The following is a 126,796-nucleotide window of genomic DNA, read 5'->3' as shown; positions in this document are numbered from 1 at the left end:
AGTAGCAGCCAGGTGCTGCTAATCAAGTGCACTTGATTAATTGATCATCAGCAAGTGTGAACACCTCTAAAAATGCAAAGGTTTTGGCATCTTGCTTGTCTGAAGCACTCAAGTCTGTAAATGAAATTGCAAAAAAAGAAGCATCATAGGTTCTACAGGCCTCAGTTAGCATGCTAAATGTTTAAGATCATAATGAAATGACACCATTTTAAAAAGACTCAATAACTACGGTTTGTTTGGAGAGATTTGCTGAAGAAAACCTCAATATTTAAAAAAGAACATGACAGCACAGCTCAGGCCTGCAAAGGTGCATCTTAACAAACCGCAATCTAGACCACCTGGGACCTTAAGAGAACTGCAAACCTCAAGATACTGAAGCAACACTTTGAAGAAGTGGGAGCCAGAAACGGATAAAGTCATAAAGAAACTGATTACTTCAGTTTATTGCTGCTAAAGGTGGTTCTACAAGACACTGAATCATGGGGTGCACTTAGTTTTCCACAGGAGTCCCGGTGAAACCTTTCAAAATAAAATGTTATATACTGTTTGTGTAGTATATGAATTTGAACAGACTTTTCTCAAATTGAATACAGTGAGTCCTGCACTTAGTCAGACAACCATAGACTGTATGTAAAAGATGGACGTAGCCACTGTGAGGTCTAGTTTGTGAATGTAGCTGCAATTTATATAAGGTGGCATTAATATGAAAGATACTTCTTATGTGATGTGGCCAGGGATACGTTCTTAGAGGATGAAGAAAGGGGGGAAAAAGTACAATCATGCTTCTAGTGTTATTTACACTAGAAGCATGAGGAGATGGCTAACCTCAGAAGAGCTTAAAGCAACATCGGCATTTTTAAAGTTCATTAATTAATCCATTATCCATCCACCGATCTAGTAGGGGAGCTGAAGCATGTTGCAGCTGCCATAGGGTGAGAAGGGACTGGACACTCCGCCAGTTTGTTGCAGGGCTAACACGGAGAGACAAACAACCACTGACACTCACATTCACACTTCTGGGCAATTTAGAATCACCAGTTAATCTATTCCCTCTAACTGAGGAAGCGAGAGTACCCAGAGAGAACCCACGCAGACAAAGAAAGGCCTCGGCCAGATGGTGGATTTGAACCCAGGACCTTCTTGCTGTGAGGCAACAGTGCTAACCATTGTGCTACCCTAATTAATCCATTAATTAACAGTAATTCATTAATTATAACCTACATACGCTCTCAAGTTTCAAAAACTATGTCAAGCTTTACTAGCTTTTCCCATTTTTGGGAAACAGCTGCTGATTGTAGCCTGATGTGTAATGAACCTATATTAAAGCGATCAGTTTCACATCTATCAAACTAATCAATAAAACCATCAGGAAACGGATCAACATCACTTCCAGAAGGATGAACTAAATCGGTGTTAGACTAAAGCTTATTTGTTTGTTTTCTTTCATTTTATCTTTTGTTAGGTTTGTGTGAATAATTTCCCTTCCTTTCTCCGATACTCCCTGTACTTCTTAAACAGAACGTTCTCTATAGCATCGTTCAACTTCCATTTCTTTATTTGTTCCTTCATTAGTTCATCCAGCCATCTGTTTTCTTGGCCAGACTTGATCAGATTTTGCCAAAACCTGTGAAAATTATGCATCTCACTTTCACGTTCCAGCATTTCTGTAATTACACTGATGAGGTCCAAGGGGTTTTGTCTGTTCCTTTGTTCACTTGTATCTCATAAACCATTTATCAGGCTTTCACTAAACTTGAGAAAGTGAAGCATCTTTTTCCTCAGATTTCTAATGATTACGGGTCACAGTGAAGATTCAAAGGTGTATGCAGTTTCCTGCCAGCACTTGGCAAATCTTCACCTATAAATGTATCTTAGAAAGTCTAATTTCCATTAACTTTAACACCATCAGACATCCATAGACTATCCATACAAAGGTTACCAGAATCTCAGCTTTCAGTGAAACCTGAAGCCCCTTAAAAACACCATCATGGTGTGAAATGCGCTTCATAATTGCCTTGTTTCAGCCCACTGTGGAATCAGCAAACAACTGAAAATAATGCCTGGGCACAGCGCTCAGTTACTTAGCCGGGTGTTCAATAACACACAGAGAGGGACATGCAAATATTAGTGGGGTGATTATTGGCAGTTGTGTTTGGCCTAAAGTAGCAGGTAACTCTATCCTCTCCATTATGCATGCTGTGAAGTGTGGTGCGAGGTGCACTGGTAAAGCGTTGCTTTTAACTGACCAGAAGAGGTTCACTTTACACTCAGATGTCCTTCACGGTGGAAATGCACTCGTAATGCAATGAGAGAAATGAAGCACCTCATGCACGCAGGACCTGAAGCCACCTTTAGGCAAAGTGGAAATTGGAAAAGTAACAAATAATACTTGAAGAATTTACAGCTCCATCAAAGAGCAAATTGTTTTGTGTTTTTTTTTATTTAAAAGTGAATTTTTCACACATTTCAATTTGAGTCATAACTGATGTCCGTAACAAGAAGCAATCCAAGACGCTAAACATATGCCGAGGCTGAAAATTCTTCCATATCACCTTTGCATGAATTGAGTTACTGAAGGATTTGTATATCTGGATTTGTAAAAGTTTGTTATATTCTAACACAGTGCTTCCTAATGTTTTTTTCCCTTCACTTCTATTTGATATGTATTTGTGTAGCTGTGATGCAAAATGCTCAATTTTAATCAACCTCACAATGGTAAAGAATCCTTCCAAAAATTCCTGGCTCCAGATCCAAATCGATTCCAAAAGTTAATTGTTTCTAAGCTGGGCCAAGTCCCAACTTCTGTAAGATTTTCATGCAAATCTGTCCATAACTTTTTGAGTAATCCTGCTAACAAACAAACAGACAATCTGAACCGATTAGATGACCTCCTTGGCAAATCATGGCAGAAGACACCAAAGTGTTTTGAGACCATATGAAAAATAAATATTGCTTTTTCTTATGAGCAATAAACGTGACTTTTTTTCACTTATTAAACTTGATCTCAGATTTTTTTGTAAGCTTTCCCTTAAATTACACTATTAGCTGCTTATAAACGGATTACATTTCTTTGTCTTCAAACTGCAGCGTCTCTTTTAATAAATAAATAAATAAACACACAAATGGAATGGGAGCCACTCGTTCTCTGCTGACATAAATGTTTATTTCACAGGAGAATATTACAAACATGACATCTGGCTCATATTTAAAAAAGAGGATAAATACAAAAGGAATGAGACAGTCAACAGTCGTGTCATGTTTACTTTCTCGTGCACGCACGCACACACACACTCGCACACCATCTCCTCCCCTTTTACTGGTTTGACTCTTGAAAAGCATTCCTTGTTCCATTTTCCCCCATTCTCCTCAAGAATGTAGTAACAATAATAATGCATTAAGTGGGCTGAGTACTCTAAACACTCAGAGCTTCCTCTCACAGTAAGTGCAGAACCAGTTTGCCTGCTGTTGAAAGCATCTTACACACAGTCCTACAGAGAGTGGAGAGTTTGCCTCGGCACCCCCACCCCCACCCTTCTCTTTCTGCCTCGCACACGCACACACTCACAGACAGACGCAGAATATGCTCCTATCTGCAAGTCTAGGTGAAGAAACTAAAAACACCGTCGGGCTCTCGTGCTGTCTGGTGAATCTGAGGACTTCTGCGTCTGGTATCGTTGCTTTTGTGCAGGCATCCTGCAGAAAGAGTCCCACCTGAGTTTTAGCGTTCATCGTGCTTCTGTCTGCTGGAGCCACCAGCATGGTGCAGCTCTGAGCAGGGGGTTAAATCCCCCATAAGAACAGCAAAAGGTCACCAAATGCTGTTGTTTATCAGCCATCCTGAAATGAAGCACCGAGCGAGTATCCTGTGGATTGATTTTAGCCCCTCTACAGTGAGCGGCATCGCAAACACACCATAATCATTATGTCCACGCAAATACTGCAAAAAATATAAAAGTAGTAAGGCTGTAGGCTTAATGACTGGGCAAGCTTACAACCAATATGTTTTTGTTTGTTTTTGTAAATATGATGTAAAGAAAGTGAATTTCTGTAATAATTCAATATGTGGATAAACATTTTTATTTTTGACATTAATGCCTTTATTACAGGGGAGCACAGGGGTACACAGAAAAGCAAAGTTATGGCACCCCAGCTTTAACGCCATCTGTTCTATATTACTGTGGCCTATAATTGCCACAAAATCCCCTAAATCACAATATGAGAAGGAAAGACATATAATTTAATTAAAATGACAAAAAAGAAGAAAAATTCACTTTAAAAAAGTCTGATAAGCCAAAAAAGTTTTAAAGCAAATTATGTCACAAATTTTTCAGGTTCCAGCAGACAAGATACTAAAGAAAGCTTAAAATGATGATATCGGTTCAAATAAAGACATTTCAGATTTCTGACTTTAATCTAGTCGCCCAGATAGAACTTCCTGGTATGGAGTAGTGAGCTTAATTTGGGAACTCTTCTGTCTTGTCCAGCTATGGTTCAGTTTAAAAAACAAAAAAAAACCCCAAGAAGATGATGGACAAAATTCAAGACTTAAAAACAGTACTCGACAAATCAGTGGGTGACGTCTTGACAGCTAGTTCTATAGATAAGGTGTTTAAAAAAATAAAACTCAAATTTTTTGGTCATTTTGTCATTTGAGGAAACATATTGGTTTCCTCAAATGACCAAACACAGCAGTGTTATAATCCTAAAAACCAGCCAACGTGTTAGCTTCCTGAAACGCAACCAGGAGCGCGAACAATATGCCGGCTTTTTCCTCTTCTTTATTTCTAACCACAATCTGTGAATTTTCTAGCTAGCAGTGGCCAGAAATGATAACTTTAGCAATATTGTAAAGGACACAGTCGCACATAACTCAGCCCACTTTCTCACTAATGTTGTAAAATGACCACTGTCACATATTAGCACGACAAAGGCTCAAAAAATAAAGACAGACAAGTATTTTTACGATAAATAGGCTACACATTGAATTAAGTGTATGTGCTGGGTATTAGCACGTCTTTAAGATTTTAAAAAATTATGATGTAATGATGATCTAATCTTATGACCTAATATTTGGTATCTGTCCCAGGTGCCAAAACAGTAGTCGACAAACCAGTGGGTTTCTACATGATGGCGTATTTTTGCACTATTTTGTACTGTTGTAACATGCGGGAGAACAGTGACACACTTCAATTATATGAAGCCGAAATAATTTGGACCATTTTTAACTGTTGATGTTGCCTCAGTGTTCCTTTGCTTCCTTTGCGAAATTCACCCAGACTGTGACCACTGCTAGCAGAGGCATTACACTTCAAACTATACTAATAACAATGCTGTCTTTTAAGCATCTCTACAAGCAGCTCAAAGGTAGCCTACAAGCAGAGCGAAGGAATTTCTCAGTGTCTTAAAAGTTGGAGCCATTAAAGAGCACTAAATCAAGTTTCCAGTTGTCCCAGCAAAGAACTGTGTGATTTGGCATTATCTTTGCAATTACAAGGAAGGGAGCTGGATCTGCCTAAGATCTCTCTGTCTATGCCCTTTACACACACACACACACACACACACACACACACACACACACACACAGAGCGAGCGAGCGAGAGAGTAAGAAGACAAGCACTCCAGGGAGAGGAAAATACACCTGAGGATATCCTCTTTGATTTCATAGCTCTGCCTGAGTCCTAAATTAACTTATATACCATAGTAATATAAAAAGTGGGTGGAAGCAGTGAGTTGTGGTTGAGGATGGGGACAGTCTGTGTGCAGCTAAACTGAGTTATGTCTGTTAATGACTGCATCGCCATCTTTTTGCTGCAGTTGTCATATCCTATTAAAGGAAGTGCGTCATTAAGGGAACAGATTTCACAAAGACCCGAAGACAAAAATGCAAAGCACAAGTCCTGCAAGTGAAATTTCTTTTCGTCCCCCAGTCAATGACCTATACATGTAATTACAGGACCAGTTCAAGCAGCTTCAAATATACCCTGAAGAATGTCCTGCACTATCACTTCATCGCCTCACAACTGATGTTTTTTTTTTTACCCCCTATTCTTTTTTTGAAGGCATTACAGCTCGCTGTTTTTTCATATGTCACAAAGATTCAGAATCTGTGACCTGAAACAGCCTGAGGAGAGCGACTTCACAGGCGGTTTCCTCGGGGACTAATGTGTTTTCAGAGCGGCGACCATCTTTTTCCCTGTTTAATGAGCTCAGTCATAAATAAATGCATGGCCTTAATTAGTCTGCGTGTGGTGGGGGCACTGGAATTAGTGTGGAGCTGTGGAGATGGAGGCTCCATGCCCGAGTTCTTCTGGAGATGGTGATCCGGGCGTGGGGAGGTGGCCTTTAAGCAGATGCTCTCCTCGCTCTCTGCTGGTTGAAGCTTCCATGACTCCCTCCTTTCATCTAAAGCTATTAAGCTGCTTCTCACCGAGCTCCTTGGCTGGTGGAGGAGCTTATACTGGACAGTTGGTCACACCAGTGTACACACACACACACACATACATACATATATATATATATATATATATATATATATATATATATATATATATATATATATGCATGCATATATATATATTAATAATAATGGATTGCATTTATATAGCGCTTTTCGGGGCCCTCAAAGCACTGTACAATTCCACTATTCATTCACTCTCGCATTCACACACTGTTGGAGGCGAGCTACAGTTGTAGCCACAGCTGCCCTGGGGCAGACTGACAGAAGCGAGGCTGCCATATCGCGCAATCGGCCCCTCTGGACATCACCAGTAGGCGGTAGGTGAAGTGTCTTGTCCAAGGACACAACGACCGAGACCTTCCGGTTACAAGACGAACTGCCAACTCTTTGAGCTGCGATCGCCCCGATATATTAAGATTATAAGGTAAAAATAATTAACGTTTTTTCATTGAGCATTAAACTGAATTGTGCCCTTAAAAATTCCCCAAGCAAATGACAACAGTTAAAAAGCATTGAATCCTATAATGCCATCAATGAAAATGATAGTTATGTTGTAATGTTAAGTTGTGAATAAGACTGAAAAAGTGAGCAAATATAAAAATAAACAACTGGCTAATGTAGGCTGCAATAGTTAATCTAGCTGAGGCTCTGGGGCTCATGTAAATGTAATAAAACCTTGGGGAGATAATTTACTATTTCTTATTGTAAAGCTGTGTGTATTCACATGATGTATACTAAGGCAATTAAAAAGTATTTCTTTCCTTTAAACACCAGCTTAAATTTAACCACAGTTGGCTATACTCAGCTTTACTTTTCTCCCTTTTATTTTTATTTTTTTTTACTATACTGTAGTCAAGGTGATGTGTAATTTATGCCCTTTAGCAGCAATGGACTCTTGATATCAGTAATTTAATTTATAAAAACTGGACACTATGTTTAGCTACAAGCAGGATGGTTAGCTTGCCAGGTTATAGTGGCCAGAACTACCGATGATCACCTCTTAAATGAACAAATAATTACCACCTAAAACAAACACATATGCCCATATTTATAACATACTTGCCATTTTTAGTTACTTCAGGCACATTTTTGGATGGTTTCTATCTTGAAATGGGTAAGTATCTTCTTGAATGAGCATCACAAATTCTCTATTTGTCACGGTTCTGGGTCCGTTGGACCCAGTATTTTGAGTTTATTGTGTTTTGATTTAAGTTTGCATCAGGGATTGTGTTCTTGTTCTCTTGTCGTGTTATGGTGATGAATATGATGTCTATTATGAGAGTTCCATGTTTCTGTTTGTCTGGGTTTAAGATGTGGGCTTAGTTTCATATGTCATTTCCTGTCTGTCTCTCTATGTCGAGCCTGCGTGTGATGTTTTATTGTGAAGGTCTGCGTCTTATGTGAGTGTTCAGTTTTACCTCTGTCTCGTCTTACGGATTATTCCCAGCTGTGTCCACCACCTGTGTGTAATTCCCGTGTTTCTCTGTGTGTATTTAAGTCGTGTCCTCCGTCATTGTAGTTGCTGGTCCGTCTGTGTAACCACCGTGTCTCGCTCGTGTGTTCACCCTGCTGTTAACCATCGTCTGCTTCTGCTCGCCCTGCTTCATGTTCATGTTCTGGTTTCTGTGCTATAGTTTAGCTGTTTCCCTGTATAGTTTAGTTCGAGCTCCATTTGCTGTTTGTCCTCATTTTGTGTTCAATAAACCACCTTCACCTCTCCACTACTGCCTGCGTTTGGATCCCCCTTCATTTCCTCCACACGGCTCCTCTCACTCGCCGTGACACTATTACTTTAGCTACATGCTAACATGCCACTTTTCCAGTTAGCTGTGCCCTGAAAAATAATACTTAAAACACAACAGTCAGCCCATTCCTGTGTTAATATCTTCTAGCAAGTATTTATTCATCTAAAAAATGTATTATAATCCTAGCCACAAATGCTAACACTGATAATAGGCCAGCCTTCTTAGCCTGTAAATGAGAAATCTAGTAAATCCAGTCCATACAAAACTGTAATTATCCTAGCCACAAGCTAGCATCCCAGCTAGTACAAGAAACAAATGTTACCAGTGGAGAGTGCTCCAATTTTGTAGTGCTTTTGCACCCGAGAATTTATACGGTATTCATGTGTATTCATGATATTCATCTCTTTCGGCTAGGGTCACCACAGTGGATCACTTGCCTTCCTCTTACCCTGTCCCTAACGTTCTCCTCTGTCACACTGACCCTCTGCATGTCCTTTACGCTTGGTCGTTTTCCTCTTTTTCTTCTGCCTGGCAGCTCCATATTTAACATCTTTTCCAATTTATTGACCATCTCTCCTCATCTTTGCTCTTCACATTATATCCACAACACCTCAGCCTTGCCTCTCTGAGCTTTCCCTCTGATACAGTCCATCTTGATCACTCTTAGCATCTTCAGCTCTGCCATATTCAGGTCAGCCTCTTGTTTATTTTCCAGTCCTATCATTTCCAAACCAAACCAACTCATCCACCTTCACTGCCTCTGCTTGCATGTCCACCTTTCCACCTGTCACCTTCTCACTCACACACATGCATTCTTGTCTTGCTTCTGCTGCAATTCCTCGTCTCTCCAGAGCGTACCTCCACCTCTCTAGGCTCTATTCCACATCCTCTGAACTCTTACTGCAGATCACAATGTCGTCTGCAAACATCGTAGTCCACGGAGACTGTCTGACCTCATATGTCAGCTGTCCATCACCACTGCAAATAAGAAGGGGCTCAGATCCCTGATGTAATCCCACCTCCACCTTGAAGCCATCTGTCACTCCTACTGCACACCTCACCACAGTCTTGCGATTCTCCTGCACTTCCCTGAGATACTCCTGACATTATCATGCAGTTGTATCGTACATTCATTCAAATCTGCTCAGACTTGCCATGTTTTTGATGTCCTACTCTATGCTACATAATTATTCAGCTGATGTAACTTGTAATTGCTGTCCATGTAATATGACCAGTACATAGTATATTCTAAAAACAGCAGACTCTAAGACATCTGAGAGTTAAAAGCGCATGATAAAGTCTCTCATTATCGGTGGGGCAGACTGATGCAGTCGGGACAGTGACCCCGTCGACTGGGAGAGTTGCTCAGGTGGGCCTGAGCTTGAAGCTTGCACCCCGCAGGGGGACATAGATACTTCTCATGACTGATAGATGTGTTTTTAAAAGTGAGACAGTGTGCAAAGAGTTGTATTTTACTGTTTAGAGGATACTTGTGATTAAAATTTCTTTCAGATTTCTTTGCACCACTCTTGTCCATCCTGAACTGATTCATAAATGTCAAACGGACTAATAAATATTCTAGTTTGTAAAATGTTTAAGAGCAACAGATAATTTCTAAGAGTAATGAAAGGAATGAGTAACTGAGGGCCTGTCTACTTATTTTCATCTGGAAGCCATAACTGTGCAAGCAGATCAGGTGGAGCGTTTACAGTATGCAGGTGGTGACAAAAACCATTAGTGAAGGATGTGCATGCCTGTTGGGGACGTGGTGACTAATTCAGCTCTCGTGTTGCTTTCTAAGTTACAGTGCGACTACGAGAAGGCCAGGGGCTCCGCCCCTCCAGCGTTGACCAGAACCCGAACGCACGCTGTTGACTAACCAGCCTCGCTCTGATGAAAGCAGAGAGGGGCCTATTGTCTCTCTTCACCGGTGTGTTCGTGGTCCACTACATCACCGCTCTCAACCATGTAAACAGCTCTCACAGCAGCACCCTCTGCCATCTCCACGCACGTCAACATTTGGATAAAAAACAATTTGTGGATAGTGGTCCAGCATGAGGATTGTAAAAATACATTAGGAAGGGACATTAGTAATATTACAGGGCCATATGTGTGGCAGACCACTGAGGTCACCTGACACTGAAGGTCACCTCTTGCAGTTGAAATTATTAAGTGCTTCCCCTCTAATCAGATGAGACGTCCCACATACTGCCCGTGCACATAGCAACCAGTTTATTTATAAGCCTCAAACTGAAATGACCAGTTGGTTTAATTTAATAGTGAGCAATAGGATTATACATGGAAACAAATTACCTAAGTGGGGGTACTCACTACAAAAAAAAAACAAAAAAACAACTCTTTTAACAATGATGGAAACCACGGACATGATGTCTCCCAGTATTATTTCATTATTGGGTTTAGCCCCTGCATCTGTCAGCTAGGCCTGGCTTCTGGATGGGCCCAGCTTGTGTCCAGACTGACGCACAGCTGCTAGCAGCTCGCACAGACCCACGCCCCGGCCATCCCACACTCCAGGGTCACAAATGGGAAGGGCAGCATACTATCCCACCACCAACCACACACCCTATTACCCAATTACAATTCAATTTCCCAGCCTGCTGCGGTCAAAAGAAACAACACGTACTCTATCTGCAGATCATGATATCTGTTATTTCGTCTCCCACATGCTCCCGGTGGGGAGCATCTATTGTGGAGTCGAGCCTCTTTAAACGTGAGGAAGAGCAGACATTATTTAATGTGATGGAGTACAAGGGGCCGATATCAGCATACGAGCAGAAAGCTCGAATATGTTGTAGCAAACCATTTCTCCTTTAAAAAGAGTTGTGCTGGTGACAAGATTTCTTTTTTTTATTATCAAGGAATGCAATTAGACTTCAGCCTTAATATCTCAGAGGCTGTCACATTCTCAAACTACTCTGCTATGCTTGCCAACTGCAATCAGAAATAACTCTGTCCCTTCAACTTAATGAAAAACAAGTACTTGGCTATAAACTTGTAGTCATCCTCTATCCAATCACATTGTCTTGAGTAATTAAAATGATTAGCTTAATTAGCTTAATTAACTAAATTTGACTACAGGACATGGCCATATGGTGAAGAAAAACAAAGATGGGAGCTAATTAAAGTTAAAATAATGCAGGTTTTAATTAACTCAACCCTTAGGCATCAACATTTTCAAATTTATCCAAGCTGATAATTAAAAAGTCCTCTTGCCCAAGCAACATTTCTTCTCTGAGCTAATTAAATCTGGAAATAAATTAGCAACATGACGCTCCAAATATTAATTCCTGCTAGAAGATGACTTCACTTTCTAATGAAATTAATTAGCTGCACTGGACCCTCAATCAGATGCCAGGCGCTGTCCGTGAGCATAGACCTCATGTAATCTAGCGCCGGGCGAAGGGCCCGAGGGCAGAAATTTACAATTGTAATGAACACTCTTTAACTGTGTGTCTCTCTTAATATACCAAATGAACATGTAGATCTATTTATGCCAAGGGCTTCCTCATTTATAAAGGAGTGGTAGGACCAGCTAGTTAAAACTTTTTTTTTTTCCAGAAAGAATGTGTAGTGTGAGAGAGCGCATAACCACATAGCTGCCAAAAGCGATGCCAAGACCAGCTTCAGCAGCCTGTAAGGTTCCACAGGCTGTGCCTGTGTGTGTGCCAGCCTATTACAGAAGACCCTCATGAATTCACCCCCCTACACTCTCTTGGCAGCTTAAGGGGATGACACTGTGGATGGGGTGGGGGGGGGAAATGCAGTAAAATGTATCCGTCTGCATTTTCAAGTCTTTACTGTCCCAGTTGCCTATGCATATAATTTACTGTATATGTATCAGGGCAGTGCTGCAAAACAAACTTCATTATGTGCCATTATGACTCTGTTGAAACAGATGTCTAGGGTGTGCGACACCTAAAAAAAAAGATATATTTTCATTTTTAGAGCGTAAAAATAGATGCAGTTTACTGCATCAGTGGAAAAGCAGGTTACAACGATTCAAACAGATTTAAAGATTATGATTCAGAAGATAAGATCAAGATGAAATTTTAATGATCCCCACAGGGAACAAGCATAAAAATTAAATAATGACAGCTAAATCCAAAAGTTCCAGCTCGCGGTGCCAAGACAACAAGGCAGGTACAGGATACAGTTTCTGATAATATATCTCAGTAATGTGCAGTAAAATCACAGTTTAGGCCAGAGGAAGCGAACGAAGCAGGTTGAAGGAAGTGGACTACCTGGGATGATTATGCACACCAATCCGCCGCGCTTCTTGTTAGCACACTTGTTTTATTTTCAATAATTAAGTGCGTACAAGCCTGATGCTCAATGACGCCGATCGATACGACGCACTTTCTGTTCAGCAGCCTGACACACAAACAAAGATGCAGAGAGCAGACGAGGAGGCTCTCCAGAGGCTGCACCCTCTCGCACATGCTTGTTACAGCCTATTGGCGGAAGTGCGGCGTGAAGGGTAAACCTTCATTCTACTGCACCGACTGAAGATGCTCCGGCCTTTGTGCTTGAGCGTGTTCTCTCAAATGTCTTTAAAATTGAGATAATTGTGTTTACTGGGCACAGAGTGGCTTTCAGTCAGCGCAGGCCACAAACTACGAGGGGGTGGGGGGAAGCAGCTCTTTTGATTCTGTCACTTTTTCAATAATTAATGCTCTCCTCTGGCAATTTTGATCCGATATGTAAATAGTTTCTCATCCCATTATGCAGAACATTGATGAATGTGACAAAAATTCCAAAAGATGACAGTCCAGCTCACACAGTTGCGGGCAAACATTACAATAAACTAATGACCCGACCCTTTAATGTCATCCCATCAGAGACATTAGAGAATCTGAAATTAAAGGTACAGTTGGCGCACACGACAAAGTGGCCATCTCATCTAAGTGGAATACCCACATCAGTCAGGATGCAGCCGTGATGCGCCCGAGCTGAGCTTAAAGCTAGTTATAGCTCACATCAAAGGAACGTCATCGTGCCCAACAGCTACCCTTGCCATTTGGATCCCACTGAATCCGATCCTTTAGTTACATTTTTCAAGCTCTCTCTCCTCCAGCTTCCACGCTTAAACACCATTAAAATGGAAAATACAGTGTTTTCTGCATCAGCCCCGGCCTTCGTTATTTCACAGACTTGTCCTTGTTATCTTGATCGCAGTAAACAAGCCGCATATACTCCTCTGAATTCTCAGCTCTAGTGCGGAGTTGTCTGACAAAGTGGTCAAGAATGTAGACACAATTAGCGCTACAAAGAGATGTCTGGATATCAACGAGGTGGTGCAATGACCTTTAAAACAAAGGATTCTAAACACCGGCATCACAGAAGTGCGCTGGCTGCCGCCATAAGGCTCCAACTCATTTATTTCAGGTGGTTTTCATGTGTTCTGCTTTGAAGAATAATAAATCTAGATGCTCTAATCACGCTGCTCCAGGCTGTGACTCTTCCCTTAGATATTAATAACGCAGAAAAGTATACACAAGCATCAGATTCAGCTGAATCCATACGCAGCTTTTAGACAAAGATGAAGCATCTGATGCTGATTGTTTATTTGATGTTCGGAGAGCTACTTTCCTAATTATCCTGCCGCGGATTACATTATGAAGGAGTTTTTTCCCCCTCCTTTCTCCTCTCTTTTTTGATGCTGATTCTCTTTAAACTAGTTCAACAGAGCATGACCGTGATTAACTTTAAAAGGTCATTTAAAATAGCTTTCAGGGAGCACGTGATGAAACCTGGTTGAACGTTTGGAAATGATGTACTCTGAGATGAAGACCAGTCTCGCCCAGCGACCCCCAAAAGAATACACTTTATGCTTTAATAACCCCCTGACAGCATACAGAAGTCATCTCGAGACCTCCTGGCACATGTACCTGCAGAAAAAACAAGCCGTGTCCGCGCAATAATACATCAAGAATCCTTTAAATGAGTCTTAACATGTCTCGGGCTGCACCTCTCGTGACCTACCTCAGACACGAAAGGTTAATCCATGACAGGGTTAAAAACTTATCTGGCCTTTCTGGTCACATAACATCCCAATTACTTTAACAATCTCACAGTGAATGGAGGAAGAGGTGGTGGTGGGGGAGGCGGTTGAGGAGGGGGGGGGGGGCCTGGCCAAAGAGATGGGAGGGAAGAAAAATACAATAGATAAAAGTCTGTCTCAGAGTAAAAGATAAGTTCTTATCTTAATCTAATGACTCCACAGCCTTAATTTGTCAGACCTGGCTTGCCTGGAAGGGGAAAAAAAAGGCAAGTTTCTCGTGCGGCGCTGTGTTAATAAGAGACATCTCTCAAGTCTCGGTGAAAGAGGAGAAAGGATCAGCGGCAGAACATTCAGTGGCAACAGCAAGATGTGCTTTTGCGTTTTTTTTCTTACTTGTGCTAACAGTTGCTAATTAGCACCTTATCACCCTCCAAGTAGCTCCATACTGCGGAGACGCCAAGCACACGAGTATTTATAACCCAGTGACTGAGGAGATAAACAGCTCTGCGTGGCCGATGGCCAGATCAAACATTCTGCTGGTGTTAAAGAATTATTTAGCTGCATTGTTCTAGACAAAGGAGACGTCGCCTTTCAGATCACTTTCACCTGAACTGTCTGCTCCAGAGGCCGCTCTGTTTGGCAAGTTTAGGCGTCATCATAATACATCTCTGAGATGACTTGGGGGGTTGTGGGAGGGGGTGCGTGTATATATATATATATATATATATATATATATATATATATATATATATATATATATTTTTTTTTTTTTTTTTCCAGCCAAACTGCTCCTGTGTTAGCGCCTTGCTAATGCCACGAGTGTGTTCATTTACTGCATGGATGCATCCTTTGGAATCAAACCCTTAAACCTGGCAGCGTCGCTGACATGCTTTGCTAACAGAGCTACACACAACCAGACTGACGCAAGTGAAAGGAAAAAAAAAAAACATGTCTCTCGAGCTGCAGTTTCTTTGATGAGACAAAGAAAATAGAATGTGAGCTTTGTGTGAGAGCAAATCTCAATAGATTAATTTGAAGTGTTCACTGAATTGTGATTCCTTTTAATTAATGATAGAATTAACTGCTTTGTTAATGCGTTCCTGGAGGAAATGAGCTGCTGGCAAATTCTGCGGCGAACAAAAGGGGGGCACATCTCTCTTGACATTTATACAACTTTGCCAGTGTCAGGGTGCAACAGCTCATGCTGGGAAAAATTTGTCTTGAAGGAATGTTTTCCTGCACTGTTTGGAGACTGATTCAAAACTACGACTGGCTCCGACATCAGTAAAAGGCGCCTAACTGAACTCCTGGTTTCCTGGTAGATAAAAGGAGACGTGCTGAGGTTTTACACTCAAGTGTTTTATTTTGAATTCTGCTAATCAGCTAACCCCGACACGACCTCTCTCATTTTTTCTCCAGTGTCGGGTGGGTCAGGTGCCCTCAATGCCACTTCAGTGAGCGGCGACGGCGTTGGGCTTATTCCTTCCAGGGCAGATGTGTTCTCTGCGACCTCTGGGAGGTTGAATCAGTTCACATGAGCCGGTTCTCTACCTGCTGTCCCTCCAGCGCAAACTGCTGGAGGGCAAAACAAGAACTACCATCACCACATGTAATCCAAGATGGTGGAATCAGAGGCTCACTGGAGAGGCAGCTTAATGATATTGAGGACAACAACAGCAACCTGCCAGCCCTGCAGGTGGAAACACCTGAGGGTCTGTTACTTCAATTAATAAAAGCACAACACATGACTATGATGACCTGGAACTTTCTTAAAACAGGATAACAAACAACAAACTGTGAGCTGTGAATGACTCTGTCCAAACTATTTGTTCTCCCAGGCGAGGCGTGTCAGTGGAGTCAGTCATGTTGTAAATATGCACATCATTAAAGCCTGATATCTTCTTACTAAGGAATTCAAAATGACTGACCACTCAAATTTTCGCATAAAAAACTGATTTGAGAGAATTTTTGACCCTTTCTGAGTAGAAGCCCGTGGGTAGAGTTTATTACATGCTAGCACAGTGGGCCCCTTTAGAGGAAGTAAGCTTTAGAGAAGCTTACTTCTGCAATTCCAAGCAGTGTCTCTTGTTGCTTGGCTTTGACGTGACCTTTACCTCAAAACTATTTACATTGCTGATTTTCAAGAAAGTAAAACTAAAACTGACAGATTTTGCAATGCCAGTAAAAGTTCAACGGTGTCTTTTACAACTAGGCTTTGTGGGTTGTGCTTGAGTTAATGAATTGCATAAAAGTTCATATATGTTATAACTTGATTTTGTGAATTTAACAACAGCCAAAGTCACGCCCCAGATTCCAGATCCTTTACTGTAATCTCGTCCCTATTTTCATCTAACAGACAAACCCTGTTTAAAATAACTTTAACGCTTCTGCCCATCCATCTACTCATCCAAGTTCACAAACCCGTGTGTACTGTACTGTAGCAGTGTAAGAAGGGCTGATCTCCCACTCAAAGTCTGTTGAGTTCCTCTGCTTGAAGCCCGGCCTTTGCTGCTCTCCTGTCTGGCGATCTGCTTCTGACATCTGACAATATCCACTTAATTACTTCCAATAAGAAAGAAAAACTCGAAACAACACTACCTTCCACTGGATAGACCATTATGGACTACATAAGACAATTATGAATGGCTGCTACACCCAGCAGTGCGCGTATGGGAGCCAGTGACCCGGCGAGACTAGTGAAAGAAACAATCTGCTGTATTAAAGCACCTGACAACATCCACGATGCTTATTACAGCATTTTCTTTCACCCCCTTCACTAAAGTTTTTCACAGCGTAGCAGCATCAATGCACCGTGTGCTTTCTGACAACAACACCAATGCGTTTGTGGAGAAGATTTCATGTTTCAGAATATTTTCTGTTTGACGGTGTGCTTTGTGATGATTCTGTGTTCGGGCAGAGACAGAAAATCATTGAGATTTCAGGAACAGGGATATTGGAAGTGGATTTGAGTGAGTGTTACGGCTACATCTCGGCAGCAGCTCCTAACACATACTAAATTACAGCGCGTCCACGCCCATACTCGATATAAATCCATCAAAGGGGATTGTGGTGGTGGTGTGGCAGTTACATGGTTTCATTCAGCCACTGAGGGCATTTAATGAACAATTTGGGCCGTGTCTCTCCAGTGATTTCACACATGAATCCTTTAGGAAAAGCAGATTTTAAATGGGTGTTTACTCAGTAAAAGCGGCGTGTTCTTCACTCCTGTACCGCCGGCTGTCAAATGACAGCACACTGTGCTCTTGAAAAGGGCAGGCGACCCGTGCAGCTCAAAATTTAATGACTTTTAACTCGTCCTGATGGATTGATAGGTACATACAAGTGTTGACATAAGATTTTAAAGAGGAGCTTCACCTATTGAGCAGAGTTGCACTCAAGGAGCATACATTCATGCAAATGTCACCTTGTGTGAGTAGTACTTCCCCCACCGACCCCCAACAACAGCTGCATATTCTATTCAAGAGCAGGGCAACGGGGCATCCATATGAGCATAATATCACCGAGCAGGCGATTCCCTGCATGGACCTGTCGAGCATGATGTACGTAGCAGACCGGTATCTTCCCCAGCAGAGCTCAGATTGTTTTGATATTTTTATTAACATGTCCTCAATCATAAATCACTCTGAGGGGAAGTGAGGCCGATCCCTCCTCTCCACGCGGCATCAGATTACAGGTAGAAGACAAAGCTATCGGACACCTCGCCACGTGTCCTGCGTTTAACACTTCTTCCAGCCGCTGAACACTTAAATTCAGTTTACTTTCAAACATTAGGACGCAGCGGAATACAATATACATAATATTATGTAAATCGACTCTCCAATATAGCGGCCGGGACTCAAAAGCAGCGTTCTATCCTTCATCAGTTTTTATCAAAGCTGGAGACAAAACCAGCCGGACGGGCAGTAAGCACTTCTCGCAGTGTCAGGATGTGATGTCATATCGCTTTAAATAACCTCGCAGGATATCATTTTGTGTTACTGTGCGTCTTCTGATGTTATCTTCACAAATAGGGGACAGATTAATGCATTGTTTAAGCACAATACGGTGTCCATTTGCATCACAATAAGATTCCATTTTTTTTGACTTCTCAGCGAGCGCTCCGTGCCCCTGACTCAGGCCACGTGGCAGCCGTGCTGTTCTGCAGCCACACACATTTTCATGTCATACTAACTTGCCAGTGTGCGCAAAACTGTCACACTCCCTTAGAGGCTCTGGATGCTATGCGTAATTCCTTTAACACAAGGCCGTGCAGATATCCTTATCATTGTTGTAATGGCGTGCTCATGCCACCCTGCATCCTGCGAACTTGCACGAGGCAGCTGGTAATTCATTTAATTTATTCAAGTCGACCCGCGGTGGATCAGACCGCGCTGGGCTCCTGTTGTGTTGATGGCTGGAGTACACGGACGGACACTCAGCAGCCTTCGTCCTTCAGAGGTGATCTCAGGGCCACAGAAACATCATTCAGGACTTTCTATCTGCAGCCACTTGCTCAAATGTGAAACTCTGGAGGCTCGTGGAAAGGTATAGAAGCAGTGCGTCACAACAACAAATCAAAATGTTCTACTTTAAAATGATGAAAGCACTCTCCTGTCATCATCAGAGCAGAGCCTGCCTTTGTTTGCTTAATATGTAAACACCATCTGTATTTTGTTTAATCCTCCTCAACAGGTAGCCAGCTCTAAAGCGGATCCCCTGTCACTTGCAACCTAGGACATTTGGCGCTCTGACACGCTCATTCGAATCCGTGTGTTGGCGCTTCAAAGCAAATATCTTGTTCACATGTGGTCTGAAGCGCTGCGGGTGTGTTTGACTGGATCTCAGTCAGCGAAGAGCGGGAGCTTTATCTCTCCTGATGGATCTGGCCACTCATAATGAGGTGGACTCTTCTAATGAGCTCTGATTTCACAAAGCCCTGGGCTTGAGTTCAATCTAATGAGTGAGGGGCATTAATAAGTTTGGGTTGAGTTTTGCGAATGTGCTCCGTGGAAAATTTTTATTAGGAAACAGAACGATTCGGGTTCCCCGATACGTGACAATATACACATCTTGGATATATTATGGTCTAATTAGACATTTGTAGGTAGCGCTTTTTAACTGCAACACATATTGTATCAGTGTCATAAGGTGATTATAGAGGTGATGCACTTGTTAACAAATCAAATGCCAGTATCAAAGGCAAATCCTCCTTATATTAGTACAAATTTATTGGAGTGAAGAGTCTGTCCTTCCCACGCTGTAATTAGATTGCCTACCTATGCACAAAGGAGTCACAAGAAATGAAATGGCAGGTAATCGAGTCACTTTCTTTCCTCGCTACTGCAGTCAGTGCAAACGCAATATATAGAGTATGCAACATATGTCACACAGAGTAACTATAACAATATATTTAAAAAAATATATCACATGTAAAAAATCATGTAAAAAAAACCCTCCAAAATACTGCAATACAACTTCTTCAGATTAGTCAGTCTAAACCCTAAAGACGTTTGATTTGCAATACTGAAAAGCAGCAGCACCAACTGTGCGTAATGTGAAAGACATCCCTAGAAATCATGAACCCACAAATACACTGCACTGCTATTCCTCTCTGTGTTGTGGAGCATTTTAGTGTCATTTGGTTTACAAGCTCAGATAAATCCAATTACACAGCAGCAAATGACACAAAGAAAATAGCAAGTGCACATAGTTGAGCATCCACAAACTAGACCTAGACACATTTTCATGCAATGGTGGAGACCAAAAGTGAGCTCAGTGTAAAATGAATATTGGACACATTAGCTGTTAGCATGCTTTACAATATCAACTTTATAAAGTTGCATTATCCCTTTGCTACTATGGTAATTCAGCAGATTTATGCAATAAATAATAGTTAAATTTGTTGACTAAAATTTGGAATTGTGCAATTTACTATATTCCATAAAATCTCTTGCTGTGTGTGTGTGTGTGTGTGTGTGTGTGTGTGTGTGCGCTCTACACGAAATATATTAAGTCATTAAGTTACTTACCATTTTAGCCTTTATGCATTGTGTCATGCTTATTTCACCACAATAACTTGTAATAATTTGTATCCACGAAGCTTCAGTTACTCATGATACATTATAACGCCAATTAGGTTACCTGGCAACCACCTAACAACAGGCTAGAATGACCTATTTTTAAAAGATCGACGTCTACCACCTCATCTTTTTTTTTTTTTTTTTTAAACTTTTCTCAGGGTGATTAAGAAAATGAACTCACCAACAGCTCAATCACACAATAATCATTAATTAGATTTAAATTTTTATTAATCTACCAAATTACTGAGTTGTTATTTCAGCAGTGGATTTTCCTAATGCTACACAGCATATTGCTCCCTTACTGTTATCACATGATCTTACTATTTCCACCACTGATAAATACTGAACAATGTGATAATGTGCTGATGGTGGTGGTATGCTCCTACAGTACTATGGGCAGCTGTAGCTCAGGTGGTAGAGTAGGCAGGCCATTAATCATACGAGTGGCAGTCCATTCCCTCTCTCTTTTTGTCCATATGACAAAGTGTCCTTGAGCAAGACACTTTAACCCAAATTATTCCCACTATGTGGATGTGGTGAAATATGTTTTGGACAAAAGCGTCAAACAGAAACAAACTAAGAAAAAAAAAACACAACCTGAAGTCACCTGGAAGCAGCAGAATGCTGATGACACACAGGAAGTTAAGGACAGAAGAGGACACCGGCCAGGATTCGGAAAGGCATTTGTCTTGCAGGATGGTCTCGTAACCTTTCAGTCTGCCATTTGCGGAGATGTCTTGTCGGTGTGTATAGATGTAAGAGAGCCCACTGGAGGTGTGCCCTCCCCATGTGCCCACTTGCCTCTCTTACTGCAGTCTGCTGTGCCATGTGGAGCCCCAGATGTAGCCTACAGAATAATCCACACTTGTACACTCATGAAGGTGTCCATCTGGTCCCACGCACTCAAATTAAGTCCCAGAACCCATACAGGCGTCGGGACACTGTTGTTGTGGCATTTAACAGATTCGAGAGCATGAGATACTGCTGTACTTCTTCTATTCTGTCTGTAGGAATGCCCGAGCTGAGGCGCTGCACAGCTGAGAGTCACTTGGCTGTGACTGGGAGGTGAAACGGAAAGGGACTGAGCAGGATAAGCCTGCAGAGCTCACTGCTAGCAGAGCAGAGCGAGGAGGATCTTTTTACATTAGCTGAGCCTCGGGCACATGCAGATAACAGCAAAGCTCCTGCCTGGCAGGAGAGGCACCAACACTGCAGCCCTGCATCACAGCTGGCAATGTTTATCCAATCAAAATAAAAGAGCGCTTTTTATACTTCAAGGTTTTGTCTTCACATCTGAATAATATCTCATGTCTTTGCTTTTGACTAAATATAGACTGACCTGAAAACAACTGAATACAAACATCAGATAGAGGCCCGCCTCAGTTTATAATAACTCTCATTTACTTTAATCCCCCCCCCCCACACACACACACACAGTGATTTAACAAAGGACAACACTCACTTATTTGACTGTTTAATATACAAGACAGTTTCCTATGAAACACATTTATACAGGAACACCAATTTACAGCACATTTGAGCGAATACTGAAGGAGAGCTCCACTCAAAACCTGGATGATGTCATCAACGTGTCATCACTCGGGTGACAGCTTGGAGGTTAAGAGTCCTTCTGAGTGCAGGTCTAATTCCCTCCTGGGAACTTCAGTTTCTCCCCCCGTTAAAAACATGTAAACGAATCCCGGACAATCTCCCAAAATTGCAGTATATTTACTTCCAGCAATAACCTTTATATAACCTTTAATTAACCCCCTCCCCCCAAAACCAAATAGTTTCCTATTGCAGGAACTTGCCATAACACTGATGTTGATATTTTTTGTTATCAGTTTGCTGATTATAAGTTATTTGATGCTATAATAAGATTATTTGTCCTCATTACAGATCGCTGTGACTGACAGCTGCTTTGAATAAAGAAGGAGCAACTGCTGATGTCTGAGTGGGTTGTTCTGATGTAAACTATTCAAAGTGAACTATTCAAAGGTTTTGTGGGAAGCTGCTATGGGAAACTTTATTTGAAAGTAATGCAAACGTACACCAAGCAAGGTAATTGTGCAATCAACATGTTAGGTCTCTCCTCCAGAAAAGCAGTTTATTCACCAGGACCCACTGGCTGCAACCATGGCAGATGGGAATCGGTACTATTTAATATTTTACATGATTCATTTAGCAGCTGCAAAGCTGATTGGTAACAGTCATCAGGAGCTGTAGGCTAAAAAGATGCACTTGATAGATTAATGTCTGTCTTACACCATTTTCAACTGCCCACAACGTCAGTTTTGGAAGAGACCAAAGACACAACATATCGGGGGTTGGTGGCGAGCTTCAGAGCTCACCTGGTATGCAGATTTCATCAAAGCCAGGCTCTATGTTCCCAGACTTTGTGCTAAGCTAACCTAACCAGCAATAATTTTATATTTAATAAACAGATGTGTGTTTGATTATCATTCCTCTCATCCATCTCTTTTGCTGCAAATGGCCCAAAATGTTAATTCCAAGCAGGTATAGGTGAAAATAATGTGCAGACAGTGTGATGGTAATATAACATGAGAGCGACTTGTTAGCACGTTTTCTGTCTGTATAATAATGGTTTATGTTTTAAGAACTAGTGTCTCTCTGGGAAGCTTTAGTCTCATTTCTGAAGCAGCAGCGGGACAGACGTTGCTCTCGCCCCCGTCCTCGTCACCACTTCACAGGCTATTCAATTAGCAGAAGAAGCATGGGAGATGGAGCCATAATGGAGCTGATGAGATGCACAAGGACAGGTGACACTAATCAGAGCGGCGCCCCATTGTCTCTGTGTGGGCATCATTAAGGAAAGGGAGTAATTTCAGGCTTTTTTCCCCCTCTCTGAGCCTGAATACACTCATGCTGCCTGCGTGCATTCCCTTCCTTGTTATCAATTTGCAACATGTGTGAATATATCCACTGAAACGAGTGAGAGTGTAAGGAAAACAAGAATATTTGACACCTCAAAAATAGGTTTTAAAGTGTAAGTTCTTATAAATGCCACACTGATATACTGATGTGTTAGCTTCAATGGCTCTCAGACACATCTAATTCCCCAAGGATTTACTCTCACCCTGTAATCTGTAAACTCCTTCTGTTGTTGGTTCAGAAAAGGCTGAGGCATCCACTCTTCAACACATCCACTTTCCTCTCCTCCATGTGAGTGGATGAGGCTGCTGATGAAGCGTGATCTGCCGAGGCGGCCTCAGGCCGATCCCAGAGGCCGGGGTTGCTTCTGTCTTCTGTCGAGTCTCTGGGCTGGACTACGAGGGAGTTCTGCGCCGCCTGCCGGTACCGAGAGCTGAAGTAACTCCACAGACACCTGAGAAAATCCAGCCAAAGCACAAAGATTAGGAAAAGACTCAAGGTTTGACTGCTTCATCCCACATAATTTTGCCGAAAAAGTCCAATTAGCTACATTCGCACTTTGGCAAATCCCAAATAACTTTGTTAGTGTAATAACATAATCCTAATCTCATTACTAAGTCCCTCTCCTCCCATTAACTTAGTCGTTAGAGAGCGTGGAAGCCTGCAGCTGAATTCAGAGGGCCTCCCATACAGCCCAGTCTTAAAATATTCACGAGCTTCACCGTCTCATGCTGACATTAAAATTCTTTTGATGCATCAGTAAACACCGATAAGCCAAACTTTTACGACCACTAACCCAAATATGCTGTGGTCCTCTGCTTGCCGCTAAGCATCTAAATCCAAGCTGAGGCACGATCCCTACATGACTCATCGTTAGCAACAGATTCCTTAAGAGCTTGAGGGGCCGCAGGTCATACTTTTTTCATTATATTATATATTATATAAACAGCTTGTGGCTGTTTGTCCCTCCTCACCCTGCGGTTGACCCACAAATTTTCCCACTTTGGAAACAATCAATCTTAGTCATCAGTCGTTATGTCTGGATTACAGGGATTAACACCTGGTCGTGTCTCCCAAATCCAACATACTGATTACACAAACCAACTGTTCACGTACCCTTTGAACATGCCATGAGCCAATCATCATTACTCACTTCCTCTGCGAGTTCTTGTAATCATTTGGCTAATTTGTGTAAATCAGAACCTGCTACACTGGAGTGAAATTACACATTTTTCTATCCAGCACCATCTCCTGCAAAAACATCTATACAAGACGTCTTTGCTTGGTCAAAAACATGTTGGAAGAAACTGCTCGGATCGTCTAAGCCAGGATGTTTAATACTCCTGCACTGCAGAGAAAAGGTATGAAAGAGGTCAGTGTGGGCAGTTAAGATTCCAAAGAACAGGACTCCACAGAGAGGTCAACAAAGCTGCAAGAGTGTAAATGAATAAATACCGTTTCTGTGAAAGTCCACAAGGAGTGTCCGGATGCTGCTCAACATTTACTGTTGTGAACTTCTTGTAAACAGGCACATGAAGATGGAAATAAGTATTAACAGAACCAGGTCTGTGTGTTTTAGAGTACATCAGGGCCATTAACTCCTTAACATTCACCCTCTTTATTAAACAGGGATAAAAACTTGGAAGCACTTTGTTTGTTGGACTCTTGCATGCAAACAGCACATGTGACCTAATATGACCAAAACCTTTTTGCCCTTGTGTTACAAAAAACTGTTGCTGCTGAACTGAGACCAACTGAACTGTGAGGATGTTTTTTTAAAAAACAAACAAACGATGTACTTCTTTGTGCACAGTAGCTCAAAATGTATCTGAAAAGATCTCACCAACCACTGCGCTCACCTTTTAGTTGCTATGCACAAACAGTTGTTACGAGAGCATTGTTGTATTGTTGTGCGAGCATCTGGTGCCTGTGTTGTCCTGCGGGCGGATTTTGCTTACATGGTTTGAGTCCGCTTATGAACAAAATGAGATACAAGTTGAATTTTGTTTAAATAAAGGTCAGCACAATAAATACTACACTCTTTCCTGAAGGGAGAGATCGCTTCCAGGTTGACAATCTCCTCCGCCCACAGCACAAAACTAGGGTATAAAAGATGGACAGAGCTCGCGGGTCTTAAAGGTGAATCCAGTGAGGAAGTGCTTAAACTTTCATTCTTTTTAATGACCAGTGGGGTCCTTCACTAAAAAAGACTTCCGGTTGCATAAAAGTCTCTGGGATTTCAGCCCTCGGCGCCCCCGTTTTCTGACTTCAGTAAATATAAATTATCCTCATTATTAAAGCTAAAAAGGAGGATTATTTATGGCATGCTAACTAAGTAATAACTCAATGACAACTCTTTAGTCAATACTCCTGCACTGCAGATTGTTGAAGAATTCCTTTGAACAACAATTAAATCCAACCCACCAAGATACTAATGAAAAATAGACTCATAAGAGGTCTTCACTAATATCTCAGTGGCTATGTTCATCTTCTATAATGTCTGTGGACACAACGGGTCACCGAGTGGCTTGATGAGTATAAAAAAAATGATAAAGCTTTTAGATTAACCAACTCTCAACCCAGAGATAACGGGCCAGTGCATTGGACTGTGTTCACCATCAAAACACCAAATTAAGAAATATGCTTTGGTAGAGTGGCATTTATAACTCGAATTGAATTCCAGAAACTCAACAGAGAATCAATGCCAAAGAAGCCATCAGTGGTCTTTTCTTTAATTTTTAATTAATCTGAATATAAAATGTTAATGGGTAAACCTTTGAGGAGTTGGTGATGGGAGCCAGACTAGCTCTTTCCACCTTACCTCCCACCTACACATTAAGCATCAGCGACTCAGAGAATGTTTGACAAGTGAAAAACAAAGTGTCCCATGTCTGTTTTGGAGTGGATGTGGTGGACAACAAATACATACATTCATACATACAACATACATAAAAAGAGAGAAAGAGAAAAAATGCTGAAAATGTAAAATTCTACTGTGACACTGGAAAAAAAGCATGTTTCAGTCTTGGGAGACCTTCCATGAGTGTGTTCTTGTAGGCACAGTGCATACCAACTATCTCAGTAATCAGTTACTGATCATTGGGTTCATGTGACTGATGTAGAAGCTAATCATGATAGCTTGACTCTGACGTGGCCAGGCAGCAACACACTGTATCATTTCCTACAATCAGCAGCCACTTAATATGAAGACATTCACCTTTCAGCGCTGCCTTCAACCTGATCGAAAACTAAGCGAAGACTGCTTATTTCCACCTGGATTTTTTCACCATTAAAAAAAAAAAAACTGTTTTAATTTAGCATTTTACAAAATAATAATAGGTGAACAAAAAAAATCCTTTTCCCAGTACACTGAATGCATAACCTCGGTCCACCACAGTAATTGGCTGCTGAGGCAAATCAATGCTTCAGATCAGAATTGAAGCCTTCGGCTTGTTTACAACATCTATCATTTGTTCTTATCAAGAGTGATCAGAGCAATTTTCCCTCCCTTAATATAGGTTTGATGGGACAAAGAAAAGCTCAATTCTCAGAGAATTGGAAAACACATTTCTTGTGCTTTGTGGTAACTAAACTGTCAACAGATAAGAGAGTCCATGGTATCAACTCGTGGGTAATTCATCTTACAATTGTGCTGTTGTGTTTTCCTTTGGAACGGCTTGCAAATTTGGTTTGAGGCCTTTTGCTCATATGTCAGCGCGAATGCTTCGTCCAAACGTTCACAAAAAACGAGAATGTAAAGCAGAATGTACGCTCAGAGCACTCGTCTCCAAATCTGCTCAACTTACGTGCAGTGGCCACTTAAAAGCAGCACATTTGTAGCCTTGTGTGCACTTCTAAATCTGTAAAAGGGCGATGAGCTATTCGTCCTCAGGCAGCTCTGCAAACTGCTGTAGACAGTAGCGTGAGGTGAGAGAGCAGTGTAGGCCACTTTGTATCATGTCAGTGCTAGCGGTTAGACGCCATCTCCACAGTGTCCCTTGTCACCAATCACATCCTTTTAAACCACCCAGGGAGCTCGACACCCCCCCTCACACACACACATACACACTCCCTTATCTGTCAATGCTGCTTAAATAATGTAATTAATGACTTAATTAACATTTCCATAATCTATTTTAATAAATCTAACACGGCATAATGAGAGTTTCTAACCTCCAGGCAATGGCATATAAAAATTCACAGCGCAGAGCTGCATGGTCAGGGCACTGTCGCAGCGCCGCAAACTCTCACCATGACAGTAAAGGAAGGAGAGAGCGCATACTGTGTGACAGCCCTCTGAAAGGCAGTTCAAGTCTGACAAATATCATGTGACTTCGTGAATGTGTCCAATAACAGACCTGCAGCACGAGGAGGAGGCAAGAAGATTATTTTGGAGGGTCAAAATGCCGGAAGGAGGCCAGAGCATCGCTGAAAGAAGGATTGTTCGAGTTTTTATGAGATGAACAAAAATGTATTCTTGAACTCAACTGTGAAATAAAATTATTATTGTCAAGTTGAGCTAACATGTGGAGCTGGACCTGCTGCGTGGTTTCGTCTAAATAAATCTTACATAACAAAAGATGCTGTAGCTGACACACAACAACTACACAGATCTGGGTGATTAATCAGATTTTAATCTCAGTTCCATTTTGCTTCCCAGTGATTATCCTGTTTTCCTTCTCTCACCCCAACCGGTCGCAGCAGATGGCCCCGCCCCTCCCTGAGCCTGGTTCTGCTGGAGGTTTCTTCCTGCTAAAAGGGAGTTTTTCCTTCCCACTGTCGCCAAAGTGCTTGCTCATAGGGGGTCATATGATTGTTGGGTTTTTCATTCTATGGGCAGTAAAACTTTTTGTCGTTCAACATCTGGCGAGTCCGTCCGCAGCTGCCTTTGTCTCTGGATCGTCCGGGGTCTGTCACTTTTGGTAGCAGGCAACAAATAGCTTCTGCCTTTTGTTGTTCACCCTGTAGCTACTGAGTAGGACCCTCAAGATGTGCAAGTCCACTCACCCTTGAGTCTCTCATTGGTGTCATAATCTACCAGGGACTGACTGGTGGATTTTCTTGCAAGACGAGGTTTTATGGTCAAATACACCCCCTAATTAGCACTTAACCCCATAGAAGATGAACCTGTGTCCTGCACTTATTTTCTCCCATTGGTTTTTTGTTGTGAACTCAAATTAAGCAAATGAGTTCACAACAAGGATCCAACATGATGCAGACAATAAAAGGTCATTCTGAGCGGTTTGCTTGTTTATCTTCATCTTATCCCTGTCTGTCAGACTAACGGGCAGAGTCGTGGGTGGGGGTGAGTTGGGGTCGTTCCTTACTAGAGCTCCCACCCTTGGGGCTGAAGTGTGACTGAGATGCACACTGACAAGGGGCAGCAGGACACTGGCACATCCCAGGCAGCACAAGCACAATGAGACACAAGGTCTGTGTAGACCACCAATCCTAATGAGGGCTCCCATTAACCTTCTTACTGTACCAGTAATAATGTACAGTTAGGTCATTAACTATTTAGACAATAACAACTTTTGCAGTTTTACCTCTGTACACCACCACGTGGATTTTAACATTCACTTTTAATTAATTCAAAGGGTTTTTAAAAAGTATTTTATTAGCTTTCTTTTTTATACACAGTGCCCCATTTCCAGAGGCTCAACTGAAAACTCGATGACTGAAAAGTTGATCCATTGGGTTGAGATCTTATGACTGACTTGTCCATTGAAGAATTTTTAAATTCTTTGCTTTGAGAAGCTCTTGGGTTGTTTTTGAGGTTTGCTTTGGATTATTATCTATTTGCACTATGAGTGCCGTCCCACCAGTTTTCCAGCACTGGGGTGAACGTGAGCAGAGAGTGCTGCCCTGTACCCCTCACAATTCATCCTGCTCCTTTTATCAGCAGTGACATCATCAATAAAAACATTACTGACCCAGTTCCACTAGCAGCCATACATGCCCATGCCATAACATTACATCATGTTTTACAGATGATGTAGTATGCTTCAGGTCCCAAACTGTTCCTTTTCTTCTCCATGTTTTTCTCTTCCCATCATTCTGGTACATCTTTCAGTGCCAGTTTCATCTTGGCTTCTGTCCAAAGGCTGTTTTACAGAACTGTGCAGGCACTTTTAGATGTTTGTCTAATCTTACCTTCTTTTTCCTGGGTGTAACAAGTTGTTTGCACTTTCTTGGTTGTAGGCTTTCAATCAAAGCAGAAAAATATAACTAGTAGTTCAACTTTAATCGAACTGAGTTTTTTCACACCTGTTGGTGTTACTGAGCCGGTCAGCACAGGCCTCTTTTTAAGAAGGACCCAGATTGTTGATTTGGACACTCATGACGTTTTTACTAAATCTATGATAGTTCAAATGCCTTCCTCACTAGCACTGATATTTCTTTAGGCCTCAATTTCAACACTTGAAATCAACTACAGATTGTTTATCTACATACTTTGTCATGAAAATACAAGGCAAGCAGGCTCACTTGGATATCAAACTGCTTGTCCATCAACAGTTTAATTTTTTTTTTTAAACCTTGGAAAGTGGTTTGGCTGTGTGTAAAAGTGACTATGATTGTTAAACCACTTGAGTTAAAGTTGAAAGTCTGAACTTCAGTCTTATTTTTGATTGATTTTTAATTTAACATCCACTGACTGTAGCTCTGTACAGGGGCGAGAATTACAAAAAAAGACAATGCATCATTGTCCAAATACTTATGGACATTATGGACCTAAACAGATCATCTGTTTAACTTGTTATGTAGACACATGGGAACATGAATAGCACAAAGGAGATGCTCCAATGTGCTACTCACTGAAAACCACATGTCAGCATGAATGGTTCCTGTAAGAGTGTGAGCATTTGAACTAAAACATATTTGAACCTCTTTTGACTTAATTATCGAGCAAATACCTGCAGCTGAGATCTGCTGAGAACGCAGCCCATCTGACGCTGCCAAACATGCTGTAAACAAACCAACTTCCTGTCATAAAATTACAGCTCATTACTAGTGTGGATAAGGGCTTCAACAACATAATGATGCAGAAGCACATTACCACCACTATATTTATTAATTACCAGTTGAGTAGCCACATTCCTTGCAAGGGCGGTTAATGGAGAGAGAGGAAGGGGAAAAAAACGTTAGAAGCCTTGTTGAGTTAATTACAAACAGCCTGCCTTTTTTTTTCCTCCAAGTTAAAACAAATACTAGAGGAAGGACACATGTAGAACACAAAGTTTTAATTTTGCTACTGGCACAGAAAGCTGTTTAGGGTGATTGGAGGGTCACTTCCACTGCCACCATCATATTTTAGAAAGTATGTTATTAAGCAGGGGAGCTTGTCTGAATCCCAGCATCCAGTTTAATTAAGCAAAGTCGGCAAAGCCACATTAAAAACATAGCTTGATTTTCAAAAATATTATTAGGAAATATAATTTGAAGTAACCCATTATATATTTATCACTAATTTAGGCAATTACAGGTTACATAACCTGTATCTGTAATCTGATTACAGGACCTGCCATATGCTGCTTTCTAATCAGAGAGTAGTTATTGTTTATGCCAGAAATCTAATGCATTATTTACAAGTAAGATGTTAATAAAAACAGACTGTTCATTTACTAATGGTTTACAGTACCGCAGGCATCGTTCCAATTAGCAATATAGAGATGGAAAAGGAGACTAAGTGAAAACAAGAGAGGTGGGAGGGTGCTGTGGGTCAGACAACAACATGTTTTCAGAGATGATTATTTGGATGACACAGGCACTCGCTGCTTCTTGTTTTTAAACTCACATAAAAATGAAATGTTACTTGATAATATTGTTTTATGCATTTAGCAGAACAGAATGTGGAAAGAGTGCGGAAAGAATGTTATCACCATTTTAATCATTAATCATTCTGACCGTGTTAGACTGAGTTCAGCCCAAGGGCACTCCATGGTGGGAAAAAAACAGTACACATATGAGTTAGTTAATAAATGCACAGTAAAACAGAACACACTCACTTGATGAGCAGGGTCTCTGTCAGTATACCGAAGAAAATTGCTGCCACTTTAAAGGTGCTGGGAGGAGGAGGGCTGGTGAAGGCCGTCATCATGCAGTAAACAGCGTAGGGCACCAGACTCATCAAAACGGTCGCTGTGATCAGCACGAGCCACGTCTGCCACTGGAAGCTCACCGACCGCCACGGGGAACTCCTCTGCAGCTGGTACTGGATGACACAAAAGAGGAAGCCTCGTGACAACGTTCATTCTACATGTAGAAACGCAGAAATGTTTTTGATTCTGACCTCCGTGATCACGTTTGGATGAACCCACTTTAAATGCTCAAAGCAGTAAAAAAAAGCTCAAGTTGCGTAAACTTCATATTTAATACTACAATAACGTTCCTGCGACACTTTCATTTTTTAATTTAGCACCCTGATTATTTCGGAACAACTTCAACTACAGTGTGGATGAAAAGCACCACTTAAAAGTACAATTACCCTGTGCTCATTTCGACTGAATGTGAGCTTGTGTGTGCGTGACATCAACATATTCATGCTATTGGTGAGGGATAAAACGAAAGCATTAAAATGAGTCCTGTCAAGCTGAGAGTATTATGCAAGAAAGACAGGAGAACATGAAGTAAAAGCAAAGACCAACCGTCAACCTGTCTGTCAGCGTCACTCTGTTTATTAATAATGTCCAGACTGCCCGCCTGGAAAGTGAAGGGTGTGCATATTATGCATGCGTTATGTCCTTCTAAGTGGTTTGGTAAATTATATTTTGTAGTCAGTAGCTCAGGTTGTTTTGTTTACCTGAATATGAGCTCAGCAAATCTATGACACGAAGAGTTAAGTGAGCTGAGCCGATGACTATCGCCACGTTAGCGCAGACAGGTAAGTGCAGAGCGCTCTGGCTCAGTGTGAAATCCTCCAAAGTCAAATTCAAGCTGTTTCTCTGAAGTTTGCAAGATTACATAAATAGAGACTCACAATTTTGAAACACAATAACATGATCTGCATTCTTATCTTATTGTTTGTAATTTAAATTTTTGTCATTTAATAATGTATACTTTATTGATCCCTGTGGGGAAATTACTTTCTCTGAGTTTACATGAAATGTTTGACTTGAGTCCATAAATTCTGGAGAGCACCTAAACAACACTGTACTTTCTTTATTCTCCAAAAGAGGAAATAAAATACCCACATTTAGCATACTTTAGACATCAAACATCATTCAAGCTAATTTCATCTATTGGTTAATTTCAACCAATAAAGGCAAAACGAACGTTGAAACATGTCTTAATAAGGTGTTATAACAGCAGGAGCGCTGTGAAAGGACATGATATTAAAAAGAATATTATTAGCATAAAAAATGGCATAAAAAACAGGTTCAGGCACTCCACAGATTTGGATTAGTTTGTTTTTAATTTCTCTAGCTGACTAAAATAATGGCCTGTTACTGCTTGTCCAAACCTAACTTAAGTGCCTGGAGTGTGCTGACTGATTCACTGGAGAACATACTTCATGTTAAAACTACCAGCTGTGGTTAACGCATTAATATTAAAACACGAACAGGAACAGTGAAATCCCAACAAAACTAAGAGACGGACCTTTAATTGTCTGAAGATAGATATCCTTTCATTATTTCTTCTGTTTAACATGGAAACACTGGCAGATTTTTGTCATTTCAATCTCCTCCCATTCTGTTAACTTCATGGATTAAAACAACCCAACCTTTCCTGTGCAAATTCACATCAAAAGCTCTCAGAGAAAACACTTGTATTGTGAAAAGTTTGCAGTAACTTGTGTAAAAACAGATTTAAGAAAAACTGCGCATAACATTGTTGACATCTAGCGACTGATTTATGTGTCATTTGACCACAACAGAGAATAAGTGAGAGAGCAATACCATCCCGAAGGGAAAGAATGAAGGATAAATCATCATTAGACGATAGGGAACGGTCTCAAGATAGCACTGCGCGCCACTTCTGCAGCCCACATGGAAATACCTAAATGCAGCCAATGCTTACTCAGCTGTGATTGGTCAATACAACTTGGACTACAAATGGAAGTACAAAAATGTTGACCCGATCGCCACAGATCTGGTATATCCATACAAAGATCTCAGTTTATAGAGATTAATAGCTGTCCACCTCGTAGAAATTAGAGGCACTCTAGCTTGTAAATGTGTCCCCAGCTTAAAGCAGTCAGCATACACTGAGCAGCAGAACACAGTTTCTTCATATCCAAATCCTAGTACAGTAACTGCACTTTGACCCTGTAATAGAGATTAAACAAAACCTCCTAATATTGGAAGAAACTCAAACTAATGCTTTAACCTCACACCTGCTCTACACATTCAGTGCTTCATTACTTCAGGCTTGGCATGGTTGTACATAACACCTGAAAGCAAGATAAAGCACACACACACACACACACACACACACACACACACACACACACACACACACACACACACACACACACACACACACACACACACACACACACACACACACACACACACACACACAACAGACACATATAAGCACTAAAAAATGCATGCAGTCATTAAGTGTGCATGCCTTAAGTCCTGTCCAAATATTGCCTCGCTCTGGAGACAAACCAAACCACTTAAACAGTGTTTGATTAGCGTCTGGAATTCATCTGCAAATGCACACTTGCCTTGTCCTCTTTCATGGCTGTTATTCATTAATTAGATTCTTTGTGCAACTGAGCTATCCTCAATGTTTAAGGTTACATCAGGCCCCAGTAAGTGGCTGGCTGATAACAGAATGCATCCATCTTCATTACTCAGCCCTTTCTGTCGAGGCTTGCTCCTCCACAAGTGAGCAATGTCAGTAGGTTCTAAGAAGCTGATACATTTCATTGCATTCAAATCCTGAACTTTTGCCTCCTTTGATTTCGGTTGATCTGATTAAATTACTGGGTTATGGTTTCCACTCGTGTTCTCTCGTGGTTCTTTTGTGGTGTTTTTTTTTCCTTGTCAAGGTCGAGCAGTGTCGCAGCCAAATGAAAACCAATCACCTTTTGGGGTTTATATGTATATGTATATATATATATATATATATATATATATATATATATATATATATATATAGTCAGTGAATTTAGTTATTCAGAAATGACTTCTTCTGAAATTGAATTTTCTTAAATATCTGTTGGTGAAAATGTTTTTATTAATACAAATAAAAAAAGAATATACTGCGAGCCATCGTTCTTGCCAAAGAAACTCCAGACGTTGAGATAAATGTCTGCATAAACCGAGACATGACTGTACTCCCAAGGCTATCTTCTTTTATTTTGGGAACCTTATAAGGAAAGCTATTAAAAAAAAAACCCCAGTTGTGGTGGTCAGTCCTTAATGTTTGCGAGACTGAAAGCATTTGAACACAATCCTAAAAAGGCAGACTGAAATGAAGCTGTTAGCGTCATATCCATCAACCGGGCTGCAGCTTTTAGTCACATCAAGGCCAAACCAGTCTTAGTGTGTTTTATTGTAAGCTCTCCGTCAAATTAATTATCTGTGAAGACGCTGAGTAAGGCGACAATAAGGAGACAGCCAGTCACATCTGTCTCACCTCCACGTAACTCTGCATAGAATGAAAGCAGGTTTTGAGTATTTTGGGGAGGAGAGAGAAAGGAGACGCAGCGGTGCATCGTCTTCGTGAAGGGAACTGATTACAAACACAGTACATAAAGGATATCTACCCCCAGGTCTGCCCCTTTATGGAGAGGAACGCCGTCTTGCCAGAAATTACATTTGCTCTGCAGCCAATCCCAAATTCAAATAACACGTGGTAATCCAAACACTACACTGAGAAGCAATAATTTAAAAACCCAACAAGCAATACATTAAAAAAAAATCAGTCTGTTATTTACTCCTGATGTTTTATGACTATGACCTTTAAACACTATACTAATCAATCAATACAGGAGGGAAGAAGCCTATTGGGAATATTTAGATTCTACAGATTGTGAAAGTAGGGCACTATTTATCCAAACACAATCATTATTAATAGCCCGACTGTCAACCCAAATACATTTTCTACATATTTTCCACATTAGCCCCTCTCCCTCCAGAAGTACTTATACACAATGTCCAGCAAAGGAGATAATTAATGAACCACAGCTGTCACGTCAGTGTTATACAAAAATATGTTAGAATCCTCATAAAGTCATGGTCAGAATGTTTGGCCCATCATTTAAAGGACTGTCATGGCGATATTACATCACATAACTCCAATAATAACATCAAAGTTTTAATATAACGTGTTGGAGAGGAACAAACCGCTACAGGTGATGTAATATGGCAGAAGATAATCTGATCCAGGTCTGTATGTTTTTCTGTTTCATCGAGGTTTTTACGCAGCGTTTACATTCAGAAAGAGGACAAGAAGCGAAATGAAGTCTTTGATTTCACTTACAAGTAGAAAAACAAACAAACTTACAGCCTTAGAGCTGCTCTAGCAATATTGCAATTTTTCATGTTTTCAGTAAAATCACATAAAGATTAAAAAAATGTAAAGTGCACTTCTAGTTGTTAAATACTGCAGAAAATGTCATGATGTGTTGGTTAGCTGAATGCTGAAAGTACAGGAATGAGTATCCATAAAATGCTAAATACATTATAAAGTGTTTTGTTTTTTTTATACTGTTGAAACTTTTTGTGAGGAATCAAATTTTTTCAAGTTCTAATGTGTTTCTAAGGAATCAGAGATTTTTTGGGCAAAAATCTTAATATTAGGAAACTGACTGTCAAACACACATAAAAAAAGGCTTATGCAGCTAGTTTTTTACTGGTGTCTGGAACGATACAACGAGCTACTACTGCCAGAACTACAAGATGTTTGCTGACAGCCATTAGACAACAAAAATCAAACGACATGCTTTCACCTACCAGACACTGGGCTGTTAAATACGTTACACAGAGAGATGGGATGGTATTATACAGTCAGGAGTAATATGTTACAGTTATTTTGCTTGGAAAGGCCAGTGTCTAATTAACATTAAGATCCATTACTCTTGCTACAGTAGATATCTAGATTGGGTTCCCCAAGCTGCGTCAGTATTTAGTAACCTTTAACTGGCCTTTATAGGTGTATCGACAAACTCTAGTTAGATCTCCTAATTTCAGGTGTGACACAAATTAACTCTGTAACATGGAAATGCCAAGCAGCTCCTGAGACCGTCTCCCGTGTAAGTGCTGCTTGTTTGCAAGCAACAAGGATGAAGTTCTACTTAGCATGACCAAACTCGAAAGTCTATTAACTTATTGAGATTAAAAGCCTGATGCCTTCCCTCCCCACTCACCCACCCCTCCGTGGCCCCATCCCCCGGCCGACATCACACATCCAAAGGAGAAAGGTGATTGATGAGAGCCATCAGGCTGCTTGGAATCTCTTCTCTCATTAGACTCCTTATGCATCTGAGCCTTTTCAACACACACTGGGAGAGCAGGGGAGGGGGATGGGAGCAAAGGGGGTGTAGATCCTCTGACTTTTTAGAAGATAACTACTTATACTAAAATATTTACCTTGTACATTAATCTCTGGGAAATTAATTTGCCATTATACTTTCTCTCTGGGAAAAAAAGAGACTTTTTTAATTGAGAAGTTTGAATCCCGACTCCCTAATCTTCATGCTTAGTGAGCGCTGTCTCTTTTGACTCACTCATTGGACTGGCTGGAAATTAATGTCCCAGAGGGAGCAGTGTTTGGACAGTCAGGGTGGATCCTATCATCGACCACTGAGGTTCTCCTGAGGAGGGTTAGCTAAAGAGCCGAAAAGGGAAGCAAAGACTGTTATGTATGCATATCCCCAACAGACACGATCAATCACATTAATGCAAGTGCAGCACATTATTATGTACTTAATTTCCAATGGATAGTAACATTACTATAATGTGCTGGTGATTGCACTGCAGTAAACCAACTGGGGTCCATTCTGTCCAGACAAATAATCTCATTACATCAAAGACAACAACCAAGATAAACAGTGAGAATCAGAGCCTTCAATTTAAACTGCAGCTGACTCTTTTCAACTTTTATGTTGCAGATATTTTAGGTTTATAAAGCAGCACTTGTAATGAATTAAAAAGGAGTGTAATTCTTTAAATAACAGGAAAAAGTATGAATTTTACTCATTAATCTTTATTCATTTTATTTTCTGATTTTTAATCAAGTTTAATTTTTGGTTGCTTTTTTCAATAGTTTCAGTTCTATATTAATAACAATATGTGTATTTGTCATGTGCAAAACAAGTTCAGACCAGGTGCTACAGTACAAACAGTTTGTGAACACAGTTTACTCACAGTCATCCCAGTACCAACAAATATATACACCAAAGCCTTCTTAGGCAGGCAGATAGATTTTTCTTAAATTTCCTAACAAAGTGTTTTTTTTATTTCTACGCTACAGGGTTTTAACTGGCTCAAGATTAGCCTTTAGGAGGTGCACGGAAGCAGGACTGATGCACGCATAGTTTAGCCACTGATTCTGTGCAGACATACTTCTTTCTAGTAATTAGATAAACAAAATGCATTTTATTCCCAAGTAAATTAAACCCTACAATGTTAAAGATAATTATTATCACAGTCCTGGTGATTTTCCTTCAGCGTGAGGTCACCACCTCGTCAGTGTTAAATTAAAAGTACGGCAGTTGACAATAATGATAGAATCACTACACTTGTAGGATATTCACTCGGCTCTTTTATTTTGTAGGAAACAATTAGATCAAAGAAAACTATTTTTATTTTATTGATGAACATCCTGGCTTAATCTAACATTCCTGAATCAATTTAAATTAAATTATTGTAATTCAGAAATCTTTTCTAGATCACATGAAGGGAAAAAAATACTGAATCACTCAGTGTTGAGGAAAAAAATGACAGCGTTACATTGAAATGTGTTTTTCTAATCTAAATACCTGAATGTATAGATGATAATCTCAGAGACCTTAACATGATTTTGCACCAGACTGAAACAATGGAAAGGGTTACACAACTCCTTCAAGAAGGAAACTTAAAGCGACATGCCTATAAAAAACAAGCACATTTACCCGCTCGTTTATGATATGGGTTGGATGTCAAGTGAAAAACCAGGAGAGATGGCAATCATTCGCTCACACTGTTGCTATGCCAGCGATAGAAGTTGGTCTCAAGCAAAGAGTGTTAAAGCTGATAGTGATGTCTTTCTTGATGATTCCATAATTTTTCCTCTACTTAATCTGTAAAACCAATCATACCATTAATTGAAATATTATAACTGAATTTGTTTGAAGTCCCAAATAGCTTTGTGTCATTTCCTATGAAGCAAAAAAAGTTGAATGAACATCCTTCAAATTTTTTGCCAGGGGTTGTAGTACGATCACTGTGTGAGAGCCAGAACTGCAATGCAACCTGGTCTTTTTACCTCCTCCTGTACTTGTTACCTGAGATTCGAACCCGACTGTCTGGTTCTTTAAGCCTTTTCTCTTGTATTGTGTAAACCCGACACGTACTGTGTGAGAATGTGAGCAACAATGCATAAATCTAACCATGCGGTTTGTACAGATCAGCCAAACGGCATCACGTTACAATGATCTGACATTTCTTTCCCACATTATAATAGCAGGGTTAATTAGGCCCAGCTTTCAACAAACCCACTAATGTATTTCCCTTTCTTTTACCTCAGCAGCGCAGTATCATGCATATTTAACACCCTTTCACAGACTTGGTGTGTTAAAATGAGTAGAGAGAGACATTGTTTTCAAACAACTCATCGAACGAGCTTTAGCTTAATTATGGTATTGGCTCAGGTTGATGAAGCCTGTCTGTGATATTGGTCATATAAGTCTCCAAAAAAAAAAATGATGTTGCCTGCCTCTGTCTGTTTCTCATATTCATTTCAAAATGCCCTTGCTAGTCTCAAACTACTGATGAGTAACTTGGAGACTGGTTGATTGTGGCTGAATGTGCGTCCTTGTGGGGAAGTGTAAGGCACCGCATGTGAGTGGGAAAACAGAGGATGCATTGTGTGGAACAGATTGTGTGTCAGAGAGACAGAAAGAGGGAGAGTTTGTCTATGAAGGGTGGGGTTTTGGTCATCTGCCATCGGATAAGATATCCTGACAAGGCAATCAGAGAGAAACAAATTCTGCAGCCACACGGGTTCAACTCTCTCGTTCTTCACCCTGATGAGCTTTTGAAAAATGGAGCTCAGTTGAAATTGGTTTTGTATGAGAGGCTTCAGATCTGTCGCTTGTCAGGATTATTGCCACCTGTCTTCATTGGCTGCAAAGGTCTGTTAATTAATCTGCCTCTCCTTCTTAGTGGCCAGAGAGGACGGGGTGAGCACTGTGCTGTCTTCCCTTCTCAGCACTGATGTGTCAGATGTGGTATTGCAAACAAGCCTGATTTAGCATAAGACTGCTGCGATGTTAAGCAGCAATCCTAATCAGTATCATTAAAGTACTGCATCATGTCCCCTTCCTCCCAATTTTATCGGGGAGGCTCGTTAATTGCATATTTAATTTAATTTGGTTAATGAAAGTCATGAGAAAATTTATTTGATCGATAGTAATATCTCTTGTGATCAATGAAGCTGCAAACAGAGCTCTTCATACATTCTCTCCTGACTGATCATGTTAAACCAAAATGAAGTGCAAAAACATCTATTTGGTGCCAAAGAAATTAACGCAATGTGCTCTGTTCTATTAAAAGTAACATCCTGATATCAGTAAATGTAAGTGGAAGCCTGCAGCTAAGAGCATCAACATGTAATCCAGCATTGATTAATTGGACATGGACAGATTAATATGCCAGTGGATACTCATGCCAAGCTTATCAGAGTAAAAGTGTTATTACACAACCATCAGCTGTGTGGCTGTAAATGAGCAGAAGAGTGGAGATGGATTCAACCAGCCAGGTTATTGCACAAATACAGGGAAGGGTTGGGGGGGCATCAGTGGACTTGTTTCCTTTGTTACGTGGGCCCCAATCACACTCCCACAGGAACTTGCCACTGGCCCTGGCCCTGCAAAGTGTCAAACTGATCAAGTGTTGGCTGTGATTGTCTGCTGCTGAGTGTCTGCACCTGTGCATTCCTCTAAGTGTTGAGATCCCAGTGATTTCTTTGAGTGAAGTTTGAACTTGGCCTGCATTTTGCAGTCCGGGCGTACCCAGACTTGCCTGGCTGCGAGCGGTTTGTATTGTACACACACTTCTGTCACTCTCTGCCGTTCCTTTGGAATGCAAACCGCCAGTGTCACAGCAGAGCCATATATTGGGGCTGCGTGTTTTTGTTGTGGTGCAGGTGCAGTTTGGGATGCAGGGCCGAAAGGCTTTGCCAAGTCACGGCGTGCAACTGATTGGAAAGAGCAACAGTTGGAGTTAACCGCATACACAATGAAGTTTCTGTTTCAATAACAAGTCTGAACAAAGAAAAAAAATCATTAAGTAATGTTCATTATACATTTCCCCTCTGAATACATGCCACTGTATCCATAATCAACAGTACTTTTACATATGTTTGATTAAACTAAAAATGAGCTGCTGTTTCTCCAAGGACATATTTTCATGTGAAGAATACTTTTTCATTTAGCAGATGCTTATATGCAGAACAGCGTTGTTGCCGCCCACAGGTATAATCAACCAGAAAATTAATAATCCTACTGCAGGACTACAATAAATCATTATGCTTTGGACAATTAATAACGGAGGCGAAGCTTGGGGTGTCTGATTACAATAGTTACGATGCATATCATCAAGATTTAAATTTAACATTTCACAATGGAATTTCAGACACCAGTGCACATTACTGATGTTTAAATTTGGCATTAGGGCGGGTCATGGGGGCTGAGGGATGGTGTGTGTCTTCATCCATTACTAACCAAAGTGCTGCAAAATTACAGTGCAGCACTTTTTATAGCTATAAATTTACACTTAGTGCACAGTGATTAAAGGGAAAAGTAGGAAAAAAGTGCTCTGCTCCATAATTGGGAATAAACAAGTTGAACACCAAATCTTTAATTTAATTCAAAGATTTAAATTTAATTTAATTCATTCATATTCCAGCAGAGTTTCAATTAATGTAATCAGTAGTTAACGGGTCAGACCTCGCTTTCTTTATTGAACTTGAGAAACTAATTATATGATGGAACACGACCTTTAATTTTTTTGCTTTTCTGAGTGAAGTATGCTACAGTATGGTGTTCCACAGGGAAGTTGTCTGGGGCCACAGTTTTTCTCATTTTTCTTTTAGGATGAAATCCCTCTTAATGCGACATCACCTTGAAAAACCAAAAGGATGAAAACAAAATGAGGTTACTGAGTTTTAATTCTGTAAACTTTTTTGTTTCAAGTGTTTGGACATTGAAAACACTGGAGGGTCGTTTTTTTCTATGACCCTCCAGAGCTTCTCATGGCTCCAAATGGGCCTTTGATAGGTTACTATGCACATACGAATATTAAGATTGGTCCATATATGGTTAAGGGGAATGAGTCTTTGCTACCTCACATAAGAGAAGTTTGTGCATTTTACCGTTAATCCTGTTTTGTTGAACAAGAATAGATTTTATGCTCAAACAAAATGCTTTAGGCTTTATTTCAATTTAAATTCCCTTAGGGTAAAAGCTATTGTTTACAGGAAAAAGATATCTTTCTATTTTATAAAATCAAAACCTACTTTAAAAAGTACTTATTTCAAAAGAACTAGGTTTTTTTAAAAACTCTGATTAAATAATTCATCAAAAAGAGGACAATTTCATATTTTCTAACCCTAACTGGCATCTGTAAATGATCCTCATCTACCAGTCCACTATTTTTTTCCCCAGTGACCTCATAATCCAGGTGTGTAGACATCTGACACTCTGGAGGCAAAGGAACACGGGCTCCTCTCAGTTTTGACATCGAGCTTTCAAGAGTCGAAGAAGAAACAGAGAGGGGGAAAAAAACACCAGGGTCCAATACCTGAGCAGGGTAGTCAGCTCATTGAGTGGACATAAACTTCCTCCACCTGACATGTGGTGGGAAGAGGATTAGTTACACACGCTCAGCCTTGGCTGACTCACAGTTTGTGGAATCACAAAGTAATCTTGAGGCACATTCACTTAAGAGGCAGCTTGATGATCCCAGGCCAGTGATTTATACATCTTAGGAACGTTGCGAGGCTGTAAGAATTTGTCAAGTTAGAATCCTAATTAAAACTGTTAATCACAGATTCCTGTTTGTTCAGCACTCGGGCGAGATGAAAAATGTGATCAAATTATTCATTGCTCCCTTTTAGACAGGTAAAGCTAGCATAGCCTTGAGCTCCAGAAGTTTTTTTTTCCTTCTTTTTTTTTTGCTTCTCCTGAGTTTTTTCAATTAATTTGATTTACATCAAAATTAAAGGTTTACATTAGCAACTTTCCCATCTGGTCAATTCGGACTTACCCGTTCATGAATATTGGCATACATTGAGAAATTCCGAAAATTCACTCAGGGCAGGTTTTCAGTTGACTGGATCAGAGGGAATACTTAAAACTCACAGCAGTATATTGCTCCTCTTAAGAGTGAAGCTTGGTGCTACACTGCACTAAGTCAATGTGTTTGAGTGAATTATATTTTCTTAGCCCTAAGATTTCATACTAATCACTACGCATTTTCATTCTATTGCAATTAAATTACAATTCGAATTTAACAATTACCTGTTGACCCACAAAATGCTTTTAAGGGCCACTTCACCGATTTTCCTCTTGTTTCATATCAAGAAGGGACAGCTATGCATGCAAATGATAAATATACTATATTTACCTGCACTGTAAACTGGGAATTATCTATACTGGCTGCAAATAAAAAAAGCTTTTTATTATTAACAAAAACAAGTATTGTATGTGTTGTGATCAAGTAATTAAAAAATAATCTACAAAAAGTTCAAAATAAAGCCCATTTCTGACTGGCCACAGCTATAACATCTCATCCAGAAATTGTTTTGCACTTCCTGTCACTGTTATGTACTGAGAGCTGAAAACGTGGAATGGTTTATCATCAGAAATTACCAAGAAATACAAACACATACCAACGCATGCTGCAGACTCTTCTATTTTTGTCTCTTCAAGGCTCAAAACCAACCACAGGTACTTGTGTTATAGTTTTGTTACATTGTTTCCATTCATCCATCCATTCTCTTCCGTTTATCCAATTCAGGGTCACGGGTTGGCTGAAGCCAATCCCAGCTACATAAGGGTAAGAGGTAGGTACAGATATGGGTGCACCCTGGACAGGTTGCCAATCTGACCCAGTGCTAACATAGAGACAGAGGTAACCATTCCCACACACATTCACACCTATGGGTAAGAATCAAAAACTAACCCACCCCACTGATTGCATCTCTTTGAACAGTGGGACAAAGTCAAAGTGCGTGGGGATAGCACGCAAACCCCACACAGAAAGGCCACAGCTAAATGGTGGCGTTGAACTCAAGACCTTCTTGCTATGATGCAGCAGTGCTAACCACCGTGTCATCATGCTGCCCATTTCAATGCTTCCTTATTGTATATTTCTGCTTTGGACTTTATCAAAACCCCCATAACTATTTACTATTAACTATACAGTTTGTTTTGCTTTGATGTAACAGACATGAACAAGACTCCTGATCAAATGGACTAACGCAGCCCTCTAGTAGGAAAACCTCTGTATTCTTTCAGTTTTAGTTACAGACACAGAACACAGAATATGAGGGAGTCGAGGAGAAGGGCCGAGAAACACAAACGGTAGTATTGCTGCCCGCTGCGAAGAGCCTATTAAAAACAATGTGGACACCAGCAGGCAGTCAATCTAAAGACCAGTAGTGGCCCCCTTTGATGTACTCTAGCCGCTTGATAACAGCATCAGAAATGTATGAAATATTACATCAAATAGTTTGACCACAAGATACTCCTTGGTATGTGGACAGAGTGAAGATGATCTGAGACCACAGTGCTGTTTTACTGTATTCCAATTTTAAAACTGCGAGTTTCAGTTTGAAAACATATTTAATTCTCAAAGAAATGCTATACCAAGAACTGTCAGTCATTATGATTTATTGTCCTGTAACAGCACAAATGGGAGCCACAGGGCAGTGAGGGCTGTACAGGGGCAGCTCTGCTTTGACTCTAAGTGAAACCTTAGAAAATGATGAAGAAATAAATCTTATCACTGTTATGAGAAGTTACAACCCGTTAACCTGGATTCCCATTCCCATTTTCTTCACATATAAAGAAATGATATGTTATGTTAACCTTAAAAGTATACTAGGAAAGACGTGACACCCTGGGTGAGTTGGGTAGTTGGTATGATGACCATATATTTATACACAGAAATACGTTGCTCTTATAAAAAAAGGCCGACGCATCTTTTCAATTTCTAATCTAAAAGAGCTAAAGGAGGTGTATCAGAGTGAGGCTTTCTACTTAACCATGTCCATTTATTCCAATCAATGAAATGGACTTAAAAGCCTGCCTCTCATACAAACCTGGTTCAAATAAAGGTCAGCTGCTTTCTGAAGTTGAGGTGAATAAAGGCCAAACTTCATGAAAAATTATCCACATAGGTCAACATTTCATAAAACATAGTACACATACATTTAAAGCTTGCTGCATGTGTAAAGCACAGCCTAGGTGATGTTAAAGCATAATGTGTTCATAATGGGACGTATTCAGTGTAAATTACAGGTGAGACAAAAAGTGATGTCCGATGGCAAGTTCCACGTCCAAGCATCTAAAATTCATACACGATGGATGTCTAATATTTAGATGTTTATTTTATGTGTTTAAATTTGGCTGGTATCATATAAACGTAAACATATATTTTTCAAACAGTGCACAGATATCGGTTTCGAGTACCAGTGAGAAAGCAAACAAATGTTTACGCTGAGTATAATTTCAAATAGATCAAATGTACAGCCCTGGGCAAATGTAATTACTGAGATTATATCCCGAATTAGCAGCATTTTTGTTTGTGGCTGGGCTTACAATGTTTATTATGATGTAAAATAAGACCAATCTGTTACATGAATATATATATATATATATATATATATATATATATATATATATATATATATATATTCGAACCCTGAAACTGTTTGGTTGAGGGTTTGGACAGGAGACAGCACTAGAACTCATACATGCCTCAAACCAGCGCATCAGGATCCTCCCCCCAAGCAAACAGCCACTACAAACTCTCCAGGGATTCCACTTTGAGAAACTCCTGGTTAGTGGGTAACAGTGAAAAATGTGGTGGTGGGTTCTGGAGATTAATTGGCCTACTTCCTCTAGTGTGACACCCCACTTCTCATACTTCCACCAATGAAACAAGGAAACTGTAAAACTGTACATGATAAGGCTTGTTGGAGGTAACACTGCCTCATCACCACAATCTGTAATGAAGCCAAACACACACAGTACAGGACACAAGGGGCCTCATGCTGTACACTAAGTGCCTATGATAAGACAGAAAACATGACATCATGCCGTGGTATATCTCTGTGCACTATCACTATGCAGGTTAATGCCTCTAAGCTAACAGCTGTTTTTGATCTCTCCCTGGATGAGCTAAAAGCCATTCCAGTGAAACGCTAAACTACAGAAAAGGATAGATTGACATAACTAGGTAAACCTATCTAGGCCATAGCATCCAGACCTATAGAGCATGGAAATATGAAACTAAATACAATGACATCAGGCCTATTGATGCTACTTGTGTCTAAAAAGCTTCTTAGATCTACTGCAGAAACAATAAAGTGCTAAAGTTATCCTGTGAATACCACTGTATATAGCAAAAAGGCATTGTTTGTTGAATTCATATGAAATACAGAAAATGCATTGCTTCTAAGAACTAATGATAATGACTTGTAGTCATGACAAAGAGTGTTCAAAATGTGGATAACGCTGCACATTATCGATGGGAACGATCTGGGACACTGCTTCAGTTCACTTGCATACTAATTCTGATTCATTCACCAACGTGTTCAGTGTGTATACCACACAAGTAGAGGATAAGGTTTTTCTTTTCCCTGTCTACACGTTCTGACTTGTCTCCATTCCCAGTCTTATTCCCATATCCCTATGTTTATTCCGAGGCATAGATAGTTTAAAAGATGGGCATAGCTTCTGGGTCTGAAGTGAAACCAAATCAGAAATGCTTAAATTTGAAATTATTTAATGGTCAGTAGGGGGAGACTCTTGTGGTTGCAAAAAGACTTAGAGAGAACTTAAGGGAAAACAGCCCAAAGGGTTTCTTCCTCCATAAGCATTTTACTGATCACTTTATGGTCTCAATTATGGGCTATGCTCATTAGCCAATGGGCATGCTTTTAAAAACTCATCAGTTCCCCCCCTGCACGTCATGTCTGGTTTCAAAACACCATGATGGTGACAGCAAAAATGCTCAAGGGGTAGCAGGGAGAAGCAAAAAAGGCCAAAATCCAAATCTTTAATCATAAAATAGGCCAAGGCTATCAGGCAGTAGGGCAAACAAATCCAGTAAAGTACAGGCAGAAGGCAAAATCCACAAGAAGTCCGAAAAGTCAAACACAGAGAGATAAATAATATCACAAAGGAAAAGCCAAAGTATGCGAAAAAGACGATCTTGGAGAGCAAAGCTGATTATGACTGAAACAGCACAAAAGAACAAAGTATGGAATTTCAGCTAACTGAAGTATACGAGAAATGGAGATTTCTAAATAAAAAACGAAGGGACTAAGACGAGGATAGAGAACTAGAAAAAAGTAACTAACTAAAATAACTAAAACTCCACATTGTGGCATATATATTACCTTTAAGAGTCTTGTACATGAACACTGCCACACATTTCAGGCAGCTTTCTGAGGCGATGATAATAATGTAGCACACAAGTGCCACAAATAGTAGAGCAACAAATGTAAAACGTAAGAAGTGGGGGGAAAAGGGAAGTTCAGTTCATTGCTAACTACAGTTCATGCCAATGCCAATTCCCATTCCCCAAAACTACAGATACTTTTTGATACAAACAAACTAGCATGGCTTACAATGTCTCCTTTTTTATTTTTGTGGTGGTTCTACAAACACTTACAAGGTCCTGCTGCTCACCTACAAGGCTTTAAATAGTTTGGCACCTCTCTGATCTTTTGCACCCTTATGTTCCATCCCGTGCTCTCCGATCCCAGGATTCTGGCCTTTTAAAGATTCCTAGAGCCAGAAAAAAAATATATCGGGGAACGTGCTTCTTCTTTTCGTGCCCCGTTTTTGTGGAACAACCTCCCTCAAGATATTAGGCAGGCATGCTCTGTGGAGGTTTTTAAAGCTAAGTTGAACATCCACTTGTTCACCCTATCGTACATGTCTTAATTCTTTGCCTTTTAGTTTTTTTTTTAATCCTTTTTATCGTTTTTGTATTGCTATGCATCACTTTTATTTATTTATCTCTTTATTTTCAAATAGCTGTACAGCACTTTGTCTGAAAGCGCTTTATAAATAAATGTATTATTATTATTATTATTATTAATATTACAAAGTATTTGGCCCTGCATCAATGTGAATTACATATACATACAGTCTCTCTTTGTGAAAACTTAGCCACAAAGAAAGAATGCAGTGAAATACAGTACAGGAGTATCTGGAGGAAATGAGTTATTGCTGGAAGTTTGGTTATTTTTCTAAACGCAGAGAAACACCAGACATTTTTAACTGCATGTACTATAGAGAGGATCAAAACCACAGTCGAAAATCGCTGCTGATTACTGCAAAAGACTGCCAGTCTTCCTTTTCATGCATGTGACTTTATGAGTCAAAACACTATGCCATCTTGGAATGATGTGGTGTTGGTCCATTATGTTCTGCTAAAACGGCTGCCAGCAGCTGAGGCATGGGCTCTACGAGACCTTTGACCTTGTGGTATCTGGCAACAAAACATTAACAGCACATCTGTTAAATTCTAATTTGTGAGTTTGAGTTTAAGCTATTGTAGAACAAACCTGCTCCAGCACATGTTCAACCATACTGCCACAGGTTCATGGTTTGTCAGACTGCTGCTCACAAAATCAAGCCCACAAGCCTTGATATTTAGCAAATTCCCAAACCTGGAGATACACATTTTGGCATTGCCATAGTTGCTCAAGTTTAACCCCCCCTTCCCCCCCACATCTGATATTCTGATGGAGAGAACTGACTGTTCATTTAATGTCCAATAATGTAGATATTCCAGGTCTCGAGATGAACCACTGTTAGGAGACAATCTTAATACTTTGGGTCTGGACATCTGGAAAAAGGTTTCCTTGGAGATCAAGTATAAATAAATATCACATCTTGCTACAGGAAAGGGACATCAGATTTAAGGATGAACTCTTGTATTGTTGTTCCTTTAAATTCTGCTTATCATATTTTGATGCGACACACTTTTGCAGTGTCATTGCCGAAAAAAATAACAGTGACCCTGTTGCTTACCATTTTCACTCTTTCCTGGGCCCCCTTATCAGATGATTGGATAACATACATTCTGTTCATCAATAGCAAAAAGCAATCAACAAACAAATCTGTGATTACCAGAAATGATCAGGTAAATTGCTTCTATTGCCTCCTTAGCTTTATTTATTGCATTGGTTCTGTGTTAATGTGATGTTAGTGATGCATTTCAACCTAATGAGCTGAGACAACGGTAAATTAGCAGCTAGTAAATTGATACATTGCTGTTGTTTTCAGTGAATTTCCCTATGGGAAGCTGCTGCTAGGCCCTGGTGGGCATTTGTGTCACTTCAGTACAAAACAAATGGAGGCAGTTATTTTCTGTGGAAACTTATATGCTCTTAAAAATAACTTAACAGTTTAATTAGTGTTTAGGACATTTTTTCTTATTATTTCAAGTATGTAAGTGGTTCTTGTAGTTCGTAACAGGGGTTTCAAACATATGCCCAGGGGGCCATAATGTCCCTGCCAAAGGTTCCAATCAGGCTGTTTTCCAAAGCACATGCTATTACATCATGATAGTATAAAACCTGTCTGTTTCATAATCATCTGCTTCATCATCACACTTACATGCTTCTTACTATCAAAGACGGTGCTCATGGCCTCACATGCCACACAAAAATAAGGACCAGTAGCATTTCTTCGTAATCCGAGAATGTGCGTAGCAGACCTCAAACACACTGTTCAAATTTCTCTTGTTCTTAAGACATCTCACTGTGTTCATCTGCCTCTAAATGGATGCTTCATTAAATATGAACATTTTTAGAATGTGCTGTTTAGCACGATCGCCTCACAGCAAAAAGGTCCTGGGTTTGAATCCACCAGCCTGTTTAGGCCTTTCTGGGAAGAGTTTGCAAGTTCTCACCATGCCTGTGTGGGTTCTCTCCAGATACTCTGGCTTCCTCCCTCACCCCAAAGACAAGGATGTTAGCTTAATTAGTGAACCTAACTACAACTTGGCCAGAAGTGTGAACATGAGCGTGAACCACTGTGACCCTGAACTGAATAAGTGAAAGACAATGGATTGCCTACATGTGACTCATGAACTAATATGAGTTTGACACCCCTGGTTTACGACATTCTAAGATAAACATTGTATAATATGTGTTAATTACTGATTCTCAGTTATAGCCAGTTATAATAAAAACACATTTTTTGTTAACTAGACTATTATTTCCTGGAAAAAAAATCTATCCTACTTCCTGTAATCAACTGTCTCGCCCTGTGACTGAATAAGATGATCCATCAAACTTTATGCTGCACTTACATTTACACTAAATACTGACCAGTGGAAACTGTTTGAATGACGTATATATATTTCTTGTCTCTGAAATTAGGAATTTAAAGGCAAGTAAATGAAACTGAAAGGTTTGTAAAATTATGTATAACTACAATATTTTTTAGATGCCAGTGAGGGTGAAAAAAACATAATTCACCAGTTGCAAAAACGCTCATGAGACAAACATCTCTCTGAACTTCACCATCCTATTAACCATACTGGGACCCCAAATATTAATCTTGGACCCCCGGAAGGGATCCCAACCTGCATGTTGGACAGCGCAGTGTAATAACTATGTCCTCTTATATGTTTAATGAGGCTGAAAAATCAGTGACATTTTAAAATAAGTATGGTAATGTTAGTCAGGTATTGTAATAAAGTTCAAGCCATATTGAAATTCTGAACAAAGTGTTTAATGGTTGGAATAATTTTTAAATGGAAGGTGTGGTTCAACATGGGGTGCGCTTATGAATTAGGCACAGCAGCTGTCACTCAAGTCCTCATCTGTTGCAAATACCCTCGTCCTCCAAGCCATCTCAAGGTGTTCATTCTACCATGTGACAGCCCCCTTTGTGAGTGGGCCCCACTCTAAAAGCCCATCCAGACATAGATGCGCAGCACTGGTGACCTTTAATTTCATTCAGACTGTGTACAAATGACTGCAGCATAGCCCACTTAGGAAAAAAAGCCTGTGAAAGAAAGTCTTTGCGAGATTGTAGCTACTCTGGGTTTCGGCTCACTGGCATTATCTACTCCCTTGCTTTAATGACTTCCCGCCGAGAGGAGCCACGGTGAGAGCCTTGGCAGTCAGACTAAGAATAGCATTAGACACAAGGTTATCTGGGCATTACACTCACTGTAACATGCAATTAACTCTACTCGTCCATTTTCATTATACAATTATTCATTAATGTCAATTTAATTTTATGCATTGTTCTACATGACCAAGGCCTGATTACGAGGCCCTTGCACTCCAATATCCCAAGTTAACTGGTGCCAGCCTCACTTGCAGGCCGACTAATTGCAATTTAGCCCTAGACAGCACCTCCCTCTTTAGGCCCTCCATAATGGAGCAACTGATTCACAGACAGGTAACGATTGGAAAGACAAAGTGCTTCTCTCGCTGAATGGGAAAACAAATGCACTGCTGCTAAGCTGTTTTCTTTGTGATAGCACTGAGGTCTGCCCTTTGTATTCAGAGAGGGACAAGAGGTAATATGTTTCCTTAAATCCTATTTGTCTTCCAATTCTATCTCCATATAGAAATAAGACCCTATTAAATCACACAGGAATGTCTATACTGCGACTGCAACAGAATTAAATTTCTAGACAGATAATTTGCAATCCCCATGTCAAGACTAAGAGGCCCATATGTAGGTTTTTCATTCTAAACCAGTCAAAATAGTGATGCGGAAAAGAAAGTATTTCTGAAACATTTATTGGTTCTTTGGGCTGTTTGCAACATACTGCATGCCAGAAGAACAGCCAGAGAAAACTACTGTCACCGTGTCAAAGCCCGAATCAAAGAAGCAGAAACGTACAGTAGATAGACCAAAGCAGGTAAATCTGAGGGTGAGTTTATTTCCTGTTGCTTAAAACTTGTGGCACAAAGTTAGATAAAACAGGATCAAATGCTCTGAAGAACACAGAGAGCAATGAGGGCTAATACTTTGTTGTTTGTTGTGCTACAGAACTAGAGTGCCTTCACTGCAAGAGTTTCTGTCATTATTCCAACTGTAGCTAAGTTCAGCCCAATTGTTCTTTGACAAACTAAAATTGCAGCAATTTTATTTTGGAATTTCGAATTGTTTCTTACTGCGTTGAAGGAGTTGGTGTGTCAGATATTTTTGGTACAGCGTTGTTGATAACTGATTAGGGAGACTGATTGGGGAGGTTAACCAGACCAGCGCATGCTGATTTGTTTACTTGTGTGAGCTGCAGATTTGGATTTTATACCCTGGTTACCCTGCGACTCAATTCTTATGGAGGTCGGGAAATAGTGTAAGTAGTGGGCCTGAGTTGCCAACAGTTTGGATGACTTCCTGGAAAAACTTTCTGCACTTAGCTCATTAGGTAGCTTAATAGCGTTGCTGATTCGGGATGTGCACAACAAGCTGAAAATATCTCAGAAAAGCAAGACCCCTGCGGGAGCCTGGGGTTGCCTTCCTAGGAAAAGTTGTTGAGGTCTTGTTTTGGCCAATCGCTTTACTCAATATATTACCGACAATGATTTATGTGTTGCATGGCAGTGAAACCCCAGACCCAAACACAAGTGGCTCCAATGCACATTTAGTGAGCTGTACGTGAAGCTGGACATCAAGGGAGAAGATAACACAGGTATGTCCAGATGACATGGAGAGTTATGGAGATGTCCAGTTGAAAAGGCAGTGAACTTTTTACCTGGACTGTTTAACATAGTCTTAGAGAGTGAGAGGATGCCTGAAGAATGGAGAAAAATGTGTACCGGTACAGAGCTATAATGTAGTAAGTGGGATAAAGCTGTAGAGACATAGCATGAAGATATGGGAGAGAGTTGTTAAACTTGGTTAGGTAAAGAGGTGACAATCAGTGAGCAGCAATATGGCTTCATGCTGATAAAAAGCATGAAGCCATATTGCTTTGAGAGTGTTAACAGAGATGTATAGAGAAGGTCAAAAGGAGTTGAACGATGCCTTTGTTGATCCAAAGAAAGCATGTGATAAGTGATAGGTGCCTAGAGTGGATTTGTGGTATTGCACGAAGCAGTCAGAAGTGGTAGAGAAGTACGTGAGAGTGGTGCAGGACATGTATGCTTCTTAGTTTTAAACTAGTCAGTTAGTCTAATTTTTTTCATGGTTAGTCAGCTAAGAAAAATCGCCAGGAACATCCCTAGTTATGATTTTGATTCCTTATGGTGAACCCTAAAGGGAGTAGCTGAAAGAAAAGTGTCAATCCATGATGCTGAAGGACAGGTAGCCAATGGATGCAACAGCAAAAATAATAGTCCAAAGCATGATTGTAGAGCAGGAATGGGAACGTCACACAGCTGGGGCTTTTTCTTAGCCTTCCACATCTCCTCCCCTGTCCCCTGGCATCGGGAGAAACCAAGGACTGGAAGCCTGGCCCCCACAGCAAACTAAAATCATATAGATTCTCAGAGGACAACCATGCAAAATTGCCTTCTGGATCATTTATATACTGTTAAATTTTCAAGGACACTATAAAAAAATGGCCCTTTTGAGGCCAGAAAAGGTTTGTCAAACTTTAGCTTCAGCCGCACTCTGATTATTTTAGCTGTGCTTTCTTTGGAAGTGCGTCAATGTTGCTGCCGTTGCTAATTTTGAGCATAAATGGCCACATCTGAGTTTTGAATGTGTGTAGCATTTACCTCCTTTCTTTGCCTGGAAGATATCACCTTGCTGCTATATGTGTGTTTTTCTTCAGGTTGAGCGTTTTATTAAAAATGATCAGCACATCACTAAACAACAGTATTATCAAACTCAAAATACAAATGAGATGATGCACACTCCAACCTGCTGGAAGCTTAAGAAGAAACATCAGGAAGAAAAGAAATTAGAATTTATTCTCTGTGGACTGTGAATGCCTAAACAAATATCACAGAAATCTTTCCACATTGTTGAGAGACTTTAATGTGGACTAAAAAACTGGACTGAGAGACGGACAGACCAACATCGAAGTCCCTAGAGCTGCCTCGGTTGTGTAGCTAAAAAAGGCTATGACTGACCTTTCAGTTCCATCCATCTGATGGTAATTAGGTGCAGCGATCCCAGTGTTTATGAAGGTATTAACACAACAACTGTTTGGGCTTTTCCTCCCATCTTGTCTCTGTCCTCTTTAATGTCTTTCACAGCACGCAGAGCTTTGTGCAATAGCTAAAACCATATTTAAGGCCAGCAAATGCTTTCGCACTCGTCTGACAGGAAATTTGCCTCATGCAATAATGGTAAAAAGGAAAAATCATAAACCACGAGGGGCTTTTTTTCTTTTTTTCATACACCTGACATAGAACACATGATTAAAGAGTGCAAATTTGAGGGTGACCCCAGGCCAATTGGACCTGTCTTTCATGCACTGATTCACATCAAAGACTCTCAGGCAAGACTCCTCAAGGCATACAGTATGTGATCAAAGCGCTCTCCTCTTTGTAAATTCTATTTTATGCTTGTTGTTCATATTACGTTTCAGAGTGACCATACAAATCTCACGTGTAATTGAGAGGGTAAAAGACATTTTAATTCTTACAGAGCCATGTTTCAGGCACAAAACAAGAAACTGTAATGCAAGATAATGATTAATGTACTTCTTTGCTGATTGACCATTGAAAAGACTACTCTTTTATTCTTCTGTTCGGCAGACTTTGTAAGCAGTAGGGCAGCAATTATTGTTCATTTTCAGACGGGGAATAATCAAGGCCTTCAAAAGAAAATTAGATAATAAGCATATAAAATATGAAAGGAAAGAAACAGCCAACTCGAGTCTTCAGTTGGAATAAAAGAAGATGTGATTAGCGTCGCCAAAGGTTTACAACATTTTGTTTGAATATAGCTGATATAATTACTTTCATGTTGAACTGAATTCACTTCATAACAATATATCAGAATGAGGTGAAATATGTCTGGATTAAAAGAGGGATAGTTTTTTTCCCCTTCTGTCTGGATGAGGATAATGTTGCAGTCTATTCTTTTAATTTATACAGCTATAGTCATTACAATTAGAAATTAGAAAAGACAATTTTGTGCACTTTAATTAAGTCAGTTCAATTCCATTCAATTCAGGCAATTCGGGTTTATTAATAAATATATACACATTATGTGGGCTCTGCAAAATGATTCAATATCTGTGATGCATGTAAAGACTTTCACTGACTTAACAAAAGCTTCAGAGCTACTTAACAGTAGTGCTCAGCTTTTCAGCACTTTTTTGTGGCTGCAGCAAGGCAGGGAGTGTAAGCACAAGCATGTATACACACAAAAGGACCAGATCCCATGTAAAGACAGCACAGAGGCACTAATCATGGCTGCACAGGAACAAGCTCTGAGCACAAGATCCATAAAGGCGGGGGGGTCTACCACACCAGGCAAGACCCCAGGTGCAGGCTGTGTAAAGATGCCCCTGAGACAATCCAGGATGGTTGAGAATGATCGAGCTAAGATCCTGTGAAACTTCCAGATACGGACAAAGTGGTGATGGCTAACCAACCGGACATAGTAGTGGTGGACACGCAGAAAAAGATGACCATAACGATAGATGTAGGTCAACATCAGGAAAAAGGAACACGAGAAGCTTGAGAAGTACCAAGAGCTCAGAGAGGAAGTTGAAAAGATGTGGAGGGTGAAGATAACAGTGGGCGCGAGGCTCCAGCAGATCCCAGGAACAACATTCAAGGTCTTTGTCGAGAAGAGAGGAGTCCTAGGAACAGCAAAGGCACTGCGCAGGACCCTCAAGATCCCAGGCCTCTGGTAGAGATCCCGCAGGGCGAGACTGGATTTCTTAATATTCACTCAAGCATAAAGCACTATGTGACTGACACACAATTTGATAAAATCACTTTTTAAAGTAAGAACAAATTTTACACTTTAAAATATATTCATTCAGAGCCCTCTCTTTCCATAAGAATGGAATTCAGCAGCATTTCATTGGCTCTAAATCTAGTTTCAAATCTGTTTATTGAATCAGAATCGTTTGGAATCCCTCCTCCCATCTATGAGCAAAGTAGCAAAGAAGAAGAAGAAGGTTCTATATGGGATGCAGGAATGAATAAATCTGTGAATTTTACAAACTTGGAACTGAATCCAGAATGAAACCAGTAATCAGAATCCATTCCACAGTACAAGCTTAAGGTAAAACAAGAATCCCAGTGGGAATTACTGCTCCACTGTCCATAATTAAGTCGATGCCAGTGATTTCCAGATGCTGGTCTTCATCACAAAATATATACAAACTCTATTTTTGAGGGATGTTGCTTCAAGCTGCAAAGAGGAGTTGAAGAAGTCAAAATAAGAGTCCATGGAGACACAATACCGTTCTTCTGAAATGATTATGGTAAAAACAACTACAGCACCAACATGGTATTCCTGCATTTATTGAATGCATCTTTTAATTAATTGTGTAAAATTTTCAAACAGATGATTGTAGATCAAATATTTAACAGTTTCCTATGTTTAAAAGGCCGTTTGAATTTCAAATGAAAAGTGACAGCCCTAGTGTCCATATTAATGTCAATAAAGAAACATGTCACTCAGTGCAATGGTGTGGTTCACTGGTGTGTTTGTAATAGTTTTGGGACCACAATAGAGCTCTGCAGCACAGAGGAACAATCTCAAATACAGCAGGCTTTAGTTTTTAGAAGCAATTCAACTGTAGTTCAAGTCCTTCACACAATTTCTTCTAAAAACAACTACAGACTATAACTGGTGCTCTCTCTTCAACTTGATGCAACTTTTAACATTTTACAAGAGCCATGTCTGTGACAGGAACATCTGTAATATAATGAGCGCAGTGTATTTAGAGAAAAGGCCTAATTTAGGAAAATAAAAGCTTTAATAACAGAATGCATGCAAGTAAAAAGAAAAAACAGTTATCAATCATGATCGTGGCTGATTGGTGGGGACTGATTAACAGCTTTTTGCACCCCCTGCTTCTGTTTCTTTTTTTGTCTTTTAATTAATCCTTGTTCACTTCACCTCTGGGTGTACTGTGCATCAGTATAACAAAATCGAATGAAGTGCATCCCTAGGGGGGTAAGAGCAATCCTCATAAGATTATAATTGTCAAGATGAAACTGTCCAAAATAAGCTGGAGAAAAACAAATGTTCAAACATGAATTAGATAGTGAGTTCCCTTGTACAGTGAATACATGCATAATATTTTTGTTATTGTTGCATTATTAATCCATGCTTTTAAATCATAAATGCCACAGTAAGTGTCTTTGGAGAATGAGACATTTTTCAGTTTTTTTTCTCTCCTTCTTTCATAATTTACAGTATTTGGCAGAAAGGAGGTCCGCCACAAAAAAAAAATCTTGCGCTAAAAATCATCTCAGATTGGTTGCTTTTTAAAAATGTGACATTTTTGAGATGGAAAGCTCTCGTATAACCGAGCTGAGTGATTTTCTGGGTAATCATGACAATAGGATAATTACAGCTTGAAGAAAACATGCTGCATTTAACGTGCGGCATATCAGCCTGTCTCAGCGTGCAATTAAAGGACATATGGGAATACATTAGGGTGGTAACGAGAGACCGAACCCTCTCTGTCCTCGGCTCTCTGGTCGGGAGTGTTGAGATGGGCCCTCCGATTGTCCACTGAGAGTTGTTTACATTTCCTCAAAGGCTCCATTTAGTTTCCCCTGACAAGGTGGAATAAGTGACTTGGCCATGATGGATGGAGGCACCTGTCCTAATGGTGGCTCAAACTGTGCCCACTAGTGCACGATACATTGATAAATTGACAACAGTTGGGACATGCTCTGCTAGCAGGGAGAATGAGGCTACTAGGACATCCGACTGCTCACCATGCTTCCACGTCAGTGCAAGCGACCCTCACAATGTGGAGGTCCCCAAACAACTGCAACACAGGAATGAGTATTCAGAGTAGGGGGCTGACGACTAATGCTTGATCTTTGCCAAAAAACAAAAAAGCAATAAAAATAGTCTTGGTTACATTTTTAACTATTGCTGAATTGTTTTGTTTGAAGAACAAAAGTATTTTTGATTAAAAGTTAGAGTAGATCAGTCTTGCTTAGAGCCAATTTCACTTTTTTTATTTGTCTTTAAAGTGCTACGAGTATTCCTTTAACTTGAGCTTGAGCATGGATTTCTTCACAAATAAAACTGGAGAAAAAAATATTAACAGTTGTATCACAGACATATAATTAAGTACAGTAACCCTAATAACTCCTGATATTTACTTACAGTTTCTGTCCTATCAATCTTTCCAAACTACAATAATTTCTCCTTCGTCTCTTCCATCATAAACATATCAGCGTGTCTTTAAGATCCCACTGCTGCAAGACTGTTTAAGGAACTCTCACCATTAATAAAGACAACAATTCCAAATACGATCAGTTACATCTACCAAAAGGATATGTACCACAGGCTTTTGAGGTGGCTGTCTTTGTCTTAGCTAATTATAGACCAATCTCCAACCTTCCTCTTATTTTAAAAACACTTGAAAATAGTTGTCAAACAGCTAACTGATCATTTGAATAGAAATGGTTTATATGAAGAGTTTCAGTCAGGATATAGCGTTCATCAGAGCACTGAAGTATCACGAGTGCAGGTTACTAATGATCTTCTTTTCACCTCTGACACTGGTCTCATCTCTGTGCTTGTCCTGTTAGACTTCAGTGCAGCATTTGAAACACTGATCATAACATTTTAATAGAGACACTAGAACGCACTGGTGGTATTGAAGGACTTGCACTGCAGTTACACTGGTTTTAATCAGATCCATCTGATGAACTCCAATTTGTGCATGCAAATGGGGAGTCTTCTTCACACAAAAAAAGTTAGTCTCACTGTTCCACAAGGTTCTGTGATAGGATCAATAATTTTTGCATTATACATGCTTTCCTTAGGTAATAGTATTAAAAAAAACTGCATGCATTCTCACTGATATGCCGTGGATATCCTGCTTTATTTATAATGGAGCCAGATGATGCAAACCAATTAGTTCAACTACAGACATGCCTTAAAAACATGTATTAACTCTAATTTTCTATTTCTTGCAGCAAACTAAAATGATAATACACAGCACTAAAAATCTGAGAAAATCTCAGAAACATGGTGTCTTTGTGTGGCATTACCTTGGCCGACAGCAGCACTTTTGATCAGCACATTTTTGATGCACTTTTGATGTATCCTTCAACGTGCACAAATGACTGCTTTCTTTTATCCATGCAATATCTCTAAAATTAGAAATCTCCTGTCTCAATGTGATGCTGAAAGACTAGTTCTTGCTTTTATTACTTGTAGTTTCGGACCATTGCAATTATTTTTTATCAAGTTGTTCTAAAAGTCCCCTAAAAAACACAGTTAATCCACATCACTGCAGCCAGACTAATAACAGGGATGAGAAAGAGAGATCATACTTGCTCCCATTCTGGCTTCTCTTCACTTCTACTTGTTAAATCCAGGATTCAATTAAAAATTTTCTCCTCATGCACGCAGTCTTGAATAATCAGGTTTCATCATATTTTAAATACCTCATAGTATAAAATATTATCCCAACAGAGCACTTCTCTCTTTGCAGGCTTTCCTATAGTTTTAAAGAGTAGAATGGGAGGCAGCCCCTTTAGCTATCAGACCCCTCTCCCACGGAACCAGCTCCCACCTAGATTCAGGAGACAGACACAGTCTCTACTTTTAAAGTTACACTCAAAACTTTCCTTTCTGATAAAGCTCATTCTTTGAGCTGGATCAGGAGACCCTGAATCCTCCCTTTATTTATGCTGCTATATGCTCAGGCTGCTCCCGATGTTCCTCTGTTGCAATGAACACTTTTCCTCCTTCTTTCTTCTACCTATGTGTTTATACACCACTGCAGCATTTCAGATTTGTATCTTCTCCACCATAGTCTTTGCTTTGTCTTATCTCCCTATGCACTGTTTTCTTTCTTTTCCATAACCCCCTCTGGTCATGGCAGAAGGCTGTCCTTCCCTAAACCTTGTTATGAAGAAGATTTCTTCCTGTCAAAAGGGAGTTTTTCCTTCACACTGTCACAAAGTGCTTGCTGTAAAGGATTGATTGTCAGGTTTCTTTCTAGAACAATGTAGGGTCTCTCCCTTACAGTATGAAGCAGCTTGAGGTGACTTGTGTTGTGATTTGACGCCACATAAATAAACCTGAATTGAATTAAACTGAATTACCAAAGCCAACTTTGCAGTTCATCTCAGCTTTGTACCAATTCTATAGACTCTTAAGTCAGCTAAATACATCTCTGTTGAGTTATGTTTGCTTCACTTCTGCTTTTTATGCAATACATTACATTTTGTCTTTGAGTTCTTTTTACTGCTCTGCAGTTTTCTACATTTAATTAAAACACTGAATTGCTTTAGATCATTTCTGTGAAGCACTTTGTGACCCCTTCCTGTGAAAAGCTCTATACAAATAAATACTGCTTGTTATATGAAAGACTTTTTTTCCCTCTTTTAAACAGTCTCTAACTTTGTATGAGACCAATTTGCATGGTTACACAATAACATGGAAACATATTCAGTCAAAACAACCTCCGCTTACATGACCACAAGTTCCAATATTATCTGGAAAATAAGCTTATAAAGCTTTAAGGTCTGCTAGGGGAATTAGTTCCCTGAAGTATTTAAGACAAATCAGGTAGTATTAGTAATAAGTTGGTAACATAGCAGAGCACTGTCAACCATTTGTGGAATACACACTTTTGTGTAAAAATGACCAGTGTTTTTATTTTTACTGACTGTTTTCCAGGGCTGATTGAATGGGACTTTAGCAATCTATTTCACAGCAGCTCCTAGCAACCTCCAGCAAACCAGTCGGGGAACAACAAGTGCTTACCAGATGTTCACCAAGGTCACCAGGTCTCTAGGCCTGTGTCACTGGGGCCTTACTTTAGTTCCACCATTTTTACAATTTTCACTGATTTTATGCACTATTATTGTTCTCATCAACCTTTTTTACATATCAAAAGCAGCATGGAGGGAAAATTCTGTGTGGCTGGCAAAGTTACCAACCGTCTGCTGAAAATAATAGTGCATTTAGCAGTTAGCTAGAGATGGGGGAGCAGGTCACATTGAGCATTTTAGATCTATCCTGCAATTATTCATATGTAAATACTGTTAAATATCTTTATGGGAAGATTGTCAAGTTTTATGCCACATTTTAAACTATATACTCAGAGTACTGTAAAGAATTTTAATCTTGGGACATTCTGTCTGATCTTAAGTAGGTAGTAAGTCGCTGCTAGCATACATGGCTTAAATTACTTTGCATATGACGACTCTCTCCTGACTCACAGGAACCTCTCTGTGTTCCAGTGGCAGGAGACCTTTACTCTCCTGCTCAACAGAAAATGCATTTTGGCAGTGTGGAACGACACTGCATGTCTTTGCATTTTGCAAGAGATTTTTTGAGGCTCATATACACAGAAAATGCAGGAAATGGCTGAAGATTGCGGCTCAGATTTATTTGATTATTTTTAAGTTGTATTGCAAAAACTCAAAATGTAAAGGTTTCCCACATAGCAAAATAGGTATGGCCCGGATCTGGCCCACACAATGTCGTTACACATTGCCCACATCCCGCAAAGAATGACGGCCCTTTGGTGGCCCACACATGGGCCAGCAGCAGACACACTGGTGGTCCTGTGTCGGCCCAGAACAGTTTCAGTTCTGGCCCCAGATGTCAGCCTATTGTGTACCTTAATCAATCCATGTAATAACAACATATGCCGGAACATAATAGTGCAAAAGTAACTTGAGGAAACTCTGTTCAGACAGTGAATGGATTGATTCTTGTATAGCACTTTTCTACTCTCCCAGAGTACTCAAAGTACAACATTTACTCATTCACACACTTTCTCTAAACCGAGTGCTTCCTAACTAAATTCATATATATTCACACTCTTGACATGCAGACTGGAGGAGCCAGGGATCGAACCACTAACCTTCCGATTACTAGGTGACCTGCTCTACCTCCTGAACTACAGCCACCCAGTGGTAAACATGAGTAAACCCTCAATAGGTTTTGCATAAAGTGTACACTCACAAACCTGTAAACCTACATGGCATTTGGGTCTTCTAACTAAAGTAGGAAAATAGGAACATAAATAGTGCCATCATTGCCAGACCTGGCCCACATCTGGTTGACATACACCCTGCCATAACACTAGTCAGTCAGAAGTGCCAGCTTGATGCCAGATCCGGGCCAGACCTGTTTTCTATGAGGCTGGATCACATAAACCAAACCACAATCGAGGCAGATGTGGCATGCCGTCACATAAACAGTGCCATCTATGCCAGGCCTGGCCCATATCTGGATGACATACCAGTTACCATGCCAGAAGTCAGCCACCTGTTTGCTATGTGGGTTAGTGTTATGTCTATGAAAGAAACAACTTTTTAAACCCACTACTGTTTAAAAGCAGTATCTATTATCTAATATATTACATATATTAGATAAAACATGCTTTCTTGACTTCCAACTTCTGAATGGTAGTGTGCAATTGTAATGAGCAGATGAGTTTGGGGGAGTTTAATTAATACAAGGAAAGAAAGAAGAGCAAAGTGTTTTCAACTGGGTTTCTTAACCTTCCGCTTCTGGGTTTAATTCAGAGAACAAGGAGCTGTGCCCATTGCTATTTAGTTGGCAACAAGCAGAAACGTCAGCCCAAATGATTGTTCCTACGGGATGTGTAAACAGCCAAGTGTACCTTCATGAGGTGGTATTATTTCACATTTGTGTTTACAGCTTGTTCCACTGTGCCAAAAAAGAAATGCACTGCTGCTTTAACCAGGTCAACAAACAAACCATGCTGATTTTTCCTGGTAAAGTCTTTTGATTCTGCATTCAGGGCTGCTCGCGGTTTGAGACATCACTGCACACAAGTGTTTCCTTAGAGATATTCAATTCCACTAATACCAACTTACAAAGTGAAAATGGTTGTTTTAAAAGCTCCAGATAGTTATGTAATCTGTATGGCTCACAGAACTCATACAGTTTATAATGAGCGTCAGTTCAGCTTACCTCAAATGAGACTCATAAAGCTTCCCTTGGCATCCTCCCTGCTGTCTGTTTCGCCTTAGTGTGATATGGGGTCCATAACAATCAGCACCACCCTAATTATTTTTGGCACTCCAAACTTGTTCTGAAGGAGAAAAGACCAATTTGAGGCCTTTAAAATGCCTTAACCTTATTTTAAAGAGCCAATTAGCCAGCATATCTACCCATGAAGCCTGCCATTACACCATTTCTGTCACTTTGTTGGAGAGAAACCCATTTTACACAATTAATGAGGATTCCTTGCAGCTTGCACTTCAAAGTCCAGGCTCTATTGTTTGTGTTGTCTGAGCAAGTTTGTCTTTCAAAATCCTCTGCATGTGTGTCAGCACACATTCTCCAGCTAACAACAAAGACCCAGTTTTAAAGTGTGTTAAATTAAATTAGAACATCAACACAGAACTTTGAACATACCCTTGTGCTCTGTAACAGCACATATCCCTGCACCCCCGGCAGGTCAAGTTGCACTGAGGGGAAGGAGGGGAACGAGATGGGTCAACTGCCTATCACCACTCGTGCTGACAGAATGACTTATGAAAATCTAAATGCAGTTATTTCGAGAGCCTGCATCTGCAATTATCTCACATCTGCAATAGTTTACTCGGGTTACTCAGGTGATTAGTCAGAGTCCTCGGGCCTTATATAGATTAAGTCCAGATGTCTGTTTGTTTGCAGCTATGTGAATTTAAACAACCCATCTATATCTTGAACTCTGCAAAAAATAAAACAGGGAAAACATTATCTACTCATATTGATTTCTAAATATGCTGCCTAACAGCCTAGCAGCCATGGTTTTTATAGAGTAGCACACTAACATCACATTTCGAGGCTAAAGCTGGTGTCCAACACATGTGACTCATGAATGTTAGTCATTCGTCTCGCAGACATAAATGTCTTCAGTGGTCCAAATAAAGCTGCTGTCTATTGATTATGTGCAGGAACTGAATTTCACTGAACTCAACTGCGTCACACACACGTCACTTCAGCCTGCTAAATCTTTGAAAACTTTTCAAACTTCCTACACGATAAAATAAGAGCAATCCGAAGGTGCATATCTCCGCCAAGGCTGATAGTTTCCCCAATAGCATGCATTTACTGAGTGATCTATACAAGATTTAAGATATTTCCTCAAGAACATCATTCTTAATGCCCCATTTTTTCTTCTTGCAGTTTGATGTTCATTAGCAAAGCGGTGATGTAAAATGTACATTTCAAAATTTCCTGGACCAAGATGTGGGTTAACTTTAAAAGCTGAATACTACTAAGTTGGGCCTAAAATCACTTCCGGTAAAGTTTTCCCCACAAAATTTGACACACCAAACTGACCGCATAGTGTCCTTAATTAACTGTGTGACAGAGCAAAACTGTGATAAGCGTCCCATTTCTAAGACTTTTTTGTGTTCCAACACTTTTAGTCATTTTGTCAACAGTGTATATTTAGATGACAAAGTCAGTAAAGTAAAAGATTTGCACAAAGAAACCAGGCAGAGAAGGGTGAATATGACTTGATTATAATTTAGAATAATTTTCAAAGTGGTAGATTTCAAGCTTTGATTTATTTGTCGAGCGCATTGTTCACTACTCTCTGTGTTGGCAGTCCTAGAAGGTACTGGATCTACAGCTAATTGTAAGCCCGCTACTTGCTTCTACAGGTCTGTGAGGGAGGTTTATTAAAAGCACTATATGCTCTGTGGACTTTAAAATGTGAGCGTTCACAGTGACCTTAGTAAATGTTATTGTGACTTTTATTATAGAACTTCATGTGCATTTATATATCAAAATGCAGGTTAAACAAGAAGCTCCTTTATATTCTATAAATTGTGACCCTGTTTAACCAAAATGTATCTTTCTCTTAAGATATATAACAAAATCAGTCAAACACTAAAGGTACTAATGTTTGTTTCTGCCATTGTTTCTTGTCACTGTGAATACTTAACAAGGACTAGTGATTCTTGTGATTTGTGGATGAACGGGTGGACACCTTGCCATGGAATGAACTCATTGGTCTTTCAGCTGAATGAGCTAATAACTGTGCTGAACAAAAATGATATTTTAACTTTAGTTAGTTTAGTGCCTCATAGAATGGGTGTAAAATTGATTTGGGTGCCGTTTAAATATATATTTTTCCAGCCCAGAAAAGCTCAGATGAATATCTAAGAAATGACTGAGCTCAGGAATGTCAGAAAAAAAGTCAATTTAAAAGCACCACATTTTACCTAGCTCTATGTTTTTCAAGAGCTTGCAACTGAAAAGGGAAAAAAAACCATTACATGAAGGTAAAACATGGCCTTGGCTTCATGAAATATACTACAGTGATTCTATAAAAACAGAAATCAGCTGATTCTGAGGGCACAGGTGGGATTTGATTGATTTTATATGGAATGACTGCAATGACCCAAGTTGGCATGAATTCAAATGTGAAAATTCATAGTGTAGCAGGGCTTTTTTTCTAGAATTAAGAACAACTCTGGCTAGCATGATGTAGTGTAGTGATGTATATTCTAACCTTACTGTAATGCCCCTACACTATATCTTAGAGCAAGTCTTTAGCTTTGTGTGAATTCCAGCAAATTGTGGTGTCAGTTATGCTTAATAAGATGCAGAGAGTCATCCAAGAAAAATCTGGGACTATGTTTCGCATATTGGAGCTTTTTAAGGGGAATGTGTATTCGCACTGTGACTGACACGTATCAGGACCGCCTCCCCCTCTCCCTCTGAGCCTAAAATCATTTATAGGCCTGTAAGCAGGTTGCCTTGACTTTTGTCATTTGTGTGATGTTGTCATCAGCTTAACCTAGATGCCGGGAATTATTGGAAATTTTGAAACCGTGCGGCAAGCTTTAAAGCAGCACTAATTCATCCTACGAGCTTATCACACCTTTCACTTTTGTAAAGCAACATAACCTAGGCGATTTATTCAGCATGTCAAACTGTTTAAGCTTCGGCAATCAAACAGCAAATGCAGTGGGTATTTTACTTTACGCTGAAAAATGGGAAACAGTATGTGCGTAAGCGAGGAGTCTCGGCTTTTTAAACTAGCACTGAATCAATCAAAGAGTACAGGCAATCGGCTATTTCGCCAATAGCTGGAGGGCAAAACTTTTGCAGCACCGGGCCACACTAAAACAACACCTAAAGGCTGATCTATTTTCTTGTTTGGAAGTAATATGAGTTCCAACAAACCTTCTTGGGATTTAAATCAAGGTCATTAACTGTGATGTGCTGGAGGATGCAGAAATTGGGACATTAATCCTGAGGAAATAGTTATCTGCCTGAAGAGGTGTGATCTGAATGCAATAGGACTGGATATTAGTGGATGAAAAATGTGACAACAAGTCCATGTCACCAGACATTATCTTCCACAACTTTTGCACATAACTCCTGAACTACTCAAGATGTCACCAGGGAGGGAAATCTAGGGCCGGAGCCGTTGTTCCCATGAGCCTCATCGCCTCCACTATTTATTGTGCATTGCTCAAATTCTGCCTTTTTTCAGGGCCTACTTTTCAAGACTAAAGACATTAATAACCGGCTTTACTTACATTTTAGATAAAAGTAATGACAGCATCCCAGGCGTAAGCCTCGCAACAGTCTGGTATAACAGAGGCCATTATTTCTAATTTCCTCTGTTTTATCTCATATATTAGTAAGACAGTTCCCATGTTTCTAAGATATGGTCATATTCTGATTTGCTGTTGATGTTGGCAAACTAGACACTTTCCCTGTTATCTTGATAAATTCAATGTAATATACACTTCCATAGGCATAATTAAAACGAAATCATGTCATACTAAAAACCTCAGCAGCTCTGTTTCTCTTCTCTTCGGTTTTCTTTCTTTTTTTAAGTGAGGTTAAGTTACCATCAAAGAATGTTTCACATTAAAAGCATTCAAACAGCTCTGAGGATAAAAATCTATGTTTGAAGGGCTTTTAATTTCAAACACCTGCACTGACGAGTTGAGTTGAAGTAATCAATTAGTGATTTAAAAATATTGTTTTATTTGAAACGGGCACTCAAACCACTATGGTGAATACATTTTGTGGCCAAGTCAACTAATTTCATTGGAGAGTTGCACTTGGTGGGGTCACTTTTTAGGACAAAGTAAATATGTGCAGTTGGAGAAGTCAAAACACAGGATGTTGTCATGGCTCATTAAACTAGACTACAAATCGTCCACCTCCATATTTTTACTCCTGGAGTTCTTCTACAATAATTGTTTTGCATCACTGACAATTCAAACTAATCAGTAATTCTCTTATACAGAGCCTTGCAGACGTCGAAACAATTGCCTGAAATGAGTGAGATGGAGAGTTTGGAGGAGTCTGAAGTCCAGAATTTATTGAGTTTTAACTATAAATTAAGGTTTGTTTATTGGCTTGTACTACACAGAAACAAGGTGTTATCAGCATCGTGTATGCTATATATGGAAATTCCAGATTTCATATTAAACAGAGTGAGATGAAAGGAAAACCAGCAGTTGTCATCATGCGCTTTTTTCTTTTCTCTTCTCTTTCCGCTCTCCCCCAACCAGTCACAACAGATGGCCTACCCTCCCATAGCCTGGCCCTTTTGGAGGTTTCTTCCTATTAAAAAGGAGTTTTTCCATCCCACCATCACAATGTTTGCCCATAGACGATCATCTGACTGCTGGATTTTTCTCCCAAATACCGTTGGGACTTCACCTTATAGTATAAAGTACCTTGAGGTGACTGTTGCTGTGATTTGTTGCTAAATAACAAATAAATAAACCTGAATTGAACTGAACTGAATCATGACTGGAAGAATTTAGGCTGTTCATATTTAGCGTTTGTTGCTGCAACATAGATAGAATATGAAAATTTATGATACAAAAACGACAACAGAAACTGTGCCAAGATAATGGATTTACTCTGCAAGTGGTGATGATGAAGACAGTGGCAAAGACGCATAAATATTAAAGGAGTGAGTGCTTCATCGTGCTCCTAAATGAACTAACTGAAAACTCAATATTTTTCTTATTTTCCAGTGTTGCACGGTTGACCTTTTCCAGGGCTTATCTAGTGGCACAATGCAAAATTTCATTTGAGTAGTCAAAAAAAAAAAAAGAAAGTCATCATTTACAACTGTACAACAAAACAAAAATGTAAACGTGAGCATTTTACTTTTGAATATTTTGCTTATTTCAACTGGGATTGGGCAACATGCAGGGTACACCATGGACAGGTTGCTACAGTCTATCACAGGGCTAACACAGAGAGACATAACTATTCACACCTACAGCCAAATTAGAATCATCATGTCTTTGGACTGTGGGAGGAGGCCCAGAGCAAACCCCCGCAAGCACAGGGAAAGCATGCAAACTCCTAAAGTATTCTTCAATTCAACGACTGGAACAAGAAAGGAAAAGGATGGAGGAGGCAGCAGGAACAAGATGAGACTTTCACTACTGAAAGTTACTGTGTGACTGAAGTAAATTAGAGAACAATAAAACATTCATATCATCAGCTTCTTTCCAGTTCATTTTTATTGCATTATCAAAGCCAAGTATGAAACAGTATGAAAGCAAAGTACGCTGCGTAAGACATCATGTACAAAGCTGGACTATTCATCATGCACCTAATAAATACCAGAATTTGATGCATAGCTGGAATTATGTTTGTTTTATGCACACAGTGCCAGTGAACAATACAGTTAAGAGGTTTTAATAGTACATATACATTTTGCAGTCTTGTACGGTCTAGGAAATTTGACTGTTATACATATTAGGGCAAACATCTTAATGCAAATATGATATTGACAGATTGTGTGTTGACTGACAAATATTTTGTGTGGTCTGAATATGGTCCATCAAATCTGGGCTGCAGACAGCCAGCTCCTGGGCAGATTTCTGCCATAGGAGCTATCCCCCAGCAGAAGCCAATGGAGCAATCACTATATTAATACATTTGTATTTAAATTTAAATAGCAAGCCATCATCAATACCAAAATATATGAAATTAATCAAGTGCATGGATTTCAAAAACTTCTATTCTAATGATAGTATGAAAGTAACCTCTAGGCGAAAGCACAGTTCATCTAATGGCTACTTGAAGCAGGCTCCAATCCCCAAAGACTCCCATGTTAAAACACCCAACTTTGCAGGAGTAATAACAATGTTTACAGCCTGTTTCAAAAACATTCATCTCTACAGCCATTTTCATCCACTCAGGATGAATGAACTAGCATGACTTTTAAACAACTCACCTTTTTAAATAGTACTTCAAGCCTTCAGTTATGCAGGTGTGTACTAAAGGACACTCTGAAGAGTCTTTTTCTGTAAGTACTTTTTGTTTTATGCCTCTTTTTCAACATATAAAAATTTCTATCCCATTTAAAATTACAGTAAAAAGATCTAAGCTAGCTAGTGAATCCTAACATTAGTGGAACACTCCGGTATGAAAGCACGGTCACACTCTCACAATGGGAAGTTATGAGGGCAGGGGAAATGGGAAAAAGCTGCTTCACATATCACAACACCACTGTGCCCCCTTAGCCTCTGTGAAGCAGTCATGGAATAAAAAAAATAAGGGGAAAATGAAGGCCGTAGACCACATGAATACACATACCTATAGTGATTTCACACTGATGACACATTTGTGGTATTTTTTGGTCCAGAAGTGACCATATTTGGATGACAGAGTGAGACACCAAGTTATCAGCTAAAGCTAGTTTGGTTAGAACTTTCATTTGTAAACTGTATGGGTGCAACTGCTTAATTAATGCTAAATAACGTCCAAAAAACATTCTAATTTTCAGACATCGACACTGATGCACTGACTACTTGTCTGGTAATTGCTCATCAAGTCATATTGGGAGTCAGGTATTTTGATTAAAATATTCCAAAAGTCCAGATAGTCCAAATCTGTGAAGACTGACTCACTTTTGGAATTCAGCATCAAGTGGTCAGTAGAGGAAGTGGAGTTTCTGGAACATTTCCGTCCTGGAGGTTGCTGCCTGACGAAGGCATGCTTTAGGAATCTCTTCTTCAAGTAAGAGCACGCTACTTGACAACAAACACTATAATCTGACAGCCCTGATGCAGATTCCTTTCGCTCAGTGACTCAAAAGTACCGCTGAGCTCAAACCATTTAAATTCAGAGTACACCGAGGGGTACATGAGGCCTCCCGATAAGCAATTTTCAGACACAAGTGGTTAATCAAATTAAATCTGCTTTTATTTCTTCTTTTTTTATCTACGTACTGCTTTCCAAAATCTCTTGATCTTATGTGTTGGATCACATGCACGTCTTCTTTTGTTGCTCTGTTAAAGGGAGATTTCAGTATTCTGATCATGATTAATTAGGCTGGTGCATTTGTAGCAGGTGGCAAAGGTAAATCCCTTTGTTTGGAAGTGGCAGGTGGGTAAAATGTCTGAGAGCTCCTGCCCATGCGCTAACATCTTACTGTACACATTTTATTTTATGGTCTTTCCATTTCCTGCCAGTGGATTCTATACTGTAGGTTGGAGAGTGAGATTAGATCAGTGTGTATAAAATAAGATTTATTTCAACATTAGAGCTAAATTGTGACCAAAGAAGATTAGTTAAGCTAAACCCAATCTAATTTCAGCTTTGCTCTCGACAGTAATTTGCATATTCTGTGGCTATAAGATAGATGATTCATCTTTTATACGTTCACAGATGGGATCATCGAGGATCAACTGATGCATCAGTGTATTTTGATTTTCCTTTTTTCCGGCATTAAGTAGCTTTTGATAAAGTCTTAATTTCCTTACTACATCATTATTAGCTTTTGATACCAACGTGCCATCTGGCAAATGTTAAAGCACCAGCAGATAAGAATTCATAATGAATATGGTTGACTCTATGACAGATTGTAATAAAAGAGCGGGGCTGTGACAATTATCGCAGAGACGGAGCATGAGGGCATTTGACAATGTGGCAGGCCTGCACTTGCTAATTGCAAAGCTGCTTGTACATTTCCACTCTCCCACCGACCATCAGAATTCAGTTATGTGCAATCACATCATCTTTTTTTGTTGTGTTTCCACCTCTGAAATCCCACTCTCCTACGTAAGTCAGATTGTGTATTTAAATGGATTTTATTTGGCAGTTAAATTGAATGCAGCGATATATAACAGAAGACCTATAACACTTTCCCACCTACACATGGTGAGAATGAATCCAAATCGTTCTATTTCGCAGCCGTGTCAACTCCTCCCCAGCACCACCTGTCATCAGGATATTTTGCAGCAATATCAGAGGAAACACTTTGGAGATTGTGTGAGCTGTGTGCTTTCATCAGTGTCCCTTAATTAAATCTACCTTTCCCCAGGCTCTTCCATGATCTCTGCAAATAAAATACAGAGTAAACACACCTAATTAAAGAAGTTAAAACAGCCCAACCTGGTTCTGCCTCAATGTCAGCAGCTGGCATATCTGCAGAGGCTCTGCACTGCACTGTAATTCCTCCCCGGCTCGCAGTCAGCGCAGGGCTAAAATCATGTGTCATTAGTAAATTACACAGGTGCCAGAATGAGTTTATCATCTTGAGTATGAAAAGCTTCATAATAACCTAAGGAGGTGCTTCTAAAACGGTCCTATCTTCTAAGCTAAATGAACACGCCACACTGATATGAGATTATCCAGCTTTAGAGCAGACACTGTTGCCCTGAGGCCTGCAGCCAGTTTATGATGCACTATTTTCCCCTAATCTTTTCTTTTTTCAAACCATTCTCAACAAGCACAAGTGCAAGAAGAGAAGAGAGAAGCATGTGTAATATAGGTGATTTTTTTTTTTTTAAATGTGCTCCTATTTTTGTTTCCCAGAAGAAAAAATTCAAATCTTGGAGACTAGTCGAGCGCAGTGAGGCAGCGGGGCTGTGCACCCTTCAGTCAGATGCCTTTAGAGGCTTCTAGGTTTAGGGTCCAAGTTACAAAGTTAATTTCCCCACCACAAATAAACTGATTTTTATGGTAGAAGCAAATAAAAACGGAAAGCAAATTATATTCACTGAAATAATAAAGGATTATTGTCCCAATGACAGCAAACTCCACTAAATAACTAATAATTATACATAATAATTAATATTGATTCTCTCTTTACTTTCCCCCTGGTCATCCAAGCCTGTCCCCTGTATAGGTACGGCTCCTCTGAACAGGCAAACTGCTGCCCGTGAGACACACGAGAGAGGAACAGCAGGGGGTTTATTAACCACCTCCCTCACTAACAGGAAGCAAGACTATTATAGAGAACAGCTAAAATTAAACCTAAAAATAAGGCAAAGTGTGAAAACATGCTAGTTAACGAAAAAGAAAAAGAGTAACAGAAACTAATAAACACTAAACTGAAACAAGCAAAGCTACTGTGGAAACTAAGTGAAAGTAAACAGAAAAGGATAATAACCCTGATAGGAAGTATAGCACAGGGGTGGAAGAAAACTAACAGTTGATATCACCGGCACACTGTTTTTTTGTGGGTTTTGGTCTTGAATTCTGAATTAATCTATTTAAGTTTAGGTCATATTGTTATTCTTGCATCTAAAGTTTGCTTTTCATGTTTGTTAGGCTTTGGATTTCTGTCCTGTCGTCTTCATCAGTCTTGTAAATGCTGAGCTTTTGTTTGGCTCCTGTTTTATGGCTTTACTGTTCCAGTGTTCATTTTGAAAACTTCCCATTTTAAGTTTGTTATTTCTCATTTATTTGGTTCCCTCAGTGTTTCTGATCCCCGTCTCCTCTTTCTGCATTCATGTTTTTTCCCCTCAGTTCTTCTTTGCCGCTAGTTCTTCTTTTCTTTTCTTGTCCGTGTTAGTTTTACTTCCTTTTCCCATCGTTTCCTGATTGTTTTTCACTTGTGATCTGCTTTCTAGTGTTCCTTGTTGATTATTCTATCCTCAGTTTGTCTATCTATCTATCTATCTATCTATCTATCTATATATATGTGTCTGTGTCCTGTTTTCTTATGTTTCTACTGCCTTGTTTTTGATTTTGAACTCAGCTATTAAAGTTCATTTTTGCTGGATTAGTCTGCCATTTGTGTCCTTGTCTCTCAAATCTCTACACTCCACCTTTTATAACACATGCATTACTTGTTTACAGTTTTCAATCTTAATCTTATGTGTCGAAATAGCAAACGTGAACTATAGGCGAACAGAAAATTTGCTTTGAAAAGGGCGGAAAAGTATCCCGGAAAAGTATAACATGCTTCAGAAAATCTCGATGTATGATATGTTAAGCCATTACACATTTTAATCATCCTTTCTTTCAATCAAAACCTGAAATTTCTGGTTGTTCAATCAACCATCCAAAATATGGAGCTCACAGTGCTAAATACTCGCTTTTTTCCACTGAAAATCCCCACAGTGTCTAATCAAGCTAAACGGCTGCTTCCTCTGTGGTGACAAAAAAGTGACGAACTGCGCATTTCTACTTGTAATGGTTCGTATAATGCAATTATCAACATTCTAAATGGACGTGTAGATTTTATATGAGAATATATCAGTCTTATGATGAATCATTGTTGATTTTAGTGTCATTGTTTTGTTCATTTTTTCCCCAACTGAGAGCACTGAGTGCTTTAAATGTTAGAATTATGGACTGTTTACTTTAAAAGACCAGTTGTTCATAACCTTTTGTTTTGTTATGTTTTCCTGAGCTGTGGCATTTTACTCTTGTTAGCACTCATTATCATCTTTAGGAACAATTCAATTCAGCAAATAAAAACACAGATTGCACAAATGGAACTTAACTCCAGTCATTTGAGTTCCCCCCTCTACAGTACAATTTATTAGGTATACCCAGTGCAAAATACATAGATCTCAGGGGTTCTCGGGCTCCTCAATTAACACGTAGAACCTCTAAAACTGGAAATTTGCAGTCTTAAAAAATGACAGTTATTTTCAACTTTACAGTTGCAGTATAATGCAAACAGTATAACACCACCACCGCAAATTACCGCGTCAAATTCTACAAATTCTTAACGCCTCTCAGCCAAAACGTTAACAAACTTGTGACGTTTTTATCTTTATTAAAATGTCATTTAATGTATTATGTCAACTGAATTGGCAGTTACGGCGTTTAAACTTCATGATATCTAAATGGAGGACAAATATGACCATATCCTAATTAATAGATGATGGTGGCATAAATGGGACCTCTGAAGGCAATGCTATGATTTCTGCCAGAAATGTAAATGGATGTGTCTCAATTATGACTCCAAAACTATTGGTCGATTTCTAATGTATAGTTATAAAAATTTAAATATATCTCATTGTAAAATGTAAAGTCTTAATAGAGGGATGAATGGATTAAAAATTGGATTAAACTAATTTTAATGTGTTGCTTTTTAACTTAATGCTGCATACATCTTGGTTTATTGACTGGCATCTTGATCAAACTTATGCTGACAGCTGTGTCTACTCTATAGATCTGAGCTATCTGCATAGTAAACATGACTTTAACTTGGCATCCAGATGAATATCTAATATAGAAGAAACTTTGAATAAATCTTCGTAGTGACGTACATGGAGAAAAAAAGGGCTGCTTCCATCCACGATAGCGGCTTAGCAGTATATAATTCACTCAACAGTCCTGACGGTCCAACGGCTCAAACATTGTCAAACAAAAAAGATATTTAATCAAGATTAAAGGAGAAAAGAGTGTATGAGGTGACAGTGAAAGTACCCAGGACAAGATCTGGTCCTCATGACACCTCATCAAAATAACCGTCTTATAGCGAACAGTTGAAACTAAAGATCTGCAAGCTGCTGCATTTTTAAGTCTAGACTATAGGTGTCAAACTCTGGCCCGCGGGCCAAATTTGGCCCGCAGCCTAATTATATTTGGCCCGCGAAGCCATACCAAATTACTATTAGAGCTGGCCTACTGGTATTATACAGCTAATGTATATATTGTTTAGTATTAAGCTTTGCTTGTTCCATATTCAGTTTTTCAGCAAAACGTGTTTGAGTCCATAAGAAAAGACTCATTCTTATATCTAGAGGAAGATTTTTTTTTCAATAAATATTAATGTTAGCCCGCGACTTTGTTCCAGTTTTGAATTTTGGCCCACTGTGTATTTGAGTTTGACACCCCTGGTCTAGACTGTTGCTGTTTTTAAGTTAGGAATCTTACGTAGACGTAAATAAGGGAGCTTTCAGTTAGACTGTTAGCAATACAGACCAGATTTTATTGGGGTTTTGCCATGACTAATAAAATGATGAAAATGCAAGAATAAATATAAGAGATGTTATCATACTGTAGTAACTGGAAACACAAAATTAATAAACAAAAAGATGAAATATTTGGAGAAAGAGGTCTGAGTTAATGTACAAAGTTTTCAAAGGAATCTAGGATTGCTGAACCTAAGCGCCTCACACCAAGCTGCCTCACATTTTCAGGTCTCCAGTTTACAAGAACACCACAAAATGTAAGAACAGAGAGCTAGTTCCACTCCCTTATTACAGCACCTTAGTAAAAGGAATAAAAATACAACCACCTCCTACGCCCCACACCAACACTGTAAAGAAGCTGTAGCAGCAATAATAATTAGGAATTTCTCATTTGAATTCTGTTTTTTCTAAATGTAGCACATCAGCTGTTAGCATGAGAGCTAACATAGCATGGAGGAAGCTAACAGCAAAAGTACAGCAATTTAAAAGCAATTCAAACCGCTTGCCATATTTAGAGATTTTGACTAAACTACAAACCTTTCTCATTTCTTCTGTGTCTTGTCCACTCTACTTCATGTGTGAAGACATATCGTCACGATAGCGAAGAAAGGAGAAACTAATCAGAGTACAAAAAACAGTAGCACATAGTAAAGACTCCCACACTAAGCTGAAATGAGACCAGGGCAAATAAATTAGATAATTATTATTTTTTTTTTTTTGGTTTATTTTGTTCTTTTTGTCATTAATATAATACCAATTCAGTAAATTTATACTGGATGCATTTTACATAGTTACATTTTTTCCTACAGAGAAAAGAAAGAAAAAGTGTATTTATCCAAAGCTAAGGAACGTTATTATTATTATCACATTTCTTCTACTTTAATTAATATATCACATTTCTCAAATGCAACTAAATATTATAGTATAAAATATTTTACTTAATATAATATTATATGATTTAAGCAAGATGTATTACGATAGACACATGACAGCCTAAATTTTTAGTCATATTTCACTCACAGCAACTCAGCTTGCACTAGAGTATTTCTAGCACCTCGACAATTAACTAAATAATTAATTAGTGAATTAGGATTAGATAAATTAAAAGAAGTTTCATTTTAGTCGGTTTCTTAACAAAACCCTGCTGCTTTCAGTGTCTCCACCATGAGGGTTTCATGTTTGTTTTGTTTTTTGTATCTCGACAGTAAACTGAATATTTTGGGCCCTGTGACAATATCAATTTGGCCTGTGGGAAAATATAATGATAGATTTACGGCATATTTAATTGGCTGAACAGTAGCTATGCTGCATAATAAAGCAGTCAGGAATAAATTACAAAATGCTTGTTGGAACAGCACTTCATGGGTAAAAAGTTGCCTCCAACACACAACTATAAGTTGCTCGTGTCCTTTAGCCTGTAAACGTGTTTGTCAGTCCGTTGCACTTCCACTTGTAAGGCCTCCAGTGTGTGACTGTCTGACGCTTATCTCTCCAGGAGTTATAGGAGTTAATGAGAGCAGCTTGACAATGTGAGACTACCTGGAGCCCGAGGGCATGTCGGGCAGTGAGTAAACCATTAGCCATAGCCCGGGGGTAAACGACTCCTAAAAAGTAGAGAGTTCTGCAACACCATTTTCCTACTTAGTCTCAATGCAAAGGCTAAACTGTGCTGGTGTTTACTGCCACTGCAGATATCTAATGCCATTTACTGTCCTGAACCTGAAGTCCAAGCTGGTCAAAACAAGCCAGAGATACAGAATATTACTGACATACAGTAATCCCTGCAACCAACTCACATGCGCCAGGCTTTTTACAAAGGCACTGAGAGCTGATACAGACAGGAGTAATGGGTTTCTCCGCCTGTAACATGATTCTGCCTTTAGAACGAGGCCCGAGGACGGCTGGGTGTGCCCACCCTCAGTCCTCCCAGTTGGACACCACTATTCTGCAGCTCATTGTCTTTGTGTGATGGGTCAAGAAGATAAATCCTCTTAGCTCTCGGCTTTCGCAAACAGGCACAGAAAAATGATAGTCCTGGGAGCATATTTTTGGCATCATATAAATAAGAAATGAAAAAAAAAGTGCTCCTGAAAGGAATATCAAGCCTTGCGGGGATCCACAATCACACACCACAGACACAACTTATTTTAGCCTCCTTATTATGAGCAATGTACATGCAATTAATAAATAATAACACACATCTGAAAACAGAAAAGTTGTGTTTTTAGTGTTTTTAATCCCAAAGCACCAGAAGTTGTTGTATTAGTTATAATAATATCCGTTATCTTAAAAAGACCTATAGTGTGAACCTGCAATATATATATATGTTATGTTTATGAATATATATATATGTTTATGAAATAATCCTATGAGAAAGATTTACTATCAGAGGTATTTTTAAATTTTGTATAGCTTTCTCTTTTAACATATTAGATCTTGCCAATGCTTTATATACAGATTAGTTAGATATTTATTGTCTTGAAACAGAGACTAGAGCAAAGTCGGTAATTTAAGTAATTCAATAATAATCCTCACACATCTTTTTAATAGCAGTGCTTAGTACTTGCAAATTGACAAAGACAAAAAACCCCACATATTTTCTTTTGTCTTGAACACTAATTGTGTTTCTAAAATTTTAAAAATAGTTTTAATTTGTGACAAAAATATTTTGTGTAGTTGTCTGTGTCAAACATTTCGTCAAACCGATTCACAGTGGAGGGAGACTTGAGAGTTAACAACAGAAGGGTGAAGCGCTGGAAACTTAAACAATTAAACCCGAATGTGGAAACATTTCCCCAAATATAAATATACACAGACATGTAATATCTGCTGTTAAAGAAACAAAAAAAGTAAAGCTGCAGATTTTAACTGGAGAGCTCCACATTTGAATTTAAACCAATGAAAATAAATGAAAGATATAAAAGAGATAATGTGCTCTGTGGAAAGAAGGAGAACAGAATTTGTATGAAATCTTAGAAAGATGACACCAGACACTGCCTCAAAAGTTTATGCTTAACGGACCATAGAGGTTTGTAGATTTTTGTTTCCCATTAAGTCAACCCAATCTCATTTTCCATTGGAATGTGTCCCCTTATGCAGACTATACAAATCTCAAAAGTTGGAAGTCAAACAGTGCACGGATCAGAAGAAATGAGATGCAAAACTTAAGGATAAAATAAAAAAGAGACACTTTTTCTTATTATCAGTCAAGAGAGAAATTTGAACATGTTACAAGTTTATTTGCACAAAATTAAAATGTAGAAACGATAATGTGGCACCTGCTTTAAAAAATTCTGCAACTTTACCCAAATTTTTGCGATATAGAAAATAAATCCAACATTCATTTCGGAGTAACAGGAGCAGCAGTAGCAGTCTCTTCTGTCAATGTGCTGCGCCACGTACCAAATGGTAAAGGCTGGTTAATTCAGATTAAATTACAGTTTAACTAATTAAAAACTATTGTATGTTTAAAGTGAAACTCTTCTATATTTAATTAAGCACATTTGGGAAGTTATGCCAAAACTAAAACTCTTTATTAGTCATTAAGTCTTTTCAAACTGTGTGTGTGTGTGCGTGTGTGTGTGTAGAGACGCATGGATGGTCGCACATGCGTGGGTGTGTTTTTAAAATCCCACACAGCCATAGTGCAGTGCCTCAGCAAAGCCCTTGATTAGTTGCGGTTTTATGTTTGGATGGTCCATTTAATTAGGTTATGTATGAGATAAAGGCCAGCCAAAAGTAATCACAAGGATTATTTACTCTTGTTAATTGAGGTTCCATCTTAACACCACAACTAAAGGTTAATGTTGTCTCGGTATATTATTTACTGTCCACACTGTCTGCTGAGGCTGGCTCCCACCACGCACAGCAGGGGAGGACGGGAGAAGCCACAGGTACAAGTGATTTGTGGCGTGATATTGACAGTAGTTGAACTTTGTAAGTCTTCTGAAACACTCTCCGTGCTTCATTTTCATAATCTCACTTTGGCTGAAGGTGTGATGCTCAAGTTTCCTAGAGGTGGGTGCAGCCCGACGTCACTCCTAATCTCTCCTTTAACTAACTGCAGATAATTCTCCATGCACATGTAAATCACAGAGCGAGCTTTGAAGAGAACTGAAAGGTAGATTTGAAGTGACAATGTGTGATTAATTCAGCTGCTCTCTAAATGACCCATGGTTCTGTCTTCATAGGAAAGACGTTCTAATAGTCTTTCCAATAGTGATTAAAATTACAAAAATATGAACCTGTAGGTTAATAAAAATGGTAATTTAACTAGTATCTGATTTAATTGACTCTGAAGAAGTACTTAAACGTGTTTGCACTCTGGAAAATCTACATGGCTCAGCGGCAAAGAAATTGGAATATCCAGCTGTCAAGATAATAAATTTGACTATTTCATCACTGTAATCTTCATACAATCTCCCTTTGTGCTGGTCTCCACCACTCGCCGCTAATGTAATAAATCACCTCCGTGTTTGGAATAGTTTCATGTGATTTAGAGTAATTGTAATATACTCAAAAGACCCCGAGTGCTGTGATCCGCTTGTGTTCTTAACCTCTGTAGATTGAAAATTTTGAAAAGTTTAACTTAACCTTCCACCTCCGTCAAACTTCTCGAGTGTTTGGCAGGTTTGATTGCATCAATCATAACCACTTGTAAATCAAATCAAATCAAATCACTTTTTATTGTCACATCACATGTGCAGGCACACTGGCACAGCACATGCGAGTGAAATTCTTGTGTGCGAGCCCCACAAGCAACAGAGATGTGCAAACACTACAACACAAACGAGCAAAATACAAGAATGGCCAACCTGAAACTAATAAATATATGTACAATATATAATAGTGTTTGCATTTCTGGATGTGTATACTAAATATTTTCCTACGTGTGTGTGTGTGTGTGTGTATACACATTTTTACAAATTAAATAGTAAAAAAGTAAAATAAAATAATAATAATAATAATAATAATAATAAAATATATAAAATATACAGAGTTGAATATGTGCAAAACAAGTGGCAATGTAGATAGCATTTACGAGCTCTTCCTGTCTCAAACCTACCTTTGTGAGTCCAGGATTAATTAAACTAATGATTAAAAATGTAGAAGTTTCATTTTTATAAATTCTATGAACATCAGAATGATCTTTGGTGCTCTGTGATTTTTAAAAAAGAAAGTGGAATCATTGATTTTGGCCTTCAAAATAATTGAAAAATCAGGGGAGTAGATACACAAAGACCACAGGAAATTCGTAGCCTATGCTTATAATTTGGAGAAGTACTTCTGTGTAATATACGGACACTATACAGGCTTTTTGAGTAAAAAAAACCCAACTAATTTTTTCACATTGTCATGGTATCATCCTTTTCCAAGTGGTGCTTAGAGATGTCCTCAAAGAAAAATACAGTCTACATCCACTCGCATGCAGCCTGTTAAACCCCCAAAAAGGATGTTTAATATTTAAACGTATTACAAAATATGTCAGAAGCTTTAATTGTAATTAAACTGGTGTGAGAAGTTCTATAAAATGTAACACGAATTTACACAATTGAGCCATGTATAACGGAGAAGCTTTACTTTATTAGGAATAATATTCTCCCTTCCACTGTGCTTCATTTCTCTCAGCGTTTTGCTTCCACGGCCTTACTTGGTCTGGTATGACCAGCAGCTTCTGGTGGTTTGAGTTAGCTAACGTCAGAAAAATGCAGTAGCCAATCTATAAGACTTGTCATTTGTTTTATTTTCAAACAGCTCTAAAGTTCAACCTATAAGCGATTAAACATCCTTATTTTTAATAAACAGCACAGTCTAATAATTACCTTCCAAAAATGAGCTGCTTCACATGGATTCTTCCAGTAAAGTTATCAGTATGTATTTTATTCTACGTGAGCTTTTTTTGTATATCATTAAAATAACAAGATAAAGCTCATTAAAGTCATTTGGCAGATGTCAACTAATTGCTAATTGTTTAATATAAAATTATAAACATGGAAAAAGCTACAGTGCAAATGTTGTAATAAGAGACAAAGTCTTAGCCTAGTTTAAATTTCACCTTCACCCACTTCCATGCAGTAGCAAAGCTCCCAGCCTTCCTGCTGTGGTTAGAAAGTTCTGTTCAGTATGAGCATCAAGGGCCATCTAAGGCTCTGGACTTCCTCCGTGGTGACAACGTGGAAGCCCTTGAGCTTTTGGGGGAAGAACACAAAGCCACAGGAAACCAAATTTAGGCGAGTGGTGGACAGCAACAGCTGTTGCGGTGCAGCCAGCTCTTCTATGGCAAAAAGTTTGCCGTTTGGACTCCAAACTCTTTGCTATGAAGGTTGGATCATCCCTGGGCTGTAAATGTGCACAAAAATGCTTGTAACACAACTCCTGATGTTCCTTGCGCAATATCATGCTGAGTTGTGAAACATAAGCTACCGCTGCCAGAGATGTTCCATCTCAGAACTTTTTCTGATTTTACCTTGTAGATAACTTATCAGTAGTGTGCTCACTCTGTGGATGAGTACTTTTAACCAAGCAGTCTTTGATTAGTCCAGGAAACAATTAAAACACATTCTATCGCACATGTAATTAGATCAGGGCTGTCAAGAGGAGAGGAAATAAAATGCAGAGAAATGAAGACATGTGACATAAAGGACTTAGACTTCATTTTAGCAATTACCTGACAGCTAAAGTTAAACGTCCTTTAAAAAATGCAGCTGTTTGGATAAACAATTAAATGCTGGTACTTGTATTTTAAATCTAGTCAGGTGAGTTTTCTTTTTTGTAGGATTCCTGACTGCTTCGGATCGGAAGCTGTGGACACAGATGCTTTGGACAGGTACCAAGATTCTTGTTTTTTTATTATTTGTGAAATAAAATGACTCAAATGAAGATTTATTTTACATTTCTAAACTAAGATTATCTCATCAATGTGAAAAAGATGACTACATGAACATGTTTTAATGCATAAACTCATAACTTGTTAAAACCTGAAGCCTGTGTGCGTTAGATAACAGCGTGAAAATGATTAAAGGAAAGTAGGAAAACAATACCACGCTGTGCCTGGAATAAAGGTAATTACCGTGTTAACAAATGGGAGCTGTTATGTAAGAAAAATGCTGTCTTTTTGAGTTATATTAAATTTCAACTTCCACTGCATTATTTGACTAAATCATTTTCACTTTGGTTTGCATTTCCATGTGTCTAACATTACCTTCCAATGCTTGCTATGCACATTGTCAGCCAGAAATGTTTCTCAACTGTTTCTCAGTGGACAGTTGAACTTATTTGAGGTCTTAGTTCAGTAATATTGGATTTGGTTTCATTATGTTTGCAGGTTGGATTTGGTTTAAATAGGCCATAGGAAATTGACTCTATTTAATCTGAGCATTGAAATGTAGACCGTGTAATCAGTTCTCGTTCACATGTGGGCCAAGATAAGACTGGTTTTATTTGTGTGTAAATCTATCCTGAGAGGCCTCATTCTTGGCTGTGGCTATAGTAAGCCATGCCTCCGAGCAATAGCAGTGTGTGTGTGTGTGTGTGTGCGCGTGTGTGTTTGAGAGAGAGAGAGAGAGAGTGAACAAGAGTGTGTGTGGACATAACTGGTCCTTTGCTTGGGTCCCCACCCTCTGCCTCGGGATCCTTGTGTAATTGAGAGAGGATCTGGGCATCGCACACAAAGCGTGGCCACACCGCCTCAGGAAGTGAACACAATAATCTTTGTAACAAGGCGAGGACACTTCTCTTTCTCTCTCACTCACTCCTCCCGTGATGGAAATAAGGAAACTCAAGGGGGAATAATTTAATTATTTCAGCGTATCGTTCAATCAGAAGTTCAGCAGAGGTTACCTTTAAGCAAAGTAAAATCTGACATGAATTATGCATCCCCGACACCTCCAAAGTACAGTAATAGGAGTGCATGTGAACAGCGAACTCTTTGTTTCAGCAAAAGATGCGGTGTAATCCAATACGTGTGTGTATTCCTAATCATTTGCATCCGTATCCGTTACCTCAGCTCCATAGTGGCACAACACATTACGGAGAAAACTTGATTGCGAGTTGTCACCTGAGCCACATTCCCTTTAATTACAGCCTCTACATGGACATATATGCATACAAATGGCTTATTTGAAGAGTGCATGAAAAGGAGTTCATTTGAAAAACTACAACAAAACCATTTGTTTCCACCAAAACAGCACTCGCTGTATGACAAATGATGCTTTAGTCTTATGAATAATTCTCAAATTCTAAGCAATCAAGTTTTAAAGATATCGTAAATCCTGTCTAAATGGCCTCATTCATTACACGGCGGAGATGGGAGGGATACTAATAAAGTGTTACGTCTGAAATTGTCACTGACTTCATGCGTCTCTGGGAGATGTTCGGCGCTGAGCTGATGTATGGTGCGACTGACTGTATGGTGATGGAAATGTCGCCGTGGCCTCGTTAGCATTCTGCTGTAACCCTCGGGCAGGGGTGTCAGATTCTCTCAAAATTTACAGCTCAGTTTGGAACCAAAAGATTCGGTGCATAATGGCTGTGGGGACCCTCATAATGAATATACTGATCCTCACTAGCAAGGTCCGCTGTGAGGAAAATGTTAATGAACAAGTACATATGTGAAAGGTTAGCGCTGGTCAAAAGCAGCACAAAAATAATGCTGAAATAGTTCAATTAACTGCAGTTTTCTTTCGATCGCTTTTAGTTGCTAAGGTAACTGCTCTCTCTTATATAGGCTTTGGGCCTTCTGCCCAAGTGTCAGCTTCAGTTATAAGGAGGTGTTATGTGTGAGTTTTTAATGCCAGCAAATCACAGTAATGAGGCCACCGCCAAATGGTCTCATATTGTCTGACTCCAAGTTGAAAGAAAACACAAAGGAAAGGAAACTGATGCCATATTTACTATATTATATTTATGATTAACACACCCGCGCGCACACACACACACAACCAGGACACAGCAATCTGACCGAGTCCTCGGTATCTTTATCCGCAGCCAAGCTGAGTAATTGCAGCTACAACTACAGTGCCCTGATTTGGTAGTACTAAAGATTACATCAGCTGTCGAGTCCATGACTGTTTTTTTTTTGTATCCTTTTTCTTGTTGTAATTTGCTAATTTAATGGTCAGCTTCACTGAGAAAACAGCACAATGAAAAGTGTGCCCCAACAGAAATTGGCAGTTGGATTTGGGACATATTAGTAGTTTGGTTAATGTGTTCATGGCAGCGGTGAATCGCTCTGGTCATCGTTCCTCCGATGGCCAGAGCAATAAACATATTTAGAGCTTGTTTCATATGAAAACTTAATTGAAAGGCTTTTAACTTTGATTTTGTAAAGGCCAACAGCAGCCTTGCAGGTCTACACTCATCAGAGTCAATGACAGGACTTCTTGAACCTTCTTTGTGTCTCTAAGGCTACGTTCACACTGCAGGTCTTAATGCTCAATTCTGATTTTTTGATCAAATCCGATTTTTTTGTCTGCTTGTTCACACTACAATACTACTAATAATTATCCTTATTGCTGTTTTAGAGAGGAGCGGTGCTTCAAAGGATAGCTGCAGATTTCTGTCAGAATCTGCAGATTATGCAGTACAAATAAAATGTTCAACGTTGTCCAACGTTGTCTTCCCAGCAGTTTCACTGACATCTACACTGGATGGCCAGGAAGCGTTCGCAATGTCTTCTCGGGCGTTTCTCCGGAGCTGATAATTGGCTTGTGTCAGTGACGTAAAAGACGGATTTAATGCGACATGACCGTTCAAACAGCAGTCGCTTTCTAAAACATCGGATATGTATCGGATTCAGTACCACATACGAAAGTGACCCAGGTTGGATTTGAAAATATCGGATTTGTGCCGTTCACACTGTCATAACATGATCGGATATGGGTTGCATAGGGTCAAAAAAAATTGGATTTGATGCGCTTTCGCCTGCAGTGTGAATGTAGCCTTAAAGTATTTTAATATCTGACAAATGAAATTCCTGTATTAAATTTCTGTGCTAACAAGCCATTTTGGCTACACACCTGGACACACCCTCTCATTGGTTACTGGTTTTTCTGTACATGTGCGAGGAAAATGTAAGTCAGCCCTACGTTCCCAGCCTTTCATCAACGATGAAAGTACACGGTGTGCTTTTAAAGACTTCAACAGGAACTGTCAGACAAGGTAGGAGAGTCAGAAAGCCCTCAGAGGGGGAGCAATGAGTTTTATCCTGAGCTAAATCATTAGTGCTGCAATTAAAGATTTTCATTCCTGATGAAAGAATTTGTTTTCTCAAGTCATCTAACGAGAACACGAAACTAGTTGATTTGAATCAGAGGAATCTGAATATTTTGCTATTTTTGCTTTGACAATTACTTCAGTGTAATCTTTTATCAAAAGCGTCGCCAATTAATTTTACATTTACACAGGCTATAATTGCTCCAACTGAAAACTACATGAAAGATTTGAAAGCTGCAAGCTGATGTTGACATTACGGGATAGGAATGATTCCAGATCTGGATTTATGTTAAAATTGTTAAAATTAGATACCAGAGTTAAACAGAGAGACTGCAGAATGTTTTTTGTTGCCTCCCAAATGTCACTGAATTTTCTCATGTATTTTAGACAGTATTTAAATGAATGAAGGCTTTAAAATGTTCCTTCATGCGGTGCTCCCATGTCCTGCTTTAGACGTCTCATTCCTTGAGCACTCTGCTAAGACGGGTAGGAAATGTGAATTACAACTAAGCTACTTAACCACAATGAATTAAAGCCTAACATTTGAAAATTTGATACTGAAATTACTGTCATTATGGTGCATTATGTCTGAGCATAATGATTGCTTTGGCGCTGTTTGAAGACAAAGGCAGACTCTGGGGGAAGAGTACATTCAGAGGAAAAAGTTGATTTCATGGACGTTAATGACATGTGAACTTCAAACCTTCATTTTAGCAGCCATCATTTCCTGCCATTTCACAACTCTTCTTTTGTTAGCTACCTAAATAGTAACGCATCTGCGAGTGATTTCTCTTTCTTTGGACTCCAAAGAGAGCCGTACCCACGGAGAGGCAGAAATATCGCTGCTTTTCCATCTTGTGTTTGCTGTGTACAACACGTGCTTAAATGAATAACAAATAGGAGAGAACGTACAGCGAAGGCTTAAGAGGAATGCAGAGATTTTTTTTTTTTCCATCTCACGTCGCTAACCGACTGATTTGGAGAGAAGTAAATGTTTTCAAACCACATGCATCTTTTAGGTCAGGGAGGAAAAATAAGATACACTATACTTACGCTGAGCTTTCTTTGGCATCTGCTTTGTTTTTATGGGTACAAAGTTTGCACCAAACGTCTAGGGTGTTGACAAAGAGACAAAGTGCATACCGAGAGCGAGGACCACACAGCAACTGTGACCAAGTTTTTGCAGCTGCATTATCAAACGTCCAAAACAGACACATGGAAAATGGGACCAACTCAGGCTCTTAGAATGTTTCCAGGGTTGCAAACAGTTTGGAGACCTAGTGGAGCTGTTATTAATTCCCCATCAGTTTCAGTTTAGATGCCTGAAAGCCAATTAAAGGAGAACATAATTGAATCACCCTCCTGAACAGGAACTCAAATGAATTGTGTTTGGCGACGGATGGCAGGAGAGAGGAGGAGGAGGGCACGGAGGTTAAATAAGGAGGGTAAAATTACCAAGAGTCCCAGTCTTTGCTCAGAATAATGGTTAGAATCTGACCCTGCTATGATGTGAATTAAATTGCATTTGCAACTACATCCTGCCAAACCACATGCTGTAGCTGTCGACAGACGGGGTCTACAAAAAAAATTCCAAACTCGTATTAGCCTCTATTAGTTTGTTACCTGTAGTAGCTTTAGTATACAAGCGTAAACCTCAACAACGATCTCGGCGATGAATTGACAAAATTGAAAATGTCCACCTTAAAGTCCTCTCTGTTCCTCATGTGAGCAAATCCGGAGAAAATAGTTATTGACAGCCAGGGAGAATGAGAAACACAAGTTGCATTTCAGAGCGAGAAGTGACAAAATGCTTCACTTTATTTGCTAATGAGTAAAAACTAAATGAAAAAGTAATTACAGCCTCAAAAATGAAAATTCCCCACTGCTGCCTCTGTGTGAGAGATTATTCAGAATTTTTAAATGCTGACATACCGCTTCAGATTTTCCATTTAACAAATATGATTGACAACATAAAAAAATCAAACTTTTTAAAATGTAATTTTAAATTTCTGTTCACATTACAATATAAAATATGCCCAGTTATTTATTTTAACTTTCTTTTGAGATACTGCACTGAGCTTTTATTGGTAAAATGCACTGACATTGAACTGCAGTATAATCACCTCTTTTCCCCATGCCTGCGTCACGCTTTAAGTCTTTTATTTTACACAGCTGGAGATGGAGCTAATAAATGCTGAACAATATGGTTTGTGTATATAGCATATTGGTTCCAAGCGGACCAATAATAGTTTCCATTGCAGCAATAAGCATCTATACATTTATAGAGATGTGTATGTCAGGCTGCAGTGCAGGCCAATCTGAGGCTGACTAGCAGGTCACCTGTCAGCATGGTTAACCAGCTGTTAACCTGCTGACTGGACTGGGAATGTCTAAAAACATGATCTCATGTTAGTTGAATATCTGTTTGATCTGCTGTATTGATGTTATCAGGAGCAATTTACTTGGCACAATGATTATAAAAATTTCATATATGAACTAAATCTGCAACTTTACATCAAAATTCTGTCTATTCAAATTTACCATAAATAGGAAAAGTAGCCACAGTCCTCAAAACCTACTATATGACAGGCTTTAAACATGTTTTTGTGAATACCCTGCTGAAGGTTTATGGTTTTGATTAAAACACTTTTTAAAATTATTTGTTTTGACCTGTTTTTGCTGCCATTAATAAGAAGCACACAGATTTAACCCTGCAGCGAGTATTTTAAAGATGGTTCTGGTCTCTTTTACCTATGATTCATGTTCCAAAAGTAAGTAATCTCATTATTAGGTTTTTTTCATGCACAAAGCAGTTAATAGGCACAAAAATGACACTTATTTTGACTGCCTTTTCTGTTACTTCTAATAAACCAATTTATTTGGTTAAGTAATCGAAGAAAAACAATTTCATTTATAATGTAAGATATGTTTCTGTGAACAGGTTTTACAGACTCTAATATGTTGATCAATGAAGTCGTAGTGGGACATCTGGTTTGTAGTAATCTTTAAATATTTTGTGGAGAAACCCTTAACGGCAGTAAGTCTTGCTACTTTTGGTTTAGTACAATGTACTGACTACAAGTGGAAAATTACAATGAAATCAAACCCTATAATGTTTTTTTAAAAACCCAGTATATTTCCACACAGCTTTCCATTATCATTGCTACACCAAAGGGCCAGTTCCAGTGAAAAGCTATGAAAAGCTGCAGGAAAAATACATTGGCGAATTCACGGTTGGAAAGATTTTTATGATTAAGAAATCGTAACTGTGCGCATGAATACAAGGGTGGGGTCTTAAATGACTCCAATTGGTCACTTGAAGGTTAAATAGATTTATGAACTGAACTACATTCCAATCCATACTTATTAAAGCAATTATCAAAATTAAAGAAAAAAGAAAGTGTCTGAAGAGATTTACAAAGAAATGCTGCTGTGTGCTTATTCTTGGCAGCTAAGCATGGTGTGTGTGTGTGTGTGTGTGTGTGTGTGTGTGTGTGTGTGTGTGTGTGTGTGTGTGTGTGTGTGTGTGTGTGTGTGTGTGTGTTCACATGCGCATGCGTTTTACCTCAAGGCCATACTCCATTGTCCTGGGAGAGCCACAAGGAGGAATTCCTTTCATGTGTCATCTCCTGTCACAGTGCTGTCCTGACAGAGGCTTAGTGACATACGAGAGGCCTCGGCACAATGTCCTGCTTTTAGTCAAATGAAGTGTCTGGCAGCTGCTGCATTCATCAAAATCAAAGGATAATCTGCTTTCCATATAAAATCAAGTGATGATTAACTTTTTTCCCCCCCAGAGGGGGAGGGTGGGAGCATAAATGCTAGCACCTTTAAGGAGACACTTGAGAGACAAGAGGCGGGGAAGGTTCGCTAAAAGTGCAGAGTGGTGCTGGAAGATTTGAGGCTCTCAGGTTAGAGAGCTGCTCTGTTTAGGCTCACTTCTGAATTAGGAATTTCATTTTATCGTAATCAGGATTAATTTCAAACAAAACACCAATCACACAATAGGCTCCTGTACATGATTCAAACTGAGTGCTACCATTACCCACCTTTGCACATGTGAAAAGCATAGATAATGACAAAGAAGCAGAAGCAGAGAAATGTGTAATGTCAGCATTATACACAGAGGGAACGTAAAAATGTATTTACACTGAAGTCATTATTTCATATATAAATGAAGGACAACCACAGCAGAGCAGCTTTTTTATATCAGGGTGTAAAAACCAAACTAGAAAATTTAGTATGGCTGGAGGAGCTCTCTACAATCTGCTACAGCTTAGAGCTTAGCAGGTTATAGTTTGGCCTGTCCTTGGTTGATGATAATTACTGTTAAAGCAATGGAAAAATCTAATTTTATGAAGGACACAAGCTCAGTATATGACAAAATTGCTCTATATACTAGAAATGTTGCTGGAGAATCTAATTTCACAACATTTCTTAAGTCCCACAATGTTCATGCTGATTTAGCCCTGTTTTGGAAAACAAAACCTTTTTCCCACAAAAAAAATTAATGTCCATTTAAACTTATGCTACTAATGAGTTGTAGTGAAAAGCGGGATATGATAGTCAATCTGGGACAGGCGATGGAAGCAAGCTTCCTCCGAAGGGCGCCTGGGCTCTTCCTTAGAGAGGAGCGTAAATAGCTGCTCCTCCACATCGAAAGGAGGCAGTTGAGGTGGTTCAAGCATCTGAACAGGTTCCCTCCTGGGCAGGTGAGGCGTTTCCCTGAATGAACAGGGAGGAGGCACGATAGAAAAATTATGTCTCTTGGGTGGCTAGGGAACATCTACACCACCAGAAGAGCTGGAGGAGGTGGGCGGGGTTTCTGCTGATTTATGCTTGAGCGGGGTTAGTGCAGACGCAGTCCAACTGCAGAGAGTGTTTGCTGTCAATGGAGTGGACAAAATATGCAGTAAATATGATACTCTAGTTTGTGCTGTTGGTCCATCAGTCCGCCGTGGAATAGAGTGAAGTTATAGCATACAAAGAGCTGAAGTCACACTGAGTGCTAAAACAATAAAAAGTATTCACTGCATTCACTGTCTGTGATTTTCATGGTGTAAAAATATTTGATTATGTTTTGCATTTCTCCCATTCCTGGTGAACTCTGTTGCTCCCTTCCTTATTCCAAACCACTTGTCAACCAATAAGCATTTGACCGACGCGTAGGTCATCCACATCCAGCACTGTGCAGCTCGGATTTTGGAGGACTGCGCTGGAGCTGTCCAAATGGCAACGTGTATGCAGACGGACGCATTTGCAGGACCATAAATTTAGCTTTTGACTGCTGCCTCCGTGACCCAGATCGAGATAAGCGTCCAAAAACTGCTGGACATAAAAAATGTGGCATTTTAAGTTTCGAAGAGGATTCCTTAAGTTATTAGCGTGCACATATTTGATTAATATGCACTGTATACCTCGTGCATTTTTAAAACCTCTGAGTCACCCTGCATTTATGTGGCATCGTGGCCTCAGAGAGCATTCAGCAAGAGACTCCAGTGTTTGTTGAATGACTTAAAACCACTTTTCTAAATGGTCCAATCCTTGTCATCATGTACTGTGCATTAGTTGCCATGGAAAAACCCAACTCTTGTTCCAAGTATAAAGCCACAGCATCTCACAAAGCATGTTCTGTATCTTTATTTCTTGTTTTCTGGGGTATTCATATGTTTAAGCAGCAAATAATTTGACAGATATTTCAAACACATGCATCATATTTAAATAAAATTGATAGACATAAAATATAAATAAAGATATCAAACAGTTATATTGGATCCATGCAATGAATTAAAATCATTCCTGTTATAATCAACACAATCAAAGCTATTAAGAAGCTTCATACTACTGATTTAAGGCATCCACATACACAGAAATATTATTTGCCTTTGTTACCCTGTATTATTCACATGCTGTAATAAAGCTGTTATACTTTACTGTTACAAAGCCTTGTAACACCCCAACAGATCACTACTGCCACAGTGAAGCTGCAAATATATATTCCTGATCCAATTTAGGACCAACGAAGTGAGCTGTGAATCTGTTCATCACAAGTCATGACCAATATCATCTACACTGGACTGCAATCTGACGGAGCAGGGGCCATTAGACGGCCTGGAACTACCGGACCTCCTTTTCTTTAAAATTACACCCTCCTGGATTGACCAAGCACCAGCTAACCCTCTGCTATTTGTGGTAATTAGTCCAGAATGTGAGCTGTCAACATGCAAAAAATCGTGCCAGTAGGCCCACAATGTCGCAGACACCCCCACTGTGTTCAACAACAAGCAGCTAGCCTCGGCCACTGGAATGCATTAACTTTCTCCTCTCTTTTTTTTTTCCCTCGGCGACTCATGTCAAATTCAGGTCCCTCAGAACAAAATCTTAATAATTAACTGGCAAATTTTAACATGATTGCTTCTGACACACCTACTCTGGTAATCATTGCTTTGAGGCCATGTGCTAATGAAATTAATGCATTCATTGCCCCAACAAATTAGCATAACTCATACAAATGGCCCACATTTGAGACCCCGTTGCAATAAGGGGAAAACAACATACAGGAAAAAGAAGCTTGAAGAATAAAAATAAAGATGCAAAATGAAATGGCTGGCGCATTGAATCGGAGACTATGATGAGCACTGCTCGCTCAAAGTCGTAATGGCTAAAGCCTCTTAATGTTAACCAAGGGTGATTGCAGTAATGCATTATAGAGCGATAGCTGCGCAGGACAAAATGATTATCACCATCATTAGAGTCATTGCAGATCTACATATACATCTCTCTGTGGACAAATATTAAATGCCCATGCCACTGCAGACATTAAAATGTTATTATACTGATGCATTAACTTACTGTAGCAGAGTTCATATCAATATATAGTAGGAGCTTCCCAACAATCACTCTCTAAATGGTGCAGCTGCCACTCGCAGCACTCCCTGGCCCTGCCACTAACCCCTGTTCGTGGCTGTTTGGTCTCTCAGTGGGATGTCTCTCAGACACTTACTCCTCGGCATTAATAATTGACAATGATGCCATCGGTACAATAGGCGAGGACAAATGCAACAGTCAGTTGGAGATGCTGCAGAAGTGCGAGAAATGTCCCCTCGTAGCTAAAAGAAGGGGAGGGATGGTTGTAACACCTAAAAAAATGCGTTTGCCTGCAGCCAGATACTGTCAGGGAAGAAGGAAAGTAATGAAAATGGCCTCAACACTGGATTACATTATTACAGTCAGGTGATAGTCTGCAGGGTAGTGTGACAGCTCGCAGTAGTGCTTCCATAACTTCTCTTTATATATCATGGCGACTTCATTTTATACAGCAAATCGGTAACTCACAGCCCCACAGTCAGGTGCATGATTATATCTGTAGGACAACAGAGCAGCAGGATTTGTGCTAAAGGATAAACTGAAATGAAAATGTAATTGAAAGTGTATGAATCAGCATGTTTAAATAGGTCAGAAAGGAGAAGTTCCCCTGTTGTTGGTGCCACAGCAACACTGACAAGTCGGAAAATAAGGACACTTGGTCTTTAAGTGCCGTGTTTCTTTGACCAGGGAGTGAAAGTCAGAGTAAACAGTGAGTGAAAAACGCAGAGCTCCCAAATGGGACTTAAACAGCCATTGCCTGGTTAATAGTCATAGAATTTATGGCACTGCCACCTTGCCAATCTCCAAATACACACTGCAAAAAGTGTACAGTTTGCTCCCGGCATGTAATACTGCTGATGACAGAGGACACCTTTTGTAAAAAAAAAAAAAATGGCAGAATTCGACCCTTTGAAAGCTAAAAGGCATTGGGACAAATATGGTTTCTGTGATACTGAGTACTTTTATGTTTGTTCTAATGTTCATTTTCCTCAAGTCAGTCTTGTGTTTGATTAGTTATTTGATGCCAAAAACTGCAACATTGCTGATTGAATGAAGTACACCTGGAGGCATCTGCAGACCTTTGAAATTAGACATAAGAACATAAAGGACGGCTCCTTTTTTGGCACCTTGTGATTTGTCACCTCTCTCCAACCTCCAAGAAAGTTGCTCTGCAGCAAACTGCACTAACTGAGACTCTGAGGGATTTTGCTTTTTTCTTCTTTTCTTTTTTCTTCTGTTTAGAAAGTTAGTTTGACTTTTGAAGGCCAGCTGAACTGACAAGATAATTTTGCTTTAGCTGGTGAGTCAGGAGCACAACACCTAAAATCAGAAACATTAGCAGTTACTCTAAGAGTTCTTCATTCAAGGGACTTTCCAGCAAAAATAGGACCTCAATACCACAACTGCAGTTTGTTAGAAATCGCTTTACCAGAGTAGGGTGACAGCCCGTCGACATCGACCATCTTCATATACAATCTCAGCTCGAAAATGCTTCAATGAGAATTCCTCGTTCAGAAGCAAGAAATGCTCATTTTTAAGGAGAAAAACAAAAGAAATAAGAACACAATTCTTAAACCAGCCTTATTAGATTATCATCTTCTTTTACGTGAAACCCATGAAAAGACCTTAAAAACATACTCATCACCCCGCTGCCAAAAAACAACATCTCACTGTTTTTTTAGCCCCACAGTGGCAACGACACACACTCGAGACTTCCACCCCAAGCTAAATGTTTCATTTAATTTGCTCAGAGTGAGACTGTGGATGTGCACTCGCACGATTTCATGTTTAAAATATCTTCGACACCTGAAAGGTCGTCGTCAAAGTTACTGTGACATTTTCTCCCACAGAGTGGATCCTTCCCATACGTACACACAGGACCAGACAGCGAATCCGACACTGGAGAGCAAACAATGAATAAAACACTCAAGAGCCAGCTTGTGATGCTTTGACCCACGACACAAGCATGAATACATACAACACATCAACGGCATACTTCCTAATCTGAGATGGTTAGTAATGCGGCCACCTTCTCCAGCATGCAGGCCCATCTGTGATGACACATCAGCTCCGCCGTTTCAAACGAATAAACTCACAAACACGAGACACAATGTGTTGACAGAAAATTTGCATTAGGAATGTAACACAGGAAAGCATGATTAATTTCTGCTCACGAAATGAATACAGATTTTGTCATTACATGGCTTGTATCCTCTGCCAAATATTATAATGTTTCGCCCTCCTTTTCCGCAGCGAGTGTTCGGCTGCAATAATAAGGAATAAAAGACAGCTTACAGCTCATAAGCAACACAACTGCTGGCAAATCAGCTAAATCACAGAGCAAAACAAAGACCTGATTGCTCATTAGTATTATAGATCTGCTCTCTTTAAATCTGCTTGTGAGATGCAGACACTGTTTAATGGCTTAACTGGGGTTTGTTTAAATGTGCACCATCTACATTTCACACAGTAAAGATTAAAAGAATGAGACATAACCAGATATCTCACTGAATTTGATATCACGGCCCCCTTTTCAAAACACACATGCTCGTCGATACACTTACCTTGGCCTTGCAGATGATGCATCGCGCTCTGTCTTCACTCCCACATCCCTGTAAGGAAAAGGATATTTAAAAGTAATTTAGTGACAATGAGCCGTGAAAACAGCGGCTCCAAAGTTCCTGAATGACACGCATGAACAACGAATCATTTGTTTGTTGTTTTGATCAATAAACTAATTAAGTTTGTTGGGGAAATGGTGCACTATTTTAAACCCAAAGGTGCACTATGCATAACAATGCTAATTTAATTAAATTGCTTAAAAGCCTTTATAGTATGGTGGCCTTGAGGAGCAAAAACACAACTTCTTTTTTTTTTTTAAATAAGCATTAGCCAAAAAAAATCATACAGAAAACCAACACTGTATAAAAAAAAAAAACCACAAATCGTAAAAATAACACTAACAAAAGCATTTCACAAGACACAAGGACAAAGGAGAGAACACAATTCAAAAAATGCATTAAAAACACAAAGGATCAGAAAACAACCTTTGACAAAACAACAAAATATGAAACATCAATATTTCACAAAACTCAAAAAACACATCAAACCGAAAGCAATATTTCAGACACCGCACTCTTGTTGTTTTACTGATTGTGTTTTTTTTTGGCTGGTTTGCACACGAGGCCTCCTCTAACTACAATAAATAGCATGAACACGTGCGCGTATTTAACGCTTAGACTAAATGCATCACTTCATATGACAGAAGCATGCATCCAGTAACATGTTTAACAATCTTTAAGCTGGTGCTCGCTCGCTAAACACGCTAATAACAAGAAAAGCATTTGTGCGTACACAAACCACTAACATGCATGGCATGCAGGAGCACATTTTGATAGATGTTAATGGCATATAATTATAGAACACTGCTATTAGGCAATGTGATTTTATAAAGAGGACCATTGCCCCTGGCACTGTGGCCTGATTGCTGCAAGTGTTGGTTTGATGAATGTAAACCAGGTCTGTTTGCAGAGATGTCAGCCAATGAGAGTGAAAGGGAGAGAAGAGGGTTAGACGCTTAACTCGCAATTAAAAGGAGACATAGTCATGCACCCAAACAAATTTATCACAAATGAGAAACATATCTAACGTACGTCAGAAACTAAACTCATTTTCTGCACATCTCATTATGTTTTTCATCACTTCACACATTCTCCATTGAATTGGTTCTATATTTAACTCTTCAGCGTGACTTCTTTTTTCCTCTGCGTTTTTTCAAACGGTTGGAATTACAAATTCTAAAGAGCATTTTTTTTCTGATTAACCTCAATATAATGAAACCAGATGGATAAAAAAAATAAGAATTTATCTGTAGAGATCCTAGTCAAGTACTCAAGCTGTCAGTGAGTGGGCAGGCAGTGCTCACACCAGTCCACACTCAGCTGGTGCTATACAGTCTACTCATGCCCTTGTACTTCGTGCTTTGAGGGGTTTCACCCCTCTAGGAATGCACTCCCTATAATGAGGGTCAGAGGTCAAAGTGCTGCCGTGCCTGGAGGCCGGGATCTCCCAGGCACACTCAGTCACTGACTCTGTCCCTATATTTAAATCCTGCCTCAGGACATGTTTTTCAAAGGGCATCTCCTAACTAGTTCCTGGTTACTAATTAGTTCTGTGCCATGCTATTTGTCTTTAGGAACCTGAGTGAAGAGGAGGAGGAGGAGGAGAAGGGGGAGGGAGCCAAATGAGGCAGCCCTAAAAAAAGATAGCGTATGTTTTGCCTCAGTGGAGACGATAATCACTCAGACAGTCCTCTGCTGCAAACATGCTGAAGTATGTATCAACAGCTGAAATGAATGCCAGTGGTGTTTCGCCGTGTTTGAATTCTGCGTGCCCACTCTTTAGTGACAACATCTGTGTGATACTGTTGTGGCTGAAATTAAATAAGGACGTGGATTTTTTTTTTTCCCCCTCCCCGTACAAGCTGCTTTTAGAGGAGTGGTAACTGTGCATGCTATCACTCCCAGCTGGCTAGCTCTGTCTCTCTCAAGTCAAATCATTATTGGATTACATTTTCTGGCTTCATAAAATGCGGTTAAGAGGCACTTTAGACATATGTGCATGACCTGCTTTCCAGAGATGGCTATCAGAGCAAAAGTGACAGGTCAATTGCTGATTTCTGTTCCGTAAAAAGGGAAAGGGGCTCCCAACCCTGAGCACTCTAAATGGATGCATGTTCCCCCCTCTCTCTGTGTCTGCTTCTCTCTCTCTCTCTCTCACACACACACACACACACACTCACGTTAAAAGTACTCGGCACACACACTCATCCCAGAGCGTGTAGCATGCCCGTTTCATAAGCCTGTGTGTATGTCTGTATATAATTGTATAGTGGGAAGACACACACTTAATGGAAGAGGCTCTTCACTCTGACAGCTGGGTGGTGCAGATGAAAGGTCTGCTGTAGCATGTTGTCTACCACTTGTGGAGTATCCAAAGAGACCCAAAGCTCTCTGGAGTGGACGACACAACAAGCTTACGCACATTTTTCTTTGATTAATCTACAAGCATCAGTATGCTGTGAAGTGCATACATTATGATGCAGAATTAGATCTTGATGCATTTATATACAGCTGGAATTTGTTTATACCTCAAATGGAATCAAGCACTATCCAAACGTGCATTAGTGACACAGATGAAATTACTTTTCAGTTTATTTGCTCTTTGGCTCTACAGTCAAATCCGAAATCAGATGGTTGAAATTTGTGCCGACACATCCTCACATTTAACTCTCTAGAAGGCGTAAACGCCACACAGACTGAAGCCTACTACATTTCCCACCATGCAACTGTGTAGTCTTTATAGTTGTCCGTGTGTGTATTTATTCAACTTGAGAATAGATTTTATTTGAAAAAGCAGAAAACATGGAACATTTTAGGAAGATTTTTTTCCACCGTTTGACTTTCTAATTTATTGAAATTATCTTCTGCTTTTTTTTGTTGTTGTTGTTTTTGGGAGCATCCCTAATGGTGACAGAACTTCATGACAAGGTTAAACTTACATATTTAACTTAAGTTTAGTTATAAAAAACGGTCCGCATCATTGTGCTCATGGTTGCCATGGTGATGTCGTCCCTACACAAAATATACTTTTTCCTGAAATGCATCACTCATCAATTTGTGTGCATCAGATTATTTTGTGTGGCTAACGTTAGCTGTTAGTTGCCTTGTCTTACTGCAGACTAGCATCCACACGCCTGCGCAGGATGTAGTTTATGGAATGTTTCAGTCAAATGGTTATGTTCACTTTTGAAATCCAAATACTGCAGCACTGCACCGATTTGCACAGCTGTCTGCTTACTTTCCACCGCGCTCATTTACAACTTCCCATTAAAGCCGTCTGTGGGGGCTGCAGACCCTGTTAATGGTGCGTGGCATCATACCATCTTAATAAAGTAAGAATACTTTGTTTAACTGATTAGCTGACTAGCAAAAGCAGCCCCTAGTTGCCACCCACAGTTTAGGAAAATGTGGCTCTTTAACTGCTAAATGCTTAAATATATTTACCAGCTTTTTCCTAAAACTGTCAGTCTGCATGTTGGTGACGTTCAGGGGGTTTATCAGAGCTACCTGCTGCTACAAGGTTGGTAAGACAGCTAAATGGAAGTGCTAAAAATGCTACATTATAAAACCACAGCTCCTAGCCTAAGAGAGAGTCATTACACACAACACATAGCCATTCAATCTGTTTTTCACTTCAAACATTAAATTAGAGCTTTAACTTTCACAGTGCCGTCTGCTACGATTCTCAGAGCTAACAACCAGTACTTTTAGAGTCATATTGTGATTACTGCTGTATGACGCCCTTTAAGGCAGTTGTACAGTGATCACATTATGTAAAACTGAACAGCGCATCAGTGCATCTGTCCAAGCAAAGTAACAAGCTCGTAAAGTGCACTTTCATGTCCTGTGACATAAAAACTCATTTGCATACAGAGAAGGTTTTTTACTTCTGTGAAAGACTGCAGCTGAGGTGTTAAAGTCCGCTGCTGAATTTACATTTTCACATCAACACACCTCTTCACTCGCTTTTTAGCTTTTATCTTTTATTTCTGGGAAAATACTTGGTACACAGCGGTAATTATACATTCTGGCAATCCAATTTCTGGCAGCGACAGCAGCAGCAGTTTGTTGGGAATTAATGGTGGAAGAGTAATTAGCATGAGCAGAAAGAAGCTCCATGACTGAACAGAAAGAGAAATGTATGCCACCTACGGAACCTTAGATTTTATCAACTGAGAAGAGTGTAAAGTGAGCTTTTGGGAGGTGCAGTCCAAAAACACCGGCTCCCCGACCAATGTGTTAGTACAACTGCTGGTTCAAGAAGGACTACAGATGTTAATGAGCTCCTCTGTGGTAGGTGACCTGTGCTGGGCACTTGATAGCTTCCTGGATTTCAGCCAGTCCATTAAGAGGTACTTCTCACTGTCTTGGCCTCCGTGTTTCAACTGTATAACGATGACGCGTCACCATTGTTAGCAACCCTCATTAAAACTAATTGGTATTTCTATTTGAAAGGTAGCTCATTAGGCAAGCAATGTTTTGTCTCAATAAGGCGAGACGGCAAATACATTTAGTCAATTTTGGAAAACCAGCACAGACGTTTCACCGCTTACACTTTAACAAACAGCTGATGGCAATTCAAAAATATCACAGTTCCCTACATGGAAAGTCTGTCTTACCCTCTGGATCCATGTGGACAGACACACGTGATGGGCAAGTAAATTCTTGCAGTCGCAGAAATTCCTCAGCGGGTCACTGGCTTTAAGTTCACCATCCCTGCATATAAAGCACTCTGATGTCTCTGTGGAAGACGAGCAGAAGATGGAGATTATGAATGGTTTCACATTGGATCAAAGGCTAATCCCTGATTCGCGTTAAGATTCATATCAAATATTCATCCATGTATAGCGATACTTATTTCCTATTACAGTGTTCAACACACACAGTACGGTTCCACAGAGCATTAGACATTCATGTTATTCCCAGTGGGAACGCAGAGAAGGGAATGTGGGCTTATGATGCTTTTTCATTATTTTCTGCCACATATAAACTATTAAAATAGTGCATGCTCACATTAAATACGGCCACAGTTTCAGATAATGAGGTCCGAATATTTACAAGTCATCCCTGTTAATTAAAAGTTCAGGATTGAGACTGCTATAAATATGAAGTTTCAGAGAGTTTTTTGCATGATGTCAGTGTTAGCAGATATCCTAATATGGTCAGACACAACTGTCTGCTTTCGAGGGGCAGCCAATAAGGAGTAAGAGTTAACTGTGAACTTTAAAAAGCTTCAACTGTACAGGGAGTGCAGAATTATTTGGCAAATGAGTATTTTGTCCACATCATCCTATTCATGCATGTTGTCTTACTCCAAGCTGTATAGGCTCGAAAGCCTACTACCAATTAAGCATATTAGGTGATGTGCATCTCTGTAATGAGAAGGGGTGTGGTCTAATGACATCAACACCCTATATCAGGTGTGCATAATTATTAGGCAACGTCCTTTCCTTTGGCAAAATGGGTCAAAAGAAGGACTTGACAGGCTCAGAAAAGTCAAAAATAGTGAGATATCTTGCAGAGGGATGCAGCAGTCTCAAAATTGCAAAGCTTCTGAAGCGTGATCATCGAACAATCAAGCGTTTCATTCAGAATAGTCAACAGGGTCGCAAGAAGCGTGTGGAAAAACCAAGGCGCAAAATAACTGCCCATGAACTGAGAAAAGTCAAGCGTGCAGCTGCCAAGATACCACTTGCCACCAGTTTGGCCATATTTCAGAGCTGCAACATCACTGGAGTGCCCAAAAGCACAAGGTGTGCAATACTCAGAGACATGGCCAAGGTAAGAAAGGCTGAAAGACGACCACCACTGAACAAGACACACAAGCTGAAACGTCAAGACTGGGCCAAGAAATATCTCAAGACTGGTTTTTCTAAGGTTTTATGGACTGATGAAATGAGAGTGAGTCTTGATGGGCCAGATGGACGGGCCCGTGGCTGGATTGGTAAAGGGCAGAGAGCTCCAGTCCGACTCAGACGCCAGCAAGGTGGAGGTGGAGTACTGGTTTGGGCTGGTATCATCAAAGATGAGCTTGTGGGGCCTTTTCAGGTTGAGGATGGAGTCAAGCTCAACTCCCAGTCCTACTGCCAGTTCCTGGAAGACACCTTCTTCAAGCAGTGGTACAGGAAGAAGTCTGCATCCTTCAAGAAAAACATGATTTTCATGCAGGACAATGCTCCATCACACGCGTCCAAGTACTCCACAGCGTGGCTGGCAAGAAAGGGTATAAAAGAAGAAAAACTAATGACATGGCCTCCTTGTTCACCTGATCTGAACCCCATTGAGAACCTGTGGTCCATCATCAAATGTCAGATTGCTGCACGCAATGTTGATGGTGAACAGATCAAAACACTGACAGAATCCATGGATGGCAGGCTTTTGAGTGTCCTTGCAAAGAAAGGTGGCTATATTGGTCGCTGATTTGTTGTTGTTTTGTTTTTGAATGTCAGAAATGTATATTTGTGAATGTGGAGATGTTATATTGGTTTCACTGGTAAAAATAAATAATTGAAATGGGTATATATTTGTTTTTTGTTAAGTTGCCTAATAATTATGCACAGTAATAGTCACCTGCACACACAGACATCCCCCTAAAATAGCTAAAACTAAAAACAAACTAAAAACTACTTCCAAAAACATTCAGCTTTGATATTAATGAGTTTTTTGGGTTCATTGAGAACATGGTTGTTGTTCAATAATAAAATTATTCCTCAAAAATACAACTTGCCTAATAATTCTGCACTCCCTGTATCAGCGTTTAAGTATACGTATATTTAGTTGGTAGAAAAACGGCAGCTTCTTTCTAAAACAATAAAAGCTTTACAAAGTTATTCTACAGATTGGTTGCCCCACAGTCGGCAGTCAAAAGCAGTCTGGGCGTTTTCAACTTTGAGAATTCTCAGGACGTAAAACATTGTCATACCAATGTGTGCATGTTAGGTGGTAGAAGAGTCAACTGACAGGCCTTTATCAAACGTCCTGGTGGCTTACCTCTGAACTTTGGATTATTTTTGATAAGCTAGAGACAATATAGAAAGTACAGAAAATACATCAAATCCAACTCAATAAAGAGATGAAAAACAACAACAATGTTGTTTTCTATTTAGTCATTAAGGGAACATTAAAGGGACAATCTATTTAAACCTGTATTTCTACACAGTAAACTGGATTTTAAGCATGAACTGGGTTCACTGGGTTTACCATGATGACACTGCAGTGTTTATTCAGTTAGAGCAGCTTTTACAAAGTTCAACTAGTGCGTGCAAATAACAAAAACAAAAGGTAAGAGTAATTCTCATTCAAAAGTCAGTTTGGAAGTTTTCACATTGCATCAAAGCCACATTTAGCCTAAAAAATTCATTTAAAAAAACTGATTTTAGCTTAAAAGTATACAGAAGGTGAACACTGGCCACTTTCAGAACTAACAATATTAGCACTGCTGGAAAACCGGGCTGAAGTTGAAAAAAGAATACACTCACCTTGAAGAACTACTGAAAGAAATATCTGGAGAAACATTTCAGTTTTTAAATGTTCCACAAAATTCACCAGCTAGCTGCTAAATCTGTCTGCAGTTTGGGGCTGGGCAGTTAGTTTTCCTATTGGCAGCAATGCACATGAGAGCACTGAGGCATAAAACCAAAATAATGAGCTCACACATGCTAAAAACTCCATTAATTGCAGTCAGGTGACAACTCTGTGAGTCTGGCATCTTTTGCATAACCTCCTGTCACTATAAAAATCCCGATGCAGCTGTAGCTATAAGTGTGATTATACCACGTAAAACATTCACGGGTCATTTCACGAAAACCCGATCCCTCCCACCTGACCCCATCAGAATCAGCTGATGTTGTTTTTGTGTAGTAACTCAAGTATAATAAATGAAGTCATGCGTAATATTCCTTTCATACTGCAAATATGTTTCAAGTTACATGTCCCCAAGGTACGTAAAGGTGGGTCAAAATGTAGCATTTTCCTGTATTTCTTTCTGCATCATAACTCATGACATGAAATTTTCAGGGCTTCTAAAACCAGATCGATTTTACACCAAGCGTCACATTTGTTTTGTTTCTTGCATTTTTCTTTCTGACCAACCCTGAGCATCACTGTCATGGAATACCTCATAGCTTCAACAGCAAAACTGCACCAGTTTAATCTCTATGACGTAGAGGAACAGAAACAAGCATTGGTACCCTGATTGTTTGATCTCACAACTCACTGGAGAAAACTTGAAAAAATGTATTTTAGGTAAACTTTCAGGGTTTGCATCATCATGTGCAATAGGCAGGATATGGAAGGACTCGTTTTACCCTATATTTTGATAGCAGGCTCATCTTCTAACTTTGATTCCTTCTTGGTGAAAAATAATAATTTCATTTGTGAATGTATCTTAACTGCTATGTTCATATGTTATATATATATGTTTGCAACAACCACGGGTCCTTACAATCTGAAATCTGAACCGACCCTTATATAGAATAGAATAGCCCTTTATTGTCATTGTACATATACAACAAAGTTGTGGAAATATACGTTAATCTAAGCTAAGGTGGTGTTTTGCCCCCTGTAGTGCCGAGGTTAGTACCACACATTCTAAAACCCCAAATTTCCATTGCTTCGGTCCTCATGCAAGACTGTGTTAAGCAACAGGATGTAAAGAAAGGTCAGGAGCTGCTAATTGTTAACAACAACACTTCATCTGCTGCCATCAAAACTCCTAACAGCTGCTTTGAGCGCACAGCTGAAGCAAAGCCTAAAGTCTCGCAGTAAAATGATCCGTCCCGGTTCAATTAGGGGTGGGCATAAAAGTAGAGAAGAATACATCATGTGCGAGCTGCCAGACATGCGGTCCTGGCCTTAGGCTGGGGTTAGCCACAACATCCATCCAGCGCTTTAGGCCCCATTGTGCTGCAACCAGCACCTCTGATTTAACAGCACACTTCGCCAGGACCGTCCGTCAGTGATGATTCCCAAGCAGCAGCTTTGAAGCTAAATATTGGACAGTAGCTAGAAGCCAGGTCCGCTGGTTTCATCCCAGAAAAACACTGAGAGACGGCAGCGAGGGCTAGCTGTCATCTGTGCTCTCGCCTGATAGGAGGATGAACTGCTGCCTCAGAAGCTCCTGTCTCTTTTGGGCCTCTCGCTGATCTGCATTGCTTCAGGTGAAAATCTATCCTCAGATGAAAAATCTTTTAATCAAAGGAAGAGTCTTTAATGCAACCCATCACGATCTGCGTAAGCAGATTTTATTACTGACCATGCATATATTTCACTTTGCATTAAGATCTCTGAGACAGGCTGTGTAAAGGAGGAAACCCTAAACTTTTATTTTTGATTCAGTCCCAAAGCTGGCACTTCGAGATAAATGTCTGGTGTTTAGCTGCTTGCTTTAACTCGCTGTTATTGACAGCAAGCAACTGGCCTACTGCTTCCACTGACACACTTTCCACATACTAGTATGTCAACATTCATCTGTTTGCTCGCCTTTAGTCTGCCTTCCTAACAGTATAGCAAGTTTAGTTGGTTTTCAGTCACTGTCAAAATAAGTTTGTATGTGCTGAAGAGTTTGCAGAAAATAACGGAGCCATGTACAGACATACCTATAGAGAATGACAATCTAGCTAACAGGCAGTCTGAGTGATTCAACAGCCTGACCAAAAATATTGCCAAAGTTACTGTGATGGCAGGTTCACCAATTATACGCACAAGTCCTTTTTAACATTTCACTCCCCCGAATCTGTGCTGCTTTTACGATCATTATGGCAAGCCCTGGGGCACTTCTGGAGCTAAATAACAGCACTACTGCTGGGAAAATAACTAGAAAACAACATTACAACAGAGATGTAAACATGCAGTGTGTCAATCGTAGTCGAGCTGGAACGTCTGCGTGATCTGTGACTCCCATAATTAACTGTCAGTGGTGTCAGCGTTCAGCAGAGTTTCACATGAAGGTGGGTGCTCCACTAACTGGCTGAAGTCCTCCTCTCTGCACGATTTAACAGCCAACAAAACTTGCTCTGTACAGCAGCAGCAGCTCTCAGCTGTGCGCTTCCATACAGGGTGATGATCTTATCACAAAGCAGAACGTACCAACACTCTGTCAAAAGCTCTGTTTATGCTACTTGACTGTGAAACCAGCTTCAGTTGCAAGGCATGTCAGTGATGTTTTAATTCACCGCATGCTCAGCATCACACATGAAACCTGAGAGAAAACGACAGAAGGATGGAAACCATAATGTCAACAGAGGCAAACTGAGCAGTGTTACTCGAGGTTGAAACACTGTACAGTGCACTACAAAGTAAACAAATGAGGAAAATGCCAGATTGGGATAATTTAATTGTCCACTGCATTGCTAACGACCTCATTAACAAAAGAATGATGGGAAATCAGCATGGTCTGGGCGAGGAACCGCCTGTGTGACAGCCATCTGGCTACAATGGTTAGGGGGGGTTGCGATGGGGGTTGGGGAACTTGTAAGCTAACACCACGACCATCGCAACTTCCAAGTGCAGACCTAGAGCACCTCTAGATGGAAGTTAGTGGTGTTTTACTAAACAAGTGTAAATTCGACATTTTTCTCTTTAATTACTGAAAATGTGACCAAAGTCTGAAAATGAGAGAAAATATTACTAATACTGGACAAGAGCTCAATGACTTTTCTCAGCATTTAGGTCTATTTGTAGGTAATTGCAATATACAGTATAATATCCATTATACATCAAACACAGAGTGCATTTATGCACACCTAAAAACACTGTATCGTCCTTAAACACCTGACATTGTAGTGTTTTATGACTGGCCTAAGACAGGTAAAACCAAAATCTTTGCAATGGGAAGACCACCACCTCACATAGTGTAATAATTACTGGCTGTTGGACTCTGGTAATAAAAATTCAATGATAAATTCATTTTGCAGTGTCGTTTCCAACACTGCTAAATGGGTGCAAACTGGGTGTGGCCATAGTTAAGTTAAACTAAACCAAAAACTAAAATTAGGTGGGAAAAAGCATTTTGGTTAACATTTATATTTACATTTTTAAATTTAGACAAATTCCTCAACACAACCAGTGCAAGGAGGCTTTGTTCAGTGAGGTGGGATGTCTACATGACTGAGTCAAATGCTGTGCTTGAAATATATTATGGGTTCTGAATTTTAAAAGTAAAAGTGAAACCAATGACAGCTCGCCATTTTCAAACAGTAAACACTTACCGAAACAAGCAAAAGTGAAACCAAATCAATATCAAAACTAAAACTCAAAAGAAAACTAAAAAAAAAATATCACAACAGTCAATAACCACTGATGCTTCGAGGTATGTAAAATTTAAAAAACAGCCATAAAACTTTGGCTCTGCTGTTGTTCAAATACATTTTCTCAACTGCAACTCCTCCAAATTTGGTAAAAGAGAAATCAAGCACAACATCCACTGTAGTTATACAGAAGGCGGCCTTTCAGTGAATTTGCCCACTACACCTCTATACTCCCATATAAATGCTAACTGACGTAGACTTTTGAGCAATCAAATCGATGTGAAGGACCTGATTTAAATCTCCTCACTGTGACCTTAAGAAGCTGCCCACTGTTTACTTACAGCCCTCTGTGCCAATAGCTTATTATTAAATGTCAATGATATTTAAGCTCTTTATTTGTTTTTCATTTGCTTTTTCCGGCAAATTAGAAAACTTATCTCCAAAAGTCTGATAACAGAAGAATGAAATTCATGTTCTTGCTGCTTCAAACATTTGAATCTGATGTCAGAGCAGGACAGAGACAAAGGCAGATCCTGACTTTGTTTCACACACTTATATGCAAACAGCACATCATATATGTGTGTATCATACATATATAAAGCTTAGAGAATTGCATTGGTTAGTCACTGTCAGTTAGCTATAAAAAATGAATCTGCACTTTATTTTTGTGTTTAGCTTAGGACAAAGTGATGATAGATTTCTTATAATGTTTAAACCAAGAAAACAAGCTTTACATGCTACATGCTCATTTACCACTGGTCCCTTGACCATATTGATAATGTATTTCCTTGTTATTTTACAGTCAGCCATAATGCTTTAATTTAGACATTGCTGGTGTAACTTTGCTTAACACACTATCCCGGGTTTGTTTGTGGTAGCAGTAGTTACATCCATTACATCCATGCACATGTTTTTTAAAGCAAACACTGCTAACCATCAGGTCACTTGAATTTTCTTCTGTTCACAGGCAAATGTCTGGTAAATTATGTTTCTTCGGTTATACTTACCATGTTTGTCCATTTATTCAGGTCCTGTATTTAAGGCAAGTATATGGGAAGGGCCGCCTCAGTACTTCCTGTTTATATAGGGTCATGAGGTCACTGCGCGCATCACTGGGTGCAACCAAATGAAGGGTTTTTCATTTTGTTTAGTATTGTTTATTTTCTTTAAAGTAGCCTTTTGAGTTGTATTGTATGTAGTGTTTTACTTTTCAAACCATTTAGCTGAGTAAATGCGTTTGTCAGTTTCATGCATAATCTTATTCCTGTTCTTTGTTTAGAATTGTATTGTTTGGTCTGACCTATTTCTTTCAATGGTAGAGACTAACGAGGTTCAGGTGTGGGTAACGTCCTGTATAAAGCAAGTGGGATTTTTGCGTACCAGGTTGATTGTTTTGTGGTAGATGCCAGAAATAAAGTATACTTAGTCTGCTGATGCTGTTTACGTTATGCTACCTCACACAGTGATGCAGACTGAGACCAACTGTTTTTTTAAACAACCTGAACGTATTATCTTTAAAGGTAACTTTGATAACTTGGTTATAAAAACTTGTATGAATGTGTTCAAATATGCGCTTTGTGCCAGCGTGCTTTGACAACAGCACATAGACTCCCTCCCTGGAAGAAACAGCCCAATGACACAGGCTGTGGTTTCTGTTCTGAAACATCTGGCTGTCAGAAATGGACAGCCAGCTGTTTCATTTCATTTCCAAGAAAAAAAGCCAATCTATCATTTCTGTTTGAACACATAAACTGAAAATTGTAACATATCATCAAACGTCAAGCACATACCTATAAACAAGCTTCTACATGACTCTGCCGGAGACAGAGGTCGGTACTCGGAGCCCATGTCTCACTCTGTGTTGAGAAACAACTCCTTCCACTCTCCTCTGACTGTTTTCAGATACCAGCAAGTTGCTCTACTTCCTGTTGGCATTCCTCTTTTTTCCCTCGCTGAAGACGGATGAACATTTAGAGACGAATTGACATGTCAGAACAGAAATTTAGCACAGCATAGCTCCACTTTCTGCTGCTGCACTCGGTCAGCTGATAAGCTGTGTTTTTGTTTGAACGGAAGTTGTGAAAGTGAGCAGCCAATTACAGCCGTGAGCTGCAGCACGTCACGACAGGAAGCCACATGAAAGAAAAAAAGGGGAGAGAGAAAGCGGAAGAGAGAGAGAGAGCTGGAGAGGGGGGCTCTCCGCTGGATTTCATTGTGTTGCTTTCAAGAAGGTCTAAAAAACAGATGCTGCTGGCGATAAAGTGATGACTCACACAGCACAAAGGTGCTTGTCTGTTTGCTTGTTTAGAGTAAAATGATTTACAGTGAGCATTGTTTCATGGTGAGGGAGGAGCATGAAGTGGATGAGACTTTTTCCAAAAAACACCAGAGTTGCAACAAACCGTCGTGTACAGTCCCTGCTGGGAAATGATTAACAGGTTCTGGAATTTCCCCACACGTCTTTCTGCATTGTGTCGGAACACATTCATCGATGGAAAGTTCCTCACCAGCAGTTTGTGACATTTACTTGTCCCTTTACGGCTGCATTTTGATAGATCTCCTGCAGTTTCCTTTTTGAAAGTGAGGCCAGGCCATGAAACACACACAAAATGTTACAGCTGTCACAGACACAAGGGAATAAAGATTTTCAGTTTATCTGTCAGTGTCTCTGGGTAGAAGCAAGTAAATGCAAGGTTATAACATTTCAAGTTAAGAAGCACATCAAATGAATGAGAAGCAAAAACTCATTATAAAATGAGCTAGTTGTCAGTGTGTTAGTAAAGGTTTTATAACTGCTTATTTCATAATGTATGAATGAAAGGTCAGCAGGACAAGTACCAGACAAAGCACGACGTGATACAGAACATCCAAATATTCACTGCAAGATGCAGACACGATCCAACTCTTCCCAACTTGAATCAAGAAGAAATAATAAAACTTAAATCGTTTATAGCTCACCTTTTCTTATTTCTACTTTCCCAGTCTAAACCTGGTAGAAAACAAGTAGTCTGGGGTGTTGTCAGATGACGTTAATGCATTCTTGGCTCCTAAATGTCTGGAATATGTTTGGCAAAAAGACGATTTTTCTTACCAGCGTTTATATAGTTTAAATCGTGCAGCCGTGTTTTAAAACACCAGATCACACAGTTTATTTCTTTATACAGAAATCTGAAGAGTCTCATACCTGTTATAACGAAGCACTCAGCTTCAGAAATAGTAATAAAAATATATATATGGAAAAAAATAAAACACATTGGAGAAGTTGTGAGGATGAGCTAGGTCTACACTCTGCCTAATTAAATGGCACGTCTCCTACTATTCATGAAGAGCACTTATTAAAACAAGCATTCACATCCAATCCACTAGATAAATGACTTTACACCAAGTGCCATGAAGCCCATTAAATTGCTTCTTTAGAGATGGATCTGGTCCAAACACACAATCAAAGGATTTGACTGGGATTATCTCAGATTAGAAACACTCAGGGACAAATGAGGAGATGACAGGATATCATACATTGAAAGGATAAATTAGCAGTCACATACCAGACCAAATTTGCGATGGGTGTTAGGGAATAAAGAGCGTGGAGGGGGAGACTGAGTGCTAAAAAGCAAAGCAGCTCTTTAGTTTTTAGTAAGCCCAATGATACATGGCCAACGTAAACCACAGTAAAAGCTTTTCCCTCTCCCTCTAAAACCCCCTGCCATGTAAATAAAGACCACATCAGGGGAAGAATCAAACACCAAAGTCTAAGAAATGAACGCTAAGTAACTTTTGAGAAATTAATATGTTCATTTGTTATGTTTCTCACGCAGCTCTCTTACCTAACATACACTATGAAGTGGATTTGAAGCCCAAGTGCCCAAAGTGGAACATAATTTTAAAAATGCAGCCTTGGTTTCATGAAGTAATGTTGGCGTCCAAATATTTCACAAAAATGATCATTAGAGACATTTTTACTGTGTGACTTCGTTTCAGCTCCACTTCAGTCTAAAGTCAAACTTTAACTTTGTGAAAAACGTGAACAGTTGTCAGTACTTGACTGTATTTCAGAGGGAAAACTATTGATTATTGTGGAGCGCTGAGCCTTCGGCAATTCCTTTAATAACTGCGGTGCTACAGAATTTGCAATGCACCAAACTGTATTTTAACCAAATATATGAGAATTGTGAGCTTAATTTTCAAATCCAGAGTTAAAAAGCGCTGATTTTTGCAAGGTGGATATTTTAGTTCTGCTCTAATTTGAATATTTTAAAGTGAAGTAAAGCAGGCCTAGTGCTGATAAAACACTTTTCAGGAGGATAAATAATGTAGCCACTGGTTAATGTTAGCATGTACTGCTTTGCATATTTTAACACCGATGAGGACCTCAGTTCTGTCGCATTAAACCGAGGCTTTCGCTTTCTCCCAGACAGCAATAAAAAGGTATTCTGGAGGGTTTGCGCATTAAAGAACTGTGACCTATGAACTCCACATAATCTTCTCTGCCTTATGCTCAGTTGTCAGGCTCGTTTCCCCATTGTGCTAGGATTGGGTGCCACGGACAGTGGGAAGTAATACCCTACCTGCTCTGCTTGTTAAAAGTTGAAAAGCTCGATTCATCTACTCTTTGATCTGTTTTATCGTCTTTAATGATGAATAACGTGACTTACAGGTTGTCTTTGTGTAAGATTTTGTTTGAATTTCTCCACCGGAGACAAAAAGTTCACTCTCGGTTAAACTTTAGCTCTGGATCTGCAAATTGAACCTTTCAAGAATTTTGACAAGAAACTGATCGGTGCAGTTGATACACATTTATGCTATTATGTTACACTACAGCTCAACTGAAATCTTAATTCTCCACATTTTTATTTTTTTTTAATGAAGGACAGTATTTCATCTAATGTGCGTAAGTTCCAACTTCCATTGACCAACATTTTGTAAAACCTGTACATGCTATACAAAATATATACTATACATAACGGTCACTAAATATACATGAAAAAATAAATATACACTAAAAAGTATTGAATAAATAGAGTAACTATGACTGTGTTTGCAAAATAAAACCATTTCAAAATTGGTGACAAATTAAATGAAAAACATTGAATTTTTGGATTCCAGTGATCCAATGAGAGAGAGGCCTCACAGCAAATCAATGTGTAATTGTTCTTCATGATCACCTTTATCTTATGACAGTTCTGAAGGCACTGATAAACTTCTGAAGCAAATGTCCCCAACTCCAGCCACCTTAGCAAGCCTTCCCAACATTGGAGCACAATAAAAAAAAGTATAACAACTATTATTACTAATGTTACTATTTTAAAGGAGTTTGCACTGAAACTCTGGTTTCACTCTCCTAGCTATACCCTACATCACAATAAAATGCCTACAGCCCTACAGTACACAGCATGACTGCTGCTTTTTCGGAGTAGTACAAGAAACTTTCATAACAAAATGGCACTCCACATTCAACATGACAATAAAATAACATGTGAAATAAAGAAAATGTTATCTTGATGAAGGTTTATGAAAATCAAACAGCTAGAAAATGACGCCTACGTCAAAGTAAAAACTGCAGTTCCTCCAATGGCCACATGACAAAGCATCTGACAGTGATCCAAAACGCACGGTATGTGTGTAGAAGCTCTCAGCTCTTATTTGCAGTTTATGTGTCAGAAACTATTTAATAAACTACATTTTAGAAAAGAATAATTACTGGGAATATGACACAGTCCGATTGGTTTTTGTAGGTCTGGTTTCTGTAAAATTTTGTGATATTTTATTTATTCTGTGGTGATATCTTCCTATAAATAAAGAAATACAGTGTATGGTAGCATATAAATTGTGTTTTCCAACATGCTCTCATTAATATTAAGAAGTATGCTCATCAGTGAGTGCTATAAGGACTGGGAGCTGCGAAATAAGTCTAATTAGCTGTCAGTTCAAGCTGTTGTCACGGGTGATTGGCAAAAGTTCAAAGTTGAACAAATTCTAATACTGCTGCATTGTTGTCACACACTCCATATACGATAATTAGGAAAGGTGCATACATTAAAAAAAATCAAATCAATACTCTAACACAAAGAGTGCTCATATCACAGATGGGACTAAGCAGCTGCTAACAACATCACCCCTCAAGCTGATTAACAGCCTGTGTGCTCTTGAAATTGCTGTCAAACTATTTTTAGTGCTTGCCCACACAGACATTGCATCAATAAAACTACCAATTACCAGTACCAACATTGTCAGATGAACTGTAAATTCAAGCAGAAGTGACAAATACATTCAGAATTCCTCTTTATGGCAGTCACAGTTTTGACCACGAGTGCGCAAACACGACGAGTTTGTATGAAACGAGTATAAAGTCTCGGTCTGACATTAAATAAACCTCCTGACACTGTCACCCCGTTCTCACGCTCACACACACGCAGTACCTCTAAATGCAGTACTGAATGCCTTTGATCATTCCACTTGATCACAGCTCTAAGATGTCAGCTGTGTTTGAGATAGGGAGAATTTGTCATTGGCTGCAGCCAGCCTTCTCTCCGTCATCCAATTTCACTGCCTTGATTTACAGCAGACGCCAGCAATTTAAGTGTGAATGAGGGTGTTTCGCAGACACATAACTCCACATCTAACACCTTCTCATAAACAATAAATTGCCGAAGTTATTTTGTTCTTGTCTCATCCTTCTCTATTAACGAGGCGTTATTAACAAGCGCAGCAGGGAACAAATTCTAATCTTTCGGATTGCTCACAGAGGCTTTTGCTTGCCGCTGAAAAACAAAAAAAGCATTTTATTGTCACAAAGTTCTAAAGCAAGGTCAGACGTTCAAGGTTGCCGCACGGTTTTAATATTCAGACTTGACCATGTAAAGCTTCAGGAGGTAGAGCATTTTCACTCCATTAGAGAAGGGACAAGCATAATTATGAAAATGAGATAAGGGAGAATCAAAATGACCTGATTGAAAAAAAGAGAAAAAAGTCCTCCAGTGCAGAACTTAGTTTGATTGATTCAGAGCAGATGAGCCCAGGGCTCCACTGTTGGCAGCCCAGGGTTCATGCTGTAATGATAGCTTTATAATTAAGATTAAAGACCACAGAGCACAGACAAGACACTCGAGTGGTGTTGGGGGCTTCTCTGATGATACTGGGAATAATTGGAGAGAAGTATCTACAATCCCTACCTCCCTAAAGAGCAGGCGAATGTGGGTATCACTATATGCAAACACTGGGTGTGACTGACAATCGGAATGAGCTTGAAATACCACAATCGCTGACGTCTTTCAGAAAGCGTGATAACTCACGATCTCTGTGTCGCTTCAGGATGTTAAAAAAAAGGGAGAGCTTGATTTATGTATTACTGTACTAGTTCAGTTCAAAAAAATGAAGCAAAAGGCATGTGTTAAACAGAAGATTATGTATTATTATGACTATTCGCTCTTTACACAGGGCAGATTGGAGAGCCATCTGGGCAGCAGTTACGACTGAGACAGACTGACTTCTGTTGCTAATGAGTTGGCCAGCATGAAATGAACAACCACATTTTCAACAACTTTCTCCTTTTGTGATATTTGAGGAGGTGGCGACACTTTCTGCTCAACTTTTTTAACAACATTTTTTTTCATAACGTCAGCACGGACGGGTCGGAGGCCCTCCCCCCTCCGCCCACATGGCCGTCCTTTGTTAAATAACGTCTTCAGTCGCTCGTCTGATTTTCACCATTTTTCCGCAGCTCATCAAGGTTCGTGTTCAAAGTGGCCATCATTTCTCACCTTTGCTGACACCTTCTATCTGATGAGGGTGAAGTCAAGTCGCTTAGATGACTAATAATCATATCAAAGGTGCCATGTCATGCAGCAGATTTAAATAAGAGGGTTTGAGGGAGCATTTGCATGCATCTGTATGCCTGGGCTAAGAGGCTAATGTCATAAAGTACGGCGCAGACATGATTTAATGTAATCTGTCATGTCATATGCTAATCTTCAGTCCTCTCGGTAACATGCAGCATGTTAGCACGGGGAGCTTTCAAGGAGCACTACAGTAAGTCAGAGGTGTGCTATGAGACGGCCTACAGCGTGTGTTTGCGTTCTCCTACAACTCAGACTGCCTACAGTTTGGGCTGTCATAACATTACATGACTGAAATCATAAAAAAAACACAATGACAACATTTTAACATCTATAAGAAAATAATACGAAAACACAAAATAATATTTTTTTTTAAAAAGCCGATGAAATGAATTGCAACCGAAATAATAAACAGCACAGGGAAAACCATATCTGTATAATATGATGTGTATTATACACATGCTTTGTTGGTATTTCACATCAGTGTATTGGTACATTAGTTCCGTGTTTATTTCCCAGTCGGACAGACGTTATTAGCAGGGATGCACAGATTGTGAAATTCGTTGCCGATGTTTAAAATAACAATTTGGCTGATAACCAACACCATTTTTTCCCCAGTATTTAGATTTTTTTTTAAATTTATTTAACTTTTTGTCCCCGGGAAACGAGCAAATTGTCACTGTAAAAAACAAAACAAAAAAACAAAACAATTCTGTGCCCCTGGTCCAGATCCAGATCGGGGGATGGGTCGGGGCAAAGATGCCCAGACCTCCCTGTCTGGAGACACCACCCCCAGCTATAATTTTGGGGTGGGGGTGGGGATATGGGAGGCATTCCCAAAACAGCTGAGAGAGATCATCTTTCCAGCATCTCCTGGGTCTGTTCGACAGTTTCCTTCCAGTTAGACGAGTCCAAAACACCTCACCTAGGAAGCATCCTGGCCAAATGCTGATCTACATCTATCACCTCCTTCTAATGTGGAGGAGTATCAGCTCTACTCTGAGCTTCTTCTGAATCATCAAGCTCCTCATCTGATTTGTAAGACCGACCCCAGACACCCTTTCGATGAAGCTCATCTATGCAGCTTGTACATTATCTTCAGTCTTATCCTTTTGGTCATGAGCCGCAGCTCGTGGTTCGTTGCTTTAGTGCTAAACCCTATCTTTACCACAAGAGAACGGTACATTAGAGTGGTACAACGGGCTGGTCTAGAAGTTCTTCTTCACACATCTGTCAATCATTTAGCCAGCACAAAATTAGTAGGACAAATCATATAAATATTACACATTCACATCGCCAGTGTCATCAACAGGACCAACACTAATCCATACCAATGTATGGATTGGTATGGATTACTGTTACTGTTAAGCTTTAACAGTAACAGCTTAAGTTACTGTTAAAGCCTCAGATTGACTAAAAAACCTACAATAAAGTCACTTCTGCTATGTTTTATCCAGATATTTACATATTCTAGTCTCCATACAGGCAAATTATTTGATTTGATTTAGTCTCTGTGCTTTTGTATCTACTTTCTGAGCATTTGCGTCCAACCCTGACCTCCTCCAACACTGAAAGTGTTCATTCTAATGAATCCAAGTTGATCCCTAAGCTGGTGACAGGGCAGCCAAAGGTCAAACCAAAGCAACAGATAAGACCCATAGTTAAAACAAAATCATCGTCAACTAACTAAACAAAAGAAAAACTGCAACTAAACCTCCTAGCAACTCAAAGAAAAGAGAAGAGGGGAAAATAGCAGCGCTCCTTTCAAGCTTTCTCTGGCAAGGTTAACACGAAAAGATGAAAACAAAGGATGAATTAGCATAAGAGAAGCAAACAAAATAATACGGTAAAGTGGAACCTAAACTAGACAATAGCATAACACAGTTGCACAGCCTCACAAAAGCACTCTGACAGATACAAAAATAACCAAAGCTCGTCTATCCAGTTTGCTGTTCTTTGCTGCTCTAGATTTTTGCATGTGGAGGTGGATGCTAGTGACTCAGGTGTATGATCCAGCCTTCTTCAGGATGATCCCAAGGGAATGAGTTCAACAAAACTAAAAACAGCATATCTGTATTTAGTATCACCGTTATCGTTTGCCTTTAAAGACAGGTAATTGTCTGTTATGATGGTTAGAGGTTGGGATCTGTGTCGTGGACAATGCCTTCTTTTATAACCAAGGCACACTTTATGCAACGACAGCTGAAGAGACAACACATCGTACACGTCCTTCGTGGTTTTGGTTGTTTACATTAAAAGGGCTTTGTGGGAAATTTGATTTTCTTCAAACCATAGTGTTTATAATTTTATGCCCATTTCTATCTTGGATAAAATACATACACACACACACACACACACACACACACACACACACACACACACACACACACACAGACATCTAAAGTGATGAATTACAATCTCATAAAACACTGGTGCATTTGGCCGCTCATCAGTTACACGATGTGACCTTTTCTTGATGAGGGTAATGCTCTCTTTTCATAAAAAGTGCAATTTTCACACATAGTTTTATCACTGGCTCACAGTGCACATGGTGAAGAGGGGAAAAAAGGAGCTAAATTTGGTCACAAGTGGCACAACTGCAAAAATACCAGAGAATGAAAAATAAATTCTTTGGAGGAAAATGTCAGGTACGAAGCTGTGAGAGCGACTCTGGAGGTCTGACAAGACACAATTACAGACCAGCCCCCTGCTGAGAACTGGGATGTGGTATTTTCATGTTGGTAGTCTCTCAAGTAAGCACCATAGCAGCACGGCACACCCCACTTTGATCTGTGTGGAAGGGGTGGCTGCTGCCTCCCACTTTTGTTGCTGATATAGTGTGAGAATGAACGTGGACAAAGTCAGCAAAGGGTCAGCCTCTTCCAAACACAGAGCCAATGAATGACTATATAAAAGATATATAAGAGCATGAAGCCATAACCTATTACCTGCCCATCTGTAATGCATTTTATACTATAAATATAAAAAGCAACATACATTGTATCTCCTTAAAGTGTACCATATATTCTTCTGCATACATATGCAGCTTACTTTGATATATCCAGTATATATTCTCATCTAATAATATTTCCAATTATTCATGCCCTGAAGACAGCCTGATAAATTGCCTGTGGTAATTAAAATGATTAAGTGAGAAGTGCAAAATGGTAATTTATCCTTGCATGACAGAGTTAAGTAAACCTGGTTATAAAACCAGCCTAATTAGCTGTCGTAAAACAGAGCTGAACGGTAAACCAGTGAGCAGGTAGTTACAAAGAATTAAGGATTTTATTTCTCACTCTCCAGATGGCCTCCTTGCATATTTTTCACTTTTATTAACTAAAGATCTTTATGTGTTACATTTATTTGACCTAATGCTCAACTGTGCAGCAAAGAAAAATAATTTTTTATATTATAATATTCAAAGATTTTATTTTTTTCCCTATTTTGAATTAGAAAATTCAGTCACCAATTATTTTAAAAATTCTAATGAATTGTACTGAATTATTTTTTTTTAAATCAAGTATCCAGAATTACTTGGGTTTTTTAGTGAATAATAATAATTATTATTATTATTCATGTTACCAATAATTTATTGGTCACATGATCCTAGTATATTTGAAATCCCTTTCTAATGCTAAGGTCATACTAGGGAACAGTTGCTGGAGACTGTGGCACCGTCGAAATTACTTTGACCATGTGGAATGTGATCTTCTTACTTTTGAAATGGTTTTATTAAAAGATGTGAACCAGGACTACGACCAGCTGCAGTTAGTTGTTGTCTTCAAACCAACTTTAAAGCAACTTTGTCTCAAAACATCAATAAAAGAGCAATAACACAGAGTCAGTTTAACTCATAATAATCTGCAAAAAATTGACATCATTCAAAATTTCCTTTGACTGACTTTAACGTGTTGGCAATCTGTGGGCTTTTATAAATTAAACAGAAATTATTTGCAAACCACTGCCAATCTGTCAGAGTGATAGCAGTGATAGTCAGTCCAAGTTGGACCTCGATTCTTTAAAGATTGTTTGTCTCCCGCGACCAGACCTGTGCAATTGTCTTGCAATCAAAAGCGGTCACGGTAACTACTTGCAATTGGTCACCAAATACAAAAAACGTCATTGCAATTACCAGAGAACAACCGATTGCACAATCGTAAAGAGTGCTTTGTCCTGTTTCTATTCTAGTGTGACAGAGCCATAAAAAAGAGACGCCAGTTACCATCTTCCAAATGTACAACGTCTCCAATTAGTCATGCTACTGTTTTTAACTGATAATAACCTAACCTTCATCCTCTGTTTTCCACAAGCTAAAGATTTATATTGACCATAGTACATCATTACACCCAACAAACTTTGTTAGTATTTAGTTTTTTGTCTTATTTTATGTCTCGAGTTTTAGCAGTGCTTTTCACTTGTCCAAATGCAACAAGGTTCAAGAGTTTTCTGACTGTTTTTGGAAGTGTTACAAATATGTCAAGGCATTCATGAAAACTTTACTTCCTATAGTAAGATAATTTAAAAAGACTAAACTAACAGTAACACTATTAAAAGCTAAACATAACCTTTTCAAACAATAAAAACCACATGAAAAAGGGCCAACAAACTCAAAAATGATTAAAAAAAACAAAAACAAATTATAATAATCTGCTACTTCTACAATAAAAGAACAATGCTGTGCCAAAGTAGACTCAACTTCTAAAAAATATTTCTTGTTGCTTTAGCCAGTCTTTATCCACATATTTTTTTTTACCATGGCAGAGCTTTATGATAGATGATGGAGCCTGAACAGATGATTGAGTCTATTTAGGCTCTGTCTGCTAAACTATTTCTTCAATTGCATTTTAGTCTCTTAATTTGACCTTATTTATCTTTTAAAATTGATGTGAATTTTTGCTTTTTAAATTTGAACATGAATCAGTGGCTGTATGTTAGAAGTTCACTGTTTGTACTCAATTTGGAAGTTTTATATGAGCAAAGGATAAAGACTCATAAGCACATGCATATAAATGTGTTTGGCAAGGTAATGTTCTTTTAGGCATAAATGTTTATGGCCTATGCTTTCATCCACGGCAGGTGTTGTAGTGAGCTTTTAAAGGCAAATCAATCTAAATCGTTAATTAGATGACTGTTTAAAACTTGCAGTCATTCTTAATGCTACTCTTAATACATCAACTGCCAAATTTACTTGTGGTGTGTGAGGAAAAAAAATTTAATAAATTCAGCAGGCTGTAAGTATTTCTCTTCTCATTTATGTCCTTTGATATCTTCTGTCTCAATTTGGCAGGCCTGTTCTCAGTTAAGGTTAGTCTCTCTTCTCCCATCCTGTCTTTGATATGAAGTTACACTGGATCTCCGACAAACAACATGTCGCAACCAATGCACAGCCCACAGAGACACGCACAATAACCTTTCCCAACATCGCCTATCTCAGCACAAGTCTGTCACATGCTCAATGGCATTGCATGTGACACTACACTCGGGGGCAGATTTCTCCCAAATATGATTTGAGATGATTGAAAGCTTTTTGATTTAGAAGTGTATTCTCTTAAGCTAAGTGCTCTCAGAGACCATCAAGGAAATTTAATTGCCTCACTTAGAGAAAAAAGCAGGTCTTCTGACCCAAATGATATCAGATCTTAACATCTCAATAGAAACACATGGAATTGGATGGTCAACTGGGCGCCTAATGTCATTGGGAAATGCAATTTTCTGATGGCATTTCCTAAGTCTGTCTCACCGAAAGCACAAGATTGATCAAAATCTTAATGAGCCATTTTCAGAAGTGGACTTTGGCTTTGGCTTTATGGTAGATTATGGAGCCAAACAATCATAAATGTTGACCTTATAAAAGGAAAGTTTCTATATTTGAAAAGCAGGCAGCCTGACATGACTACCCAGTAACAGGGCCAAGAAGAAAGGCAAAGCTTCACAAGGAACGCTGGTAAGATAGTAACTGTGTATAGAACCCACAACCTGTATATTAAAAAAAACACAGACAAACACATCAATGCACAGCAGGGGAGTATTTTGTTGTGATTGTGATGCAGATCTGTGCTGATTTGTCCTGTTCTTTTCTCTAATATTATGTTGTATAATATCTATCTAAACAGAGCATCTAAATTTCCCACAGCGATCTCAGCTGCCCAGCAGCCTTTTGCTGGATAGCCTCGATCTGTTAAAGCCAAGTGCAATTGGATCATCCCAACCTCTTCAAACAAGGTGGAGATAATGTCTGAGTTGAGAGGGTAACACATTTCAAAGTGAGAAGGAGAGCCATGAAAGATTTTTGCATAAACAAGGACGAGATTTGTTTTACTAAGCTAAAATCAAAGAAAGTTCATAACTAGGCATTCAACGTGTACAGTGCCATACTCAACTAGACTTTGAAGACAAAAATAGTTAATAATAATAAATATTTCCCACAGAACTGAAAGAAAGAGATACACTGTCCAGGACAAAGCCTGCACTTGTACGCTAGTGTGTGCGCCTGTGAAACAGATGGCTGTAGTCATGGTGACATGCATGAGCCATTTCAATGCCTTGAGCTAAGCATTTTCATTGTTGCCATCTTGGCGTTTAGAAACCAGTGACAAGCAAGGTTTGGATCTGACTCTAAAAATGAATGCTTATTAGTTAACAGCTTATGATTGACAAGTCACCAGCCAATGACAATATCCTGGATAATTTTCCCAACTCTTGGAATAAGCCCATAAAATCATCAGGGAAGTTTTTAGTAAGGTCACAAAGCGATGGAGCAGAAGACTGCTTTACTATCCGGTCGTTAAGTGGTAACGTGACGAATCCTACTTCCGGGCCTAAAGTAGTCTGCGTTTAATATGGCTTTTGTGTTGTTAACATGTTTAATGTTTTGTATTTTCTTCTATTTAATCTAAAAAAGCTCCTAAAACAGTTAGTGATCACTGTTGACCTCCCTCGGCTTTTATTACCACTAATCATTTATTTAAGCTCAGTTTTTAAAACCTTAGGATGTAACTACAGCCCAGCCCATGCAGCAGTATATGAATGACTAACCTCGTATTGTGGATGGATTATCTCAGTTGTTCTCCTGGCTGAAGTTTGGTCCTTTTACAGCATCCTGCCATGTGATTACATTTGTTCCTGACCACCGAGAACACTCACGTTAACTTTTATCGAGTGCATGTTTGTGTCTGTGTGTGCCTGTATGTCTGTGTCTATATGTCAGGTTGGGTATCAGACGCCACCTCTCTGGGGACACCTCAGGCCCTCCAAGGTTTGGAGGCCTATCTCCGCCCACCACCACTTCCCCTGCCAGTGGCGGACTCCCTCAGGTGTCGGTGCGTTGGTGGTTCTTTGTGTCTGGGGGTGGGCGTCCAGGTACACACCGGCTCACTCCTTGGCGGCCGCTTATCGGGGCCTGGAGCCTAGGGCTCGCTTGGGCCCCTTCGGAGGTTGGGTGCCCCCGGCCTCTCGGCCTGGGGCTCGGTCACTCAGGCACAGCTGGGGGCCGGCGGAGCTCATGGGCGCGTCACTGCAACTCCCCCTGGCTTCTGCTCCGCGGCTGCTGAGTGAGCCCTCATCTGGGACTCTCCTCAGCTCTTACTGGAACAGTGGCGCGGCTGCCCCTCTGTTGGTCTTCCATGGTCTCTTGTGTTCTGGGGGCCTCTGGATGTCTGGAGTTTTGATCTCCTCCATACCCGCTTCACACCCTGGAGGACGGGGCTGTGGCCCCCCCACACACTCCCTAGCAGATCATTACATGGAGAAACCTTTGGAATGCAAGCGCGCGGATCCACACAGGTATCCACACAGGTACGCACACGGGTGTTCACTGCTCGTAGACCCAAATTACACCTTTCTTGGCTGCTACTTCGAAGCACATCTGTCCTGCGTGCTGCACAACAACATTGAATATTTAGTATTTACTGCTGTTTACACTTAGCTAGATTAATGCGATGGTGTTGTGTTTAGTATGTTGCTTTGTTTTTTTTTTCTGCTTGTTTTCTATTCTTCTCTCAACAGGTGATCCAGGAGATTTTTATTTTTTTTCTCCCCCCCTTTCTCACTGTCCCTCTCCCCTTCTGTTTTTCCTTTCCTTCCTCTTTCTTTCTCCATTTCCTATCCCTCACTCATGTCTGTCCCGTCTGTAACATCTGAAAATAAAATATAATAAATAATAAAAACAAAGATCGACCAAATGGACCAATACGGCAATGCCACGATGATCCATTTGGCAAAGTAAATCCATTGGGTATCCTTGTTGGTCTTCAGACAACAATTCTGATGGCTAAAGAACCAAATGGGACAGGCAAAAAAAAAAAAAAAAAAAAAAAAAAACTTTTATCGAGTGCAAAAAAAGTTAGCTTGTTTATATTATGCTAACATAGCTGTGTCGCTAGCGGTCACGTAGTACATCATTATATACCAGCTAGCCAAACTTCAGTAACCCTACAAACGTCACTGCTGTTTAGTTTTCTGTCTTCATTTATGCTGGAAGTGATAACAGAGCTGTACGTTTTAATTTGTTTCAAAAACCCCGCAGTCAGGACATGCTATATTGTATTTAGATAGAAGCTAGTGAGCTAACTTCCTGCTAACTTCTAATCCGTTAAATGTCATAAATTCCGTTTTCATGGATGCCTGGATGTTAAACTCAATTGTTACACCTGGTAGAGCAGAACGCTGATCATTTTATTAAAGATGAAAGACATTAGACAGTTTGTCAACTCTCAGTAATGCCATAGTGATCGTTTGATATATGGACCTGCAGCGGAGTGACGTCAGACTTAACGACCGGATAGACTTCCACACAACCAGAGGTCTTTCTGCAGCTGTAGGAGTCATCACCCATGTCTATCTTTAAATATTGTCCAAGGCATGAAAGGAAGTTCCATCATACTTCATTTTATGTTACATGTTGGACAACAATGTTTCTGTTCTTCAGCCTTGGTGAAGTAAAGCTCTGGTCTCCACCTCCTTCACGTTCTGGTTGGAGTATCGCCCACTGCAGTCCCAAATGTCCTCTCTGAGGACTGCCACTACAGTGACCAAACCAGAGTGCTAGTAAGGAAACACAGGACAGGAAAGACAGGAGCTCGCTTGCTAACAGCAACTGAGCTTTCAAAATAAGAGGGAGGGGATTGTCCAGTAGTAAACCACTCATAATGTTTTGTCAAACTGAGTAAAACGTTAAAATAAATATCCACAACATGCTTCTGTAGCACTACCAAGTACATGTACACATGCATACGCCATTTATCTTCATCTATTGTATTTTCTCTTACACAGTCACCCTACTGCAATTACAGGGAAACTTGAAGGTGCTCGGTTCATATCATGTCTTCATTCTTATAATGTTGGTAGTTGAGAACCCCTCTTAGTCTATAACAGTTAAACACCCACCTATAAAATGTGGGTGGTCAGTGTTCATCCTGGCAGGCACACACTTTATGTGAGGGACCATTATTGCTAATTGTGCAGCCACTAGTAAAGGCTGGCAGTGAGCTGAGGAAGAACTAGGCTTTTAGCTCCATATTATGAGCATTTGTAGGAGCGCTTTTCCACTCAGCTTTCTGGCACCGAGTGAAAATTGTTTTACAGACAGAGCAGAGTGAGACTGACCAATGAAAACAGCACTTTGAAGCATTTCTGTGCATAACTGATGTGGTCAAAGGTAACATGCAGCCATACAGCAGCTCTAGACTCCTGCGTGCTGGCATGTTCAGCAAACTGTATAATCAAAGACAAAACTGTTACTACAACGAAACATCAACACTTTAAACTTTCTTCAACCATTTTCAGAAGTTGCTAAATAAAGCGACTGCACATTTTAAGAGTTCTGCACGTCTTTTTTTTGTTGTTGTTTTGGATCTTTTTTTAGCCATTCATTCAGGCTCCTTGTCACTGCTGTTCTAAAGCTCCATTTGGATAAGATTTTATGGGGTGATTTTAATATTGCCTGCCCTGGACAGTGATTGTAATCCCGTATGGGGTGTGAATGCAGGTAATTTTTCACTCCCTCCCCAGCAATAATTACAAGCGAAATTGCCTACTGTTTTTCAGTGTGTTCCTCCTGTAATTTGAAAACGGTGTGGAGCTACGTCTTTGTGTGTTAAAGTGAGGCGTTCCTGTAGGAAGAGCTTTTTCCATCTCCTCATTTTATCACCTCAGTGTGATGTTTTTTTGGCCTTTGTGTGAAAATGGAAGATATAATTTTCACACAATTTTTTGCCAATCTAATGTAAACATTCAAACTAGAACATACAGACCTGTTTGGTAGGCAAGATGACCACAGAAAGATATCAGGAACTACAGCCTACGAGCCCATTAATGGGTAGATGTACCGGTAACAGCAATTAAGGAAGATACAGCTTTATATTTGTCATAAAGCTGCCGTCAAAGTGCGCTGAATGAGCCAAATTGTTTTTGTCGCTTTGCAGCTTCACTGTTTGCCACTGGAAAGCAGTTTTTATAAGCCCAAACTGAGGAGGCCACATCTGAGGCAGAATAACTCCACAGACAAATTGAAACAGTTATACGTGATTCAATATCTCATATGGACTGTGGATGTTTCCTTGGAAATATATTTGAATAATTTTTGAATTTCTTGAGGATCATTTTGTGCAACACAACATTTTTTTGATCTCTGCATTATGTTGTTTACAGACATCTGTGCAGATGAAGATAAGGGGGAAAGTGCAATCTAGTCAAGCTCATCTCAGACTGTCCTTGAGGCTTTGAAACAAGATCCATTTAGATTGTATGGCAGAGTAAGGAATATGACCTATAATATCTACACCGGCTTTGTAGATAATAATCAAGTGAAGAGGTCTTAGGAAAATAGATTGAACCCCAATTCTAATTAGGATCCAATTATAGGGTGGGAAACAAAATCTAATTAATTTTAGAATGGCCTGTAGTTCCCATTGTTTTGTGATTTGATCTGGTTTGGAGGAGAAAGGCAGGGGTTTTTCTCAGATTGTTTTTATTTTATTCGGAAAAACCTGATTAGGGCTAACTGCTGAAAATACTATTTTAAATGCATACTTTATTTTTTCCACATTACTTAAATGCATCGTTTTTCTCATTCACTTGAGAAGATAGAAAATTCTGTCCAAAGAGAGAGAGAGAGAGAAACTGAGAAAGACTTGGATACTTAAGATGTACAAAAAGTAATGGTGAGACCAATATGAAGAACTACAGATGAAAAGAATTATAGAAACTCAGCAAAAGAAGTAAAGAAATAGCAGAGTCAATAGAGAGTGTTTTTCATGGGCACAACCCATATAGTCAAGCTTATTTTTAAAATGCAGGCTTAATATAATGCAATAACATAATAAGTATTATAGATATGATATATAATATATATGAACATGTCAAAGGAGCTTGCAAAGGAGAAGCTTCACAGACATATATATGAACATGTTATTTATTCTTGGCATTTTTAATTTAAAAAAAAGAAAATAATTTTTTTACATCAAAAGTATTTACATCAAATGTTGGAAAAAGTTACATTTATGCATCCCTGTATTTATTTATTCAAAGAAGCAACTTTTAAAAGTGTTCTATTTCCACAGTTTCTTATTTTATAACACCGCTAAAAGAAAAGTAAAATGAATAATGACAACAAAATACGTGGAACAGATATATGTCTACATAAACTATTCCACATACTTTGACGGTAAAAATAAGACAGATTTGATAATGTGCAAAGACTTAAAAATTAAATGTTAAATGCTTCAGATTTACATTAAACTGAATTTTTGTCCGTATCGAATCTTATAACGCTATATTCAATGCTAGTCCCAGTGGATTTTTGTCCACGTTCACATGACATCATCACACAGTTGCTGCAGATTTGTTGGTTGTATATCTGTATATATATATGAAGTGGTCTATCAAGGTGCTCTATTGGATTGAGATCTGGTGACTGTGGAAGCTATTTCAGTACAATGTTTACACGTTCAACAAACCAGTTTGAGATTATCTGACTTTTATGGCATGGTACATGTGTGCTTACATTCTTGTATTTGCATAAAAGTGTTTAGAAACTATGATTTTGGAATATTTTCTCTAGATAAAATATAATGGATTTATAAACAATCTCAGTCACTTGGTTGCTTGACGGTAAATAAGATTTGATTGTCAGCAAAACTGACCTTCCCATAAATATTTCCTAATAACCACAAAGGTATCAGGACAATCTCACCTTACAGTACTATACCATACAGCTGACAAAAGTTATCAGCTCTTAAAAAGAGCTAAATCAGTTTCCACATGGATAATATCATATCAAGGTGTAACAAATAGGACAGAGTTAACACCAGCATGTTCCTTTAGAGTCATCCTGGGACTGTACGACCTACTATGGTGTTTGTTTGCCATGTAGTAATGAACTTGCGCGATTCACTAAAACCGAGCCGCTGCCATCACACTGTGACGGCAGAGCTCACAGCTGCCTGGGAAATAAGATAAACTATTAGCAGATGAAACTGAGCTATCAGTTCCATCTCACATGAATCAGGAACTTGTTTGCCTCTGCACAACCTTCAGGAAATACGCAGGGCCTCGGCTGGTACCACGAAATGACGGCCAGACACCGCGCGCAATTAAGCCCAATGTGGCACGGGCAGCCATTATGCATGAAATCAAATTACCTTCATTAACCTGCCAAGTTGGCTGAAGGCGTCACTACCCACCAGTTCTTTCTCCGCCCTCGCGGAAGAAGATGAATGACAAACCGAAAGAGGTGTAGCATGCTGATATCCCTGTGGAGTTCTAATACAACATCCCCTCCCAAAATTTTCTAATGCATTCATACTCATGGAAACCATTTCTGCTGCCTCTACCACGTGTGTTTTAATGTTGCAAAATGAAATGCATGGCTTGAAAACAATATCACACGGTATGAGATAATTAGTTCTCCTGGCTTGACAAATGGGCCAATACCTATGTGCATACATGCTTTTGAGCACTGCATATGTTGCCTTCATGAATAGGCAACATATGGTCGTAATACATATATTTATTGCCTTAACGCCTGAACAATGGCGGCGCAGAAAAACAACCATGCTAAATTACAGCAGACTGCAGTGAATAAAGATATCGGACCACAGATAGGGATTTTGGCCACAGCGGTTTTCTGCCTCTGCTTTTACAAAGTATCCTGCCTTTCTACCACTGACCTCATTTTCCACCATGGAGGATGTCA

At 39.5% G+C, this 126,796-nt stretch overlaps 1 protein-coding gene across 1 annotated transcript; it reads right to left on the bottom strand.

Annotated features, from left to right (window-relative positions):
* Positions 1-21,777: 21,777 nt before the first annotated feature.
* Positions 21,778-107,856, bottom strand: LOC308393480 (uncharacterized protein). The gene is made up of 5 exons (XM_080877270.1): positions 107,560-107,856; positions 99,143-99,264; positions 94,467-94,514; positions 31,203-31,408; positions 21,778-23,650 (listed from the first exon to the last, which is right to left on the bottom strand). The coding sequence occupies exons 1-5, from the start codon at positions 107,615-107,617 to the stop codon at positions 23,434-23,436; spliced, it is 651 nt and encodes a 216-aa protein (XP_080733396.1). The 5' UTR covers positions 107,618-107,856; the 3' UTR covers positions 21,778-23,433.
* Between the last annotated feature and the right edge of the window lie 18,940 nt (positions 107,857-126,796).

The sequence above is a fragment of the Rhamphochromis sp. 'chilingali' genome (genome assembly GCF_963969265.1).
Source record: "Rhamphochromis sp. 'chilingali' genome assembly, chromosome: 3".
NCBI classification, from domain to species: domain Eukaryota; kingdom Metazoa; phylum Chordata; class Actinopteri; order Cichliformes; family Cichlidae; genus Rhamphochromis; species Rhamphochromis sp. 'chilingali'.
Note: the sequence above shows the minus strand (reverse complement) of the source record. Positions and strands in the feature narration are given on the sequence as shown.

Coding starts and splice junctions, on each gene's coding strand:
- LOC308393480 (XM_080877270.1), bottom strand. CDS start 107,617: ATGGGCTCCGAGTACCGACCTCTGTCTCCGGCAGAGTCATGTAGAAGC. Junction 94,515..99,142: donor TGTCCACATGGATCCAGAGG/GTAAGACAGACT, acceptor TTTTCCTTACAG/GGATGTGGGAGTGAAGACAG. Junction 31,409..94,466: donor GCATCATCTGCAAGGCCAAG/GTAAGTGTATCG, acceptor TGTGTCATCCAG/TACCAGCTGCAGAGGAGTTC.